At 39.5% G+C, this 125,341-nt stretch overlaps 6 protein-coding genes across 17 annotated transcripts; 4 read left to right on the forward strand and 2 right to left on the reverse strand.

Moving 5' to 3' along the window:
- The first annotated feature begins 541 nt into the window (after positions 1 to 541).
- LOC103376567 (SPRY domain-containing protein 3-like) lies at positions 542 to 19,215 on the forward strand. Its single transcript, XM_008306967.1, has 11 exons — positions 542 to 635; positions 2,524 to 2,670; positions 2,809 to 2,884; positions 7,891 to 8,015; positions 8,932 to 9,064; positions 9,204 to 9,392; positions 13,044 to 13,193; positions 14,996 to 15,053; positions 16,126 to 16,245; positions 16,317 to 16,447; positions 16,525 to 19,215. Exons 2-11 carry the CDS (start codon positions 2,543 to 2,545, stop codon positions 16,657 to 16,659), a joined length of 1,245 nt encoding a protein of 414 aa, XP_008305189.1. The 5' UTR covers positions 542 to 635; positions 2,524 to 2,542; the 3' UTR covers positions 16,660 to 19,215.
- An 819-nt stretch (positions 19,216 to 20,034) lies between these two features.
- LOC103376568 (LIM domain and actin-binding protein 1-like) lies at positions 20,035 to 35,333 on the reverse strand. Of its 2 annotated transcripts, XM_008306968.1 has the most exons (10): positions 34,790 to 35,333; positions 31,303 to 31,437; positions 30,758 to 30,803; positions 26,877 to 27,311; positions 24,308 to 24,362; positions 24,101 to 24,198; positions 23,136 to 23,214; positions 22,936 to 22,967; positions 22,707 to 22,840; positions 20,035 to 22,527 (listed from the first exon to the last, which is right to left on the reverse strand). In XM_008306968.1, the coding sequence occupies exons 2-10, from the start codon at positions 31,422 to 31,424 to the stop codon at positions 21,459 to 21,461; spliced, it is 2,070 nt and encodes a 689-aa protein (XP_008305190.1). In that variant the 5' UTR covers positions 31,425 to 31,437; positions 34,790 to 35,333; the 3' UTR covers positions 20,035 to 21,458. The 2 variants fall into 2 exon arrangements, with proteins under 2 accessions (XP_008305190.1, XP_008305191.1); XM_008306969.1 differs by lacking the exons at positions 24,101 to 24,198; positions 24,308 to 24,362.
- Positions 35,334 to 40,227: 4,894 nt separating this feature from the next.
- Positions 40,228 to 64,438, forward strand: znf740a (zinc finger protein 740a). Of its 8 annotated transcripts, XM_008306971.1 has the most exons (20): positions 40,228 to 40,545; positions 43,320 to 43,482; positions 43,687 to 43,869; positions 44,504 to 44,650; positions 45,313 to 45,433; positions 45,677 to 45,760; positions 47,727 to 47,810; positions 49,622 to 49,705; positions 50,173 to 50,256; positions 50,745 to 50,828; positions 51,109 to 51,192; positions 51,934 to 52,017; positions 53,879 to 53,962; positions 54,341 to 54,424; positions 54,775 to 54,858; positions 56,100 to 56,183; positions 56,620 to 56,703; positions 58,792 to 58,875; positions 59,290 to 59,408; positions 61,071 to 64,438. In XM_008306971.1, exons 2-20 carry the CDS (start codon positions 43,438 to 43,440, stop codon positions 61,242 to 61,244), a joined length of 1,881 nt encoding a protein of 626 aa, XP_008305193.1. In that variant the 5' UTR covers positions 40,228 to 40,545; positions 43,320 to 43,437; the 3' UTR covers positions 61,245 to 64,438. The 8 variants fall into 8 exon arrangements, with proteins under 8 accessions (XP_008305193.1, XP_008305194.1, XP_008305195.1 ...); XM_008306972.1 differs by lacking the exon at positions 54,341 to 54,424; XM_008306973.1 differs by lacking the exons at positions 56,620 to 56,703; positions 58,792 to 58,875 and having other exon boundaries at positions 40,229 to 40,545.
- Positions 64,439 to 66,527: 2,089 nt separating this feature from the next.
- Positions 66,528 to 71,152, forward strand: LOC103376571 (single-strand selective monofunctional uracil DNA glycosylase). The gene is made up of 2 exons (XM_008306980.1): positions 66,528 to 67,458; positions 69,462 to 71,152. The coding sequence occupies exons 1-2, from the start codon at positions 67,141 to 67,143 to the stop codon at positions 69,990 to 69,992; spliced, it is 849 nt and encodes a 282-aa protein (XP_008305202.1). The 5' UTR covers positions 66,528 to 67,140; the 3' UTR covers positions 69,993 to 71,152.
- Positions 71,153 to 73,814: 2,662 nt separating this feature from the next.
- On the forward strand, positions 73,815 to 80,861 carry LOC103376572 (calcium-binding and coiled-coil domain-containing protein 1-like). The gene is made up of 14 exons (XM_008306981.1): positions 73,815 to 73,900; positions 74,572 to 74,720; positions 74,854 to 74,956; positions 75,768 to 75,970; positions 76,094 to 76,306; positions 76,401 to 76,549; positions 76,626 to 76,695; positions 76,902 to 77,156; positions 77,248 to 77,373; positions 77,690 to 77,773; positions 78,799 to 78,886; positions 78,976 to 79,049; positions 79,732 to 79,814; positions 80,171 to 80,861. The coding sequence occupies exons 2-14, from the start codon at positions 74,589 to 74,591 to the stop codon at positions 80,196 to 80,198; spliced, it is 1,608 nt and encodes a 535-aa protein (XP_008305203.1). The 5' UTR covers positions 73,815 to 73,900; positions 74,572 to 74,588; the 3' UTR covers positions 80,199 to 80,861.
- Positions 80,862 to 81,054: 193 nt separating this feature from the next.
- Positions 81,055 to 120,164, reverse strand: LOC103376573 (retinoic acid receptor gamma-A-like). Of its 4 annotated transcripts, XM_008306982.1 has the most exons (9): positions 120,008 to 120,164; positions 106,892 to 107,293; positions 87,254 to 87,402; positions 86,326 to 86,467; positions 86,071 to 86,234; positions 85,740 to 85,916; positions 85,338 to 85,542; positions 84,966 to 85,124; positions 81,055 to 84,130 (listed from the first exon to the last, which is right to left on the reverse strand). In XM_008306982.1, exons 2-9 carry the CDS (start codon positions 107,058 to 107,060, stop codon positions 83,823 to 83,825), a joined length of 1,473 nt encoding a protein of 490 aa, XP_008305204.1. In that variant the 5' UTR covers positions 107,061 to 107,293; positions 120,008 to 120,164; the 3' UTR covers positions 81,055 to 83,822. The 4 variants fall into 4 exon arrangements, with proteins under 4 accessions (XP_008305204.1, XP_008305205.1, XP_008305206.1 ...); XM_008306983.1 differs by lacking the exons at positions 106,892 to 107,293; positions 120,008 to 120,164 and adding an exon at positions 98,448 to 99,211; XM_008306984.1 differs by lacking the exons at positions 106,892 to 107,293; positions 120,008 to 120,164 and adding an exon at positions 98,047 to 98,414.
- Between the last annotated feature and the right edge of the window lie 5,177 nt (positions 120,165 to 125,341).

A 125,341-nucleotide genomic window follows, 5' to 3' on the forward strand; every position in this document is an offset into this window, starting at 1 on the left:
TTGTTATCATGCAACACAATCTGACGACAACCTTCAAACATCCTCTGTATGTTGCAATTAAAACACAACCTTATAGGAACATTATTTTAAATAAAAATGATCTTCAAAACAGTCTTTGTACATTAGATTTATTTTTTTCCTCTTCAAAGCATTATTAGAAATTGTAGGTAAAGTTAGCAAAAGTTGAGGAAACATTTCCTGCTTGCTAGTTCGAATACGTCTAAGTGAAACCAACTACATTAATATTACTTGTTAACTTAATCTGCATAAACTTAATTCAATTGTGTGATACCAATTCAGGTAACTCATTGAAGATGGTCCAACAATTGTCTTTTCTAGCGCAGACTTTTCATTTTTAAACGAAAAAAATAAAAATGCTTTAAGCATTAAGATGGCTCTGTTTCTTAATTCTACAGACTCCTCAGGTCCAAGGATCAAAACACACCAGTGGAGCTCAGAGCCGCGCATGATGCAGCACAGCAGAGGTTAAACGCTTCACTCTGCACTTATTCTCACATCTGATTGGTGCAGGAGGCGGGACTTCCGGCAGTTCAGGTTGGACATAAAGTGACAGACTTCACCTCCTTAAAATTGGAAGAAAACCCGAAGGACGACGCGTTACAAGTTACAAAACAGTAAGGAACCTGTGTAAGACAGAGGGGCTCTGAATTGTGTGGGTAAAACCTGAGGTATAATTATGTTTATGGGATATAATCAGCCACACAGCGCAGTAAATGTTGTAACGCTGAAAACAGCTAGCCGGCCAACCGAGTCCTGCCTGTAGTTTGGGAAATGCGATGCTGCGTTTCAGGACGGCTCGTAAATTCTTGAATGGCAGAAGTTAACATGCAACAAATGTACAATATACATGTACATATATAAACTGTATATAAACTGTAAGTTTGCATGTTACTTTACTGAGAATTTCTTCAGGGGTGTTTAACTCAGGTGCCTCCGCAGTATAAGAAAATTCAGTTTTCGTGTCCTTTCATAGTTCGCTTAATAGAAACACACAACACTTTCAGTTTTGTTTTTCAGTTTAAAAAAAAAAAAAAGAAAGAAAGACAGAAGAAGGAAGAGGGAGCCCGGTTAACTTCTAGTCGGGTCGGTGTCATTTACTATCACTCATCTTGTCAAAAAATAAAATAAAATTTAAAACTTGGCTTTTGCTTTGAATGGTGAACTAGAATAAACAACACTGACAGACTGTGAGCGTTCACCTGAGTCACTGGCTGTGATTGCATGAAAGAAAAAAATTAGAGCTGAGATCATGAACTAATTTGTTGATTAACAAAAAAAATAATAATTAAGAAAATAAATAAATACATTTTTAAAAAACTGCCTGCTTATATTTTTGACATCAGATTAATTGTTTTAGTCACATTTCAAGCAAAAAAAAGAAAAAAGCCAAACATTCTATAGTTTTTGTGTTTTCAAGTTTGCAAACATCTTGTTTTGGTCTCGCTTTATAGTAAAATATTTCAGGATTGCAATGTTGTTTGTGAAAAGCACTTTGTTATTACCTTGAGTGCCTTTATCTATGTTATCAGATTAAAAATATATATATATATATACTCTCCGGGTTCTCCGGCTTCCTCCCACACAATCCAAAACCATGTTGAGGTTAATTGATGATTCTAAATTGTCCGTAGGTGTGAATGTGAGTGTGCTTGGTTGTCTGTCTCTAAGTGTAGCCCTGTGATAGACTGGTGACCTGTCCAGGGTGTCCCCTGCCTTCACCCTGAGTCGGCTGGGATAGACTCCAGCCCCCTGTGACCCTCGTGAGGATTAAGCGGTGCATAGATAATGGATGGATGGATGGATGGATGGATGGATGGAAAATATATATATATATATTACTATAATAAATATATGCTAATTATATTTCTTTAAATATTAGTGTTGTGTTCCAATATTGGTATATAGAGATTTAGTATCTAAGTAAGAGATTTATAGAAAGACACCACTGAGGCTGGGTGTCTCCAGTACGTGGGATTTACCAGAAGAGTCTTTCCCGGTTCACACCCAGAGGAGACACCTGACCGTCACAATGCTAACACAGCTGGGGACTCCCGTTCATGCCTGCTGGCAGTATAAAGTCTGTGTCCAGGCCTTTGCTTGTCTTTGGAATGTGGGATTAAACGTGAATGGAAAAAACAGCTCACAGGAAGGGTTTGGCCTGAGGATCAAGCCCAGGTCCTGCTTGTTGTCAGGCAACCATGGAGATCATGTTGTGGTCAAAGATGTTTGCTGTTTTATGATAAAGACCTGTGCTGTTACTGTATCGCCCCTCCTTCCTGCTTACAGCTTTCATGGCTGAACAAATATTTAATCATCCTACACTTGTTCATTGTGATTGAGCTGCTTGTGAACCCATGAAAGCAGCTCTGACAATCAGACTCAGCAGTTTTTGAGTTGGCCTCATGTATCCTCCTTTGCTTTAAATGATGCTACATGACACATAAAAATAGTTAAAAGTACTTAAGTAACTGTTTTGTCTCACATGTGCTATTTGTGTCCCAGATTGTAATGATTTTCAGACATGGACGACATAAACCTTCATTATCGCTTTCGGAACTGGAGGAGACGAATTCGAGAGATTCGTGAGGTGCGGGCAGTGCGTTACCGGGAGCGACTCAAAAGGATGCTGCGAGATGGAGACATACTCAGGTAACAAGTGATGAGCAATTCCACCTTGAGAGCTGGAAGTGAAGAAACTGATTCATCACATACTCCTTTGTACTAAATCTGCACTTAGATATAAGTCCATAGTAACATTTCTTTTTATCCCTGTGCATCTCTTTGTAGGTATCATGGGAACTCAGATGAAGTCGGCTGTTTCGTGGCATCCAGGCCGTTGTCGAAAAGAAATCGCTATTTTGAAGTAAGAGCCAATTATTCCCTCTGAATCATGTTTATTTAGCTCAAGAGTGATCGTTATCCCAGCCTTGCTTGTTATTTAATAAATTGATTTTACGTGGAAATTTGCCTGATGTACAGAAACTGTAGTTTGCATCCTGACTGGAGTCACTGCTTTACACCACTTTATGTCTGAATGAAAATACCATAAAAGAACATACAATCAGCTTGATATTTTTGTTCTCAAAATTGTAACTGCTTTATTGTTGGTTATAACTGATACTATTATGCCTTTTTGTGCACAATGAAGCATTTTCAGCAAAAATCCAACAAATTATCTGCCATCCTCACCAGTTATAAGCCATTTACCAGCTGACCAGTCTGACAGTTCAGTACTTTTCCAATCACTTTTAATTCTTTCAGTTATAAACCATGTGAAATATATCTTTAAATTAAACAGATGAACACATTTTTACTGTGCCGTGTTGTTACAGTGCAGTACTGATAAATAAACCATGCCCATATTTCCACACTCTGTACTAACTTGACTGTGTAAGCTGTTCACGCTGCAAGTTTGACATGGTCTAGTATAATTAAGGAGTCCAGTGAACAATTTTGAGCTGCTACATCTCAGATATATTTTCTGAAACATTATGCTGTGTTTTTAAAACTTAAAAAAAGTCACTGTGTAATTATTGAAAAGAATGAAACGCTTTCATTTTTTTTACCAGAACTGTAAAAGTTTGGTTTACTATGAAGTTGAAAAACTTTTTTTTTCTTGTTTACCTTGTTAACATGCTCATATAGTGTTTTTTTTTTTACTTTCTAAAAAACTTTCTGAAATAAGGAGTCAACACCACTGCTGAGAGTTTTTATCTTGAAATCAGTGCATCAATGACGGTCTCAAAAACAAAAAAGGGTGGGGCTTTCTGTGTCATTTGTTCCACTTCTAGTATGTATGACTGAATTACTCCAGTATTAAAACTTGCCACCGTGTAGAGCAAGAGCCGTTTACCAGGGTTTGAACAGAGTTGTAGGTGAGCTGAAGTGCTTGAATTGTGGTGAGCAACAGAGGAGTGGATGGAGAGAGATGCTGGGAATTCATAGATGTGCACATTTTTGAGTGAGTAAGCAAAGGTGTAGTTATATCTGAGCCATGTCAAAGCAGGAAGGGATTATTTTTCTGGAAAAAAAAACATCTTAACATGTAGTTTTAATAGACATAAATGTGTTTGTAGGGGTTTAATCAATGACTGGAGACGCTCTTTATTGTGTACGTCTATGTTATGGATGATGTGACGCGAGGAGACTTGGCAGGCCACTGTGTCTGACTGCTTGCCTTTATGTTCTTGAGTCATAATGAAAAAAGAAATCATGACGCCTCCCGGGAGTAGCATGCATTTGAGAAACAAAGATGTTTCAGCTTGAAAACAGATTTTTAGAATTACTTGGCAGGTCATTTTACAATGTGTGCTGGAACTGAGGATATAGTAAACGTTGAAGCCAAAACAAATTCTTCAAGTCATATATGCCAAAATCGCACAACAACATTTCGTCTGCACGTCAATCAGGGTTCTTAAACCCAACTGTAACTCTTATTCTTGAACAACTTTGATGTTCTCCGTTTAGTCAACTTGCCAAATCAAGATTAACAAAATCTATCTTGACATGTTTTTATTGGAGTCTTTTTGTATTACTGTGAGGCATTTGTAAGTATAAAGAGGCAACAATATATTTTCAGAGAGGATCAGAGGAGAATCTCTAGAAGTTTAAAGATATTTAGTCTTGGAAACAGCCTCAGAAAAGAGAGTCACTGGGATCACACACATTTTATACAGTTTTTCTGTGGAGAATTGTGCTTCAAACAAAAAGACTCACTTCACACAGAAGGTTTGCACGACCCGCCCTCCGTAGTTACTGTTGCTATGGCTGGCGGGGATATCAGGACACTATATATAGACGGATGAAGAATTAAAGGAAAACCAACAGAACTTGTTATAGTAAGATGTTGGACATTAATGCACCTTGACATTGTTTCTACAAGTCTCTGAACTCTGCTGGAGGGATGAACAACAATCTTCATCACATCTAATACCTAGAGCTATATTCTTCTCATTAGCTGTATTTTGCAAATCTCAAAACACAAACATGTTTTTAGAAAGCTATCTCTTGTAAATGAAATACATTGCTGTGCTTCTTTGGGTGATCACTCAGAACAACTTTGAATTGATTTGCAGTGACCCTTGTTGCCCACAGCATAACAGAGCCACCAGATCTCCTCACTGCAGAGGTCAACGGTTCAGGTTTTTCTTTAGTCATCAGTCTGTATATACCATTTACTAACTTACCATTTTCTAAGTTAAAAACCTTGGTCATTTTAAATCAATGCGTTCTTGATTTTCAACAAAGGCTAAGCTTGTGTTTCTCGCTGACTTGCTTTAAAATGAGAATCCTGTAAAATGTGGTCTAAAATATGCACTTCATCACTACATATGAGGTGTGTCAGAAAAGTTTCAGGATTGGTGCCACAAAATATATATTTCAAATCCAAACAACTACAAATTTTCCCCTTCAAAGTAATCCCCCTGGAGTCTAACACACTTCCCCAGCCTTCTCTGCCACGCCGCCATGCACTCCTGGAAGGATCCTCCACAGCTACGTCATCACAGACATCTTGATGTCGTCCATGTCTTCAGAGGGGTCCCCTTGATGACCCCCTTGAGTTTGGGGAATAGGAAAAAATCCCACAGAGCCAGGTAGGGTGAGTAGGGAGGTTGTTCCAGCACGGCGATGCTCTTCTCAGCCAGGAACTGTCTGATGCTCAGGGCATTGTGAGCAGGCGCGTTGTCATGGTGAAGCAGCCACGACTCGTCCTGCCACAACTCTCACCTCTTCTCGCACACTGAACGAAGCAAACGCCGCAGGATCTCTTTGTAGACGTGCTGGTTGATCATCTGAAGGGAAAAAACTCGTAGTTTGTAGTTTGGGTTTGAAATATATCTTTTATGACACCAGTCCTGAAACTTTTTCTGACACACCTCCTACATGAGAACAAGGAGCAGTTCTTAGCTGTTGTCTCAGGGCCTAAATATACCAGACTATTAACATCCGTGTCCTCAGAATCTAACCTTTTATTTGAAAACTGCTTCAAGTAGAATCCAATAAAACGCATAAGCTGAGTTGGAGGAAACATTGCATTTACAGCTTCTGCACACATGGTTACTGTATACTGAAGTTTCAGTGGTGCTTTTGAGCTGATGGGTCTAATGCCTCGGGTATCTCGGCCTGAACAAATTGGTTTCATGTATTCAGATAAGTCTCCACTTGTTTCAACGATCAACCAAACACAGCTTGTTTATTTCACTGTTTTGAATAATGTAGATACTGTACTGCACAGACATCCTGGACGAGTGACTGTTTCAGACTACACCATGTTCAAACTTGCCTACCACACACATCCTGCCGTGCCTGATGTGTAGTGAAATTGTAACTAACCCTCTCAACCTTTACACTTACGTGTGCTTTGTCCTTGTGACTCACTTTATGGGAGTCATGAAGGAGGAGGGAGGAAACCATTTGCGTAAATGCGTACATGAGCGTGGTAATAAATGATTGTTAAGTGGACACTGATTGCAGAGCTGATCGAAGATTTTAGAGTTTATCTTCACGTTTTACGCGGAGACAGAACAAAAGAAAAAATATTACTTCTGACTCTCAGGAGACCAGTGCTGAGGTCATGGGAAAGAACTTAAAAGTTTCCTCTCCTCCTTGCCCTGGATTTGCCAGCAGTGCTCCGATTGCATTGCGTCCGTGTATGGCTCCCTGGGGATGATGTCATATGGTCAGTATTCAGTTATGATAACAATGGTGCAGGCCAGCTTTTTACTTAAGGGTTTTCACTTTGAACCATCATGTCAGGTTTTACAAAGAGATACTATATGGTTTCAAGCTGGACTGGAAATTTCATGAAGTGAAAGGAGAAGCGGTGCCAACCCAAAACATATGAAATTCAGAGGTGGGTTCTGAAGAAGCAGCTTCTCTTGCAAATAAACCTGCAGTGCTAAAAGACCTGTTTGAAACATTTCTGTTTGTCTTGTATGATTTTGCTGCCATTAAACCCATTAAAGCTCTTATCTCGGTACTACAGTCAGTCTACCACTTTGAATAAAATATTAAATAATATATCTTTTAAACTACTGGATGGATTCCGATTGTCTGCTGAGAAGGAATCCTTCTGACTTTGCTGATCATCTGACACCATTGCCATTAGGATCATTTTTTTTCATTCAGTGCTTTCATTTCTGAATAAATTCCTGCAAAACTATTAACATTTACATGAAATTTATGCTATGTTTTGTTCTAGTAAGAAAACATTAGTGCACTCAGACTAAGATGTCATCATCATGGTAGCGTAGCACCTGTGAGCACATTTCCATGCGAGCAGTAGCGATTAGCCTAAAGCACTTAATCAAAGCTTATAGATTCTTTGTCTTGTTCATTGAAATATAAATGAGTCTTGGTTGTGCAAACATGACTGCTTTGCTTGCTTATAATCTGTTTATTTATGAGCACTGTGAATATTTTTTAATTCATCACTGTTATTGATCCATCTGGTTTGACAACATCCACCACGAGACAAGACGTATGTCTGCGTCCTTCACCCTTGCTGCACCCACTCCTTCTACAGTTTCAAGTACTGAAGACTCCCACATGCGATATGTAATGACTATTTCATGAATAGTTGGGTGACTGTTAGCTGTCTTCTAAATTTTAGGTTGGCGTTAACACATTTATTTTTTTTTAAAGATGCCTTTTGTTAGAAGGAATATTAAACTCTTGAGCTTCTATGTTGTGATGCTCATGTCTTCTTAATGTCATGTTGTTGAAACTTTGTATTCGTACAATGTCAACTCAAACTAAACTTTAATCAGATACTGTTTAGAAACAGAAAGGAATCTCAAAAGAGAGGAGACTTTCGACTAGAGGGATGTTTGAGTTTCTTGATGACGACAATGACTGTTGTCTTTTCAGGTGACCATCGTCGATACAGGAGTGAGGGGGATGATTGCTGTCGGTTTGGTGCCTCAGTTGTACAAACTGGACCATCAGCCAGGCTGGCTCCCAAACTCTGTGGCTTTTCATGCTGATGACGGCAAGTATGTGCTGATGATTTTCTGATTTTCATATATATACATGACATGGAGAGGACAGGCGCACTTCATTATTGTGCAATTGCACAAAGCACTTTTGTCACTTTAAGAAGAATTCAGTGGAATAAACTTTGGAAAGGCCTGACTGAGCACCCTCATATTGACTGTCTGGCTCTCTGAAACTGATACTGCTGTTAGTAATAAGCTTGCTAATACGTTTTAGGAGCTGGAAGAATGCTAGAGGAGCTACACATTTAGAGTAGGTCGGACCGGTCTTTTAGATCACCTCACAGTGATGCGACTAACATCAGGATTTATTGAACAAGTTTGGTTTTCCACCAAGTGAGGGCTTCCTATATGTTTCCTGGTGTTTATAGGAATTAAATGTAAACCGGTGTGAAATAATTTCAACACTGTAACACTTCCCCTAAAAAAGTCGCACCATGCTGGGAACCGAAAGACACCAACAATACACAAGCACTGCTGACCTCATCACAGGGAAGTAGGTAAATTAGAAGTCATTAGACCAAATTATGCCAGTAGTTTATAGCAACCTAGCCAATTATTTTTGTCTTCATTAGAACTTTGACAGTAGAGAGATGACTGGGAATTATTGGAGAGAGAAATGGATATGCAGCAAAGGTCTCTGGCTGAAATTGAGCTGTTGTTTCAGTTCACGATGCAGCACCTTAAATCCCTCCACCTTGAGGTTACTCTGTTTCTTTTTTTTCTTTCCTTTTGTTTACAAAAAGGAGACTTACTTGCATATAAACTGTTGACTCTGTAGCATTCAACTTCATTTTCTGTAACTCAGTGTTTTTCCTGAGTATCTTCTGAGGTTTGTTTTTACACAGTATGACAGAAGGAAGGTATATCACTTGTTGCATTTTGCCACCAACTTCTCCTTCTTGTCTTCCTGCAGGCTTTATAATGGAAACACTGTAGGACAGCAGTTTGGCCCAAAATGCTGCAGAGGTGACAAAATCGGTTGTGGAATATCTCTGGACTCTGAAGATGGACAGATAACTGTGTTTTTTACCAAAAATGACAGTGAAGTAAGTACCAACTCACTATTGTATTTGAAAGAATGTATTCAGTCAGTACAAATTTGCTGGTGAATTTGTCTTGTTTTATTAAATCTTTAGATTCCTCCTACCTTTCCCTAAACAGAACTGTATCTAAATGTGTTTTCAGGTGGGCAGTGTGGACATCGCAGCGTCTCCTGATGCCCTCTACCCTGCCGTGGGGATGCACTCCTTAGGGGAAGAAGTTCTGCTGGACCTGAACGCTGAATGGGGGGTGGAGGAGGATGATGGACAGATGATAGTCGACAGTCATGAAGAAGACTGGGCCCGTCTCCATGACGTCAAAGTGACTGACACGGTAAGCTGCTTCTGTGAGTCCAGATGGTGCTGGGTGAACCCTGATAAACTGCCTACTGTGAGTTACTTCAGTCAAGGTCAGCTGTGGGTGCAGAATAAAAGTTTTGACTATGAAAAAAAAATCTGTAGGAATGGAATTTAAAAGAAGTGAACTCACCTGGGCTCTTAGCTGTTTCTTTTCTCTAACTGAGGATACTAAGTTGAGACTGAATTTGCCCCTAGCAGCATAAAGCACCCAAATCTTTAACCAAACTCTCAGTTCAAATTGTATTGTGAGTAAAGAAGGCACCAGGTTTTGAAAAGGAAAAAGAAAGTGCAAGATGAAAACTCCAATGTCTGTGGTCATGCTGCATCAGTTTTGCTTTTTTCAACTGCTCATCATAAGTCAGACAATGTTATTAGAGTGAAATGCGACGTCAGTGGAGATTGTGAAGAACCCTAACTCTGTAAATAATCTTCAAAAAGTTTCATGAGGCAACACTTAAGTTCCCTATTTAGCATTTATAAAAATTATAATGCATTATAATGTAGTAGGTAGCCAATACGAGTGTTTATTAATGTATTTCTTGTCACTTCTTCTTTGGCCAACTATGAGTGGTAACACACAGGATAGTGCAGGACAATATAGTAATGAACGACTAACTGTCTTTACATTACAGGTGATTATTATTGACATATTATTGCAGTACAGGAACAATTGCTTAAAAGGTCCTCATAGCTTTGTGCAGCCACATTGTAGTGTGTTATAAACCATATATTAAATGTTTTGTATGCTTCTTGTAAAGTCTAAATAGGTAGACCTATAGTAAAACATTTGACCATATAAGAACTCTGCTCACAATCATCATCCCTTTATGGAATCAGTGGATCTACATTGAAGTCACTACAGAGATTCCAATGGTAGTTTGAAAAGTCCTGAATTGATAATAACAGATAGACAGAGATAATTAACATAAAAAATATTTTCCCAGAGGGAATTGGCCTCTCTGTCTCTCTTGTTTGGGTCCCCACCCCTCTCCATGACGGCAGAGCTGCAGTGTTTGTGTCTGACTCAGCCGTTGATACGCACAAAAACTGCAGTAAAAGAGTAGCTTGTTTGCCACCCGCGCACTTATCTGTCTATTATTTCTATACAAACCTGGCCGTGCCCTGTGCGAGTGGCTTATAAACTGCAGCATTAACTCCAACTCGGTAGCACGTGTTCATGTCTAACGCTACATGTGAGCAGCCAGGATGGAAAAACAAGACATATCAGGAACGGAACAGAGTTTATGGCTAAAAGTGTCATTTTCAGGTTCATAATAATGAATCCTGGTTGTATGGGATTAGATTTGCTTTACAGTAATCCACCAAAATCTCCCAAGATTAAACCAAATTAACTTGAAATTGAATAAAAGAATCTGAACCCAAAAGGCAAAACTAAAATAACACTACATAAGTGAGCTGCATTTCCTCACAGTTGTCTTTCACTCATCAGGATTTCTCCTTTGTCGCCGCTTTCGTCACTCAATTTTTGTTACAGGGCTGCATCCTCATTGTTCAGCAGCTTTTCATTTACAAGGAAACGGCCATTAGTGCAATACAGTTGCACCACTTTCTGATGATTGGCCATTAAAAAAGCTGTTGACCAGTGAGGACTCAGCCTTGAAGTGCCCACACAAGGACTTTTTGATCAGAGCTCAAACTAAAAAAAATTAAGGAGGCAAAACTGGAAAAAAAGAAAGGGAAATATAGACCTTTAGCCATGCGGAGAATCTTGTAATGAACTGTAACACTCATCCATTATATTACTTTTATTATTATTTATTTTTTTAAAGTTATTTTTTTGGCCTTTGTGCCTTTATTGGATAGCGCAGTCAGAGAGAGACAGGAAAGTAGGAGAAGAATGGGGGGAGGACATGTGGGAAAGGGTCATGTGCGGGATTCGAACTCATGACCTCCACATCGGGACTGTAGCCCTACACATGGGACGCCAGCTCAACCAGGTGAGCTATAGCGGCGCCCCTACTTTTATTATTTTTAACTCAAATTCTTTTCACTTTCAACCTATTGATATATTTTTTGTTTAATTGTTTGTCTTTGATTTTTTTTTTTTAATCCATCGAAATCCAGGTTTCTTTATCTACTTGAACCTCATTTTAACAATGTTATGTCATCATATTCAGTATTGTCAACAAATAAACAGAAACCGTCAGCCGTTTGTAGATGAGTGAGTGATTTACTATCAGCTTTTATCTGAATGAGGTCAGCTGCAGTAACAACATAGAAGCAGCTGTTTACCGCTTGAGGTGATTTTCACATAGTGACAAAAAAAAGGAAGCGATGGAAAACATAACTTGTCCTGAAATGAATCAAGCTGCGAATGCTGATGGATCAACCAATGGAATTAGGATTTAAACAAATAAACTAGTGAATTTAATAAGAAATCTCATTGAAATATCATGCAGCTTGTTTCGACAAAGAGGAGGTTAACTGGGCAACTTAACATTTTAGTAATGAGATGTTGAGCAGAGCAGCCCTGTTTGTTGCTTTAGCTAATGTGCTTATCCTCAGATGGTCACATTATACGTACCTGTGTTCATCTACTGCTCTGATGACATTTAGGAAGTCACTCTGGATCAGGATTTAGTTCGGTTGTGGTAATTTCCTCTGCTCAAATCCTGACCTATTTTCCCAGAAAAGAAAGAATTGCGTGACTTTATGACCTATTTTTTCACGTTAACATTCCCATTGGGGTATTATGTGAATCAAACACCAGCTCTCCCATCTTCTCCTGTCTATACCAAACTCAGATGGAGGCAGAAACCATGCCAGTGCAAAATCAGACATGTTTTCACGAGCAGCGAAATGTTTTGCTGTCATTATCATTTGTATAAACTCTTCCTCTAGTTTCGCACCGTCCAAGTGACGCACCTAAGCGTGCCGTAGGCCTAACCACCTGCTTGGGTAAAGCAAAGTGGGTAAAGCAACATGTTTGAGTTAATCAGAAAGAAAGCACATTTAATGCCTCATTAACCTGTGTAAACTGTTGGAGCTTTTTCGAATAAATTGTGAAAGTGGTGCATTATGGAGGTTAGTAGAACAGAAGCAACCTTGGATATGCAGCAGGACATTAGTTTTTATATGGGGCAGGCTGCCACTGTGGGCACAAGTGACATAAGAAAGTGCCAAATGTAACAGAAGTAAAGAAGGGTCATAAAGTCAGCTAACTGACTTCGTAATGTTAGTTAAAGCTCTATATATCTAAAGTGAGATGATGTAACTAGCATGACAATAGCAGCCAAAAGCCTCCGATTACACCAGAGTAGATCCAGCTGTGGCTGCAACACCACTGAGTGTCGGAAATAGAGAAAGCTTGCTTTGTCTTGTCCAAGACTACAATTGTTTTTCCTTTTAAAAGTTACGTAAAATCCAGTCGCGAAACTGTTTAGTCATTAATATACGTTCAAAAATGTTAGTGAAATACTTACTCTACTCACATTTGTAAAAGTGCAAAATATAGGCAGGGTTCAATAGTGAAAATAAAGTAAAGCCGGACCTCAGACTTTATCTCATGCAGTCTGACCCTGTGATAGGTGATGAATTCTATGTTTCAGTGTCATACTAGGTGTTTTAAATGATCCTAGCCATTGTTTATTTCTCATGTCCGCAGCTGCTGGAGTACGTAGGAAAAGGGAAAAGCATCGTGGACGTGGGTTTGGCTCAGGCCCGTCGGCCTCTCAACACACGCTTCCACTACTACGAACTGGAGATCACAGATGCTGGAGAGAAGTGTTACATCGCCCTGGGGCTGGCACGCAGGGTAAGAGCCTCCTCCTTTTAGTCATCACCATCATGATCACATGTCACTGCCATTGATACGCAGCGAAAATTTCTGTACACACTCAGTGGTTAACTGACAGTAAAGAAAACTTCTCTTTCCCCCCTCTCACACCTCGTCATCGGTCTCCCTCATATGCGCCGCTGCTCTCACTGTTTCCAGTCTAAGTGATGGATGACCGAAAGAGGAAAAAGCTAACGACAGAATAAATATTGTCTCATTTTACCCCCACATCTGGTTTTCCGTAGAAAGCAGGTTGTTCCATTTACATGCTAATCTATTCTGTGAACTAGAGGACGGCAGTCAAGAATGGGAAAATTAGTTATGAGATAATATGAGAACATCTGATTCTTCTATTTGTTTCAGTTTCTTTCTGCTTCTTCTATGATGTACTTCGTCTTTCCACATAGTCAGTCATCATACACGTAAATAAATTAGCAGCAAAGAATGCAGGAGTTCCTCAGGCTAAGCATTTAAAGGTTAATATCCCAGATTAATTTGGCTCAGTTTGGTGGTATTTAATTGTAAATAACGGTGGCAATTGATGGTCCATATTTTGGAAATAAGTGGGGTCTGAGAGGAGACTTGTTGAATGTTTACACATCAGAAATTCAATCAACTGCTTTCGGCCTCAAATGAAATCATCATGAACTCTGTGCACATCCTGTTTAATATAAATAAAACACCATAATAATTGCTGAGGGTGCAGCCAGTGTGCCATTTAAATGACGGATATGAAACGAAGCGTGGCTCAGATATTGTTGTTCTCCGCTGGCATGCTCGCGCTCGTCGCTGTCAGTTATTGGATGCTAATTGATTGAGCGTCACTGTTCCGAATCACAACGCTGCTTTGCCAGCTGGGATAGCGGTCACAGCCTGGGAGGTGATGGATTATTGCTGCAGACGCCCTCGACGTTAAGCTCCCCCTGACTCGCCTGCAGTTAGATACTGTGTGTGGGCACGTCGTTGCCTTGGGGTCAGGCGGCGTGGAGAATAGAACTCTGTCATTTTGCTGATTGTTTTCCAGGAATTGTTTTTCTCAATGTGTCTGCGGTTTTGGTGGAGCATTATAAATCCATCAAAGGGTCATTCCTGAGGTTTTAGTTCCATCCCCCGTCATCTCCTGCAAGATGCATCAGTCTGCTGATGGGAAGCTTTACTGCTTGCTACAAAAAAATAAAAAATCAAAACAAAGGTGTCTCTTTCTCTCTCTCTTTCAGGGTAGCGTGCGTAACAGTTAGTAGTTGCTCAATGGTTGCTCATATTAGATAAAGGAGCAATTGTTTATGGTGCATTCCTTTTCTATCATTGCTTAAGGGAAATGTCTTATTGTCTCTGTTTTTTACGAACCAGACACTTTATCTCTTTTATTCTGTAGTTTTCCTTCAGTCTCACCTTCTCATGCTTTTACTTTTGCTACCTGTTACGCTGCCCGTCATCACTTCAGTACTTACTGGGGTTTATATGGATGATTCAACCAAAAACTAAACACTTCACTTTAAAGTCAGCGTTCGATCTGCTTTATTATAGGAAAAAGAATTCAAGAATCCCTCACTGCATAGAAGGTAGACATTTTTTGTTGAATGATGAGATTGATTTTTTTTCCATCTTCTGGAAAGTGTCTTCTCCAGTCATCCAGAGCTTGAAATAAAAAAAGAATACTCGCAAGAATCTTTCCATCTCAGAGAAATAAGGATGTGGAGACTTACAGTAGTAGTAGTTGTTCCATCCCCTGCAGTCTGGTCTAGTGGATGTCATCGACTAATTTCTCTTTTTATTTTCAGGACTATCCGGAACAAAGGCATCCAGGTTGGAGCAGAGGCTCCATCGCTTATCATGCAGGTGAGTCATGTGTGATCAGTCTGATTATAATGGTACATAAAGATCTGTCAGTGTGTTCTGTCCAACCATATTACAGCCTGGATGCAGTCATGTGGTCTCTGTGGAAGGTGTGTGCTTTGTAGTGTATACACTTATTGTGTCATCAACAATCACTCTGTTAATCCTCACACATTTCTGGCCATAATAAAAAAGAACTAAGTAATTTGTATTTAATTATTACTGATAACCATGTCTGTAGTAGTAATGTAATATTCAAAAGGGTTCTGTGCAGCTTTCCTCTACCACCTGTGACAAAGACAAAAAGTAATAGGTGTAATATGTAACATTTCTGCCTTCAAATGTCTTCAAACAGCTATAAAAATGTTGTGTATTTTGTTGACGTGTGTGCTTTTATCATCCCAAATGTTTCCAACAATGTTCAAACTGAGAGAAAACCGTAATTTCATTCAATCGCATAGTGTTTCATTTTGGACATCAGTCAATTGCGTCATATTCAGTTTGTCCGAGAAACACCGGATTATATGTCGGGTAGCGCAGAAGAAGCTGGCTAGCTATCTGTTGTTTTATTTATCGTGTTGTTTGTATTGCTCACTCGTGATTAGTTTGACCAAGGATGACACCGCTGGGCTGCCTCGTCTGTGAACATGATTTCTGCCTGAGTCATGTCAGATAGATTTTCATCACTGAGGGCGGCGAAGACAACAACTACCGTGATCCCATGACTGAGACTGGGAGACCCCTAGTGGCAGAAGCTACACACTGCGTGTTTAATATTTGATGCGTGTCCTCCCTTGTGTCTGTGTGTGTTTCCTCTGGTTGCTCTGATTTCCTCCCACACTCTAAATCATGCAGTCTAAGGGAACTGGTAACTTAACTGTCTGTATGAGTAAGTGGGGATGTGTCTGTCTGTATGAGCTGCCTGAACAGGATCAGTGTGTCAGAAGATGGATGGATGTTACTGTTGACTCTTGTGCTTTGATTGCTGCATCCTTGTCTTGGTTGTATCACACTCTCGTGTGTACATGGCATTAACAAAAAACAAATTAAACAGCTTCTTTGTTGTTTTTCGTAGATGATGGGAAGTTGTTCCACGGCAGCGGCGTTGGGGACCCGTTTGGTCCACGTTGCTTCGAAGGGGACATTATGGGCTGTGGGATCATGTTTCCGCGTGACTTCAATCCTAATGATGCAGGTAAATTGTTTCCACATTTTTCAAAGCACCGTGCCTCAACATGTGCAGCATTTAGATATATCCTCTTTCAGATGACAAGGATGACTGGGACGCCGACATGGGTCCTAAGCCCAGCGAGGTTCAGAACGATTGGATTGCATACTATGGAGATGAGGAGGAGGAAGAAGAAGAGGGAGAAGATGTAGAGGGGAGGAAGGTCACGGTGAGATGCTACCACAATGTAGGAATATAAAAACAGGAACTTCAGTGCAGATGATAATAATATCTCTGTCTAAACAGGTGTTCTTCACCCGAAATGGAAAGGTGGTGGGTCGAAGGGAAGTGGTTTTACCAGCAGGAGGCTTTTACCCCACCATCGGCATGATGAGCACCGGGGAGAAGGTCAGAGTAGACCTGCACCCCCTCAGCGGCTGAGTCTTGTGGACGAAATGCGAGCTGAGTGGTGAAATCAGAGCAAGAACGAATAATTGAGCTGCGGTGCATTTTGGAGATTGGACAATAATACCTCAACAAGCTCAAAAATGTTCCTCGAAGGGTCACCCCACTGTAAGGGTTGACTGTGGCTCCCTCATGCTGTAAGAATGACTTCACATGCTGGCAAAAAGGTGTATAAAGAATGATCAATATGATCAAAAAAGTGCTTTATAATTAAATCATTTTATACTGTAAGAAACCAATCAGGGGTTTTTAGGGGTACAAACTGTTTTTGACAATTCAATCACAGTATAAAGTTAATAGAATAACAAACTGCCAAAAAAAAGGTCTCACCAGAATAATAATGAATGTAAAAATCCAGATGGACAAGGCCCCAGCTAACAAATGGACCTTATTTGTTATCAGCAATAATATATGTCAGCAAATTCCTCGTGCCACTGTGACAGCCTGCAGCCATTCAGCACTCATTAGCAGAGCTCTGCTGCACTTCCTCCTACTGGTGGTGTGTTACTGACACTCAGTGGCGAGACTGATAGTCTGTAGAGAACATCCTCAGAAAGTCTTCCAAAGACACAGCGGCGCACTGAATCATCAGTGAGTTCACTCTGTGAAGCAAAGTCAGTAAAAGCAGCTGTTTTATTGCTGTGGTTCTGTGTGAGTGCGAGTGCTTGTTCTGACATTGAGTCATTCCAAAGAGTTATTACAGCTTATTTTGTGGAAACGGTTCAAACCACATGCATACAGAGAAATAGGATAATTAAGTGTAATAACAATTTGTTGAAATTGAATTAAAACGATTTCATGGCTTTTAATTGTTTGTATTGGAGTAAGCAGTTTTAAAAAGCCAAATTTAAAAATCTGGTATGATTGGAAACCTAACTGTTGATGCTTTACTGTCATGACGACACGCAGGTTAGAATATGCAGTCTAAAAGATGTGACACTAAAACACTGTCAGAGGAAGGAACGTTCACTGAGGGGACAGTATGAGTCTGTCTTTAACTTTTTTGTTTACTCTCTACATGTTGCTTGGAGTTTTCCAGTGTGTTTTCCAGTATGGAGGTATTTGGTGTCCACTTGTAACTACGTATGTGCTTTTTGTGCTTGTATTCTACAGTTTGCCTTACATACAAACAAACCAGGAAAAATGACTGATGTCTGTATTAGAATTCATGAAAGAAATGCCAAACTCAGTGGAATCTTCTGCTGATTTCCACAGAAAAAAAAAAAGAAGACACGTCATAATGAAGTCATGATACTGAATGTACTTTCTGTTGAGCTTGAGGTATTTTGGAAATAGATACCAAATGTCTCAAAAGGAAAACTGATTATTAAACCCTGCCAGGGCAAGAATTTAACGCTGTGTTGCAGAACATTTCTTACCAGTTCAGCATTTAAATATTTGGCTGAAGATCTGAATGTTGAAAACAAAGCCATACTGAAACTACTACTTGCTCTCAGGTTTATTTGAAAATCACAATTAATTGCGTTGTCTGTTTTCTGCAGCGAGGCCATTTTGTGAGCTTTGCTGTATGTTGAATTCAGCCATTCTTTTGCCAGCTTTTTTCTTTTTTTAAATCTTTTGCCACACTTCTATTTCACCATAGTCTACTCCAACTTTGAAAACTTTTGACAGGTGTCCCCTAAAATCCTTGTGCCAACCGTTAAGTTGTGGCGATCAGTCAAAGATAGTTTCTTCGTGCTGCCAAATTTTACTCTCAACCGTTTTGAGATTTTTAGAGATTATGATGCTGCTTCAGATATTGAATTATACAACACTTCTAACATTTTGTGTTACAAGTTTTAAGTTATTCATAAAAACGTGGCAATAGGCTGTTATCGCTGGCGACAGCTGCAACATTTAAAGGGTTATAACTTTTATCCCCAAAACTGTTTATTGATGTTTGTACCTTTTTTATCAGCCACATTTTCACATCTCAATGATGTAGTAAGAACTACACCTTACAGAAAGAACTAGAGAGCTTGCAAACATATGATCTAATGAGCAAAGTGTTTTTGTGAGAGCTCCAGTCTGGAGTCTTTATAAAATAATGCACCTGCTAATTTCATTCATGTAGGAGTTGGACATGTTTTACCTGAATGTTGGTTGATGCCGACTGTGGAGGAGATCTAAGAATGCCTCGCTGAATCCCTGCTGGACGCCAAACTTTGCTGGAATGTTAATTTAAATAAGGCTTTATCTGTCCATAAAGTGTCCCCATGATAAACAAATATTTAAAAAACTTCAGTTCATTTGATGCTCAGTTGCTGCTATTTGTGTGTCGAGAAAATGCTGAACATACCGTCACAGCAGCCTGTACTACAGACGAGGTGTGTTCACGTTTGCCTTTTTAATTTTCTGTCATCCTCTATGTTTTGATCATCATTCTTTACAAGAGCTGCTGATGGTCTCCTGCTGCCCTCGGATACGCTTTCTTCTTTTTCTGTCTCCTTCTTTTTGTCTTTTGTCTTACACTTAAAGCAATCAGACAGTCATACCAAAAATGTTAATAAAAGTATATTTAATTCACTGATACACCGACTTCACCTTTGCCTTGTTTTTCTTCCCTTCAAAGTTTTACATGAAGAATATTTAGTGCTTGCTGATGACATTAAACATAAGTGAGAGTATGAAACCGCAAATGATGTATTCTAAATATGATCTCCACTGTGTTGTAGTAATAGGTTTAACCCATGATTGTAAGATTGATAGTCTTTAAGTCAACATTATTTAAAAGTAAATGTCATCATAAGAAACTATTCAAAGAATCATGATTTCCAACATTATTTTGGCCTATTGGTGCTTCAGATATTTTGTGTCAGTATTTTGGTTGTATTTAAATATTTAGCTATTTAAGTGCTGCAGAGGTACTATATATATTAACAGGAAGCACTGGGTGTTATTCACTGACAGGAGTACAATTCATCGTGTCGTCAGAAGAGATTATAAATCAGTTTAATTGATTTAGAAAGTCTGGTAAACCAATGGATGAGATGGAGATCATATTTTGCATCAAGTTAATGGTCTTTTTCTTGGACTCACTGTGAATGATGGCTTGTTACAAGATAAAGTGAGAGAGATCATGGATTCTGGCTACAGCGTAAAACTGAATAAATCTGAAGACAGTACGACAACGACCTACTGTGAAACATGTGCACGGACCAGAAAACTGGCAGTTCTGTGGTTTAAGTATATTGGATATATTTGGGTATTAAAATAAAGGTCTGAATGGACTATGACACTTCTGTATAGTTTATGTCACTGTTCATGAAGCCTAAAATTGGGGGAAAAAAGACAAGGGCCCAATGAGTCTACTGGCGAAGGAGACGTTTCATTAAAAGAGTCAGCATCAGCTTCATTCAAACTTTCCTTAATGGTATATTTTAATTGTTTCAACAGCATAGATAGTAATGCCCAATGTGTCATTATACAAATTATTAAAAAATTTTGTGCAAACATATATTCCAGGACACATAAAATACAAAGTGTTTTACATACAATATAAACTGGATTACATTTCAAAATGTTAAAGTCAGAAGGCCCCAAGAGATGATATATTTTGAGATAATACACTGAAAAGATGGCTACCAGCAGAAACCTTGGTTAATGATGTCCTTGTTCATTGTGGTAATGGTGATGACAGGAGAGATCAACTCAGACAAGCTCTCTAATATTCTCTAATAGGGGAGATGTTCTGATTCCCACTTGATAGCACACAAAGGCGACATTTCATTGCAGCACCTACGATTGGGATAATCCCTTTGCAATTTGCTCTTACGGTACAAGATCAAGGAGTCCCCAGCAGGATGTTGTTAATATTCCCTGATTTGTCTGTATGTACATTTTCAGAGCCCTAGTTACTTGTAATTGTGCAAATTCAGGTGTTTGACAAAGGTAAAGATTAAATTAACATCAAAGCAGGTGGCTTCCAAGTAGCTGAATGAATTCTAAAAAAAGCTACAATCAAAGCAGTAAGCTGCACATTGTCTGTGCCGTAGTTTTGTGACACCACATGAACTCTCATAACTTTGCTTGAGGAAGGGAGTATTGAGTAATTTCAATAGCGCTGACAGTGTCATAGCAGAACAGTCCAATGAGACGAGATCCAGTACAAATGCATGGGCATGAGGGAGTACCGACACTGACGGACAGCATTTCGATCCCTGAGAGAGGACAAGACTTGTCCATTGTTGTTTTGAGGTTAGCTAAACCTCATCCAGAGCATTTGGGTTCTGTTTAGCTCTTTAAACCAGAATGTGAAAATCTGAACTACAATGTCCACATACATTTGTAGTCCCACATTGTGTTCTGCATTCTATGAAGGGCACAGAATGACTGTTCTGCTTTATGCACTGTGACACTGCCTGTAGTTAAAAAGGACAATTAAGTGTCACATTAAGTATAATGGTTTTTGGACACACAACCTGTAAATAATATGCTACTGATGATGCAGATAATCATCAGAAGATGAGGTGCAGAGATGCATTTATCAGGGCTACCTTCCAGTATAATCACAAGTCACATAATCAATGTCTGAGATATTTTTTCTTTTTTACAATATATCATTAAAATGTGAAAGAAAAGAATCAAACATTTGCACTTTAACAGTTAAAGGCAGTTATTGCAATATATATGTGCACATACCTATTACTCATTTTTGTATCTCTCCAATAACTATAAAATCTGGCAAAGCTAAATTTATGATCTTCCTATAAACTGAGAAAATAAAACTGACAAAGTGTTTTATGGTGGCTGGACGTGACAGTGAGCTTGTGCTCCTATGACTCAGAGTCATCCTCCTCCTCCTCATAATAGCGGTTCCTCTTGATTATATCCTCTGCACTCAGCTCGTCAGCATCACTTTCTTCTTTGTCATCTTCCCAGAAGCCCACATCCTGAGAGGCGCGGTTCTGTTTTGGCTGTAAAGGGGGAGAAGGGGAAGGTGAGATATCAGGAGAAAGTCTCCTCAAAGAGCCCTCGTCCACTGCCATCATGTCTGCTGCTGAGTTTCCTTTTTGCTCTTGTTTTTCTCCTTCTTCCTTTGGCTCACGTGGACTCTCCACGATGCTCTCTGAGATGGTCTCACTTTCCATTGCTGTAGCTTCACTTGGTTCTTTCTCTTCCGGTTGCTTCACTTCCTTGACTTCTGGCTTCTTTTCTTTGGATGATCCTTCAGATGCGTTTTTTTCTTCGAATGATGCTCTCCATTGCAGCAGGGATTTGAGGGGGCGACGAGGCTCTCGAGGACCCACGCTGGTTGTGGGATTGGGTTTAGCAGCGACTGTAAACGGTCGACTGCGCTCCTTTAGAGAAGAGCTCCTCCTCAGGCTCTTCAGTTCAGCCCGGTCTGAGCTCTGGAAAGATGACGGTGCCTCATCCTCTGGAGGCCATTTTCTCCAGGATCGGCTTGATGTAACCCCCTCTGCGAGTGGACTAAGTGGCGACGCTGTAGATTGACTGTCACCAGCCTGAGGAGGCCAAGCGATCCTCAGCCTGCGCTTCTCAGCTGGCTTCTCTGCTGGTTTCTCACCGGAGCTACCCTTTGTTTGCACGCGAGTCTCCAGTAATGCAGTAAGGTCGGTAACCTTAACCTGTGGGGATGTTTCCACATTTGGGTCTGGCTCTGCATCTGAGATACTCTCAGCTCGACGCGTCACCTTCGCTGGCTCCTCTTGTTCTTTTGGCTTCACAGTTTCCTGATTTTCATCTCCATCAGCTCGTGGTTCCCACAGCTCTTTATGGGGGCGGTGGCCAAAGCCTTCATCATAGTTGCCTTTGGATTTGAACAGCTGGCTGAAATGGGGCTTGCAGTAGATGTTACCATGCAGAGACGCAAAGTTCGCCAAACTGGAAACAGAAAGTAGCGAGGGGGATTATTTTGCTTAACCAAAATCCTAAATGCTTCAGTAGAAAGCAACTACAGACACACTTAGCTCCCTTAGAATCTGCTCAGACATATACAGAAGATTGTGCATCTGTAACAAATGAGAAAAAAAATAAAAAGTAGAAGGAACACAGATTGTTACCTGAGCTTTGTGCTGCAGTGGACACAGCGGAAGCAGCTTTTGTGGTAGATCTGCTTATGAGCCTCTAGTCTCTCCAGCGGGTACACTGTTTGCAGACAAGCGATGCATGTCTCTCTCGCCGGAGGGCAAAACTTCTAAAAAGAAAAATACAGACAAATGTAATAATAATTAACAAGAGCTGAAATTCTTTACTACTGGTTTCTGTCTGCTTTTTGCTGTCATGACTCACCCTGATTGCTTTGGGCTGCTCGGTGCTCTCCCCTGACACACAAAAAACCAAAATCAGCTCTGTTGCTGCTTAGTCATTGAGAAGGGCAGACAAACCAAACTAGATCTTGTTCTGGCTGCCAAAGTTATAAATCTCAAGTTACATTGTACAAAATGAAATATACACAGAAATATGCGCTCCAAGTATCCTGTAAGACTAACCATTGCACTCAGGGGCAGTCGCGTGTTTCTCATTTACAGGTGCTGATGTTTGTGGAGCAGACACCTCTGAGGCCAGACCCTGGAGGAAACACATAAAAAAGAAAGGACACACAATAAATCATTATTTAGTTCCCTACTTCTCATACAGACAGGAAGACAGAAATTAAAGACGGAAAAGTGCAAACAATACAGTAACTTCAGTCAACGGAAAGAACCATAAGTCATCAATACAAACAGTGATTCCATTACTATGGAAACTTTGCTTTTAGCTTGTTAACAAATATAGCTAAAACTCATTCATCTGAACTTCCAATAACACTGTTAAAGATTGCAGTTTTTCATTCATATTTAAACCAACTACACTATTTTTAAGTGACCTATTTCTAAAAACACAGATGTGTGAAAACATTACTGCACAACATTTGGCTATGGTTATTGCCACTGACCCATTTGAAAATCTCAATCAATAACACTTGAAGTGAATGTTTTAATCTCTGTGTTTTATGGTTTTTAAAGCTGTAATGCTGGACTTTTATATGTGAAATGACTGTGTGTCGCATTCAAGCCCATACTAAATGAGGGCTATCAGTGCCAGGTAAATCTCTGTCTGTGACAAAGTTCTGGCACTGATGCACATGTGGCGGTGCATTTTACATCAACCAGCAATAATTTGCCAGAGCTGAAAAGGAGAGCAACTAAAGAGAAAGAGTAGGCTACAGCAGCAAGGAGTACAGCAGAGCCGATGGTGGAGAAACCAAAGGAGCATTTGAGAATGGTTTCTGATGCTCAAATTTAAAAAAAAGAACCACAGCATTTAGAGTAAGGATTTCTCAGCAGTTCAAAAAAGAAACTGCTAGAATTTGAGGCAACAGTTCCACTCTGCAGGTTTAAAATTCTCTCAACAACAGAGAAACTACATTCTTGTTGCTTATATGTTTTGAACAACTTTTACTGCATGAACTCACAGAGCGTGTAGTCCCTTGCTTAGAAGCAGCAGCCTGGTATTTGGCCATCTTGTCTCTCAGGGAAGACGAATCCAGTGCTCTGTCTGACACAGACAGACCTAAAGCAGAAGAGAGGTTCAAAGTGAATGCTTTGCCTGTCGCTGTTTTGCATTAGGTTCACGTTTATAAAGTTGCTGCATTGAACTAAATCAGCTGAGCTTAGCTTACTGCCGTGGTGGTCCATGTCCTCTGATGAAGTACTGCGTAATGTTGTCCTGCCACCCTAAAAGAGTAAAATGACTGATAAAATCAAAGGGCCAGTTTATGGCTTAAATCAGCCCCTACATTTATTTATCCATAACATTATACAGCCAGTAGGTGTAGATCAAATTCAGGCAGTTTCTGTCAGTGTACATGAGGCACTGCCTAACCCAATTCTCCTGTCTGTACGACAAATGAATACTATAAGACATCAGAATTTATGCAAAAGCATCACACACAAGTCCGCACTGTGCTGAGGACCAGAACCTGAGTCCTCACATAAAACAGTTAGAAATGGTTAGGTTCACACAAAACAACAAACCAAAAAGAAGTTTGAGAATCACCTATTGTGTTTCACGTATTGTCCACAATAACGCGTGGCATACAAAAAGCTTTAAAAAGTGTCTAGAGGGATACTACAACTAAAAGCCCATCCAATATGTATGATCACACAAAGACCTTTAGCCCAATGTCCTAAAAACATCTATGGAATATAATTCCTGAGCACCAAACTACCATCCATCTCAGTCACACTGCACTGAAGACTAACCAAACAGGGGTGATGAGTATTACCTGTTACCACCATATGTTTTGATCTACAGTAAATAATCGCCTTTAATATGTGACAGAAAAAAATGTTAGAGGAAATTTGGAAGCATAAATAAAGTGCACATATATTACAAAGATATCCATCTGACACCCTACACAACCAGCACGCCTGCTATCTACAGGGAAGGCCATCTATATGTGTTTAACCTGCAGTCAAAGAACTCAAAACTACAAGAAAGCACTTAACTAAAAGAATGAGCTTTGTGGGTGTGTGTGCCTGCATGCCCACGTGTCACCAAGACTAATGAGTAAACCAGACAGTTCCTCTCAGCGGTTATCCAGTACACACATGAATGGAAAAGAGCTTTGGCCAATTAAAACACTCCTTTTCTTCAGGCTGATTCACACAGGAACTGTGGAGTGCTGTTGTGTCACCAGCTTCCGCTGCCAAGCAAATCCTAGCAGTGACTAGACTGTAACATACTAAAAGCTGCGGCTGAACTAGTTCAAGGATGCAATAAACTATTGTACTTGATTAGAAGGGTGTTCAACCTTTTCAGACAGTGTTATAAAGCCCTTAGTCGTGCCTGTAAATGTTAGAAATGTGAACTGTCTTCTTTCCTAGTGGTGATGTAATGGTGTGAAAATACTACAACTTGCAAAACTGGAGAACCAAAACACAACAGCGAGAGTAAAATGACATGACAGGGAGCATTGTGTTCCTTTCATTCGATTGAAAATGTGAATTTACAACTGCAGCAAACTTAAAAACTAAAACTGAGTCCCCAGACTGGGAAAATCCCATGGAAGACCAGAATATACAGTGCAGCTAATGAAAAGTGAGATAAAGACAATTGCTTCTCAGAGGTGATCCTGTGAAGAATGAGAAAGCCCTAGGTCAGGAATGTTCCTGCATTCCTCTGCTGCAGAAGGTGAAGAGTGGAGTGCTTGTTGTTTTGGGCTGAGAGGGTGAAAGACAGAAAGAATGAAAGGGAGAGACTAAGATGGGTGGGGGAGAGACAGGGCTAGATCCAGGTGGAAGAAGACTGCTTCAGAAAACACAGGAAACCCAGTACAACAGAGAAAGTATGTTTAAAAAAGAAATAGTGTGAAGGGAAGTGAAAATCGTACACACACATATATATTTGCATTGCACTGAATATTTGTGCACTGACAACAGTGTCGTAGACAGGGAAACTTGGCTTTAACTGAAAAGTTTTGTATCAGTCAGAAAGATTTATGTCCTCTTATATGGCTTTAATAATGTAATTGCTTTCAAATTATTTACAAAACTCCCAATAGAATTATTACTAATTGTTGTTTTCGGTGTAGTTTAATATAAGTTACATTTGATTGTTTTTTCCCTGTAAAGTAGGTCACTTCATAGACGACTGCTGTAGCAATAAGGCTTATAAGTTAAGATGTAAGATTTCCTGCAAAAATGCTAAGAAAAAAAAAAAATTGTGGTTGCAAGTTCAGGTTATGCAACATAGAGTTAGCCACATGTAAGAAAAACTGCAGCCTTTTCTCAAGAGGGGTTCAAAAAATATGCTGATGCTTTACAAGACTGACCAACACCAGCACAGTAAATCCCACCATAAACATTGTGGTTACAGTCAGTTTGGGAGATACAAAAATGCACAGCTGTAAAAGAGCGGATAAAGATGAAACTAAGAGCCTCTTTCATGAAGTATTCATAAAAACAAACATGATCTCTATCAATGCTGAAAGTATACACAAACTAAGATGTGTGGCAGTTTTGTAGTACTGTGCTGTTTGGACAGTGTTTGTACTTGAGTTGGGTAAATACTATCGTACAAAGAGAATGTCCTAGTGCGTGTGTTTTTGTTTTTTTTTATACTGTCCCCAAAATGTACAGAAAGTGATGATCTTCTGCAGTAAATGTGTTTGTAACTGCCTTTTGATGGATCTTATTTACGATGAGCACAGACACAGTAGCAGGATTACTCACGGCTTAATATTTTACCTTGGCACTGGTGTCTTCTCTCTTCTCAAACTTCATCTTCAGGTTGTTCAGTGGCACTCTGGGTTTTTCAAAAGAGGCACACGGGCTGGTTGGACTTTGCTGTTCAAGCTTGTCAGGTCTGCTGCTGTGTGTCAACTCATCCTTGTCCATCCCTCTTTGTTCTTCACCTTCTTGAGCTGCTGAGGGCTGCTGGACACGACTGGCTGTATGTTGACCCTCCTGCTCGGTCAGCGGGCCGGGGCTCTTTACTGGAGGACGTTGCTCGCTGGTACTAGTGGGCCTGGTCAGGGCAGGAGGCCTGCGGCGAAGGCTGGACTGGCTTGTAGGTGGAACTGAAGAAGGCTTGTCCTGATCACGGTTTCCCGCTTGTTCCCAGCGCTTCTTCAGAGCACTCAGGTTGCCTGACCGCAGGGAAGGAGTTGCACTGTCAAAAGCCTTTGAGGATGACAAGAAGACAATAACAAAACTGTAAGTATGCTATGCTTACCATGAAAAAATGATTCACAAACGCTGACAACAACAAGCAGTAGTTTTATTCTTTACAAAGAACAAAAGTATTTACATTTGTGAGAAAGGCATATACCGGGTTAGACATGCCACTTGAGCCTCAGTTCAATACAATGGAATAAAGGAAATCTCTGAATCTGAACTTGGCTTTACTGATAGATTAGGAGAACAGCTGTTCAAAGTTGGTTCAGGAAATAGATGCTAAGCTGTGGCTGCTGAAGTCCTAACGGACGGCTCAAGATGGAGATAACAGGGCAGATTTTTCAGCTGCATTCCTGTCCACATGACAATTTCACCTTTCCCAAAAACACTCAGAATGGCTCCGTTCACCGCTCATTTGCTGCCATTAATGGCAGTGAAACAGCAGCAAACAGCATGACAGAACTACAGGAGGCACACTACTGCCTGCAGGAACTTCCTTAATTACAAAAGAGGAATGACACACTAAAGAAAGAGGATCTGTATGTAAATCACCATGTTTAAGTAAACTAATCAACTAATAAATCATAAAGCACAATGAACGCTTTTGTTTGAAAGCTTTCTGTCTGAGTTCTTGTCTGTTGTGAGCATTGTAACACCGTTATGTTATTATTAAAACCACAAATCATCCAAATACTAACTAAGAATATATTTTCAACTTAATTTAGAGATTATTAGAGATGACAAACAAAAACAAACAACTGCTAACCAAAAGTCACAACTATCTTAGCCTTAGTACATCAAATGAATAAGGTACATCAAGAAAAAGTTATATTAACAGGCAGACGGACAATAAAAAAGAAATAAGACATAATAATTTAAGAAAAAGGGAGTAAACAAAAGGGACAAATCCCCAACAAAGGACAAAAAAACAGAAGCACAATTACTGTCTTTGTGAGGCAAGTCCAGAGTGAATAGAAAGAACTAGACAGTGACGAGATTGTTCCCCATTTTTCCAGCAAAAAGGAAGAAAAAAAAAAAAACAAGAAACCTTTGTGAACGCGATGAAGTGGCCAAACTGGATGTAACCACAACAAGACAGCAAGGAAAGTGAGGGTCCTTTGGTTGGTCCTTCTTTACAGGTCAGCGTGCTGAGAGACAGCGAGAGATAGAGTTCTCCCAGATGTTAGCAGCTACACAAAATCTACTTGTAAGAGCTAGTCCAACCCCTTTAACACCAGGAAAGTGAAAGAGAGAGAGAGTCTGAATACCCAGGAAACCAGAGCAGGAAATGATACATTCAGGGAAAAGTTAACTCTTTGTTCACTGTTTCGGCTTAGATTTTTTTCCACATTTACATCATTTCAGAAGATCATTCTACTAAAAATCGACAGACGCTACAAATGTTTTAGTAAAGAAAAGAAAAAGGCACAAAAAACAAAACATATGACAAGTTAAAATAACAAACAGGGACATTAAAGAAGAAAACTATTCAAAGGTTTAAAACTGCACTTATAGCTGAGCTCAGATAATAGTTTCTTCACAAAATACAGGCTTTAATAACAGGGCAGTCAATTCTTAACTTGATATCAGGGCTTTGTCAGAGGAGACACATCACACAGTATTAAGGAAAATGCTGACAATTCAGCTTGAAGGCCACTGATTTATAGAAAAAAAAAATTGTTGCTTATTCTGTTGATTATTTGCTTAATTATTCGATTGGTTGTTTGGTCTGTTAAAAGTCACAAAATGGTGAAAAACATCCAAATTCGCATTTTCAAATATGTTGTTTTGTCCACAGCCTGAAGATATGCAGTTTACTGTCATAAATGAGTGAAGTAACCAGAAAATATGCATATTGAAGAAGTTGTAATTAGAAGATTTAGACCTTTTTTTCTAGTAGTTGGTAATAATTATATTGTTGACGACTAATCAAAAAATAACTGGAGCTGTATGTAACGATAAAACTAACCAAGATCACTGTATAAAACCAAGTGTTCTGTCCAACACTGCCCTATAATGCCACAGTAGCATGATCAAACAGCAATAAAATCTACTGTCCTTCAAGTACTGCGTCATTAATTCTAATATCAGCTGCCAAAACAGAGATCATAGGGACCAATTTTCAAAACGATTATGATAAACCTAAAAAAAATTCGTACATTTTCTTGCTAATTTTCTACTATCACGTTATTGCAACAAATGAAAACAGTGTTGGGATAAATTAACAAAACTAAATCTCAGACTCTTATGGCAACCATTTTCCATTTATCAGTGAATCTGTTAGTTATGTCTTAAATAACTGGCAAAACAGAATGACAAACAACCATCATAAGTTATAAAGTGAAGTCCCCAAACTGGTATTTTTAACAACTTCCTGCCACGTAGTAATGCAATTCATTAAATGGCCTCACTATTTCACGGTCATGTTTGAAAAATCCCCCTTCCCCCAACCACGCTCACACACAGACAGACAGATGGTCTTTTACGGTGCTCATTCAAATTTGGCCCAGACACATTAGAATAACTAGTGTAAACCACAAATATTTTAACCAGACTTCTATATCCAAGTCATTGTGGCGCCAGTTCATGTACTCACATATTACTGGTTGCAGAAACTTGGAAGTGTCCAAAAATCAACTAAAATGAATCTGGCTAAAATGTAAATTACTGCAAACTGTTATGGTTAGTCCTAAACTTTGAACTTGCAGTGCTTGGCAGAAATAAAGTTATTTACAATTCCATTGCATCTAAGAAGCACAAGACAGCTGTCTTAATATACATTCATACCACATTTCTATCTGTCATTACTAGCCAGGTCATTAAACAAAGAGTAAATACATTTTTCAAGCTTTTCAAGCTGCTGGCTCACACACACACATATTGATAAACTACCACCGTACTACACGCAGCCTTGGCAGCATTACCTTATATTTCTTCATGGTTTTAGCTGATCAGTCACTCATTTAATCTTAGTCCAGATTTTGCTCATCAGTCTTTCACACTGACAAAGCTGCTAACCTACAGTTGGAACTACTGAGAGCATTGTAGAGGATTAAACTGAAGTAGGATTATGGGTTTGATAGCCTGCCCATCGCAACAAGTGGCCAATGAGGGGTCAGCCCGGACAAGACATCTGGCCCAGACAGAGTGTTGGCATGGTGAGTGTGTGTGTGTTTTATGTGTGCACTCCTCATCTCTGCACGCTTTAATTAGTTTAGCGCCTTTAGCAGCTACTGAGCAAATGAAGGGAGACATGCGGTACACAAACATGCACTAACAATTTATCCACTTAACAGTTTAATCTTTGCGTGACAAATCTCAGCCTCCATTAGCATATATCAAATTCAAGAACAACTGTTTCAGTAAGTCAGAGATATCTCTACACTGATGTCACTGGGAAATAAGATGTTTCTACCATCCATTCGGTCAACGAGCCAAACAGAAATACTTACGGCTTTTTTCTTCTCTGCACTTGTCTCCTCAGCAGCTCTCTGGTACCTAAGAAAGGAGAACACAACACTGACATCTGGTGACTCAAAACAAAACGCAGCATAAAGAGTGTAGTTTTCTAAAAATTTTGAAGGAATGGTTTAAATTATTATTATTTTTTTTTAACATTTTCAGTGGGAAATGCTAGTTTATTTTTTTTATTTCAAATAAGCACTGTGAAATACGAATAATAAATTACACTATGCTATGAGGCTGTAATGGCCCCGAATTTCAGTAAAACATCATCACTTGTTTTCTGGTTGCAGAAAACACATGCACTCAATGACAATTTGAACTTCTAATGTAATAAAATGTATTTAAAACATGGTAAAACAGAAAAGGTGATCAAGATCAAAAGGGCCATACAGGCAAAACAGGTATGTAGGATATTGTCATCTAGCAATGTATTTAGTATTCAATAAATATTAGCATTTAATATAATGCAAATTGGCAAATTGCACACATAGAAATTAACAACCAACATTTCTATAAACTAGGCGTTACTCACTTCGAGAAGCGCTCTGCAATTGCATTGGATTTCCCTCGGCCGCCGACGAGTGACAGCTCCCTCGCAGTGATGCGCAAGGACTGCGTCGCCCAGGACCTTCGATTGAATGGACCGCTTTCCATCGCTGTCAGTTACCTGAAACGCAAACACACCCAAAGTAAGCACCATGTGTTACAGCACATGTTGTAAATCACCCACTATTGAAAGAAGGTGGGGGCTGTGTAGTGTCTGATCAAGTTCAGGCATCACCATGCTACCACTGACCAGTCTGCTTGTTGCAATAAAATAATCACCCTTATTGCATCAGACTGAAAAACACTGACTATGTTCATATCTTCAGTCAATAACCATGTACACCGCTGCACTGAATGGTGTCATCCCACAACCTTTGCTGCTTTATTCAGAGCCTGCATACAATCAAAGCTAGCCAAAAAAAAAGCCCTGACTTCCATAGAGAATTTAAAACAATGCAATTAGAAAATTGCAAAGGCTTCAATTTAGGAATTAAAGTATGTTACACTGATGTTAGACAAACTCATGCTGTCCCAGTTGTGTGACAGTGTCGTTTTTGATGGTGTCTCCTGTAGCAATGCTCCCTCATGTTTTAAATCTATTACACAGTGATACTGAACTTAACTTTGAAAGACTATTTCGCAAATCAGATCACAATACCTGTCAGAAAAATTCCAGAATTGTTTGTCATCACTTCGTGTAATGGACCTCTCCCTTGTCTTGTCTGCATTTTTTAGCGATCAGTGCACCTTTCATTTGACCATAGTGACTTAACATCTACCGGTTGTGTGTTTTAGGCCATAGAGATCATACTGACACAACTGCCTGGAAATATCAGACAAGATTTACACAGACAATAAAGCCTTTGTTTGAAAGAATAAACAAGTTTGAAATCTATCCTGACATATACAGACTTGTGAGAAGGTTGATGTCAGTGTCAAGGTTTTTGTCTGCAGAGGAACTGTCTTCTGCCTGTGATCACTGATTTGCAAGTTGCTCTCTGTGCCACTTTTCGTCTCGTCACACCCCCACTACCTGACATACATACCAAAGAGTGCCTGCACGTTGGTTTATGTGCTCATACAGTTCTGTATGCAAACACACGAGCCAACATGTTCGCACTTGCACTCGAGCTCGTGCCGCTTGATTGCAAGGTGGAAACGCAAGCTGAAAACAGCTAAGCTGAGCGTGAGCACGTTATCATTATGAGGGGATAACTCACCAAGGGCAACATGCACAGAGAACCAGTGTAAAACAGAGTGCCATAACCGCAATGCGTAACACACACATGTGCGCACTCAGTTCTTCTTCCTGAATTATACCCTGACAAACCCATACTTTGCTGAGCGCTAATTGATGAGCCTCTGATACAGTTTTCTATGTCAGGAGTCCCTTCTTTAGTGCTCAGACGCTACGTCGACTGTGCGCAAACCATAAACTGAAATCACTGTCTACATGTGATAGATTCAGTAATCATTTATTTTTCTATCTGGGTCATTTCACTGGGTGCACATATTACATCACCACACAGATGCAAAGCAATACTGGTGACAAGTAGTGTGAGGACTTTGGACTGAACTTTCACACAGCCTCAACTCTTAACACTCAAAAGCCGAATGCAACTACTTTTCTTAAATTTTACCCTCAGGATTAGCAATTTGGATAAATACTATATTGAACTGTGCATATTACATATTAGCAATCTGTATTTCTATTTAATTATAAGCAACTACTGACACATACTCTCAGGCTAGTGTCTGCTCTGGATAAGCAGAAACAAAGACTAACAAAAGAAAAACTCAAGCTCTACACAGTTTGATGCTATGAAGGACAAACCACAGCTCAAGCACTACCTATAACTGAGTCGCTTGAAGCTATTTATTGTCGCAACAACTTTCTAAGCCTGACAGGCGAGTTGGTTTACTCTGTCAATTGACTACTGAACTGAAATTTGATGATGGTGGTGAACAGGCGCTTTATATTAGTTAACATATCCTTTATAAACTGTATGTCCTTCTGCATGATGTCAGGGAGCTAAAGCCCATTCCTGCATGCACTGAAGGAAAGGTAAAGACACACCCTGAACAAGTCCCCACTCCGCTGCAGCAACAATACAGGTCGACTGAGTTTAGAGTCGCCTATCCACCTCTTTTGCATATCCTTAAACATTAGATGGCTGAAGGAAGCCAGAGCAACCGAAGAAAACAGAGAAAAAATGCACTCATTGCAAAGACAACAAGGCTTGAGAATCAAACCTGTCCTACTTGCTATAAGTGCACAATGAGAATAGTACAGGTTGGCTGTGATGTGCACTTAATAGACAGGAGCAAAATTACTGATTTAAATAAGGATTAGGGAGGGGCCATTTGTTTTTCTCTCTGTATGGGAACACCATCTAAGTGCAAATTTATGTTCCATCATTTGGTTTGGAAACCAGGAAGTAAAATATACAAAACCAATTTATGACCCTCCGCGATTATGACAAGTATTGTAGGACAGGTGATGATTCCATGAAGGAGTCTTTGCTTTCATTTCCAATAACTCCACATCTCCTTGCATCACCTTTCTTGATTCAAGGTTCCAATAAGATCATTGCCTCAGTCTGACAAACACAGGTAACAGAAGTTTTACAAAAGCTCAACAAAGGCAGCCCTGTTTCATCAAGGGGCTGAAACACACTGCAAGTGGAACCTTGAAACCATCACAGGCTATCTGATATATGAGCTTTTGAAATCTGATAAGCTAAACTCCAGAATTAAGATCTCCCCCACCCCTTGTTATCAGTGAGACATTGATATACAGACCTTTAGCCCTCACCTAAAGTTAAGTGCTTGGTAGCATCAAGTAATCTCAACGCTTTCAGATATAATGAGTCATAAGTAAGGAGGAGTTCACCTTGCTGTATTGACACATAATTGGCCTGAGAGGCAATTATTCTTAGAAACAAAAGCACAAAAAATCAGCTGTTATTACGAAAACAACAGCCTGAGCTGAAGAGTCAGTACTCAGGCATGCAGGAAAGAGACATGACTTAAAGACTGGCAGCTCTGCTCGGAGGCCAACATGTCATTTGAAGAACTTTAATTACAGGCGTATCAGTGAGCGCCTGGTAAAGACCGTTTATGACTGGAGTCGAAAAAAAAGCAAGACAAACTACGGTGATACACTGTATAACACGGATTTATACGCTCACGTATAATTGTGTTTAATGTAAGTTCAGCTGCGACTGATGAGATCTGTGACTGAGCCAAGAACAGAGACTCAGCAGCTGGACTGGTTTGGCATCGATCAGCTCGAGCACAGAAACTGAACTGGGTGTGCGCACGTGCGATATTTGTCAAAAAAAAATATTAATCCAACAACTAAAGCTAAACAAACACAGGCTTGCTCAAACGTTGAAAACACACCGTTTTTATATTAGTTATTAGAGTTATTTACGAATGTTTCTATTTTCTTGCTTTAGGTTTCGTCTTACCTGTAGGAAGTTCCCGTTGAGCCACTCTTTTTGTGAAACCTGTGAGACACCTGACACTTTGTGCTGCCGCTGCGTCACCGCCCGGTGTGCACCGACGGGGGCGGGGCCAATCAGGAAGGTGTCAGGGGAGTGGAAGAGCCAGGTCATGTGACTTCATGCGCCAATGACCTTAGGTATTACGTTACTCCTACCTGGGAGAATGGTGTTTGTGTGGATGCATGGTGCGCTTGCATGCCGACCACCAACATTCCTCAGAGAAGCAGACATTTTTCAAGTGAAGAGAAGCAGCTACACTGAGCGTGCCAAGTTGTTACAGTGACTGTCATATTATTATCATTATCATTATCATTATTATTGTTGTTATGTTGTGCTGAGTACAAGTTTAGTGATTACGCAGCCCACTTTTTTTTTAGTAAGCAAAAGAAAGTTCCTTTATCCATTGCATTTAGCTGATGAATTGTATTTTATAAAGTCTTGTCTAAACTGCCAGTTGTATTTAACTATTCTATTATTATTTTTATTGACCTAATTCTATTTCATTTGTTTTTCTATTGTACACTTTATCTTTTATGTTTTAATTTATATTTAAATATTTTTATGTTATATAGCTGTATTTTTTATGTCATATCTTTTACATTGTGTATTTATTCATTTATTTATTTATTTATTTTTACCATTGATTGTAATTTGAAAAAGCTCTGTGTATGATGAGGTGGTATGCTTGCTCAATAATAAGAATAATAATGATAATCATCGTCATAATATAGAATCTTTGACACACACAAAGTGATTTTAAAAAAATAAACAAAGAAATGTGCAGACAGACAATCAAGACAGTTTAAATGTTCATAAGTCAGAAGTGTCAATGCAAAGACATGTACTATATAAACAGCAGTTTACAACTGCAAAGCAAAAGAAACGTGCACCTTTGTGTGACCTTGTAGTGTTAGTTGTAATAGGAATACAACAGGTTGTGGCAGTGCATGGTGCACGCAATGTTTGCATGATATTTGACTTCTAAATGAAGACCAGCTGGATGGTTGACACTGCAAGTCATTTTAAGTTCATTCAGCTTAGAAAACTCACTTTTTCCAAGCTGAGCTGCCTTCACAATGTTAGGTTGATTTATTTGTTCAAAGTCATTTTATGAGTTGTGAAAGTCTTAAACTAGCTGAGTTAAATTAAATGAACTTTAGAAAACACCTTTAACAAACTGAAGTTATTAAGCTTGATAGTCACAAAAACAACAGTTGCAGACAGACTTAATTTTCTAAGTTTAAAGAGTTTCTTTCTCATTAAACTTTGGCAACATACAACCTCAATGTTTGAGTCAGAATTAGTAAATAGAATAGAATAGAATAGAATAGAATAGAATAGAATAGAATGATTTTTTATTGATCCCCCATTGGGCAAAATGTACACGCCACAGCAGCATCCAAAAATATAGAAAGTACAAGAAAATAACAATAATCAAGTAATATGCATCCCCGGTGTCCGCACACAGCAGGTCCAAGGCCCCACTGTCTCTGGCTGGTCCACATACTGGCAGAATGTGGGGAGAGTGGTAGAGAGCGATGTATGATTAAAGTCTCCTGAGATGACGATCAGAGACTGAGGGTGTGATGTTTGCAGCTGGAACACTGAACTATGGATGAGTTCACAGGTTGCAGCAGCATCAGCCGAGGGAGGGGGGGGGTGTAAACTGCAATCGCCAGGATGTGCGAAAACTCCCTCGGCAGGTAAAACGGCTGCAAACCAACCGCCAGCAGTTCAACATCCCTAGTGCAGCACCACTCTTCAACACTCACGTGCCAGCATTACACCATCTCTCATTCACACACCTGGTGAGTCCCCAGCCTTTTTTCTTACCACTTTCCACTTTTCTTACCACCTCTTCTTAAAGAGCCAATCTGAGAAGCTGCTCCCAGTTAGGGTGGGATACATTATAATCCTAGAGTTGTAGGGACTGAATTCAATATTAACTTTTGTCATGGTTAGAACTGTTTTGATGATTACAAAAGGAAACAAGTATAACTTCATTGTATTATTGAAGACACACAAGACGTTTCTGCTGTGTCTGTTTTCTCAAACTACAAAAAGGAGTTTTAAATCACTAACAATGCATCCTGGGAAGTGTGACATTTCAATTTAATTTAAATGAAAATGAGCAGAGCATATACAGTATATTTATATTAGGCAAATTAGAAAAGATAAGTTGATTTGACCAAGTTCCTTTATCATGTTTTACAATGTGTAAAAAAGTCAAATCCTCGCATTAATTTGAAGCTCTTTCATTCTCCAGTGTTGGCAGGCATCCATTATGCTCAAGCCTTGGAGCAAGGCAGTGTCTCTTTTTCACCTCAGGGCTGTTAAAGTGAAGTGAACTAATAACACTGAACTCTTAAGTAAAGGGTGTAAGTCAGGAAAATGACAAAGTCTCTTTTTAAGTTCACTTAAAGGTGAAACTGTCAGTGTCATCCTGTAACTACTCAAAGGATTGCACATCTGTTAACTTACACTAAATGGAACAACACTTTTGTTCATCTCTAAAGTTAAAAGATGATTTTTTGGCTATGCAGCTCTTTAATGGAAATCTGTTGTTAATTTAAAACAGCATGGAAAAAATATTCCCTTTAAATGAAAGAAATTATTGATGTCCTACTTTCAAAATAATGAATAATGTGCCATGTTCACTATATGGAGCTAACATCACCATAGGTGAGTTTAATGGCTGAATTTTTTTATTTTATTTTTTGCATTGCTTATACAATATAGAATATATGGACATTATTTTCTCTGATTTCCAAGAAATCATCTCATTTATCAGTTATTTTCTTTTTCTTTCTGAAAGTGATATTTAAAACACAGAATCAATTTCATCAACTTAAAAGCTACTAAGCAAAATTATGTCTGTTGTTTAGCAACAGTGTTCTCATAAGTTACGGTCTTTTTGTTGAAATTCTCACAATGTAAAGTCTAACTAAAACAGCAAAATCTCAATTTCCTTCTGACAAGACAGACAAGAACAGATGGTTTGGGTCAATTTTGACTCGGACCATTCTGTGAAGAATTCCTGTCAAGAATTCCCTCATAGTAAGTGTCTATACCATTTTTTTCTAAATAGCATCTGTCACATTAGTACATGTAAAGAAAAAAAAAAACATACCTAAAACATGGCCTGTACAGTTTCACAGTTTCAAGATTCCCTAAAACCACCATTTTCCTTGATTTGGCCCACACTGGTAGATCTAAAATCCCCCTCAATGGATACCAGACAAATTTGACCCGAAACAGCCTCAGTGTACAAAAATATAACATTTTAAAATATTTTCATTTTTGTGTATTTGTGGTCACTTTTGGAAAAGTCTGAAAATTTCAGGCTAAAAGACTGACATTTAGGGCGTTTTTACAACTGTCAAATGTCAAAACGGGTCAAATTTGACCCGAAACAGTCTTTAAGGGTTAAGTGTTTCTTAGGTAGAGTGGCTACGTTTTGATCTTGCATAATTCACAAAAACGTGGAGTCAGTTTTAAAGCTATCAACTATGATGTTTCCATGTATAGGTGTGAAGAACCAACTGTTAAATATACTGAACAAAAATAACAGGGCATGTAATACTTCATTAAATTCTAACCTTTCATTTTATCACAGGGAAATGAGTACTTGCTGTTCCAACACTCGGCATCTCAACAATAGAACTGATGTCATGTATCAATCAAGTATGCACTATGTTGAAAATGATAATGAGCAGATTAAGTGTGAAGTCATAGAACTCACAAGTCGGTATGAGTCACATATCTGCAAAGCAGAGAGGTAATCAGGTTGTTGCTGCTGCTTGTGGAATATGGTCCCACTCTTCCTGAAGGACTTGACCATCCAGAGAATCATATGGTAGACTGTCTGTGGTACCATGCTGTCTGAAATGATTTCTTAGACAACAAATGGTGAAGTTATGGACATTCAAGTGTCTGGCTACAGCCCTAACTGACATGCCAGCATCCAGCAGCCAACAACCCATTCACGTCTTTCTCTTGTCCTTTGTGGCACTGTGTCATTTGAATAAAACTGCATTTTAATGTGGCCCCTTATAGTCGCTAGTCAAAGGAGTGTCTGTGTACTGGTCACACTATCTGATCATTGTTATTTATAGCAACACCTGACAAAGGTGTGCATTAACTCAGTGGTTGAGAATTTATCAGCAACTGAACAGCTCTAAAGCTTTTTGTGCACAATCAGCTAAATGTAATCCTACTCTAGCCATCAAAATAAACATTTGATTTGTAACTTTTTTCTCTAAATCAGAAAAGAAGACTATTTGCATGCTGCACTTATATCTTTGTTTCGTGTACATTAATCCTCTTAACCCTCAAACCCCTCAATGGGTTAGAAAATCGTGTCATCTTTTCTAAGATCATGTGTGATGTGTGGTTTCGTCAGGAACATTAACCAAATTTAACCTCAAGATCATATTTAATCAAAATCACTTTATTCTACATCTCTTGTCCATAAAACTGCTAAAATATAAAGCACTCATTGTGACCAGATTCTGTAAAAAGCAAAGCATTCCTTGGCACAACCATGAGCTGCTTTCTGACTCATCTGTGGTCAGTAGTTATATGACAAAAATTCTGAAGCATTTACTCTGAATTGGGGTGAACTGCAGGCTGTGTTTAGACAGATCAGATAGCGGACTGGTGTGGAAGCAAAATAAAAATGTCCCAAAAAAAATTCTTGAAATCTCTGTAGCATGTAGAGTAACCATTTTATATCATATCGCCAGTGGGCCCTTGGAAAATGTTGGATACATATATAAGAAACTGAACTTTAGCTTAAAAAAAATAAAAAATGTATGGCATTTTAGTGTAAAAATGACGTTCTGAGTTCTCTCTTCTTTTAACCATGGTTGTGCTGTTTCCATAGAGGTTCTGGACATTATGCTGCATTGAAAAATCACCCAGTGTCAGTGAAAAAAAACATGTGACAGGAGTAAAAAAAAAAAATAAAAAATGCTATCACTAATCAGTGATTTCCCAACATGTCAATTTTAAAATATCCAAGGCCAACAGTGAACAAAACCAACATCACCAGATTAATGAGAATTTGGCTATTTATTGACTTTACCGTCGAAATCTAGTATGATGCACAAAAAGGTGCAAAGTGCAGAATGAAAAGAAATCAATGCTGACACAATTAACGATGACGTCATTGCTCGTGCACAGCTATTAAATAAAATTAATTAAGTCTGCAACAATAAAGGATGCAACGACCATAATAATGATTGCAAGCATACAATAGAAATAATTAATATCGGGGCCAGAGGGGCACTTCAGTAAACAGGGCAGAGCAGGAGCGGAGTGATCCATTATAATCACCACTGTTTGTCTGCACGTCCCTGTTTTCTGTCATTTTCACTGTTCACTCCTTCCTTTTCATCTGCGTCTGTTCAGCGTGAATCTGCTGCAAACTGAGGGAGGCCAGCAGCAGCAGCAGCAGCAGCACAACAACACACAGACACACAGCGTTAGGTGGGCGTCTCATCTCCACATCGGTTATAAAAATGGACTAAAGAGGTTTCTTCGCTCTCTCTCAAGCACAGCTCTCTGTTCCCGGGGAGCAGAAAGAAGAAGATGACCCTTTTCTCTTCGCTTGAGGAGTCTCTGCTGCTGCTGTGTGGGGGAGTGGGTTACATCCTGTGGCGTTTCCTGTGTTTGTAAACTAGACGGTACTGAAAACGACGGGCGAGTCAAGCTGAAAGGTAGCTAAAATATATCTTCTCTTTTCTTTCATGCTCGGTGAATTTCAACCGTGCATTGAACGGGCTGCTATTTAATTTCTTAAAAAAAAACATGCTCGGATGGAGGCGGCACAGGGATTTACACAATATTACAGCGTCAATGTTAGCCGCTGCTAACAAATGTTAGCTTGATCGTCGGGAGGGGGAGGCACTCGCAGCGACGGCCATCACGAATGTCTTTATCGCTCAGTCTTGTCTTGGACCAGTTGAGCTTGTGTCTTATTTGCAGTATTATGGTGAAAACATCATTCGAGCCATCTTGCAACGCATATACGCTCATTAGGCTGCTGTATCCAACAAATGACCAGGTGGGCTGAGAATTCTTTCGATTACTAGCGTTAACATTACAGTGGGCGAGGGCGCCAGCGAGCCGCTAGCTGCTGGCTAGCTGATGTTAGCCAGCTTGTTCAACATCAGCAAAACTAACGTTAGGTTGGGTGGCAGTACGAAGGCCACCGTAGACCGTGCTGAAAAAAATGACATTTATTTTCAAAGCAACATGATATTAACGTCGTTGCATTTTCTCCGTTGTCAACTAGCACAACGTCTAAAAAACAAAATCTCACTGTACGACGTAACCCCGTATTCTTTAAAACGAGCGTTAGCCGATGCTAGCCGTCCGCTAGCTGTCTGTTTTCTTAGCAGCGTTAGCTCGTGTTGGTTAACCAATGCCAATGGCGATAGCGCTGTAGCCTGAAAGTGTTTCTCTGTCTCCATCTGGCCACCGGTAACTTTTATGATGGTACACAAGTGTAACACTTAACTTGTAGCATTGTTGAACTCGAGTGAAACAATAAGCCAAAACCCGCAAAAAAAACCCTTCACAGCACCGGGCACTGTGTCTTTCAGTCTTTAATGGCCTCCTCTTAACATTCCAGTTAACAAACCTCATGTCAAGATGCAAAAGCCACGTTTTAATGTACAGCATAAGCAAGGGTGCAGATCGAGAACTTTAAGTACTTTTTTAATGTATCGTTTACAAACTAAGAAATTTTAGCTTTTGCATCCCCCTCCAGCGGTACACGTAGAATCACTCACTCATAACTCAGATATTTTACATAGGAACACGATTTCGCCAAGTTTTTTTTTCTCCAAAGTTGTACTTTGCGACGTGAACCACATAATACATATCATATATTTATCAGAGATGGACGCGTTTCTCCATATATCCACGAAGACAACAGAAATACTCTCACACAGCAGATATTTAATTCTTACAGCTCTTTTTGATCCTAAAAATGTTATTCTTTGTTTTGTGTTTTAAGAAAATGTGTTGTTTTGCTGTTTTAGAAATCATACTTGATGTGTTAAAATGCTTATGTGCCAGTGTTGTGATGTCCTCGAAAGTCTTTGCTTGTAAGATTCATTATTGTCTCATAAGTCATCCTCATTTAAAAAAAAAACAAAAAAAAAAACTCAAACCTGTTGTTCATCCAGCTGTGCTGTGGTGTTTTTTCCCCCCTAAAGATTCCTTATTTTTTCGAAATTTCTCTGCACTGGTTTATGTTATGTTATATGAAGGCTTGTATAAAACATCAGTTTTTGCAAAACTTGAAAGCTGTTATAGACCAAGACAAAAGCTATACGTGAGTCTTTGTAGAAACACAGAACATGTAGGTGGGCCATGTTGTTGGATTGCCAGCATATAAATTAATGTCATGTAAAGTAATGGCAAACTTGGATAAGATGTAGTGAGGTGACTAATCGGATATGAAATAGTGATAATGTCATGTAGGAGAGTGTGTGGGGGTTGGTATCTCCAATTGGTTCTGCTCCTGTACTGGTTCAGGATTTCTAAGAAAAATATCCTTTTTGACTTATCGATTCTGAAAGTTAAATTTAACCGTTCTTCCATCTGCTTGTAATGTTCTGCTTCCAAAGGGTGTAGTTTTTGCAATAGGGGAGCAGAAGTAGCACTTCTGACAACGATTTAATCATTCCTTAAAATATTTCAAATGTTCTTTTGTTTATCTTCTTGAAAATTAAAAATATTAAGTGTAGCCAGTTGTAGGATAGTACGGTTTTTGATGTCCTCAGTAGCGTTCAAAATGTGAAGTGTTGGAAAGAATGTTAGTTTCTTCTTTACCTTTTTTCAAATTAGAAACTGCATACATGATATCAGTTATATCGGCCTATACTGCCGAAAACTGAATTTTAATTCAAGACAAACCTGAAATGCAGAATTGGAAGCAGAATAGAGTGAAGTTCTAAACATGCTTAACCAAATTAATAGTCTGTTGTAACCACATTGTAGGAGTGTTTTCAATATTGGGTAGATTACAAGGGAATTTTTGTCATTTAGAATAATATTCTAGTCAGATTTATTTTCTTTTTTATGTGTCACCCAGCAGTTGAATATGTAGGATAATTAGTTGTAGTCCCAATCACAAATTTGAAATGAGTAGATTTTTTTCGAAAGTAGAATTTATTTTAAAAAACTAATAATTTTGGAAGTCAGTCCACTGCTTACCATGGTCAATGATTGTGGCACCACAAGAGAAATATCATAGCTGTACGGTAAATGTGCAGTATAACTAATTTATATTCACCGTTATCACTAAACACTTTATCATTTTTGAATTTATTTTTTAATCCCAAATCATTTCCCTAAACACAATCCAAGCTAAATCTACTAAAATATTTGTGTTCTATTTTTTGGAATGTGTAACAAAAAAGACAGCGAGATGCTGTAATTTAATGTTTGTCTGTTTCATTCACATCCTCCTCTTCCTCAGTTTTAATGCTAGATGAGTGAGGTGGGTGTGGCTTCCCACCAGCCTGACCATCCTGACTGACGGATCTCTGGATGACCTTGTCCCCACCCCTGTCCCTGCGCTCACATATACCACAGCAATGTCACATCTGCCCAGCAGCTCAGTCCGCGACCATATGAAATGGGTTTGTTTTGAGAACACCAAAGTGGTTACAAATAACTTTATTTGCAGTCTTGTGTCACTCAGGATGTTGTCGTTGATGACTACCTTGGCAAATGTCATGTGACTGGAAATATTGTGTTAGATGCAGATCATTTCAAATTGCAGACTGTTTTAAAATGTTTGATATATATGTTAAAGTGCTGCTCTTCATTCTCTTTCTTTGCAGGCGGGACTGCTAGGCTGCGAGGCTGTCCTTTCCAGTATGGCCCTGATGCAGGCCAGCTCCATGGCAGCTCCGCCCAAAAAAATGATGGCTCCACTTGGCCATGCACCGCCGCAGAGAGAGGGACCCGACCGTGCTCCCCAGAGCCATATGATCCTCCCATCTGGAATGAGCTGTCCACCCCTGGTTAGGACCCACATGGGAACTGTGGAGTAGAAATGGGGCTGTTATATTATGCACTTTTAATATTGTGAAGGGTGTAAACCCTTTGCTTTTACGAAATTGAAATTTCATTATGGATAGAGTTTCACTATGATTGCCGTTGTCATAATTTATCCTGCTTTAAAACAACCTCTGCTTTGTATTTTAGTCGTATTTTGACCTATAACTTGGCATGACTTTAAGACACACATGCTTTTAAGAATATAAAAAATATGTTGACATAATCACTACCAGGTTATAACTGACAGCAAATGGTTGTTGTCTCAGAGGCTCTGTTTGGCCCATTGTTTTTATCCCTCCACAAACAATACTTTTCTTGTGTGCTAAATTTAGATTTGACTCAGATGGACAAAATCATGCCATAACCAGAACACGAAAGACCAGATATTCATCCTAGAAAACCTGTTAGCTTTACTAACTTCAACAAATGTTACAATCCCACACTGCCACACACAGCTGCCTTCTGCAGCCGGCAGTGGCTAAAATTCACATAATACAGATTCACATGTTGCACTTAATTTTCCTCACGTTTAGATGTTTTTTTTGTTAAAGGGAGCAGTTCTGAAAATAGGAAATAATTAACTTTTTCTGTCTGTAGCTTATCCGGAAGGAAGGTGAATTCCAAGCTCCCCGCCTGCTGGATGAGAAAGAGATGAGGGCCAACGAGGACATGCAGCAGAAAAAAAAGAACAGGAAATCAGTAACGCCCTGCAAAGTGAGAGAACAAGAAGGAAGGGGAGGGAAGGTCAGTGGCTAAATAGGGAATAGTCTCTGCTGGGTTTTTAAATTTTTTCTTAATACATAAAATGTACCTTTAGCTGCATGTACATATATATTTTTCTTTTTCTTATTTGGTCTAAGCCTTTAACTTTATTCAAGTGTGCCTGACGTGGAGCTTTCCTGTGTGCACATTTTGTTTGTGTGGGGGTGGGGGGAGGAGTTCAGGGAAGATGTGGAGGGGGTGGAGGATCTCCAGAGAGGAAAGAGGGGGAGGGGAGCAGAGTGAAGCCGAGCACAATAACTGCAGTTGTGTGCATAACAGGGGGAGCAGTAACACGAGGGCATTAGGCCATTGTGGGGTATTTCTCAATTCAAATGTAAATTGCTTTTAGTTAAAAAAACAAAACAAAAAACTTTCGTGTTGTGTTTATTCACACCAAAGACAATTTAGGATTTAGAAAAAGATCTTTGATTTTTGTGTCGTTGGGAGCGTAACAGGAGTCACAAGCCTATATTTAATGACAGGAATTTTATATTTTCAATAAATTCACGTTAGCGAGGGGTATTTTTAGAAAACTGCCACTATGTTGGGTGTTAAATGTACTGTGTCTTAGTATCCTTTTTTCTTTTGCACTCTTGAGGCAGCATTTAAATGGTTTAACCTCTATTGTGTACTGTTCTCTATAGGGAACAGGTGGGGATGAGAATGGTCCATCATCCAAAGTGCAGAAAAACTTTATTTGTGATCACTGTTACGGAGCATTTAGGAGCGGATACCACCTGAAGAGACATATCCTCATTCATACAGGTATGGTTCATGCTTGGAACAACTCAAATTCACAGTTAAGCCAGACCAGCTTTTATTGCCTAAATACATGAATGATTTGTTGAAAGAGGCTATGAAAGCTTAAGTTGGACTGAATCTAGGAGTGTGCAGCAACTGTGAGGTTTTGCAATGGCCTGCTTAAAACCTTGTTTGGTAATAGCTTTTGCCTCACAGCTAATTGGTATCTGTGGGGACTTTGACTAAAACTGGTGCTCTTCGGTTTAGGGGAGAAGCCGTATGCTTGTGCCGTATGTGACATGAGGTTTATTCAGCGTTACCACCTGGAGAGACACAGCCTCATTCACACGGGTATGCGTCCTTTAACCGTACCCATATTACATAAATCTAGTCTGTCACTTGAATCAATGGACAGATGCTCAGGGTTCATTTTGTCTGTGGACAGTAATTTCCAACAAAGCCATTCCCCAAATCTGTTCAGCCCAAAATATAATGCACAGTCTTATAAATATTTGTCCCCAACACCAGGAAAAATTTACAGAAGGCACTATAATACTGTGCGGTCCAAAAGTCCAAAGTCCACTATTAAAAACTCTTCTTGTGTCAGCATCTAAAATAAAACGTTTTTTTTTCCCCTTTTTTGAATGTCAATTTGCGATAATCATAGATTACATTTTCACTGGCATCAGCCATAGAAATGTTGCAGAATTTGAGACGCCACATCATTTTAGACGAACGCAGAGATGATGGAGGCCCTTTTCTCATTTTTTCCAGATGATTGTTGTGGAGTGGAATTTAGCTGTTTTCCCTGTGGAGGCAGAAATAAGCCTCTGTTGTGACTTTAACACAAAGCTACTGTAAATGAAAACTTTGATCTGTCTGTTAAAACAGCTGTGTTGTTGATTTCATCTGTACCCGCCTTTTTGTTTTGCCTCGCTCTGTTGTTTAATTAAGAGAGGCTGCGTTTTCTGTTTAACATGTAAAACAGGAGTTTCTTTGTTTATTTGGACTCAGGTTGTTAATGTAAATGTAAATCTTGTTTAGTATTGCAAAGATGCCTGCTTGATACACTGATCTTTAAATGGTATGGCCACTTATAAGAGCATCTGCACTCAGGCTAATAATCCTACATTTTCTGCCATCCAGCAGTTGCTGCATGCTCTGTAAACACCTTGTGCAGGACAACACTTCATAGTGCACTACCAGGCACTACTACATCACAGCTGGTTTTAGTCACAAGTACATCAGATCACATCATCCTTAATGTGTGACTGTCCCACAAGCACTTTTGTTAAAGCATACTGGCTGCTTTATTCCCAAAGTCTGCCATGAACATTTTGACTTAAGGAAGTATTTCTGGTATGCAGCCCCCTGTCCAACTTTCAGTTTAGAAGCAGATCAGTTCCAGGACAGTAAAAGATCAGTTGAGGGCACGTCAGATTTCTAACTCGGCATTCAAAAACCAGCACTAGTGACATATCCATGTTAATTTGTCAATGTGGTATTCTAAGTTGAAATAATTTTCATCCTGTATGACGAGGATTCATTTTGCTATTTGAATGATCTAGTTTTTGTCTTTTATGAATGCATTAGCTAGATCTAAAAATATTGTTCCGCATTAGTAATTCATCTTGAAACAACTGAGGAAAAACTAAATACACAAGTTAAATTGCTAAATGATGAGACTTTTTGATAGTGGACTTCAAGGTGGACTCAGACTTGTGGACCCCAGTGTGAGAATGTGAAAGCCTCAAAGCACAGGCCGCAAAAACATGCAATTCATACATTTATTTATGTATTTTTAATGTAATTTTTGTATGTAATCATTATTTTGTCACTGAAAATAACTGCATGGACATCAAAGGACTATGTTTTATTTTTTTTATACAAAATGAAAATTGAGGGCTGTAATGAAAAACATTTGCCTAGTGTAAATATCTGCGCTGCACCCATTCACAAATTCTTTGTTTTTCATTGTTTAAGAAGTATGCACTGTGGGTAAGTCAACTTCCAACCTAAATGTTCTTCCATGTCAGTGACTACTGCCCCAGTATTCACAAGAAATGCATCAATACTAAACTAATATTGAATAAATCTACCCAATTAAGTTGGCATGGCTTATATGCACATATGTTTATATCTAATATTTTATTTCAATTTCTCAGTAGCGTCAGTAAGCACTTGCTCTTTGTGGCAGCACTGCATCTGTTCTGTTTTCCACAATATACATCTTGTGATTTTTTTTAACTTTTATTTTTCACATTCTCACTTTTTTAATAGACTGAATAGCTAATAATTGTATGCTCTGTGTGTGTAGGAGTGAAGCCGTACGCTTGTTCCATGTGTGACATGAGGTTTTTCCAGCGTTACCACCTGGAGAGACACAGACTCACTCATACGGGTATGCGTCCATTTACCGTACCCAGTTTAAGTTAAGAAACTTTTTTATGAGGTAGTCTCTGAAACCAATATTTAGTATTCAGAAAGCTTGACAACAAAAACATTTACAGTCTAAACAACCAAAGAAAGGAAATATAAGCAGCCATGCAGGCCAAACAACAACCCTTATGAGTTGATCAGAAAAATCTTGTTTAAAAAAAAAAAACTAAAAATACGGAAAAACACAGGAACCTTGTATACGTGGAACTAACCCGCCAAGTGTTGAACAGATCATTTTAACAGCCATAAACAAATGTATTGTCCCATTAAAGGGAGTCCTAACTGTATGAGTATTAAGGAGTGCATAGAAGTGCATCTGTGGCTGATAGGGGTGTTATTCAAAATTTAAACTATTTTCCCCCAACATGAATTGTATTTTTCTTAATGTACTTGATTTCAACCATTATAAATGTAGAGTTTTATTTTATTTTTTAAAAATAAAGAATTCTAAACTAAATACCAGACAAATAACAATACCATGTAGGACAAATACCTGAGATAAAGGAAAATTGCTCCTGTGGACCCCTCAAAGTGCATTATTCCTCTTGTACCATTGCTGTGCACCGAAATGTCCTTTTCTTTCTTTCTTTTTTTTGCATTGATTTTCATTGCTGTTTTACTCCAGTAGGGCAAAAGTGTTAAAGCTAGTGGTTATACATAAAGTGCATACATTGTAGTGTAGTTGTATACATTTTGCTTAAGCTGTTACACATTAACTGAGATATATATATATACACACACAGAGAGATAGATAGATATAGATATTTTCATCAAGCTATTTAATTTTTGACATTTCTACCTATTATGATTAGGGAGCTCGGTAGGATTTTAAAAAATGTTAAAGTGATGTTATAACAGCTATAGTAAGAGAGAGAGAGTGAGTCGTTGCAATGTGGGGACAAAATTTATTGTAATTTACAGCATTTTTTATTTTTTTTGGCAGACTAGCCCATTTTGGTGTTTGGAAAATAATGTGGTGCATAAATTAAAATAATTTCAAGTAAACTGGGCAACAGTCCTTGAAGTAGCCCATTCACTTTGGCCATGGTATATTAGGGGAATAGTCCTTTGATGTCCACACTTATTTACATGTAGACTAATGACTGTGAATCTTGTGTTTCTAAGCTGTAACTGTCTGGCTTTTTTTTTTTTTTTTTTTTTTTAAATTAAGATTTTAAATGAATAGCTGCACAGTTGCTCAAACAGATACTTCTGCTGTGAGTTTAGGGCAGAGATCATATTGGAGGCATTTGATAGTTGAAGCAGATCAAAATGTGCTGGGAAGTAAGCACACTTTTAACACTTAAAATAAACACCCCGTAAATGTATGTGCGCTGTATATGATGTACAAATTTCTTCTTGCAGTAAACTAAAAACCAATAAACTTACATCAGGCTAGAGACGGCGTTAAGTCCCATAATAGTGAATGGTGGAGAGGTGTGCTGATGCTTCAGCTGGCCAGTGTGATCACTGTCTCAGATGTTTCTTAGCTCTCTTGCTGCTGACATGTATGTCTTGTTTCAAACACACTTGGCTCATACCCTGTTGCTGCTTTTGTTTCATGATGTACTCCATTTTATTTGAAAATAAACTGCTCCCCATGACAAGAGACAATTTTACTAATTAGAAGTATAACAAACCACCCACTCGCATGAAGCTTTATTAGAAAATGAAATGCCTGCCAGGTCCGAGTGACCTGATGCCTTTGAATGATGCTTCCTGTTGCCGCTAAGGGAACGTCTTAGCTAATATGTTGATACTTTGTGTATGTAGGGGTGAAGCCGTACGCTTGCTCCATGTGTGACATGAGGTTCTTCCAACGTTACCATCTCGCAAGACACAGCCTCACTCATACTGGTATGCGTCTGCTTACCTCAGTTCATTAGACAGAATTGTGTTAACTTTTTTAACTTAAAGCAATGTAAACAGATTAAGGATGACTAGAATGATAACCACCTTCAAAAATTCACTTTCAAAAACATGAAGATGTATCCAGACATGTAACGGGATGGAAAACTCATTTTTAGCGTTTGGTGTGAATACATAGTGGGGCATTGGAGTGTAAACAGTTTCAGCTTTTTCCCTGCTGAATGCTCTACTTTGTTCTGTGCCATTATTACTTTATTAGTATATTTTCATTTGACTAAAATGACCCACTAGAAGTCCCAATACACACCACCATAAAAAGGAAAACCTATTTTTTCCTCAGGCTCATGGTATAATGTCTAGAACCAAAAGAAGAGCTATTCCATGGGAAGAGTTGATGGTTATGTGTTATTTTTTTTCTGTTTCTAGCTAATATTCATATACTTTTATGTGTGTAGGGGTGAAGCCATACGCTTGCTCCATGTGTGATATGAGATTTTTCCAACGCTACCACTTGGCAAGACACAGCCTCACTCACACGGGTATGGGTTCAGTCTTCTTTGCAACATGAGTGCCCAAATACCCAGCTTTAAGTTTACTGGTCCATTGTCTATAGAATGAATCATTCATAAGCATCAAGCTGTTTTAACTGCTGTGGCATATGGGGAGTGCCGTTTCACTTTTTGCCTTAACCCTTTAACACACAGTTTTAGACAACAGTTGCCATGTTACCTCTATTCGTACTTATCCACAGTGCCTTTAAATTACACCTTGATTTGGGTCTAAAGACCTTTTCGGCTTTCGCAAAGCAGATTGACATTGAAAAGTTATGTTAATGTTTTCATTATGGTCCTTTTTTGTCAAGCATGTTGACAGATCATAAAATGTTAGCTGAATGTATATTGTGACACCATACTGGTGCTGCTGCTTTTGGCATGTCTGGATACATAATTTGAGTAAGTGTGCCCTGTTAAGTTCACAATGTTGTTTTTTTTTTTTTTTTACAAAATATTTTGCTCTGTGTGTGCAGGGGTGAAGCCATATGCTTGCTCCATGTGTGACATGAGATTTTTCCAGAGATACCACCTGGCAAGACACACTCTCACCCATACGGGTATAAGTTTCACTTATCCCTCTCACTTGTCAGTATCAGGGTTGTAGATATTTGACCATTTGTATGCATCGTCTACCTGTGAGAATACTTTGCCACAAAGCACATTGTAATTTATTTTTGCTAACTCTTTTGAAGTTGACATGATGGGTATTATGACTTGTATGTTTAGAAATTAGTTGTAATGTATTAACAGTGACTAGTGTCTGTAAAGTTACACATTTTGTGCACATAGTACATGAGAACCTTTATTTTTTTTCTAAAATTTGGTGTATGCGTTTAGGGGTGAAGCCATACGCTTGCTCCATGTGTGACATGAGGTTCTTCCAGCGTTACCATTTGGCAAGACACAGCCTCACTCATACTGGTATGCTTGAATTCATTGTTCCCTTTCACTATTTAAACCTTTCATATGAACAATTTACACATGATTTAAAATATATATATATATTGATAAGCCCCTCTATATACGATACTATAACTATACAACTGTTGGAAAATTAATTTCCCCTTCTAAAAGATGTTTAATTCAATTTTTAGGCTTTGTTGGAAAACTGTCCACTGAAAAAGTGACTCACTCTGTCAGTTACCTTGTTTTGTGATTAACACTGTAATGGTATTTCTGCATGTGCATTGTTGAGTCCAATATTGCAGAACTGATGAAAGAGACATTACGCTGAAAAGTTTTTTTTTAAGTACAGACATCACTGGTCTAAAACATCAACTAAGAAAGGCTGCCATTTTTATTAGATTTTATCAGGCTAAAATGAAAATGGTTGTCCTGACTATAAAGCAAAATGGTGCATCTTGAACAGGCTTCATAATGAAGTGAACGTGGGGTTTTCAGACCGTCTGAATATTACTCAAGCAGATCCAAACTACAGTGTGAAAACTCTGTTTCATAATTTATGATGCACTTAAGTTGCATTAGATGTCTGCAGCTCGTTAAACTCTTTTTTGTGTAATGTCTTTTTTATATGAATTTTGCCAGTGTTAAAGCATGAAAAAATCAACTATCTCAAAGCAGTGCATTCTAATTTTTCATCCTGGTGCTCATGAACTTCAACAGTGTGTTGAAATCCATCTAACATTGTTGTGTTGTGTTTAGGGGTGAAGCCATATGCTTGTACCATGTGTGACATGAGGTTTATACAACGTTACCAATTGGAGAGACACAGTCTTACTCATACAGGTATGTCCTCATTTTTTTGAACCTTGAGCTGCTTTCTCCCTTACTTTGGTCATGCATGTGGCCCACATTAATGTTTACATGGCTGCTTCAAACTCGAGTTTGTATTACTTCCTGTCACTGTACTGACAAGTGCTAATTTGCCATGCAGCATCTTGTAGGAGCTTCATTAGGACTTCTGTAATAATACTTCCTCCATACTTTGTATATGAAATGACATGATGACTATGTTGCAAAATGCCAACATCGCATCGGTTTTTAGTTTTAGTTGGGTATCTTGTTTAATTTTTAAATGCTTAGCTGTTTTCCAAGTGCAGAACAAGAGTAGCATTATGAGCAGCCTGGAATATACAGTTAGCCAGTTAGTTTAATGTAATGAGAAGTCTTTCTGTGGAAAAACAAAAGAGCTTGGAATATTAATAAAATATATTTTTGGCTTGTATGTTTCCAACAGACAGCAAGATTTCAAAAATGATATGAAATAAATAATTGCTGAGATACACATTAACATCTCTTGAACTATATTTTTCTATTTTGTGATCAAAGTCCAATATAATACTAATACCATATAACACAGGTTAATAATAGTCAACACTTGTGTCTGAAAATGTGACAGTCACATTATTACATATCACACTGTCAAAAAGTCTTGTGTAGAATTTAAAAAAATGAAAGAACTGGAAAATTAAGCCAATAAAGGTGTTGACTGTGTTGTAGGTGTGTCACCATGTAGACTTCTGTTGATCAATTCTTGATTTGTGCATTTGGATAACTGAACTATATTGGCTGCAGCTCCCATTATTAAGCACAGCATTTTTTTTAGGTATGGACACAAAGTTGGGAACAGCTGTGCAAATTATAATTTAGGTGTGAATTTAGAGGTGTTTACTGCGAATGCGATCTTGTCAAGCTGCCTAGACCTATAAGGGAAAAACTGTGTAAGGTCTCAATTGATGGGAGTGAGATTCAGATGGAACTAGTTAATAGTAAGGTCAAATTTTAAAAAAACAAAACAAAACAGAAAACACAAATTTACAATTGATTGCGTACACAACTTAGACATTGTGTCATTTCACATTCAAAGAAATGGTCATAATCTTCTGGTATGAATAGCTATCTTTGAAAACATGTCTTGTGTAAGGATGTTCTTCAGCTTTTACACTACAGTTAAAACGAAGATTGAGCAGTTTATTTTTGCTTATGTGACAAGCTAGATTCTGTATTATTATTTTTATAGCAGTTCATATCAGTGTATGTCACTTTTCAAGTTTAATCACAAGAGTTGCTCTGCAAATCAATGTCCAAACTTAATGTCTTGTGCATAGCTGTTTGCCAACTGCCTAAAATTGTCCTAACTTCTGCAATCAGCGTGACAAAAATTCAAGGATTTGTGTTTACAAATCCATTTCAGAAATCTGTATGCAGTATGTGGAAATTCTATGATCCCAAGTACCTATTGGCATAGTGTGAAAAGCCTTTTGTTGTGCTAGTTGGAATGTGCCTACTATGGACTTCGATTTCGTCTCAATTATTTGGCTTGTCATTTGGTAGGTTTGTTTGGTAGAGGAAAAAAAACAATTTTGCTTTCTACATAGGATATTGTCATTATCCCTCAATTTTTCGAATTTTGACTTTGGCCTAAGACAATAAGCGGTTACAGTTTATCATCAATGTGATGTGAAAATGACGATTCCAATTGGAATACCGGATTTTTGAAGCATGCTGGAGTTTCCAGTTTAAACAAGGCGCTGATAAGTAAAATCAAACTTTACTAAGCACTTAGTAAAGTTTAATGTCGATCATTTTTGGCAGTTGAGTTTTTTTTTTTTTTTTTTATGCTAAAGTTGGTACTTTGTGTGTATAGGGGTGAAGCCGTACGCTTGCACCATGTGTGACAAGAGGTTTTTTCAGCGCTACCACCTGGCGAGACACAGCCTCACTCATATGGGTATGGGTCTGCCAATCTTAACCCAGTCACAAGAATAGGATGCTGCAACATCTGTATGCTTGATCTAGTTTTTAATATCTGTATTCATATACAATTTCTGATGGATCAGATTTCTTCTAAGTGTAATTTTCTATCAGATGACATCATCAGCTCATGTGTTGTGTAAGTGGATTTTAGAGCCCCTCTTTTTGTAATTTGAAACAAGCATCATATTATATCATATTATAGCCTTGTAAGTTACCTTAGGGTATGACATTGGTTATTAACCACAGATATCAATTTAGCTCAGATTGGCACTTTTCTGAAATAAGATTCTAGATTTATTCTCTCCTTTGTTGCAGAGACATAAAAATAATTCTCTCGATGCTCTGCGTTTAGGTGTGAAACCTTATGCTTGCACCATGTGTGACATGAAGTTTTTTCAGCGTTACCACCTGGCAAGACACAGCCTCACTCATACGGGTATGGGTCCGTGCACCGTGCCCATGACATTCAGTGTTAGAAATAAGTGTGCACATTTTGTTTTGTTAGTTCACTTCAGACATTTGCCTGTTTGTATTTAGGGGAAAGTATTTTCACAAGGTTTTCTAGACTGTTAGTGTTAGCCATTATCAGTTAGGATCAGCAGGATATTTGTATTGACTTCAACTCTACCGAATGGATGAAGGCATTGTGGGGGAAAAAAAAAAAAGTTTTGTGTTAGTGCATGAATTGGCAATTGTGTGGTTAATAACCAATAGTGTAAATATAAATTCCTAAATTAAGAATGGAAAGTGAGGCAAAGTGATATAATACTGCTACTTTGCATTTAGGTGTGAAACCTTATGCTTGCACCATGTGTGACAAGAGGTTTTTTCAGCGCTACCACCTGGCAAGACACAGCCTCACTCATATGGGTATGCGTTCGCCCACCTTACCCATGTCACTGAGATCAGACTGTATTTACATTTTGTTAGATACAGACTCAGCCAACTATGGTAGTTATCCATATTCTCTTAAACTGACCAGAAGAATGATCAAGCCTACCCCATTATTATGTGCGTAAATGTAACATTAAAACGAGTCTCAGTGTGTAATAAAATAGCAGGACTGCAACATCATCAGCTCATGTGATGTGTCAAGTTGTGGATTTGAGAATTGGTTCACAGAGTTTGATGTTTTCTTTATCGGAATTGGAAGAAAAACCCATAATTAAAACAAACTCATTGGTAATAGTGGTTAACAACCCATCAATTCCGAATAAATATGTAGAATATATTGCTCATTGATGGATTGTGAACACAAATAAGACTGAAAATAATACCTTAATGCTCTGCGTTTAGGTGTGAAACCTTTTGCGTGTACCATGTGTGACATGAGGTTTGTTCAGCGTTACCACCTGGCGAGACACAGCCTCACTCATACGGGTATGCGTCAGTGCACCTGCCCTTCTCACATTATATTGGTCACTATTACATAAACTCTATTGTGCCAATATCAGGACCGTCACCAGTTTCAACGCAGATCTCATTCTTTAGAGACAGGGAATATACTTGAAAGAAATTATGCCTGTAAGAACATCTAGCACTTAAAAAAAAAAAAATGAAAACACCTGAAAATTAGGTAAAAATGTCTCTAAAAACCAGCAAGACAGACAAAATTGGCCTTTGCATTTAAAACTCTTCCGTTCCATCGCATTTTTTGTGTCCACAACTGTTAGAACTAGCAGTTAAAAAGATCCTGTTTTATCAGCCCACTTTTACCAGGCATGATCACTGGTAGTTAAATTTTCAGTTACTTGAATCGTTTTTATAAACACTGAATAAGGAAAATGTCTTACTTGATTTTTGATTAAAACTCTTATTTCACCATTAGCTAATAACACAAGGTACACCAAAGTAAAAAGTCTTGATTACAGTGGTTCCAACTGTAATTGTAACATTATAAAAAACAAATGGCAAATCATTTTGACTGGTGATTATAGGTAAAATGGTCAGTTGTGTAGTTGAAATTGGTAACTAGTATTACATTAAGGAAACATATCTTTAATGTTTTTGCATGAATTGGCAAATGTGTGGTTAATAACCAATAGTTTAGGTATTTTGGTAAAGAATGGAAACTGAGGTAAAGTAATAAAATACTGCTACTTTGCATTTAGGTGTGAAACCTTATGCTTGCACAATGTGCGACAAGAGGTTTTTTCAGCGCTACCACCTGGCAAGACACAGCCTCACTCATATGGGTATGCGTCCGCCCACCTTACCCATGTCACTGAGATCAGCCTGTACTTATGTTAGATGTAGGTTCAGTTGTCTGAGGCAATTATAATTGTTATTCTGTAAAAAGTACATTTTTCTTCGATCAAGGCTATCCTGCATTACATGTGTTCTACACAGATTAGCATTTAAGTAAGCACAGGACTGTGATATCATCAGCTCATGAGATGTGTTTAGTTGTGGATCTAAAATTTGATCAACACACTTTGATGTATTTTTAATTGGATTTAGAGAAAAGAAAAGAAAACCTCAACATGCATTCTTTTTAGGACAATTTTGAAAGTTTTAGCAAGTTAAAAGTGGTTAACAGCCCATCAATTGTAACTACATGTTTGACTGATTGATGGACAGAGAAACAGGAGCTAAAAGTCCTGAAATAACACATTCATGCTCTGCGTTTAGGTGTGAAACCTTTTGCTTGCACCATGTGCGACATGAGGTTTGTTCAGCGTTACCACCTGGCGAGACACAGCCTCACTCATACGGGTATGGGTCCGTGCACCTGCCCTACTCACATCAGATGCAGTACTGTGCAAAGGTTTTAGGCACTTAAAATACAGTGAGGATGTTTCCAACAATTATTGGATGAATAATCGTTATTGATTAGCTTCGCACGAAGTGCTGAAAAACTGAAATCAAATCATTTCATGGTGTGACCATCCTTTGCCTTTTAAACAGTACTAATTCTCCCAGTTAGACTTGGCCTCAATTTTTCATGATACTTAGCAGGTAGGTTGTTCCAACTTATTGAACTCGCTGTTCATCTGTGGATTTAGGATTTCTCAGTGTCTTCTGTCTCTTTGTGCAATCCCTGTCTGACTCCATTGATGTTAACACCAGTACCCTGTGGGGGCCATACCATGTTTTTTTGGAACCACTTATTTATGTCCCTGAAGATATTTTTATGACTTTGTATGTTTGGCGTTGTTGTCATGCTGCAAAATTAAATTAGGTCCAATCAGACATGTTTATGATGCCTAAAACTTTTCCACAGTACTTTAGATCACCTTTTAGTCTTTACTGAGCAATATGAGGAATACTTTTGTGCGGGAACAAAATAGTCACATTATTATTAACACTGTTTAATCTTAATTATGGCAATCGTGGGATACTTCTGGGCGGTAATATAGTCAACACATATGCACATAGTTGGTTAGTTAGTTAGTTGCTTTAAAGAAGATGCTTGCTGAGGAGTTACTGTTATTTTCATATTCCTGTAACCTAAACTGAAACTAGTTTATAGTTGTTTAACAGAAAACTAATGTGCCCCATCCCCACATTGTTTGCAGTGTATATGGTGTCCAATGCTAATCTGGCTACCAAAAAGTCAGCAACACTCCATTTACCCTGGTTAAAATGTGATTTGTATCTGGATACATGATCTGGATAAGGAAAAATGCATGACATTACAATTGGATGTTAGCCAGGTGTAAATAAAATGCAGATTATGTATTACATTTCAATTTATCAAGATGAAAGATCCCCTAAGACCTCCAAATGAATGACACCTGTCCATGGCATTGCTTCCCTTGCCTTTACACGCCCCATGCTTATTGACAAGTCCACCAGGTAATTAATTCACATACAGATGTTCTGGCAAAATATGGGAACAATTGAGATAATGACACACCAACACTTTTTTAATACCAAAAGTAAATGATCCACAAGTCACTGCTCAGATAATGTGTCCAGATAGAGCTTTTCATTCATGTTAATACTGGGTGTAAATGTGAATTCAGGCCTAACGTTTTGCACAGAGGTCTACTTATAGCAAGAGGTTGGTCTTAAAATTTTTTTTAAATCCAGTCCCATTTGTGAGTTTTGGTTTAATTTAGTCCCAAGTACAGGGTTTGGCATAATTTTTAGTAAGAAATTTAGAATTAAAACGTGTGGAACACAAAACAACCCTTTCTAGTACATTTTTAGCCTGTTATAGTCATTCCTATTTGATTATATTTTTGCTACCAGAAATCCATAAATTTAACAGCAAACAATTCTCAATTCTGCCAAAACTATGCTTAGTTAGCATTTGTATTTGATAGCATCTGATTGTCTTGTGGCAATTGAAAGTTCTTGCCAAACCTTAGTAGATAAATAGATTTAAAAGACATGTTAACCAGGGATAAGAGATCCAAAGTCTGTAAAGGAAAAGTTTTAAAAAACAGTCATCAATTTTTATTTATTTTTGTATTTGTGATATAGCTACAGGTGTAATAGATTACAAGGTGGTACAATACTGAAATAGTGTTTCTTTTCTCTTTTCTGCATTTTCAAGTGAGGAGGTTACTGAAAACATTGAAATGTCAATCTCATACAGCAGATCTTGGTGTTCTTACTTTAAAATCTAACATGTTTAGCTCAATATTGTGTTAAAATATAACTATTCACAGTTACATTTATAGTCTTAGTTGCATGACTGAACATTTTAACATTATTTCTAAATTACACATTACATAATATGTAGAATAATTCATCATCTGTGCAGGTGTTTTAGCCCAAAGCTAGCTTGAGCTTGAAAGTTGTATTCCATGCACTTGTGGGTGGTAGGGCTAATATATTGCTCTGTGTGTGTAGGGGTGAAGCCGTATGCTTGTTCCATGTGTGACATGAGGTTTATTCAGCGTAACCACCTGGAGAGACACAGCCTCACTCATACGGGTATGCGTTCCTTTACCGTACCCTCATTACTGAGAAAGGCACTGGCGCTGTTGGTCACAACAAACTCGAGTTTGGATTGTCAAGTCATTTGATGGGATGTTGAACCAGTCTCAAAAACCTTGCCCCAATTTGTGGGGCCACTATGTAATGTAGATCTGGGCCATGAAAACAAGAAATTCCACTCTGATCTACACATAATGAGTTGATGACGAGGCCTTTTAGAATATGAGTTTTCAGATGCTGTTTTCAGTACACTGTTGAACTTTACTGATAGGGCACTTTTTTTTTCCAACTTTTTTTAAGTGTTGGAAATTTAGGCTTCAAAGAAAGATTAGTAAGTAAAAATTGCACGCAGTTTGTTGGGACAAGACGCTAAAATTGATGCATTGACTGTGTATTTGTGTGCTCTTTTAGGAGAGAAGCCATTTGCTTGTGACATGTGTGATATGAGGTTTATTCAGCGCTACCACCTTGAGAGACACAAGCGTGTCCATAGTGGGGAGAAGCCTTACCAGTGCGAACGGTGCCAGCAGGTATGTATGAATCAACACAGCAGACTGACCCTAACGTAACGCCTGGCCTAATCACTTGTTGCATCAGCTCCTTCTTTGTGTTGCTTTATGTTGCATTTGAATATATGAAATATGCAGCATCAACATTGATATTATTTTAAAGATTGTCTCTGGTGAAATCAAGTTATTTACCTTGTTAACACGCCTATGTGGTAAATTAGCAGGCATTGTCGTAGCTAAGTATTTCCCTCTTGAAGCTGTAACAATGATGGTATCAAAAACATGGATTCAGATTTCCAGAGGTTCATATGTAACAAACCTAAGGAACCAGTCATTTAAACTTGCAGACTGGGGCTTTCTGTATCATTATTCTTCCTCAGATTAGATTTGCAGTAAGCCTGAATTACTCTCAATATCACAGGTTGGCATTGTGTAGTGCAGAGTTGTTTTACAGTGTTGTAAGTGAGCTGGTGTGCTCGAGCTACAGAATAGGGCAAAGGGTGAGTGGAGAAACAGACGGGGGCTTCATAGTTCCAGAAAGACATCATTTTCCGTAGAATTAACAATTATATTTATAAGTATAATACACAAATTAGTTTTTAAGGGTTTAATCAGTGAACAGAGAAGGACTCTAAAACAAACCCTTTTTCTCTTGTTGCAAAAGTTCTTATAGACAAGTCTTAGCAACACCCCAGGGCAGTTACTTTGAGCTCATGAGATCAGGTCCCTATCAAAATGAGTAGGGAGTGAGCCATAACTGCAATTTCAGTGGCCACTGGAATGTAAAAACTGAATGTACTGCCAAATCTGATAAAACCCCACTGAAAAGGTTTGGTGACTCAGCCTTGCTTTCCTACAGATTCTACTTCTACTGCACAGGGGCACAGTTCCATGACCACATCTGCATCAATGCAAACGTGATAGGGTTGATGCTCCCAGTTTGGCTGGGAGGGGTGGACATGTCACAGAAAAGCCTTCTGTTGCATTATGGAATTCTCACATAGATTAATTTTCTGGGTTCTCTAAGTGGTGAATCTTTACTATGCAGTCGTCCTCAAATGTATTCATACCCTCCCATTAAAGAAGGGAAAAAACATCTGTCACTGAAATCAGATGAAATTGATAAAAGTAATAATAAATAAAAATGTAATGAAAATCATGACATTGCTTTTGAATTGGGGTTCAACAGAAATATTTTAAAAACAAGCATGATGGGACCCATAAATTAATATTTTGTTGAACAACCCTTTGAGCCAATCACTGCAGTCAAGTGTTTTCTGTAACTCTCAATCAGACTTCTACACCTGTTGACAGGTGTTTTGATTTTGACCCACTGCTCATCAGCAAAGTGCTCTAATTTGTCTGGGACAGGTTTTGTTTTGGTTTGTTTTTTGTTTTTTTAAATTATTCTTTTCAACCACAATTCAAAAGCATTGTCTTATTTCACTAAATTATAATTTGGCAAATTTCTATTTATTGTTACTTTTTTCAGTTTTCAGTTTTTCAGTAATTTGAGTGACTATTGTGAATTTTGCCTTTCCTGTAATGGAAGGGTATGAATACATTTGAGGATGACTGTATAAAGTATTGATTGTTGTTTCTTGATCTTATTTACTATTTAAACAGACTGACCTCTGAATATTCTTGAATTATTAACCTTGTCTAATTTCTCTCTTTTTAAAGAACTTTTCACGCACAGACCGGCTGTTGCGGCATCGGCGGTTGTGCCAGGGTCGCAGCGTAGCCAAAGTAGAGAACCAGCCATGCTGCGAACCCCGCCCATATCCACAAGAACCCCCACCTGCACCCCCAACCTGGAGTCCCCTGCATCCGCCTCCGGGTCGACTGGCGGTCTGACATTCCATCTTCCCTGCATCCACAACACCGCCAGAGATGGGACAAGCCACAGGGTTTCTTCTTCTCAGCTCTGTGCAGAGTGGCGCCACATTCTAGCACAGCCTGATCTTGCAGCTCCAGTCTTGGGATTAATAATGACAGCAGGACATTTGTGTTTTTGTTGACTTTTTACTGTGTTTCCTTTTCTTCCCTGTTTTTTTAAAAGATGAGACTTTTCTGTGATGAACAGTGGTCCTGTTTTGTACTTAATCTATTTGATTTTTGCAAAAGAGAAAAAAAAAAAACTTTTTATTGTTGTTCAAAAAAAAATATCGGCATTTAGTGGTACTCGGGAAGGGCACTGGGTATTGTTTATCCTACCGTGTTGGCAACAAATGGGATAAAGTGGTGAAAAAGAGTGTTTGAGCGTCTTTCTAAGTTTTCTTACGTGGCCCATTTTGATTTGAAAGGATCGTCACTTAGGTTAGTGAACTGAACTTTCCTTCCAGGTAAAGCAGGGAAACTACTCTGTGGACATCCTGTTTGGACCAGAGTTTGCTTGCTATTGCAGCTAACACAGTGTCGAGCATTGAGACATTTCACTGAAGGTATAAATGTGATTCAATACACGGGGCTTCCCAACTTTATCACCATGGAAGGTCCAGTTTAAATGATTACTTTGTGTAAATAATTCAAAATGTTTATTATTATTTCACTGCAGGCTTAAGTGATGTTTTTTTTTCTTGCACAAAATGGGCCAAAAAGAAACAAAGTTAGAATTTCGTTCAGTCTGTTACCGTTGCAGTCGGGTCCTGAGGAAACCTGAGTAACTTTGTGAGTGTGTCATTTAAAAAAAAAAAAGAAAAAACAACAAAAAAAACATAATATCAGTAACTGTAAACCAGGACTTCCAAGAACTGGCCGACGAGAGGGCGACCTGTGCTCAACCAGGTGTGCGTCAGACAGGAACGATCGAGTCACAGGAGTGTCACATGTTTATTTCTTGTCGTGTCGTGTATGTGACATGCCGATGACTGAGGAAATGAAACGGGACGGCAGCCTTTGCCAGATCCTCCTTCCAAATGTACTGAGAGTATGTGCTATTGTACGCGCAGCTGTATATGCACGGTATATATACAGAGATCTCCAGCACTATAGCAGAAAAAAAAAAAAAAAGTCTCCTAACCATCTCCATAGATCCTGTTGTAAAATGACACAGGTTGGCCACTTGAAGTCCCATTATGTTTGTACAGATTGTCACATTGTGAGATTAGCGGGGGTATACAAAATCTTGTGGCCTTAGTATGTTTCTCTTTTCTTTTTTTCTTTTTATTTTATTTGCCTTTTTCTCAACTGTTTTACTATTGTGGATCAGATGTATTTACTAGCCTTTCATCATCATTTTGTTGTTTTTGTTTTGTTTTTTTATCCTAAAGCTGTCATGGTTACTGAATGTTGATGGCTTAAGTGGCGCTAAAACAGACTAATGTGTTCTTCTGTTGAGAGGACGTCTTTATGATGATAATATTTTGGGTCATTGTTACTGATAACAGTGTAACACGGTATATAATCCTAAAGGAGCCCCCGGTGGAGTTCAGCAGTCTTTGTGAGAAGTCAGTAGTGCTAAATTGTTTCCCACTGCAGTGCTTTGGCCCGTCGCAGGCCATAGCAGAATCAACACTTGCTTGACTCTGCTACACACTAACAATTGCCTTTTCATCCAAATATTATGTGGTTGGTGTGTAATAATGGATGTCTGTCATGTTATTGGGTTTAGCCTTAAGTAAGTTGCGGATACACAAATAATCATAAACGATATTGTAACAAACTATTTCTTTTACTTATGATGAACTTTAATCGTACTCTGTGGAAGCGTTTGATGGTCAAACGGCAAAGAGAGGGCCAACGAGGGGCTGCTTGTTTTGGAGAATTTCTCAAACTTTGATCCTTTCTGTGGCTGGTAAGCTAGTGACCACATTGTCCTGTGTAGTTTGACCCAGAAATGTCAGTGCTGAGTGGGAGGAATAATCGGCTGGAAACTATGATCCTATTTGGATCACACCTAGTTGAAAGACTTATTTTTAAAGGCCCAGATAAGCCGGAGACTAAATGTACAGATTTGGAGTCTCTCAGTGCTTTAGCTGGCCTCTGAATTGTGGGATGAACAGTTCTTTTAAAAACGAAGCAGATTACCGAGTTGAGTGATCATGTACCAAAAGTATTATTCTTTAAATGGTCCGGTGATATCAAGGCAAAGTTGTGTGTCGGTTAAAGTGTGCACAAAGATGGGATTCAGTTTCAAGTGACTTCAAAGATAAAAGTAAAACCCTGTGGCAGCAAAGGGGCCAAGTTTGAGAAACAAAAGAGTTTGCTCTGGAAACACTATTCCAAATCTGTGGAAGGGACACTGTTGGTGCGAGCACATACTGAAAACGGCTAAAGGGCAATACAGTATATAGTTGACGTCACTTGTTAATACCTTTTTGTCATTTATTGTTTTTAGTATTATCATTTTCATGGTTAAAATGCAATAGAATCCTTGAGTCTCAGATCATTTGTTATAAGGTTAAGGTTTAATTTTTTTTTTTCCGACCGATGAAATTAATTCTTTGAGAGTTTCCTCATCACATTTTGATGATTGTTTCAAGGACCTTTTTTATTCTGATGAAATTGTAAACACTGGAGTGAAAGGAAAAAAGACAAAAAAAAAGGATGGATATTTTTTTTTTCCTTCAATCTGTACTAGATTTTAGGTTTTAGACAAAGCCTGTTTCTCCTCAGCTCGACACAGAAGGTGGACAGAACAATTTGGATCAGTACAGTTGAGAGCCCAGTATGTTTGGTAATTTTGACATTAGAGGCAGTAGTACCACAAGAAAATGTTTTCTTTCTTATACAAAGTCCCTGGTATTTGTAGTAAATTATATTGATAATGGTATTAGATGAACAACAGCATAACAGTAGCTATCACAGATTAGTTGTTTTCTTTATTAGTCTTGCATGCAGAGTTATGGTCCTCAGTTAAGATAGGATCTTGATATTGATTATTTTGTGTAGGAAAATGAGTGCATAAGAATAACTTCCTAAAAAAAATGATTATTGTAAAATGGGCTAACTAATATGTACCCTTGTGATCCAATTAGTTTCAACTGTATGAAAATCAGAGGAGAGGCTTCTTACTATTATGCTGAAATAATAAAAGAATTTGTAAAGGACTTTTGTATGCTTTACACATGTTTTTCTTTTCAAACATTTGAGTTAAAAATTAGACTTTCAAAATGCTACTGTTTAAAAACCTGTTTCAGCCGTAACATAGAACTCCTGTCATTCCTGTTTATTTTATGAACACATGCATGTGTGAAATTGTATTTTCAATAGATTACTATTAATGCAACCAGGTGCTCTCATGTTCTTGTTTGAAATATAGCACCCCCCAGTCACTTTTACACGTCATATTACTCCTTTGATTACGTAGTTCTCTCTAGTGTCAGGACTTTTGTGGACTTGGTTTTGGGAAATGGTCACCAACTACAATCAAGGATGTTAGGACAAGCCACAAAATTACATAAACTGACATAAATCCTTGTATTAAAATCTAGTTTAGAGAATATTTTATTTTCAAGGTAGATATTCTAACCACAGTCCTAATAACATGAGTAGTACAAGTGTAATGCTGGTTTCTTGGTGAGCAGTGTCCTCCTGACTCTCTGTGCTGTCAGTGTTAAAAGAGGCTACAGTTTTTCCTAAAATAATATTCCTTAATCAGCACCAACACAGCAGGACAGTGTACACTTCACCTTAACCTCTGCAGCACATTATTCCACCACTGATGCACGAACATCTGTCCCACAATAAACAATGGCAGGTCGGAACCACAACTCCTCTCAGTGGAGTGGTTTGTAAGAGTCACTACTAAATGTTGCTGATATACCTATAAAATAATTAAGTGAAGCAGTTGATCATGGATAAATATTTATATAATAAACTAATTTGGGCAAAGTTAAAAAATAACACAACTAACAAGGAACATGAATTCTCTCTACATATTTATCTTAACGTGCCACATTATACAGAGCACTTCTTACAGTTATCAGGCTGTTGTCGAACCACCTCCCAGTTTGGGTTCAGGAGGCAGACATCCACTGTACTTTCAAGATTAGCCTAAAAACATTCTTTTTGTTAGAGCTTCTGGTTATGGCTGCTCAGGTGACCGTGAATGAAAATGAAATGAAATGAAAATGAAAAATACTTTATTCATCCCAGAAGGGAAATTCAATTCTGTAAAAGTGTGAAGCATCCCTTAGTGATGCTACTATAGGCATAGACTGCTGGGAGACGTCCCATGATGCACCTCGCCTCTACTCTCCTGTTTGTCACTTGTTACATGCTACGATCGTATGTGACTGACTTTGAGTTTTCTTGCACTTGTAATTTGTATTTTGTCCTCCCTGCAGCTATCACTGGCTCTGGAGCAACACTTTTCTGATCTACAGTTATTGGCCTCCCCAGTGTTAAATGTTTTTTCTATGTGTTTTAGATGTTTTCTATCTTGTTTCCTATAACCTCACCCCAACCAGTCAAGACAGACGGCTGCCCTCCCTGACACTGGTTCTGCTGGAGTCTTTTTTTCTGGTAAAGGAGAGTTTTTAGTTTTCACTGTGGCCAAAGTTCTGCTCGAAGGAAATCATTTGAATGTGTTGTGTTCATCTCTATAATATAAAACTGTAGAGGCTTTACCTTTTTATGTGAAGTGTCCGGAGATTTAACATAAATAGCATGTTATGCAGATGACACAGTGCTGACAGCGAACAGTGAAGAAAATTTGCAGACTATAGTATCCATCATCGACACAGAGAGCCAAAAACTTGGTCCGTCTTTAAACAAAAAGAAAACAGAAGTAATGGTAATTTCAAAGAAAAATGTCATCCTAACCTGTAACATAAAATTAGAGCAAGAAATACTGAAGCAGGGTTACCATTTCAAATATCTTGGTTCATGGATGACATCAGATGGGAGGTTTGAAACAGATATCAGATGTAGAGTAGCAATGAAAGAACAGCATTTATGAAAATGAAAAATATACTGACAAATAAGAAAACAGCATCTGTATGAGAACTGTCAGCTGTTACATTCCACCAGTTCTGATGTGCGGATGTGAATCCTGGAACATAAATAAGAAAACATCAAACAAAATCACTGCAGCAGAGATGTGGTTTTACAGAAGCACGATACATATATCTTATATGGACAGAATATGAAGATGTTTTAAAATTACTAAACACAAATTATACGCTATTGAAAAAAAATAGGAAATGGCAAGCAGCATTTTTTTTGGACACATCATAAGGAAAGAGACCCTGGAATATATTGTCACAACTGGAAAAATTAATGGGAAGAGAGGATGAGGCAGACAGAGAAGGAAAATGATAGACGGACTGACATCATGGCTACACATGGAACGGGCATCGGTCACAATCCAGAAAGCAAAAGATGAGATTAAATGTAGAGAAATGATCACCGACGCGGAATGGCAAGGCACTTGATTGACTGATTGCCTTGAGATTAGTTATGTTGTGGAATGACTCTAAATCAATGTAAATGATTTAATGGGGTAAAACTTAATGTGTGTACAGAATAACTAAGCTTGCACAAGGACTCAACATCTTGCTGTCTACAGAACATACAGTACTACAGTACAATGTTCCTCCCTATAATGACACCAACATGGCTGTAGGGGGCAGCAGCCGCCTTTAATGCGCAAAGAAGACCGACTAACAGGAAGGTGCAGAGGAAGAAAACACCAAACAAAAACCATAAAAGCCTCCAGCACATTGCATTGTCACAGTCTAAAACCCAACGTTAATGGTCCGATTTTATAGTACAAACCAGAACTTATTTAATACTTTATCGCTCCAAAATGTTAGATGACAACTCATCTGCGAATGAAACGCTCGTCTGTGGAGATGGAGAGAAGAACCAGCCTCCGTGTGGCCCAAAGCAGCAGGACCCTGGAGTTCTGGATGGGACTCCCTCCTCCAGGTTCCTGAAGGCTGAGCTGGAGCTCAACACCCACCTCCGGCGGCTCACCTTCAGCGAGCCTGTCCGGTACATCTACAACCCGCTGGAGTACGCCTGGGACACCCACCGCTGCTACGTGGAGAAGTACTGTCAGCCCGGGAAGAAGTTCCTGTTCCTGGGCATGAATCCTGGACCCTTCGGCATGGCGCAGACAGGAGTGAGTACAGCTGCACATACATGTTTAGTTTTTTAATTAACTTAGTTGCAGTCTGTGGTTGCATCTTATAGCAAAATAGCGAAGTGATACAGCATTGTTTACGTCTGCACTGTGGACAGTTCTCATTGGTTGTAAATGCGGAAGTAAACCTGAACAACAACAACAATGTCCGAACTTGTCCTCATGAAGAGCGCAATGCGGGCATTGTGTATTTAAGTGTGTACTAACAATTTACATTTGTTTATCCTTCCTTTAATTATTTTACATATTCATCCACTTTTAGCCAACAGTTTTAGCTTTTTAGCAATACACCATTTATTCACCTTTTCATCATTAATGATCTGATTTTAATCATTATGCTTCTAGTTTGGCTCTCTGTTTCTTCTGCGTATCTATTACTTTAAATTAACTTTTCAGGGTTATTCAATTCTTTATTTTATTTTTTTTCAGATAAGTTGAGCTAATCCTAAAACCTTCAGTAGAAGAGAAATGGATCGATCTATCTCTTTATCTATGTATTGTTTCTTGAAGATTTTGAACTCCTTCCAAGAAGCTCTCTTAGTTTGACTGATAGGGAGTCCCACGAATTTATTCTTATCCCCAAATAACGTGCTTAATGGTTAACAAACCAAGACTCACATGCCCTGTGGTGGCAATGGTGACGAAACTATCTTGGTATGGATTTCAAGACTGCATCATAAGTACCTGATGAGTGGTCCAGTGCATTGTAGCCCCAGCTACACTGAGTCAAAAACTGGTTCCCCCAAAGGATGAAACACCTAAACACAAGCTGAGCAATTAGTAATGCGCTTTTCCAATGCAACAAGGACTGCACACAACTATATTGAGAGCGAAATGGACAATCTATAAGAGGTAACACCAAAAAATATGTCCAGTTGCCTTCTACTGAATTTGTTCGGGTTACCATGAACTAGATGACTGCAGAAGTCCCCCCTGAGGGACACAGGTCACAGGCCCTTTGGCTCCATACAAGGGGACTGTACTAAATTAATACAGTGCTGTCTCCTGTAAACCATGCTTTACAGGTTTTACAGGTTACTTAGCTAACTACCTTGCCCTGCCTTTTTGAAGAACACTCTTTAGACAAAGCAACCTTTGAACATATTTAATTTAATCCCCAAGAGAATGCAAGGGTCATCAGAGATAGCTGTGGTTCTGAATATGCAGGTATTTCTTACCTTGTGGTATGATTTTAGGATTTCAGGAAATGCATCAGTATCCACACCCATCTCCATTACTGAGGAACTGCTCTGCAAACACACAGTAATACTCTGAGAAATCCCATATAAAATCAATTTTTAAAAATGTTGCTACACCTGCACAAATTTGGTTTACAGTAGAATAAAACATTGCAAGAAACTTTTTTCTTAAAGATCTTTTAAAATACCTGGACAAAATGATTGATGTCCCTAAGAAGTAGCATACACATTTTGTGTTGAAATATACGGGCCTAATTTGAAGCCAACACAACTTCTTAAATACCATAAACAAAATTACTGATACAACAGCTCCCAGTGAGTTAATCACTCCATTTGTTGACCAAAAGTGACAGTTATTTAATTTGCCAATTACTTTTACAATTAGTTGATTATTTGTTGAGCGTAAAAATAGTAGAAAATGTGAAAAATCCATCGATCAGTGAATAAACATCAGTGATAATCCTTGCATTCTGACAGGCAGGAAACAGTGAATATATGTTTTTTTCCCAGTTTAATGACAGATAAACAATCAATTGATTATTACAAAATTGTTTTCATTCATTGTCAATTAGTTAAACAACAAATTCTTTAACCATAATACATTTATATAGATAAAACATCTTGATTTTAACACCACTTGTGTTTAGATCGTCACAGTTTTCACTCTCAATATTTGTGTACTGGTCAGCTTGAGGAAACTTCAAATCCTGACTTGTTTAGATTAACTGTCATTATTTTGTGCTTAAACCTAAAAGCATAAACAATCTACTCATCTTTGCTCAGGTCCCGTTCGGTGAAGTGAGGTCAGTTGTTGACTGGCTGAAGATCACAGGGGAGGTCGGTCATCCTGATGACGAGCATCCGAAGCGACGGATCACGGGGCTCGCCTGCACTCAGAGTGAAGTAAGCGGTGCACGTTTTTGGGGCTTCTTCAAGAAATTGTGCGGTGAACCGGAGCTGTTCTTTCAGCATTGCTTCGTACACAATCTGTGCCCACTAATCTTCATGAGTGCCAGTGGGAAGAATTTAACGCCCCCTGAGCTGCCTGCAGCTGAACGGGAGGCTCTGCTGGCCCTGTGTGACATTGCACTGTGCCAGGTGGTGGAGGCGCTGGACGTCTCCATGGTGATTGGCGTAGGCAGGGTGGCGGAGCAGCGGGCACGACGAGCTCTGTCTGCTGCAAGCATCAACGTGCGAGTCGAGGGCATCATGCATCCGTCGCCCAGGAACCCGCAAGCCAATAAGGGATGGGAGGATGTAGCTAAAGCCAAGCTGGCAGAACTTGGTGTTCTATCACTGCTGAATAACTCTTGAGCTAATCAGCTTCCTCTGACACTCATCAGTAGAAGTGTGCAGTGCAGTCAGTCTGACAATGGATCAGGATGTGTGGAGTTCCAGTAACAGACTCGGTGTATCTTTAATTTGACGGATGGTTTGCTGCACTAAAGAAAAGTGCATGACCACATTTTTCTTCACAGCTTAGTCTGTGAGTGTAAACAGACGTTGCCAGCCTCAGTGACAATAGCAGCAAAAAGCTCCAGGGTGTGGTACACTAATGCCTTCACAACTCTTACCGCAAATGCTGTCAACGAATATTTTCCGCAACTGAATGTTTTCTTTCACTGCAAAGATTTGTTTGTTCACTCCAGGATTTTCTGTGTGGATCAGTTGTTACAGCGGCCCTGGATTATGAACCTAAAAATATTTATACACTACCATAACGATAAGATGCGTTGAATATATGTGTACGTTTATATCCCAAATGTAAGCTCAGGGTATATGTGAATGTTCATGTTTGTGTTTTTTTTTTTTTTTTTATTGAGTCCACTGATTAAACTTGTTGAGCCTGTAAATTTGGGGGTGGAGGGGGAGCCTAGAGATACTGTTACTATGTCCAGCCTGGCCCGGTATTGATCTGCTCATGAATATGTGAAGATAAAAACAAAATTTAAATGTATTAACACAAAAGACATTCACAATATTAACATGGTATAGCAAATACCTTGATAGAAATGGCCTTCAAATATGACAGAATTTAATTAGAAGCAATCATTACCCTTGGATAGGATACTCTTAGAAAATATACAATTGCCAACTTTTTGGCATGTATTAAATTACAATTTTATGAATAAAATGACAACAGGTATGGACTGAACTGATCTGGAGTTTTGTAATTACATCAACTCATTTACTGACATACTGTAGCTTTTGACAGGAAAATTACAGCATTCAGAAACAAGGAAAATACAAAACTGCAAAAATAAAGTTGAAGGTGTTGTATGTGCCAGATTACTGTACAAGACTATTCTTTTATACTGTTTTTTGCTTGTTTGTTTTTTTTTAACAGTCGTCTTCTTTGTCATGTGCTTTGATAATGTACTTTATGTGTTTACATACTAATTTCTCATGCTTTATTTTACTAGTTCTATGGATTCATAGAAGTTTCTTGTTTAAATAAATATTGGATTATGAGATCTGGGCTAATGTCCTTCCTCTGGTGCTCCAAAAATGAAGGCTCATGTTTTGCATGGGAACATTTTGTGTGGCTTTAAAACTTGCTGAATGTTTAAATGGTAACACTGATGGGAAACTAGCTTTAGAGGTAGCCTATCATGACCTTAAGTATTTGTGTTTATTAATATCATCAATAGAACCTGTATTTTTCCTGCTTTGACAACTTACAATGTCTTCTGCTGTTAAAAATAGAAACGTCACCACTACTCGCTAATGAGCCACAGTAGACTGGATTCATCTAGTTTGCAGTGCTATTGCTATCATAATAGTTTAATCTTAAATGTGTAGTTGTCTAATTGTCTGCCATAATTCTTATCTTAATGGAGCACTTTGCTCTCAGACTACAGGTTTACTTGTTTCCTGGAGTTTCCAAAAGCAGATTGGAGGCAGAACATCAGCTATCAGACTGCTCTGCTGTGGAACCAGTTCACAGTTTGGGTTCAGCTCGCTCTGCATTTAAGGCTAAAAACCTTACGTTTTGATATAGCCAATAGTTGGGGCTGGATCAGGTGAAGCTTTCTCTTTAAACAGTAATATGTTTCCATTACAGTCGTCCTCAAATGTATTCATACCCTCCCATTAAAGAAGGAAAAAAAACAGCTGTCACTGAAATAAGTTGAAATTTTAAAAAAGTAATAATAAATAAAAATGTAATGAAAATCATGGCATTGCTTTTGAATTGTGGTTCAAGAGAAATATTTTTTTTAAAACAAACAAAAAAGCAACAACAACAACAACAACAACAACAACAAAACAAGCAAACAAGCATGATGGGACCCATAAACTAATATCTTGTTGAACAACCCTTTGAGTCAATCACTGCAGTCAAGTGTTTTCTGTAACTCTCAATCAGACTTCTACACCTGTTGACAGCTATTTTGATTTTGGCCCACTGCTCATCAGCAAAGTGCTCTAATTTGTCCAGGACAGTTTTGTTTGTATTTTTTAAATTATTCTTTTCAACCACAATTCAAAAGCAATGTCTTATTTCACTAAATTATAGTTTTGCATTTTTTAAAATTCATTATTACTTTTTTCAGTTTCTAGTTATTTGAGTTACTATTGGAGTTTGCATGTTCTCCCTGTGCAGCAGGGTTCTCTCCAGGTTCTCCAGCTTCCTCCCACACAGTCCAAAAACATGTTGAGGTTATTTGGTGAATCTAAATTGTCCGTAGGTGTGAATGTGAGTGTGCTTGGTTGTCTGTCTCTAAGTGTAGCCCTGCGATAGACTGGTGACCTGTCCAGGGTGTCTCCTGCCTTCACCCTAAGTCAGCTGGGATAGGCTCCAGCCCCTGCGACCCTAATGAGGATTAAGTGGTGTATAGATGATGGATGGATGAGTTGCTATTGTGAATTATGCCTTTTCTTTAATGGAAGAGTATGAATAATTTTGAGGACGACTGTACATGTCACTACCTTTGTGTTTTCTTCTGTAGTTCGCAATTTGTTCTCTCTGCAGGTATCTCTGGTTGTGGAGCTACATGTTTCTGATCTGCAGGTTAGTNCTGGGATAGGCTCCAGCCCTATCGACCCTAGTGAGGATTAAGTGGTGTATAGATAATGGATGGATGGATGAGTTGCTATTGTGAATTATGCCTTTTCTTTAATGGAAGGGTATGAATAATTTTGAGGACGACTGTACATGTCACTACCTTTGTGTTTTCTTCTGTAGTTCGCAATGTGTTCTCTCTGCAGGTATCTCTGGTTGTGGAGCTACATGTTTCTGATCTGCAGGTTAGTCGCCTCACCAGCCTCCTTATTGTTTTATGAGTGTCGTCTTATGCAGTGTTTGTCTGTTTTCTATCTGCTGTCTGCTAGTCTTCAGCCTCACCCTAACCAGTTGAGGCAGATGGCTGCCCTCACTGAGCCTGGTTCTGCTGGAGGTTTTTTTATTTCCTGGTAAAGAGGAGATTTTTCTTCCCACTGTTGCGAAGTGCTTGTTAAAAAGGCTTCCAAGGGAATCTTTGGATTTGTTGGATTTCTCTGCAGATTTTGAAAGGTCTTCACTTTACTATGTGAAGTGTCGTAAAATTACATCTGTTGGGAATTGAAACTGAATTGAACTCAACAATCTTCAGGGTTTAATTCCAGATTGTGAGTCCTTAAATGCCCCCAAAAAACTCTTGTGACATGTAGGTTTGTGCTACAGCTACACTGCCATCAAGTGTTCAAAGCGGGAACATAGTTCTTACGCAATCACAGGGTAAAATCACAGGCAGCCTATTGAATTTTACAATACATTTCTAGTTTAGTCTTTCAAGTCTTTGTCCAAAAATACTGAAAATTTGAGACTGTTGATGAGCTGTCAGTTATTTTTATGCCTTTCACTGATTCCAGGATGTTGGATGCATTTAGCTTGTTATTAAGAGACATGCTAGACTTTGAGGAAAGTGCCACCTCCCCTCTTTCCTAACCCCCACCTGTGCCACTACCAAGAATTGCAATGAGGAGTAACGAGCAGCAGTGTCCTATAATTGTATCCTGCAATGGGAGTTGAAGTCTGCAGCTCTACTCCGCCGTCTGACGAGCTGTGCACTGGTGAACTGCATCTCCCATGAGTCACTCAGCATCACTAATTCTATTTGGGGTTCACATGGTTCAGGGGAGGTTGTGAAACTCTTGCACCTGACAGCACTGCTCATCATCTGCAGACTGATTCCTCGTGAGGTGGCAGAAAAGACACGACATTCATTTCTCTGCAGAATAAGGTAAGGCTAACGCCACCATCACCAACATGAACTCCACAGAGTTTGTTAAGTTACTAAACCCAGTCATTTGTCTCAGAAAGCCACCAATGGAGACCAGTAACAAGGGGAAAGCTTCATATGTTAACTTGTAGATAATAAGGACATAGAAGATTTGTTGACACACATGAGGGGGATTATTGATAACTGAAAACTTTTGCTTGTCATCTGAAGTGTTTTTTGTGTTATATTTGTATTTGATTTCAATTTGTCATGATTATGGTTTTTAGAAATTAAAAAAAGTAGTATTGGAACATAAAGTAAAGCCATTGGTTGGCCAATCAAAAGTAAAAATGAATAACTAATTCTAAAAACTGAGCTACTATCAATCATTTTGACAGTAGATTGATAGTTGATATTTTTCTTGTTTTTATAGTATACAACGCCACATGCTCAGAGCAACAAACAGTTCATTCACAATTTCTGTATTTTTGCAAATTCTATGCCATAATCTCACCACTGAGTAGGTATATAAGCTTCTTGTTTACAATCATATTGTCGAGCCATAGGCGACTGGTGTTGCGACCACGCTGCATTCCCGACCTGACTCTGGTATCACCTTTCATCAGCTGTTCTCATCCAGACTGAAACTGGAGCACGTTTCACTGGATCCATGTATGTTTCTTCCTAAACAGCAAAGCTTCCTATTACCATGGATAAACAGTCCACAGTGGTGTTTCGAAATGTGGGACAACTCTACTTCCCCCAGACCAGAGTGGAGTGTCACTACAGTCTGAGTTCAGCCCATCAGTGGAGCAGCAGTGACTGGATTGGGATTTTTGAGGTAGATTCTCCCAGTTCACCACCAAAGTAAATCAGAAAACATCAAAGAACATTGTCACTGTGTTACACGGATGAGGATGAGGCATCTGTATGTTTTGTGGAATAAAATGTGGTGTTTTTTTGTCCTGTCACAGATGGGCTGGTCTTCAGTAAAACAGTATTACACGTACACATGGGCTCTAGTTCCTGAGGGCTACACTGAAGGAACCAGTGTCGACTACTGTGCACTTTTTCAGGGTAAGAAATCAGCCAAACAACTTTTTTATTTTTTTTCTCAAAGACGGATTCAACCTTTTTGATATTTTAACATTCAGAAGTAACTGAGTGATTACAGCAGCCACACTCTCACCAACATGTTGAGGTTTCGACCAATTACAACTCAGTTGTCATTTCTACCTGAATACATGGTGACAGATTGGACCAATCTCACATCCTAAATTCATTTTTATCTCAGCTACACACCTGTATGTTTTGTTAGTGCCTCTTTTACAGTTGTGGCACTACTATGTGTGCAGACAGACATAAAAACACCCAGCAAATATTTCAAAGCTACCTCTGTGGTGGTTCCTGCTATAGTGACCATATTGTGTTATGATGATGCACGCTTACAGACAAATAGACTCACAAGGTGAAAACAATGTGACAAAACAGACTGCAATACATTTTTTAGGGGTTATGGGGGCTGAGTTGGGGGATCTAAAACATAAAAGTGCTCAAAATTACCTGAAACATCAATGAACTGACATTCCAACTCATGAGTACTCAGTAGTTATTACTGCAATATTACACGGTTATAAGTTGAACCAAACTTATATATATAAAAAAAAAGATCTATTTAGTCAGAGAGGTTCTGATGTAGTTATAACACAACCAACAGGGGTCACAGTGTACAGACAGCAAACCACGGAAAGAATAAAACTTGGAAAAACTCCTGCACATGTTGTTATTAGTCTAGAGCCTGTTGTGCTTCTACTTAAGCCTTATGTTATTCTGCAATATTTAGTAAAACAACAACATTAAGTTTGATTGGATTGTCTACTCGATGCAGCATTCTACCTGCCCCGCCCCAGTACTGTGGAGTACCAGTTTGTATATGTGGATAAGATGGGGGAGGTTCGTGCCCGCAGTCGTCCCTTCACTTTCTGTGCTCCCAAACCGCTGGAGGAGCTGGAGACTCTAAAAGAGGAGCAAGATGAGGAAGATGGAGGGGAAGAGCTGCTCCTGGTCATCCCCAGGGCTCAGCTGCTGCAGGTGGGAGGAGAAAACTTCACTGGAATAATGAATACTGAGTGAAAGCGCCAGTGTGAAGGCTTTGAAATCAATCTTATTGGTTACAATACAAGTATTTAAATCTCCTTCTGTGTTGTTCCACAGAGTCGGCTGGAGGAGTGCTTGAAAAAGCAAGCAGATTTACAGCGAGCTCTGGACGCAGCAAAGAAAGAGACAGAGAATGAGAAAGAGGACAGCAAAAAGGCAAGGATGGATTGGGAGTGTGAAAGAGAAGCAATGAAGGCGGAGATCACTGAGCTCAGAGACAACCTGACACACGACCGCGAGATGCTGAAGAACATGGAGGGAAAACACAAGGTACAGACGTCTCCTTTCACCAGCTTAGCAAACAGAATAAAAGGTGACATAAAGTACTTCTAATATTTTTTTATTTTCTTCACAACACCAAAAGGATGTGAGATATAATCAGGAAAATCTGAATTCTGAACTGAGTAAACTTATGGCTGAAAAAGCTGAAAGTCAGCAGCAAATCAAAGACTTGGAGGAAGAAATCAGAGTTCTGACTGAAAGAGAGGAAGAAGGAAACAACGAACTGGAGAGGCAAGTGTTTAAGACATATACAAGCTTAAATGTTTTTCATTTGGGCCTTAAAATAACCTTACATTTGGTACCACAGGCTGAAAGAGAGAGTGAAGAAAATGTCCAGTCAAATGAAACACAACGAAGAAAAGAGAAAGTCTCTGCAGGTAACTGGTTGATGCTAACGATTAAGAAATGTGGTCACAGAGGACGCACAACTCTGTAACATAAGAAAACCTTCCCCAGGCCAGATTTAGATGGTCACATGTTTCCAGATATGGAAGAAGTGGACACTTTCTGGTGCATTGTCGTGGCTACATCAGGCAAGAAGAAGTGTTTCTTTCTGTTGCTGTACCTCTTCGTCTCTCCACAGGTGGAGAACGAGGCTGCTCTGGCGGAGGAGAGAGGGCTGCAGGAGCGTCTGGAGGCCAGTGAGCATGTAGCCGAGAGCCTCCGTAGGGAGCTAAGGGACATGGGAACCCGACAGGGCCAAACCCATACTGAGCTGCACCAGGCCCGGCTGCAGGTGGCCCAGCTGACCCTGCTGCTGTCTGAGGAGAACCTGGTCCTCAGGGAGGAGAGGGCCAACTGGGCTTTAGAGAGAGAGGCATACAAACATGCAGCAGAAGTGAGGACGCAGCAGGACCTGATGCTGCACATGCATGACCTATATATAGATCTGACTTCATTAATAGATCTGTTTTCTTGTTTTTGCGCAGGGCGATAAGAAGAAATTCCAAGATCTGAGCTGTGAGGCGCACAGAAAAGAGGAGTGGCTCCAGGAGGAGAGGATGGAGAGGGAGAAACTAGAAGTAGAGCTTGGGAAAGAGAAAGATTACAATAAAGTGAGTAAATCAAAGTACATCGTGATCACTATTATTTAATACACAAACACATTCGTGCTCTAAATATAACTCCTCGGGTGCTGCCGTTCTTGCATGGTCAGTCACTCAGGTTGCGTTCTGGAAACTGGAGAATCATGCCAGAGTTCAGCGCAGTTCTTTTATTACTCACATACTGGCACAAATAGAAAAGCTTCCATGAACAGTGAGTAAACATTTCTTCACACCGTCATGTGATCAACAGCAGGGAAGAGGACATGCCGCATCAGCTGTGTGGGTGTTCAGATGATCTGAGTTTAAATGCTGCCGCCCCCTGTAGGTACTGCTGAGAGAGCTGCAGGAGCTGAAGGCCAGTCTGAGAAAGATCCAGAAAGAGAGAGAGGAGGAACAACTCAACAAACAGGCAAGAATTCAGCACCAGACCACTGCCACAATGTATATGACTTTATGATATGGTATTTTTCAAGAGATGGGTGTTTAATCAAGAAGTTCTTTCTCCAGAATATAGCAACATTCTGTCGTGGTTCCCAGCTCAGTGACATATAAGGATGGTGGCTGGTTTTACATCTGAACTGCACTGGCCTGAATTGTGAAGTCATATGAGCACAGTTTAAATAATATTGTCTTGGCCATCCTTCTTGCCCACCATTTTATTTTTCACTGTTTATATAAAAATGAGAAAATGTCCATAACAAGAAAAAGAAGAGAGAATTTAAAAAAAAACAACAACAACAAAAAAAACACAAGATCCAATCAGCCAGTGTAGTGGAAGGCGCACAGACTCATGTTGGCTTTGTTAAATCAACAAAATTGTGTGAGACATTTTCAGTTTTCAGGCCCAGATTTACAGTTGATGCTGGAAAAAAGCTCAGTACATGTAGGTTTCATAAGGTCTACACTTAAGTATAATTTGGATTAACTTGACTTGACTATTTATCTGCTTCTTTTTACATCTGCTAAAGTACATTTCAGAGAGAAACACTGTTTTTTCTACCCCTCTATATGCATTTGTCAATTTTACTTACTTTGCAGATTTCAATTCACAATACAAAATAGAATAAATGAAGAATTGTGTTGTTGTAGATACTCTTAATTCTGTTACTTAACATATATTTTGATTGAACTAAAATCAAACTGTGAATGTGTGACTTTTGCTCCTAACAGAGTATTTCTACATTATGTTATTGTTGTTTTACCTAATTTAACCTGAGTATTTCTTTTCCCACAGTTTACACTCATTGTGTAGCCAAAGCATCTTTGTTGACAATGATATCTTCAATTATTAAGAGACAATCCACTTTATAAACTCCAAAAAACCCAAAATACAGCACGATATCCTCATGAAAGTTTACAGTTTACCTTCTTTCTTGTCTCATGCCTTTTTTCATCTTTGGTCTCATCCCTTTCTTCGTCTTCGGATACTTGCAGGATCTGATGAGTTATATTCATCAGCTAGAGCAGAGGTTGGAGACTGTGGCTGAAACTAGATCAAACACCATAGTTTCCACATGTACCTGTAAGTAAAGAAGTGTTTTTATATACCACTCTGATGTTTTACTTCTTTACACTGAGCACCAAAGTAGAGTTTTTCCCCACTTTAAACAGCTTCTGACTCTTCCTCTGAGGATGACCAGGATGCATCTTCAGCTTCCCTCAGATTAGCCTGTCAGGACTCACAGGTATCAAACTAACATGTAAACTAAACAAGGATCAACACCACCTGCATTTGCTTCTAACAGACCTGAGTGGGCAAATATTTGACCAGTTTCCCAACTGAGTCCTCGAGTGCTGTTTCTGCGTCAGGTTGTTCCAGCTCTGTTGTTGAACACCTGTGTTCAGTGCTGCCTCATAGAAACAGGTCATGATGATGTATTTAATCAAACTGGATCATGTCAAGGACAAAACGTAGAACAGCAGTATTAGGCAGAAACATCACAACGCTTGTGTTTTCACCCAGAACTTGCTGTAACACATTTCTCAGCTAATCCATGCATCTGATTTTTTTTTTTTTTATCATAATTTGTGCTTTTACTTCAAGAGATCCTCATTCAACGTGGAACAGAAGTGCTTGTTAGACACTAAGAAAATGTTATGTGTACCTGCTTTTTCTCAAATGAGATCAGTTATGAATCATGCCTTATTTTACCAATTTAGAGCAGTGAAGATATTTAAAATCAGTATTATTCACAGGGCTTCAATGTTGTAGCTGGACATTAAAGCAACATTAAGCATTGATATGTCAGTGTGGAAGCATTGCTCAGTGTCACTGGTTCTCATACGGACATTTACATTTAAATATATTAGGAAACAGCATCAAGATCTGCAAATGACATCCATCTCTGCTTCTCTCCGTTAAATCAGGACGAGAAGAGGCAGGACTGGGAAACCCGAGCTGATGAAGGGAAGCAACTGATCCTAAAAGACCTTGTGAACCCCGTCCTGAGGTGACAGATCTGGCTTTCTACCAGCCACACCGAACACACCCTGCTTCTTTCTGCATGACTAGAATCCTCTCTTCACACTCTCCCCACTATTGGACCGGTTTATAAAAGCTGTTGTTCATTTGTAGTTCACATTCATTTGACAGTCAGCACTAGAGATTAAAAAAGATATGAGTGAATATTATTGTACATAATAGGAGTTGAAATAGCAGCAATAATGAAATACGTTAATGCTAAATGAGCAGTAGATTAGCAGGAACAGTGGTAAGAGGTTTATTATCCTGTTTATTGACAGCATATCATGTTTTGTTTGCAGCGGTTGTAAATCTTTCTTTTTCTTTCCACCTTATCCTCTGCAGTGATCTGGCCGAGGCCCCCATGTGGTAGCACAATGAAGGATGGATGGATGGACGGAAGGTTGCTTGTGCATCACTGCAAAGATCATTAACATGGGTCATAAGAAAACCTGGAACATTTTAGGATTAGCCCGCTTGTTTTAGGGATGTTAATCGGGAAAATGAGGGCCTGTTTTCAAAGACAACATGGCAGTTTGTAAGTGGCCAGATTTGTGTTGTTTAGTGTGTTAAATGGTTTCAATGCTGATTCAGAATTAATGAACCTTAGGATGAACATTAGGTGCTAATTACACGGTTTACAGTTTTGTCTGCTCCTCCTTATGCTTTCAGATGCAGACACTAAAATATCTTTCTTTTAGAACATGCAATTCCTTTATTATTTAGCTTTTTAACTCAGTATAGTGTAGATTTGTGACAACTGTTGTGATACATGTGCTACATGATGTTATGGTACTGTGAATTTAATACACTGCATCGTGTTTTGGCGACATATTAGCCCCTAAACTCTACGTGACTTCTGAGATTGTGGTGAATGTGTGGGTGTGTGTCACGGTCAAGTGTTAAATGTTTGCTTTCAGTTTGTTGAGAACAGCGTCAGGTTGGAGGAAAATGAACGTTTATTTATGATATTTTTCTTTATGGATACAACCCCCTGTGAGAAAGACAGGGCTCTATAATAAAAGATGAAAACACATACATGTTGTTTTTGGTGAAAATATGCGAGGCCTCATCACTTTTAAGAAATGCTTACTATTTTTGTATTGCATAAGAGAGCAGAAATACTGTATTGAAAGTTTTGAAGGATGAGTAGTTGTGTTTCTATCATATGATTTAGGATATGAAGGTGTGCAAAGTGATGGCAAGAAGAAGATGACAAGTGAAAAGTCTGAGAACCAAAAGCGCCTTTATCAAAATACAAGAAACAACAAACAGCAAATAATAAGCAACAAGAAAAAGAAAAAATAGTATTAACTTCTCATAAAAATACATAAAAACAAGAACGTATCAGTTTGTGTGTGTGTCCGTCCATCAGAGCTATTTTGGTACAAGTCAGATTGAAATAAAACTCATGAGGAGTCTGCATCCCTGAACATGAAGATAATACATTTGCTACAGAAACTGTGTTTCTAAAAAAGTAAGACATCAGTTAAAATTCAACAACAAAATGTAACAGAGATAAAGATGATTCAAGATTTAAAGGTTATTTCAGATCTTGAACTATCCTGCCATCACAAATACAAACTGAATATATATATAGAACCCCAATAGAATTTATATTAATGTTTTGTTTTTATCCGAATCTAATGTCAAACCTGTCTTTGGTCTTTATTTTTTAAAATCATGTGCTTTTAAAAAAAAATTTTAATCGTATGAGCTGAGGCCTTGCTGGCCTCCTCCATGGCTTATTTATTGCACCGGCTCAAATTCAGGAAGAGAAATAAGTTTAAGGAACAGATTTTTAAAAAAATCTTCTGACATATTGTGGCTATATGATGTAGAAACTTCCTTTAAATACTAAACAACATCGGATGTAGACTTGGCTGATGGGATGCAAAATATTGTGTGAAGAGGAGCAGAGTGAAGGAAAACATTGAAGATATGTTTTGTCATTTACCTCAGTCATATGGTTGTGATATTTCCATCCTATAATAGCAAAGTCACAACTTAACAGTCTAAAGAAACACGATTATGGCATCACTCTTTGATTTTTAATACAACTTCTGTGTCCTTGATGGCTTTAAATCTGGTGCTAGAGACTTCACTGCTTCTAAACAGCTGGCGTGTTGCCACAATGGTCATACAAGAACTGATTTCTGCATATCATGTGCCATCTTTTTCAAATATCTGACTTGAGCTTCAACAATATGTTGCAGCTGCGTTGCTGCAATGTTTCATGCCATTTCAGTCAATGTGCTGACAGAGAATCTTCCCCTCTGCAACTATAAAGGAGTTCGTTAAGAGTCACATTGTCTTTCATTACACAAATGTCAGTTTTATACATCTTCCTTTAAAAAAAAAAGTTATATAGTCTCGATGAAAAACAGATTATACGCATTTATTTTACAAAATCCATGTTTTGCATCACTCATTAAATACAGCACACATGAACACACATCACTAGAAACTGTTGCCCTGCGATTTAGCCGACGGGGCGCCGAATGCGAAGCGTTTGTTTTGACTATGTTGGACGGTTGCAACCTCAGAGAAGTGCAATGTTTATCAATGGAAGTTGCAACTGGTGATATGATTCTCAGTGAGCTTGCATCAGTGACCTGCTGTCTACCAGAAGACTTTAAAATCATTTAAAATAAAAATAAAAAAATGTTTGCAAATCAATATGCAGATGCCAGGAACTGGACATCTTACTAAACTCTCACCGTGGATGATGGCAGTAATGACATCTCTATAACATCATTGTGTTTTGGTTCATGCTCTCACTTGCACACGTACGCACTCACACACCTGAGGTTTCTGTTAAAGTAAACTGATTTTTGGGGGTTTCGTCTGTTTGGATGATTCTTTGCTGGCTCTTTAAAAACTGAAAATCTTATGGCTTACCTGTACCTGGTTGCTGCGCCAAGGACACGGACTGTGTTGGGACCTTTTTCACCTACTCTGGTGTAAGAAGAACTTCTGATGGGGGCAGTTGTGTTGGCAGAAAACACAAGACAAGTGAGACATGGCCCTGAAAGAATCGACCTGAGACTGTGTGATGACATGAAATCTACCCTGCAGATTCAGTTTGTTGATTATTGTACATGAGTTACTGTTGTTGAGAGGTGGACATATGTTCCTGCATTTGTTTTGCATTTTTTCTTATTTGGCCCACAAGCACCGGAGGTGAAATTAAAGTTCTGTCTTATTCTCTATCAGGTTATACTCATCAGAGATTTTCATGAATTATAAAGATAACATACATAACCATGTGCTTGTCACTCTGTGAGTTTGAGTCCTGCTCATGACTCCCTCTCTCTTTGCTATTGCTCTTTTTCTTTTCTTTTTTGCTATTGCTTTTCACTGTGTCCGATAAAGCAGAAACGCATACAATTAAAGCTTATAAAAACACACACGTCCAGTCAAATGAGAGCAGGACTGAGTGAAAAATATACAAAACAAAAAAAAAGCAACACAAGGTCTCACAAACAGGCATAAAGACAGAACAGAAATGTGTACATGCTTAGAAAAAAGAAGAAAAAAAAAACATACAATGAAAAATAAGTAGCATATTTCCAAATAGTAATAAAGGTAATTCTGAGAAGACATGTTGCGGCATATGGACACCACGTAGAGTTCTGTTGTTGCAATGTATTGTCACCATCAATTTTATACAAAGCATAGCCCTTAATAGATAGCAGAGGAGTGCATTTTCTTCTGTCCAACAATTCCTCTCTTTGTGTGGACAAAACACTTTTTCAAATATCTTTTACACAGTCTGGCACAGTGATTGTTTTTAATAGTGCCCTCACCAATCCACTGAAATGTAGTGCTTTTACTTCCTATTCTGAATTGAACACATTTTCCTTTCAGTCAGTATGTACAGTTTAAGTAGATATGTGCTGTATGAAACACCGTTCAGGATGTTTAAGAGCCTAAATCTGTGAGGTTTCTGGGAGGTGATATTGCTCAGTGAGGCTCAGCGATCTTCTTGTCCTTCTCACTGCGTCACGCTTTTCTTTTGAGCAGCGGCCGCCGCTGACGCCTCCCCGCCCCACGGCTCTCCGTCACTGTCCGCCCCTCGCTCTTTCTCCTCATCCCAGTAGTCGTCCTCTTCCTCCTCCTCCTCCGACTCGTACGTGGACTTCTCTTCCTGCTTGATGGCTTGAATGGCCGGGGGGGCGGCCGCGGCGCTGTCGCCCGAGTCGCTGCTGTCCTCGAAGGCTTCTGGGTTCTCCAGCATCTCCCTGATCAGAGGAGGCATGGGGCCTGGGATCTCCGTCTTCAGTGTGATGGCTCTTTCTGCACCTACAGATACATGAATATATATATTTAACTGTTTGTGTGCGAAAAGAGAAAAGAGGAAGAAAAAGAAAAAAGTGCTTTCCTTTTTAAAGGAATTGCTAATTGACATCCTATGTGAGGATTCTGCAGATATGACGATGATGGTGTATTCTCTCTGCACACACGATTCTTCAACTACTGTCTTCTATGATACTAACTTGTTTTTCCATTTAGCTTTTGTAGACAAATGCTGAATTGCATTCAGAGGCAAAGTTTTTTAGAAATCAATTTATAAAACAATTGTGAAGTGGCCAAGTGTCGGTTGAGGTGGACGTCAAACCAGAGACAGACTTCCATCTTTCTCTGATCTTAGCCAAAAGGGTTTGAATCTGAGTTAGTCTGACTGAGGAGAAGGTGACGATAAATATAAATCTAAAAAGCTTTTTAACTTTTAGTACTTTACAGTTTTCAGTGCTCTACTATGGGATCCATATTGAGGTTTGGCACTAGATCGTAGATCGGTGTGCAATTTCTTGTGTACTTTTGTTTTTGATAGAGTAGGTCAAGAAAGTAAGTTTTTGATTTTGAAGCTATTATTTTGTTAAAATCGAATTAAGGCAAGTGTTTTGGTTAAAGGTCCTCCTTTTGCTATATTGTTTTCTTTTTGCATCCTCTGCCCTTCTTTTTTGTCAACTGTGTTTGTGTTAACTGTTAATTACTATAAATCAACTCCGGTTAAACAGCCTCCATCTGGTTTGTCTTTGTTGCTTCCTTTTCCCTCTGTTGTGAGCTGGACTGTAGCATGAGGACGAAGGTTTGATAATCATATCAACTCCAAAACTGTGAAAAAATAACTGACCTTTGGTGCTGATTCCTCGGAGGTCCGTGACTTTCATCAGCATGCGGGGAAACATGTGAGGCTTGTTGGGGCGTCTGCGGCGAGTGTAGATCTTCAGAGCCTCTAGCAGCGGTTCTTGCAGCTTGTCCACTTTCTCCGGCTCCTCCAAGTCCATTCGATCTGGGAGAGCAAGAGGGACGTACCGATGTAAAAGATATGTTAAGAATTTAGCAAACAGCTAACAAGATGATAGAGAGGGAACTGCAAAACCATGAGACAAATTAAAAATTTTATAGGCTTCATACTGGTGTCTGGTTACTTGACTATGAACATATTTTGGCTCCTTAACTGCAGGTGGAGATAAACAGATGCAGAACAGCGACCCAGACTAACCTCCACAGATGAGACAGATCGCACTGAGGAGCCCCGTCTCTGTGTCGTCCATCTCCAAAGGCAGCAGCTGACCGGCAAAGGCAAACACCAGGTCTGTGAGGGGGCCAAAGCCAGCGTTGTGCATCTGGGTCCTGTTAAGAGTCAGGCCATCTGAGAAGGTCATTGTGTCCTGTTCTGGTGTGTAGCGGGTGCATATCCTTAGCATCTACGCCAGGGGAGAAAACGAGAAAGCAGAGACGAAAGAGAAATTGAACAGCTCGTAAATTTTCAGATAAAGTTCAGAAGAAAATGGCAGCTGTTCAGAAGCACGTTTTCGTATTGTATCGAGCAGCGTGACAGATGAAAAGGTGTTAGGGAGGTGGAAGAGCTGCAGGTTAAAGAGGAGGACTATGGGGCTAGTACCAGGATGTCCAGACATGCAGATTTGAGGAGGGTGATCTGGTCAGCGATGGTGAGCGTGGTGAAGCCTGGTAGCCGCTTGGCAAACTCCACAATCTTTATAATGCACTTAGTGGAGAGCTCACTGAACTTATCCCACAGGCCCAAGTCCAGCTGTACTCTGTGGTCAGCACTTGAATTCTGGGAGAGAGAAAGAGGGACACTTTGGTCTGTGTGTATGTGCAGAGTCCATACTGTGATTGTTCTTCCTGCAAAGCGGTGAGCTTCAGTGGAGTGTGAGTATTCAGAAGAGGATGCAAGTTTGCATTAAAAAAAAAAAAAAAAAGAAACTTACTGTGGTGTACTTTCCTAGTTGGCACAGAGACGGGAAGGTCTCTTGGTGTGCTTTGCTGACTTTGTTAACCAGCTCCTCCAGTTCTCCACTAAGCTCGTAGTTCTCCGGCAGCACCACCTCCTCCTTCACGTCCTTCTTCTTTTTGTTCCTGTCGTTGCGCACCGCTACAGATGAAACACAGGATCAACATTTAATAGCACTTTCAAAAAAAAAAGAAAGAAACTCCCTTCGTGCTATGAACTTGAAGACACCAACCTTCTTTGGACATTCCAACCTCAAAGCACTTCTGCAGCCGACAGTACTGGCAGCGGTTGCGGGTCACTTTGTTGATCTGGCAGTTCTTGTCTCGGTGGCAGGTGTACACCATATTCTTCTGGATGCTGCGCCGGAAAAATCCCTGAGACAGATAACAGAAAAAGTCTGGTACGCTGCTACGGAGAAAAAGAAATAACACTCCAGAAGGTGTTCCTAAGATCTCTGACAATATTATTTTCAGATGTCATACTGATGAGGTTTTTTTTTCAGCTTAACAAAAAGATGGGAAAGACGAAAACAGCAAATCTAGTCTAGAGATGCAGACAGCTGTGTTATGTTACCATAAAACAGCCTGTTTCCACTTTTTTGTGCTGAGATTCTTATGCCACAAGGAAACATGATAGTGGCCAGAGCTCTCCGTATAATTCAGAGTAAGTCAGCGAAAAAGTGTAATTACTAAAATATCCACTCCTGGTTCTCCTTCAGATCATATAAATCTTGCGCCTATTACTAAAGATTTCCATGGAGGGGAACAACAAGAGTATTACCTAATTTTTCAAGAACTTCCTGTGGGATTAATAAAGTTTTATTGTATTTCAAACTTTTCCTTTGACAAGAATTAATTAGTATCTGTATAAATAAAAAAACATTTATTTGTTCTCCATTTCATTTTAGAGCCTCATTTAACATATACAGTCCCCTCTGTTGGTCACATTCAGAACATTGTAACATTAATACCATGCAGTACTTGCAGTGTTGCACTAGAGGGCAGCTGAACAGCAGCAAACATTGCAGCTCCACTCCTGTGCACATCTGTCAGGCTCCAGTTGAACATAAGGTTCTCACTCCGGCTCTCTTCTCAGTGGACCTCGACTGTCCACTTTATACATGTCCTGTAAACTCTCCGTGTACCTCTGGCTTCACTTACCTTGCAGCCCTCACAGGAGCTCACTCCATAGTGGTAACCAGATGACTTGTCCTGGCACACAAAGCACGGCTTGTAGACCCGGGGAGGTGGTGGAGGAGAAGGGGAGCTGGGCACCATCTCCTCCGAGCTGGTGCTCTGGGTCTCCACCGCTGCAGAAGGAGGAAAAAAAAACACACATTTAAGGTTTGTATCCGAGCATCTTATGTCAAAGTCTTAAGAAACTATGATGAAAGCTAATACAACTGATTAAGAGAGGGTGGTCAACAAACAACCCCCCAACCCCATGCAGGCCACCCCTTGGAGCCAGAAGGCGAAGCTCAAAGGCAGACATTTTTAAGAGAAAAGGGAGGGGAGGAGGGGGGACGCTGCTGATTGACAGGGACTTAAAAGAGACACAATTAGCTGATGGCCAGATGGCCCTGCTGATAAAATGCTGATTGGCAGCTGAGATTTGATTGGCTTCTCCATTTACTGGTGAGTTTGGGGAGGGGGGGGAGTGAGATACCTCTGTTGACTTTTTGACTGACATCTGAATTTTTGTGTGCGTGCTGGCGTGCACACATGCTCGCATTTTTATTTGAAAGGCCCGTCCAACCAGACCCGCCCGTATACCTCAAGCCCCATGTGAACAAACAGAGGTGGGATGTTTATGAGACTCGGCTGTCTCCCCTCTGCTGCTTCTCACTGTCTCGCTAAAGAAAATGGCACACTGTATAACACCATATGCTGGCCACAGGCAAACACATTTGACTGCCTGCTAATGAAAATGGTTAAAAACAAACAATACATATATATAAAACAGAAAACAGCTGCAGTGACAAGTTCATCCAGCTGCTTAAAACTGTGCCTCCTCACAGAAAAGAGAGAAAACCTATAAGACGCCTGGTACACATTTAAAGGTGATGACTAAAGAACAACCAGATTCCTTCGAACGTGCCTTTCAACTTTCACCTTCAGTCACCCCAACTTCACCTCCCTCTGCCCATTCCCACCCCCACTCCCTTGTTTCCTGGCCCTAAATTCCTCAGTGCAGGCTGGACAGGGTTTAATAGTTGCCCAGGCTCATAAGCAGCCCTATAAAGGTTGTGTCTCGGATGGGAAGGAGGCCCCCGGCCAGGGTGACGGACTCTTTATTGGGATCCAGTCACCTTGGGCAGCTATTCACATCAACAGCTTCATCCTTGGATCCCTTCCTAGTAAAAATAAAGAATCTGGGGTCAAAAACCCAAAGTCACAGCCCCTCCTGTCACCTTCAATGGATAGCACAGGACTGAACCAAATGTGGCCCTCACCCCACCGCATCAACCCCAACCTGAACCCGCAGCTTGTCATTAACAAGAGTGGTAAGGTTTCAAAAAACAGAGAGGCAAAGGCACAAAGGAATAATCTAATAAAAACAGAGAGGGGAAAAAAATAAAAAGAGAAAGAAAAGGGTGAGAAGGAGGTGAGTCCGAGGACAGAAACTTCCCAGTGGCTGAGAGGTTAAATAAAATCCTGACTATTTAACTTTGACCTTGACTGAAGAAGGCCATTGCTAACTACAAGACCAGCAGCCTGCTTTAAGATTCAGAGATGTGTTTAGATGATGTGACATTATGTTCATTTAATCATGGCTGCACACGCTGGTCAGCTGGCTAATCAATTAATCAATAGAAAGTCATTTTGGAGTGATTGATTTAACCCATTTTTTTAAGCCAATAAATTCAAATAAATTATGTTTCTTATCTGCTGAAAAGTAATAATGTAGTCTTAAAACCTGTTTTTTGACTTTCTGTGAAATATTTTGCACATACCCAACTAGTTTTGACACAATGAAACAGAAGTGTGAGTCAGTGGGGAGACTGTTATTGAACCTAATCTGAAGTGGAAATAAAAAAACACAGCAACTGGGATCATTGCACACCCCCAGCCATTACTCCTGTCATGACACGTGTGCATAAATTCAAATATTTCTGTTGTTTTTCAGTCCCAGGGTAAACTTTAACCACATTACTGTCATTTTGAACTTGCTCGCAGCAAATTTAGATTTCTAGGCGTTCTTAAAACATTGTAACTCAGAGCCAGTTGTGCTGACAAGAACATTAAAAAGTTCCTTCCTCGTTCCCACATTTAAACAATGACAAACAAGTGGTGCAGCCAATATTCAGCTGACTCATGTGTTGTTTCAGTGGAACTTAGCGGTGTGGACTGCTTTGTTTTGACTTGTAATAAATAAATGAATGTAGTGGTAAGTTATGTGAGCAGTGTGTGACAGAGTCAGAACAAAAGAGAGTTCCTCATAAATTCACATAATAAAAACTTCTCTTTTTTAAACGTCTTGCATTGTTTACCACTCAGTATTACAGAAAACATGTTCACTACAGTATCAGAATGGCCAATGCTTAGAGTTTGATATGGCAGAAGTAATTAGTTGATCAGCAGCTATATTGAAAACTAAATCCTGAGCAGTTTCTGGGTGTTTTTTTTTTCTTTCTTCTTCTTCTTCTGTCATGTTTTTACTCACTGTTTTCACGAAAATATAAAGTCCTGCACCTCAATGGAAACAACTATGGCTAGAAATAGAGCCTGTAGTTCAGGTCAGTTTAACAAAAAAAAGCCCCAAAATTTTCCTAAAAGAACGCCCCGTGCAACCGAAGCAACAAAAACCTCCACAATGGCCAACAAAAAAAATTTTTTTTTTCTTTTTTACAGAATCTGGTTAATTGAAACAGCACTTTGGGAATTTTTTTGTGAGACATGTAGACAAAAGTGATTCTGATTAAGTATCTTGATTTGATGCTTTCATGTATAGCGGTTAAGTTGTTGTTTTTTTTTTTTTTAATTGGAATCACCAAGTTTTAGGCATGTTTGTAAAGTGGAAAATCCTATGAATTTTTCTGTATTGACTGTTTTTGGCTTTAGACTTAGACTTAGATAAACTTTATTGATCCACAAGGGAAATTGTTTGATCACAGTAGCAACACAAAATAAATAATTATTTAAAACTATACAAAATATTTTTTTAAAAAAGAAGAAAAAAAAGAAAGAAAGAAAAAGCAACCAGGAAAAAAAGAACACAATACAAAGATTTCCATATGTACAATTTACAATTTTACATTTTTTTGTTTCTTTTTTTTCTCTTTTTGCTTCTTTTCTTTTCCCTTTGATAAATGGTCTAACTTTGGAGATTTTTTTAAGCAGGCACTGAGATTTAGAGGTTAAACCAGTATTTTTTTTTTTGTGAAACTGCAAAACATTCCCTGATTCCACTTTGTTTATGACCAATAATGTGTTCTGTATTTTTAAAAACATGCAGGAATTCATTTACACAGAGACAGCATTGTTATCTAACAACAGGCAAAGTGGAAAAAATGAAAGAAAGACTACTGCAGAACAATAAAAGAGCATTAGGATTCATCTACTTTTATGTGTTATGAGACTCAGGGCTTCAAGAATGCACCAACCTACAAGCCTCCAGCTTCCTACTTGTGTGGATTTGGTGCTTTTCTTTGTTTCATGTGAAACGAAATTGTTTTGGAGTTTAAACATGATATTAGAGGAGAGCAGCTTGTGCTTCAGGAAATTCTGACAGGCATCTATCACACTATTTTCTCACACGTTACAACAAATGAATCATGGATTAAGAAAGCAATCTGCAGATTAATCAGGACTGAAATGCCTGTCAGTTAGTAATTGATGATGTTTCTGGTCAAACAGGCCAAACAGCCCTATTGTGAGAATTTCATTTCTGCCTGTTTGTTCTACTTTTACCAGAAAAGGCTGCAAATATTATGCAATCTTCAGAAACAATAGATGATATGACAATGCTGGAGAAAGCATCATGTTTCACGGATAAGTTTATGAATAAACACAGAGCTGCCAGGTGAGCAGTAAACAGTGTGATGCATTCAGTTTTTGGGGGACTGAGGTGTGGGAAGCGAAGGAGTTTGGAGCTGAATGAGTGGCACCGTAACCTGATCACTGTTTTCTGTTTATATAGTAACACTGACAATGTAAAAGTGTCCCTGAGAGAACAAGTGGAAAAATAGCTCCCATTGAAACGGAGAAGCTGCATCTGGCGCCAGGAGAGAGGTAGTGACTGACACTGTCTGAGGGTGGTGAGAGCGGGCGAGGAGGGACGTGACTCAGACCAACCTGACGGAGGAAGACAGGGCGAGAGACGCTCGGCTTGAAGGCAGTGAGAGAGAGAGAGTGAGGGAGGGCGGATGGAGGAGGAGGGGACTTTACCTGGCGTGGAGAAACAGGGAGAGGAGCCAAAACTGTCAGCAGCTGTCATCACCCTGAACTGAGCTCAGCCTCAGAGCCTGGCCTTGAAAAAAATACCTCTCTCTTCTTAACCTACATCTCACCCCTCAGTGTGTCACAACATCAATCAGCACGCCGCTATTGGACGCCGAACAGACGACGTGACTCGTGTGAATCGGCCTCATCAGCCAACCTGATACAACTCATCTACATGCGATCAAAACTATAAATATAACCTGCCACCTGATTCGTTTCATCATCCACTTGAAGGCCTTTAAAAAAAAACTACATTCAATCTACTTGGAGACTTCTATTTCTATTCTATTTTCTATCACCATACAACACCGTTCCTATGCGTTCCTTCACTTCATGTACCCATCTTGTTTCCATGTGTCTTTTCCATCTTCCTCCTCTCACATTTCCTCAGTGTTTGTTGTCAGATCAGCACATCCCTGTTTAGACAACAGATGCCCCTCCGAAAGCAGACACCTTCCTTATCAGCTCTGACGCCCGGGAGTCAAAGCTCTGCAGGAGCTGAGATATCGCTCCTGAGAAGAGTTTGCTAAAGGTGGACAGTGAAAATGTTTTCTGACAAGAATGAATGTGGCAAATATGGCAACTCCAAAGCTTGAAATAGTGTTTTCGCTGTTTAACTGAACTGATGCAAAAAATCCAGTGTTTTTACTCTGCATTTTGTATGTGTGTGTTTTTTAAGGCATACTGGAAAATGTGTAGAATTAATGTATGTATGTGAATCTAGTATAGATCGAGGACACAGCTTCCCTTTCTGCTAGAGCAGCTGCCCAGCTGTCCATTTGGCATCCAGCACGGATATTTTACTGCGACAAAGCTGATGTTTCAGTTGGACAGAACTGATTTACCATTTGCTATTAACAAGTATATGAGAATGGAAACAGTGGCTGATAATTCCTGCCTTCACGCTGCGGCTGTATCAGTTTTACAGCCTGAATGTGAACACAGTCCAGACTGGCTGAAGGTGTTCCTCCATTCTTCTCAGAGTGTGTGTGTGGACTAAACAGTGTGACACATGGCCTATAGGACCTGCAGCCTGGTTTGACCTGCCAACATCGCACATCTTATTGAACTAGACTTTGGCCTGGAGGCTCCTCTGAGCCTCACAGTGAGGAGAAGTAGTGGAAGATAAAGCTATGGACTGTAACAAAGAACCTAATAATAACTAGCTGTGACACGTTCTCATTTATTGTTTTTTAAGGGGATTATGTGTGATACAAATAGCAGTGACTCAGATGATTGTATTAAAATAAATGAAGAGTTAATTTGCAAAAACAGTTAACTCCATTTTTGTAGATTTTCAGAAAACTATTTTTTGTTGTGGTTTGCTTGACATAATATCAATCAAACTGAAGTTGAGTAGATCGGACTCAGTAGAAATGACATGACAAAAATAGAGATAACTTAAGTTTGATTGATATTGTCTCAGAGAGACGATGGAAAAGTGGATTTTCTGAAAGTTTGTGAAGATGGAGTTATCTGTTTTTGCAAATGAACTCTTCAAATGCTTTTTAAGGTTTACATTTTTTCCTCCTTTGGATAAATTTTGAGAACAAATTCAGTTTTTGCAGAACTTCTTGCCTCACAAAATGTTCGGCAGCATGCTGTGGAATGTGCGTGCACATGTGAATATGTGTGTGTGGGCTGTCGCACTGGTCGGTCGGACAGTGTGTGATGGCTTTCTGAGTGACTTTGAGTGCAACAACACTCACAAAACATGAAGCGAGGGGGAGGAAACACTGGGGTAAATGTGCTTCATTATTATACGGCTGTAACACAAAAAAAGCCTTGTTTAATCCATTTTGGAGGGAAACCAAAATAAATTTTGAATCAGATTTTTATTATAAAATGCATGTCATTCTCAAAGTTCTTGTATTATGAGCAGATAAATAGTGAGGGAAGAGTTTCAACCTCAAATATGCTGAGCAAGTAATTACCACGACAGCAGGGAGGAGATGGGGGAGATCTTAGTGACAATCCCTTTCATCAGCTGTTCTAAGTTCAATACCAGCGTCCCCCCCCTCCTCCTCCTCCCCCTTTCCCTCCCCCAAACTCAACCCTTGCTAATAACCCTCTTCCCCCCTCTGTCCTCTCCTGCCTTCCTGCCCTGGCAGGAGGAGGAGTCCTTCCTGTCATTGGCAGCGCCTTTTAAAGGAAAGGCTGTGAAAACCAGGCTACTGTCCAGGAGATGGCTCCATAAAAACAGCACCAAACACTTAAAAAGGAGGCAGGGACACACAAACACACAACAGTGCACAAAAGTGCACACGCACACACGCGCACACACACACACACACACACACACACACACACACTTTCACAAGCTCAGTTACAAAAACAGAAAACCCCAAACCCTGCAAGCCCCTACACAGTGCTGAAGCATGTTTTGCAATGTGAGATGCACAGTAGGAATATGGACCAAAAGAGCAGAATTCACAACACACACTCAGCTACCATCCATAATGTGACCGTAATGCAATACAAAGTTTAAAAAAACCTGGAAAATCACTGTCACGTAATATTGTTTTTCATGGTCAAGGAGTTGGTCTTTGTCTGCAGTGTGTGGGGGATGGTGCATTTATGGGACAGGTTGTTAAATTTAGGTTTGTCCCTTTTGTCCCTTTCTTTTTTTTATAACTCCCAATAAACCCAGCTTTATATTTCCCCCCCCTTTTTTTGATATTACAGAGTCCATATAGTCAGTGCTGGGGATCAACATAACTTGACAGATGCATCGTTTTCTGCCAAACTCAGTTGCACACATGTGTAAAGGTCAAGAGCAGACATGACCAGACATCAGGCAGTGTGGCAATATGTGGTAAGGTTTTAAATTTTGCACTTTGTTATGGAAAAAAAAAATAAAGATGTCAATGCTGCCTGGCTTGATGATTGCATGCAGTTACACTCTTGCACCAGGTTTGACAGATTTAATATTTAAAGTGACTAAAAGCAGCTTTTCATTAAATTATTGCTGCAAGTGATTCACATTTGGCAGCGTAGATGCAAGGGATAAGAGAAAACTGTAAGACACATCGATAAATCAGAATCAACAAAGAACAAACTCTGTGAAAATTAATGTGGTGAAATTGAGCTATGACGCCAAAATTTAGAGACAAGCTGGAACACGACACGCCGAACCTCACAAGATGTTGGTTTAAATCACTTTTGCTCAACAATCACTAATCAGGCACATCTGCTTGTATAAGACTGACTGCAACTGTAAAAAAAAATGCTCCTATTATTTTAAATAGGTTAATTCAGCTCAACTAGATATAATTGTGTAACCACCCATAATCTATTTACCATGTGTGCATTCTGAACAGATGAGTCTGTAGGTGTCAAAGTCAAAGAGAAATGCAGTATGTTTACATGCAAACCGTAGCCTAATTACTGTGAATAACCAGATTAGTTGTAATTTGGTTTGTGTGATTAACAATCATTAAATAATCTGTCATGGCATGCTCTGTCTGAAAACATTTAACCAGAGAGAGGGATGCCTGGCTGTCTGCAGGAAACTTCTCATGAATTAGATTATTAACCGCAAGGAAAATTGAAACACTTCATGTGGCTAATTTTTGTGTTTTGATGAAAACAGAACCTGTTTTAAGCTGTAACCTGAAACCTGTATTTGTATTTGACCACTGCTACTAAAAGTGTCTATAGAACATAGAAAAAAAAAAACAGTTTTACCTTTGTTCACGTCGTTAAATTTCCTGCAGCACCCAATAACTTCACATACCTTAGTATTCTCATGATCTGGTTGTTATTAAATGGTCTGATCGTGCAATGATGGAAAAGCTGTTTCATTACAAATACTAGAATCTGTGCCTTCACACACACCCTTATGCACACACTGAACTTGAATTTCCACATTCGCGGGGCAGTTTCTTCCTCACCACTCCTAAGAAGGAGCCTATCGGCATCAAGAGAACGAGCACACGCCTATGCTTCATAACCCAGTGACACACATTACCAAAACGCATTAAAGACACTGCTGTGGATACAACCAAAACAGTTATCTGAGCCCTTCTTGTCCAAGAAATGCAACAACCACTACATTTAAAAAAAAAATCAAGCACGAAACCCTCTGTTTTTATCAGTGACCGCCTATAAGAGCATCTCCCAGCTGTATGACGGATAGCTGTGCTCCTCCTATGTGATGACACGACGGTCCATTGTTAAAGTAGCTTTGAAGGGCCAATTTTAAAGAGAGGAGAGGGTGCCCGAGAAAAAGGAGATTATCACTGAATGAAGGGAAGAGTGTTTCCCCTCAAGGCCTGAAACATTAAGATACAAAGAGCAACAGTGGGCTTAATCCCAAATTCCAAACCTCATCCCGCCACTCTTCTTTCAGGCCTCATCCCTTTTAACTGCCCCATGCTCCCACACACTCCCTAATCTTTTAATTGAGCCTTTGTAATTGTAATTGAATCATTAAAAGCTCTTAGTTACACAACACGGGGCATGTAAACTGATCCATGTGTGAGCAAAGAATAAACACACATTATTGCTGCTGGAGGAGGAGGAGGAGGAGGAGGAGGGGGGAGGAACACATACTGTTGGAAGAAAGAGAGGGGAGATCTTCAAAAGAAGAGAAAAACAAATGTCACAGCGCACAAGAGGCAGTGACAGAGAGAGAGACAGACTTCGGCATGTCCCCGCTGCCTTTAATACCTCCTGACGTTGAAACAAAGGAAGGCAAAGAGGTGCTGAACTGCCTCACACAAAAAAGACCAGGAAAAGATGACCCCCCCCCCCCTCTTCTTACACACACACACACACACACACACATTGGAGAGACAGTGTGTGTGTGTGTGTGTGTGTGTGTCAGGCCAAAATGCTCTCAGGAATTTAGAGTCACAATGTCCAACAGAGCATGTTCACAGAAAGCAAATTCATCAATTGTTCACTTTCTAATTAAGTCTGGAGATGAAGTGTGTAGCCTGTAATCAGATTACATGCAATACATACAGGATTACACACAAGAAATGGAGAAATCCTGCATTTAGGGTCACACTTAGTCATGTAATATTGACATGCATGGGTCATAATCTAATTTTTCATTGTCAAACAAGGAGCAGTGTCTAGATTTTGTTCTTTTTCAACTCAAATGAGTCTCTGATTTGATCCCAGTTAAAAAAAACAAAACAGCAGAGAACCAGAAAAACACATTTGTTAACTAACAAATAATCAGAGCATAGAAAGGATGCAGTTGTCTATAAATAAGCCTGAAACTAATAATTATTTTCTTAGTAAATCAAATAATGAATGTAAATTGTCAGACCACAAAACAACAGCCCAAAGCCATGTCTGAAAACATCTTCTTCTCCAAAACACTCATTTGACAGTAATATAAAACTTAAGAAAGCGGCAAATTCTTCGCCTTGGAGAAGCTCAAACTGCAAAAAGTTGCGAGATTTTTTCTACTTTTATTGATTAATCCAATAATTTGTGCTGATTAATTAATCGGTTAATCAGCAGATTATTTAAGATCCAGTTCTTAGCAGAGGAATTTAAAACTGACCTGCTTTGCATCATGTTGAAGAAGGTTTATGTCTTTGGCAAAGAAATAAAGGTACAGTACGAAAAGTGTTACTCGCCTCATGACTAACACTTTTTTGCATGTTGATGTCCAATAATGTTAACAGGCTGAATTCCCCATAATCCTTCTGTTGGATGTGTTTTTAGTTCTTTTATACCATGTGTGAATAAAATGTGTGCACATACAGCAAGACCCGCAACCTGCAAGGCTTAAAAAAAGAAGAAGAAGAAGAAGCCAAATTTCATATAAAGAAAGCATGATTAATGAACATTTGTGGACATTTGTCTTTCAGGCTGGCATCTGGCAAAGCTCCACAGCGAGTTGAAACAGGCCCTGCTGTGGTGTTTGTCATCCTGACTGCTCATCTATCATCATTAGTGAGCACTGTGGCCCTGACAGGGTATGATGCACTGGTATCTAAATAATTACCGAAGACAAATAGACTTAAGGTGCTCAGCGGGGACGTCCCAGATCATCGGAGAAAAGTAGGAGAGGATGTATTTTATCTGACACACACTTCTTGTGAGTCGGTTTCTATAGACAGACAGAACCAATGTTTGATTTTCCAAGTCACTGAGCCAAATGCAATCAAAGAGTGTGAAAATAGACTCCATGACAATAACAAAAGGTTATTATTTTACAAGATAGAGAGACTTTTTCTCATTTATCGCTACGGTGTTTGTCTGACTAACTGTTCCTGTGTGGATGATTAGATTTTTCTTTTTTCTTTTTGAATACCTGATGCAATCTGTGCCTTTCTTACTCAGGTCTTTTGAGGCTAAAGAATGTCTAGAGTTGGGAAACAGGGAGTGCTTATATGTCAAATGATTCATACCTCATCTTTCATTCACCTTTAATAATAGCTTCTGAGTTTTATAGAACTCCTTGGCATCAGTGTAAACACAAATCAAATCTATGTAAAGTGAAGTTCTCATACGCTGAAATGATCTTCATTTGTCTTGTGTTAAGCAACCGTGTGATTTCAAGGCCTTCAATCTGTCGTTGCCGTTTTCTGTTTGGATGTTGGCGCTTGTTGTTTTCTGGACACATCACCGGGTTAAGTCCCTGCATTGTTTGGAGGAGCTGTCAATCATGTGAAGTCATTCATAAAGAAAACAAACAGCGTGATGTATAAATACACTCCCTGACTCTCTCACTCACAATCACAAAAGCGCCACTGAGCACATAAACAAACACGCTTGCAGGGTGAGAACGGGCACATATGATCGAAAGGAATCTGACTCTTCCTGTGGAGAGAGCTGCATGATAACACAACCAGGACTCTGATAAGGATAAGGACACACACACACACACACACACACACACACACACACACACACACACACAGCTGGATGGACAGTATGCTGTACTCACACTGGACACTGCTGCTTGTCCCGGCCCAGGCGAAGGGGTCCAAGCCAGAGAAGTAAGGGGTGGCCTTACCCAGCATGCAGGAGCCTTGTCTGGACACATCAAAGAGAGGCCGAGGGGCCAGACCCAGAGCCTCCATGCAGTCAAACATGCTCCTCTCAAATCTTCTGCTATTGTTCTTGGAAAATCTCAGGACTTAGAGTAACTTAATGCCCTGCTTGGCCCAGGTGTTCCCTGTCTGTCTGTCTGTCTGTCTGTCTGCCTCTGCCCCCTTTCTGTCTCTCCCAGACTGAGTCCTCTACATGGACTGAATCATTTCTTTCTAACTCTTTTGTTTTTTCTCACCTTGCCTCTGTTCTACAACACACAAACTGCTTCCACCCCTCTCCTGCACCCGGACCACTCTCCTGCCTGCTGTAACTGATCTCAGCTCCCCTCTCGCTGGCTCTCTGGGCCTCTCACACTCCACCACAGTCACAGCCAAACTATCTGCACGCTCTCCCAGTCCTGAAAAAAAAAAGGGGGGTGGGGTTGAAGGAGAAGAAAGGGGAGGGTCACAGAGCCCGAGGAGGTGTGCTTCTGCTCTCCCATTGGCCTCCCGCCCAACTCCTCTCCCTTCCCTCTTTTCTCCTTCAAGTTTTCAAACTCACCTCTTCATGTTTCATATTCAGCAAATGAAAACAAACACTCCTCGCCTCCCCTATTCTCATCTTGTTCTTTTTGTTCCACCACAGCAGGGGGACAAATAGTCTCCCTCACAAACAGCACAGCTCTGCCACCTTAAGCATATAAAAAAAAAAAAAGCATCTCCCACCTCATAGAGCGTCTTTGGAGGACAAACTTAATGAGAGGGAGTTTAGTGAGGGTGTCATTTGCTGATTTTCTCAGCTTTCACTGTAATTAGGTGCTCTGATGTGCAGGAATACACCTGCTCACACTCACAGTTATTGTAAAATCAACCAAAATAAAAACCTAGAGTTGGTTTATATTGCATATTTAAGATGACTTGTTTTTATTATTAGAACTAAAAGTTTGTAAAAAAAAAAAAATGCATTAAGAGGAGGAAAGGAAAGCCATTAAATCAAACAAAAAAGAGATAATGATTCATCATCCCTTGATAGTTTTTGCTGAATTGATAATAAAGGCAAAGTTTGGGGTCATTTATCAGATTTCAGTTGGTTAGATTTAGCTTCACAAACATATTTTTCAAGAGTAATTAAAAAGAACTGCGCCATCCATTTATTATCTGTTCACAACTGGAAATATTGTTTTCATATATTAAATTGTATTATAGCAAATAGAGTAATTTCATTTTTACACTTATGCAGATGACCTGCTGTGCACCGACTGAAAGCCTCTAAGGTTTAAACTGCAAACTAAGTCGTCAATTGGAAATGTTCTAAGTAAAACATTTGGTTCTGACTGGTGCTAAATTAAATTGTTCTTGGAAGAAAACCTTCCTAACACATGATCAGGAAATTATTTAAAATATGTATAGATTTGTCTTTAAAGAAGACAAGAAAGAAAGAAAAAAAAAAGGAAGCTGAACTTGAAGAAAAAGACAACACTTTTTTCCCCTCAATGATATATTCAAGTGAATTTATTAAAATTCCATCTGTCGTCTGCAACCTGATCGGCTCTTATTGGCTATCAGCCCTAATTAGGTCAATTAATGAATAATTCAAGTATTTGCATTTGGTTTCAATCCACACATCATTCTGTCTTTCGTTGCAGAAAATCCAGTCCCGCCACACAAAGTTTTATGTGTCTCTTCAAGCTGCTCTTTATCTCTTTCCATTTGGTTTTGGCATGTGCGGCTATTTAATTGAATTCTTTCAGTTCAGTTCAAATGGATTCAGTTATCCTCCCTCCTGGAGCTTATTGGAAACTTCAGTCACACTGAAGTGCGACTCTGCTGCAGGCGAACCACACTGGCCCGAAGTCTGGATAGTTTGTATACGAGACAAACTCGCCCTCCTCCCTCTCCTCCTCCCTTTCCTTCCCTCGTTCAAGAGGGATGAACTCTGGAAGAAACCCCCACTGGGGCTCTAACACCCCCCTTCACACACACACACACACACACACACACACTGACTTAACAACTTGTCCTGCCTGTGGCTTCGTATGCTTCATATTCCTCTTGTATGTTACAATTCTCTATTTTCTTTGTTTTTCTCCTGCCTTTTGTTTATATATCTCCCAACACCCTGAATCCATTTTTTAAAAAGTATTTCTTTCATGATTATTCGGAGGATAGCAGCAAACACCATTTCTGCAGTTTGTTTTATTTGAAAAATAACTTTTTATTTTTTTCGCAGCACTCTCTTAGTTATCCCATGTTTTTTACCTGTTTTTCCTTGACACACACATCAGCACACACTCACACACTACAATGACGCACTGCAGGGAGCAGAGCTACACAATATCAGCCTGCTGAGCTCTCTCCACACCTTGAGACAATTACCCTCCCTGCCTCGCAGCACCCTGCCCCCTGTTGCTGCTTTGAGGAAAGAAGCACACAAATGCAAGAAGGAGGAGGGGGATGCAGGAAAAAAAAAAAGTTGTCTCATTTTCCTTCACTCTTAAGGAAATATAGGCTCACTCCCACTCTTTTAGTTGGGCAAATTGCAGCTCTCCGACTTTGAAACTTAAAACACGGGACTCCCCAGCCGGCCTTTCACACACACACACACACACACACAACTTGTAAGAGGAGCGAGTCGCATTACAACTATTCACAATCAGGTTCTTCAGCTATTCATCCTGTCGTCATGTCTGACACAAACACACAGAAGTGAACAATGGCCTCTCTCTCTCTCTCTCTGTCTGTTTCTCCTCTGGCAGCTCCTCCTGCTTGGCCGCAGTTATTTGCACAAAGTCTCTCCGCGGTCATCAGCGAGCGCACCAATATAGTCACAAACGCGAGGCAAGACTGCTGTTTGTGATATTCATGGGTGTTGGAATGTGCAGCCTACGGAGCGGCAGTGTGCATTTCTGTGTGCGTTCAGACACACGGACAATTATATGTGTGCATGCGCTTCCACAGAGTGCCTGCGATGACAGACACAAAGAAAAACACACAAGCCTCACTCTGTGCCTTTAGGTTCAAGTTACTAATATCACACATACACACAAGCACACTCACACTCAAAACATTACAAAGAACAAGATGTTACTAGTAGAGAAATTACCAAAGGACACTATGTTCACTCTGGAAAAATACACTTCTTTTTTTTGCTTGTGATATCACTGCAGCAAAGGCTTCAACATTTTCACGACTGTCAATGATTTAGATTTACACTGAATATTAATGCAGAGGTCATGAAAATAGGCAGAATTCATCGCTTCCAAAAATAATTGAGAAATATTTTCTTATTCCTGTGAAAATCCTGAGATTGGATCTCATGTTTACTCCAGTTTCAGGAAGCCTTGGGCAGAGAAGGCTCAGCCAAAGAGCGTTACATGGGTTGTTTGCCTAATTCCCTCTACTATTAGGGAAAAGAAGAGAGAACTTAATGTATGAGTGAATACACAGCAGGGAGCTTTTGATGTGGATTTCCGCTAATTTCAAGTCCAGGGATGTTTTCAGTTTCATCTCATTAGGGGACAAAGTCCAGTCATGCGCTCCTGCTGATTAGGACCTGGTTTGAATTAATTTGGAAAATCCTTTTAAACTGTAATTTTGTGTACTTTGGTTCACTTTGCACTAATGAGAGATAAGTAATTTCCTCGATAGTAAACATCTATCTTTGGACAGATATGTCAGCTCCATTCTCACATTATGTTGTGATGATAATGACCAACAAAGATGTGAAAGACTTTAAATGCCTCCCAGTAGATTTAAAGGTAGTGTATACAAGCTGTCTGTGCTGAAAAAAAATCTGGTGTGTAGTAGTAGTACTTTGTAGGAACCAAACAAAGTGGTTCAGGCTGATTCACACAGCAACATTCCACTATGTCCTGTGCACGTTGGTGCTCATGCACACTACTGGTGAAAAGTGGGCAGTGGGAGCAAGAGGCACAGTCAATCCAGCACAAGCTAAGTAGCTAAATATCAACAATCTTTCTCCAAAATTACAGACTACAGCTTTAACCCTATTCAGGACCTTCATGTTGCCATACACAGAAGGTCTTTCAGGGTCCATTGGTCCCCAAGAAAGAATATGTGCAAAATACTTGTTGGTATTCATTATAGACTTTTATAATATGTTAAATAAATTTTCTGTTAAGTTGACGTATTTTTGGTACCAAATGCATGACAAATGTCCCTCTTTTTACATTAAAAAAAATCTTCAAAAATAAAAAAAACAATACCTGTCACCTAAACCAAATGGCCTGGGGTCCAAAAGACCCCAAAAGTCCTGAATAGGGTTAAATGAGCTGACTTTGTATGCTTCACAGATAAAAACAATGTGATTAGAGGTGTAAACAACACACACCCAGCATACCAGATGGGTAGTGCATCCTAAGATCCATCCTGCAGACCTAAAATTTCCTTCCAAAGGAGATCACTTTACACTGGTAGGTTTAAAAGGCTTGTTATCTTTAAATAACCACCAACAAGACACCATTTGTCAGAGCAAGAAACTGTTCAAGTACAAAGCCACATTTTCAACCTTCTAACTGTCATTCAACTAATCATGTGTGACGTGCCCTTCTGTCAGAAAATGTGACCAAATCAAAGCTTAAAATTTGGATCTTTCAAATCACCTGATTTTACATCCTAAAAACTAGTCAAAAATATACCATGTACCCTAAACAGAGACACACAACTGTGAAGCCATTAATGCCCTAGCTGTGACTGACAGTCATCTGACAAAAATTCAGGGGCTTTTTGGCTGAACTTGGCTGAACTGCAGGCTGTGTTTACACAGAGCAAAGGCAGATATGGAAAATAATCACAACAGTAAGTCATTAAATATCTATTACACATGGGACCGACGTTTTTTTCCAGTATTGGTAATACCTGTGGGTAAATGTTACGCATGTTGATTCCAGGTTATTGTTTGTTTTTATAAAATAAACAACTGGAGAATTTTAAGTTTAGTTTTTTCTTTTTTAGGTCAGACTAGACAAAAGACATATTTTAGTTTTCCTACTTCTAGCCATGATTGTGAAACATTTACCCACAGTGAGCAAAAACTCCACGGGGTTCAGAGGTTTAAGGTCCAATTTCACATTTACTTAGGCTTAAGGTCCAGTTTCACCAGAACAGTGTCAAATGTTTACAGCAAAACTGATTCACTTCAACAGAGGCGAATTATTTACATCAAGTTAAAATCTGATGCACAGATTTGTGTTGTTGATTATGCAGGTCTCCTTTGTCAGATGATAAAACCTCGTGCTCTTAAACTTTTCCATTTCACCTTTTGTGTAACCTCTTCATTTACATTTCAACGCCTTTGTGTCTTGTGTTTGTAACACAATATAAAGCAGAACACAATGCCAGACTGGGATCTTCTCAAGCTCTCTCTCTCTCTCTCTCCCTCTCTCTCTCTGTCTCTCTCTCTCTCTCTCTCTCTCTCTCTCTGTGCACGCGTCCTCACCAAATAAGCAACATTTGGAACAACCTTTTGTACAGTTCTTTTTTGTTGTCCTACAAAAATAAACTTTGCATCACAAAGAAGAGAGTGTTTTTCTGCCAGCAGCTTCCTCGATATGTTGAAGGTCAGCACTGATAAGACAGAACACTGTCACTGCAGAGAACGGCAAACCGAAAATGAGATGTTAGATGTGTTGCTTCACTTCTATTGAACCCTCTGTCCCAACATAAACTGCTCGACTACGGTTGAAGAGTTTGCATACACTCGGAAATGGTAAAAATAAGTCATTGGACAAACGGGAGAGCTAACTTAACTTTCAGATTTTCCCCCTATTTAGCCAGACTCACTCTGTATTGAATCAAATTATGTACCAAATTTTGCATCAAAGAATATTTTGTAATTGAATTTCACATTTTTTTTCATTTGATTTTGTTCTTAGGATTGTAATAACATTTTGCTTTAAAATGAGACGAGGATAATTTTATTAAAGCCAAAAAATTCCCAATCTGAAGCAGTGATTGCTAAATCACTGGTGCTGACTCACAGCCTACAAAAAAAAATGTTGATTTTGCTCACTTGTGCAACAAAAAAGAAAACAAAGACAACATTGTGAACACAAATGTTTAACTGAGGTTACATTTTGGACTCTTTAATCTCTCGTCTTATTACTTTAAGCCAAGAAATCACATGTTATATCCTGCTCTCATTATGCAACTGTAACCTAAATTTGATTCCAGAGCTTTTTTACAATCTGCCATTTACATGTTCTTTTTCTACTGTCAACTAGATCATAAAAATGAAACACCATAAACTACACAAAAGTGACAGATTTAGATAAACTATACATACCTGACAGTCTGTCTTGGCTTCAAGTGATGCTTATCATTCTCTATCTGAATGACTTAATGCTGTCCCTCATATCTTTCTATCTCTGGCTGTATATCTATAGAAGTCCCAGAGGCGACATTTTAAAGATGTAATCACATGCTGAGTGCTACTAGCCTGCTCAAATCCCTCGTGTAGAGAGAGACTCCAGAAAACGACTGGAGATCAGCAGATAACAGCTCAGTGAACACATCATCCGTGTGCATGCAGTAACACACACACACTCTCGCTGATTGACAGGTGTGTTCAGCAGGTATTTCTAAGCCTGATGTCAGCCTGACAGGGTTGGTGAGACTCTGCATGTCTCTGTGTAAAGTGTTGGAATCAGACAAGTTAGTTTGTGGCAGACCTTCAACACGTATACAGCAAAGTGCGTGATTAACCAGAGGGAGCATCAACACTAACAAACTAAAAGTGGAAATGGCAATAATTGTTGTCAAAGACATTTTATGTATTATGAAAAGAGGAAATTATAAAAGCACAATATTAAAAACATAAAATGGCGCCTTTGTTCCTTTTGTCTTTTCCATACTGATGCTTAATGTTTGGTGTATTGCTTTGGAGAGTGGACAGTGAAAAAGCCAGACTGACTATAATATGATTTGTAGTTTATCCGAGGGAAACATAAAGTATTAGTTTAGCAGAATAAACGCTGTACATTTTTTTCCCCATATTTTTGAAATGCACGAAAATTAAAATAAATAAATAATTAACAAAAAAAAGACTGTAAATTGTAAACAAAAAGAACTGGTAAAGACTAGTAAAGTAAAAAGCCAAACATACACATTAGGGCAAGAAAATGCATATTAATTATTGAAAATTACTGTATCTTCATGAGATGGCATTTTCTGTTGTTTTTCAGTATTTGTTTTAGTATTTCAGTATATTTTTAGTGCCTTTATTAACAATTTTTCACAGTGCATATACTTTTTCTGTTCTCCATATAATCTGCTTTTTTTTTCTCTTCAAAGAATATTGTTCTCTTTTTTTAGGAGTTAATAGCAAATCCTACAAAAACCTAAATACAGATTCAGTATTTGTAGCCCTGAATTGAACACGAACACTAATGAAACCAAAAGAATACATAAAAGAAAAAAAAATGTAAGAAGTAAAGGATGTTTTCAATAAACACTATTTTATAGCAGATGAGGAGATGCGTTCTTCACCCTTAAATTTCATTGTCAGCATGTCACCAAGTGCTTTGTCAGTGTATAAACTCTGGAAGTGAATCTCTCTACCACCCATCAGTGTGTTTCACTGTGAAGTGCAATAGTGCCCCCTGTGACTCAAAAAGTGAACTCTGCCTCCATCTAACTCTGCCTCTGCAACTGAACATAAGAAAGTCTTTCATCTGCCAAAACTCCCAAACTCCCTTCCTTTTCGAAGGAAATTTCTGTTTCCGTTTGTTCTAATGTAAAGACTTGATCCGCCTCCGTGGACAGCAGCAAATTACAAAGGAGGACCATGTTATGTTTGCTGGTTTTTCCAGGCTGCCACTGCTGCCATCTGCCTGGTTTACCACATGGAAAAAAGAAAAGAAAAAACTCTCCTCTTCTCTTCTCAGTACATGTTTCAAAGCCTAATTATAACCTCAAGTTGACCCTGTAAACTCTTCCAAAACTGTCTCCTCCGTTTTACATTAAAAAGGGCAGATGAGGGACATACATTTGACACACTGTCTTGTCATGTGCGGGTGACGTATGATTGGGATTTCTTGCCTCCTCACTGAACCTCACAGTACTTTGAACTATTAAGATTAAATCAAAGATTTAAATACATTTGTACTGGAATCTGATTTAGGCTGAATGCGACATTGTAGTTTTGAGATAGTTAAAGTTGATGAAGTGAGGTTACCCAGGTTCCTGTGGTTACACAAGTAATTTGCAAAGAATGCAAAGAGAATTTATGTGACGGGTCCATGAAATACACCAAATTGAAAATAATATTATAAACACACATTTTCATTACTGTAACGTGCATGTTACGTGAAGGATTAGTAGGGCAGCTTTGGTTACTCACACAGTGCAGCCATCTCTTTAGGAAGATCTGCTCCAAACCGGCCAAACAGGTGACTACTGGCCAGCAGGTCGAAGGGTGAGTGGCTCCGCATGGAGTTGAAGGTGAACGGGTACATGGCACGAGGGAAGCCCGGCATGTGACGTACTTGGTGCTCTCTGTTGGTTGCCATTGTGAAAAGTGCAGCTCGTGGTTCAGGCGACTTGTCTCCGATGCTCTTGCAGTTTCCTCTTCTTCCTCCTTCTTGGTCAGGGGCCGACAGTGAGGTTGAAATAAACTGATGCCATTCAGCCCCTCTCAGCTGCTGGCTTCTCTGCTGTCCGGCAGAGAGGTACGGGGGATACTTATGAGGCAGGATGACAGAGACCAGAAACCACTTTACCGAGAATCAACCAGGTTCAGACTCTGGTGAAAAGAAGGGAAGAGAAGGAGGAGAGGTTAAATACCACAAAAAAAAATCTCTTTAATCTCAAGAAGTCACCTAAAATCTTGTATTTGTTCACAAATATGCAACTTTTGCAACTAAAACCTACCCCAAAACACAGGTATATAAAGAGAAAACTCCAGAAGCATTAAAAACGAAGACGATGAAGAACAAAAAAGAAGTATTGAAGAAGCAGTTGAGAGAGCGGAAGCACAGGGGGGTACAACAATTTTCTTCAACTTTTTGCGTGTCAAGTAAGGCAACATTTTTTGGGCACTACCATATGATTTCAATCAGCAGAACTGTATTATAAAGGGTCTCTCTGTTCCCTCTGCCAGCCTGACTCCACCGGCTTACCCAACAACCGCCAGCCATGACTGGGGTACAATTAACCCTTATAGAAGAGTCACACACTAATCATCTCACTGTACACATGGACACAAACCCACTTTTCTTCCACTTTGCTGAAGGTTATCGAAGAACACAACTTTTCTCACCTCTTCTGTCACTCGGGAGTCACACTGTGGCTCCACGACTCTGTCAGAAAGTCAAATGAGGGCACCCCTCCCTTCATCTTCCTCCATGACTCCCATCCCCTTCAGTGATTTCATGAGTGGGCGGAGCTTAACTGTCTGTGGTGGAGCTGCGGTAAATAGAGCTTGGCCAAAGAATGTCTTGTTGTTTTGGGCCTGCTTCAGCATGGGAATCAAACACCCAGGGTGGGTGAGAGGCAGAGTGACTGAATAATGAAGTTACAAATGTCCTACATTGAACTAATCCTCCGAATCAGCAGATACACATGCTGAGTAACAGCACAGGATGCATCAGTAATTTGTTTGTCAAACACAAATCACTGTCAGTGCCTCTTATTAATGCATTTGTGAAGACTCACACACAAAGACAGGTCCAGTATACACACATGCTTTATGTCAAAATGTTACATGCTGCTGCTTATTAAAAGAAGAAAGAAAGAAAAAGTGTGATCCAGACCTCATCTCTCAAGAGTTTTTAGAAAATGTGTTTTTTTTTATAATTTATGCAAACTAGCCCTTTAACTACAAGGTAGAACACTAAAATGTCTAATTCAGTGACAGCAGCAGTAGTTATTATTAAGTTTAAATAGTTTAAGGCACACACCTGTGTATATATGGGCTCACGTTTTATTGGATGAAACCCAAGCCAAGGAACTCTGTGTAGACCTTTGCCAACCTTTCTAATGAGGTTTTGAAGAGGTATAGAGCAGAGTAAGGGTCTCACTAGCATCACTTTTTGTGCTGATTTCAAATTACAGTCTCTCAATTTGCTAAATTTATTGAAGTGATGGGATTTTTTCTCCTATGAATTCATTTCTAAAAAATATTATATATATTACGAAGTTATCATTTTGGAAGTAATTGTAATTAATCTGGGCTGCAAAGTGTCTCGGTGGTTAGCAAGAAGATCGCCGGTTCGCGTCCCGATGGGGACACTGGGATCTTTCTGCGTGGTTTGCATGTTCTCCCCGTGCAGCAAGGGTTCTCTCCGGGTTCTCCGGCTTCCTCCCACACAGTCCAAAAACATGTTGAAGTTAATTGGTGATTCTAAATTGTCCATAGGTGTGAATGTGAGTGTGCTTGGTTGTCTGTCTCTAAGTGTAGCCCTGTGATTGACCTGTCCAGGATGTCCCCTGCCTTCACCCTAAGTCAGCTGAGATAGGCTCCAGCCCCCCCACGATCCTAGTGAGGATTTAGCAGTGTATAGATGATGAATGGATGTAATTAATATGACAATCATCAGCTGTGATAAAAGAAAGAGTCTGGACTGAGTCTTGACAAGTGTGAAAAGAGTCATTGCTAAAGTTTTGGACCTCACGCGTAGACTTATAAATGTTTGTTGTGTTGTTTAAAGTAACCAGAAATCAGCCAAATGAGGCAACAGAATCACTGGCTGCATGTTGGGATCTGGACTGTTAAAAACATGTGAGTCAAGAATAGGAGTCTTGTTAAGGAGGCACAGTGCAAAAGAAGTTAAAAGAACAGGCCACGACAGGTTTAAACCCATTTCTAGTGCTCTAAGTGTTTCCAGGAAAACAGTGGACTCAGTAGCAAAAAATGGAAGAAGTCTGGAACCGCCAGGACTCTCCCCAGAGTTGGTCCTAAGTATCTGAGCTGAAAGGGCCTTGATCAACATAAAGGCCTATTTATGTATCATTGTGTCTGAAAAAGTACTTGTGATGTAAATTCCATTATCTGTCTGTCCACCATCTATGTGTCGACCAACATTTTTGACTGTGTCGACTGTCTTTATTACAAGCGATTGTGCATGTGCCAGAAAAACAAGTGGTGCTCAAAACAAATATTTGGTATAAGGAGAGGCTGTACCAGGAGATTCGGCCAGTCACACCTACAAAAATCATCATTATAATTCAACAATTGTTGACAGAGTTGTAATTCAAGTAGTCACTGCCACACTTTGGAGGTGCTTTGATTTGAACATGGTTTCCATTGACAGAGCCAAAACACAGTAGGAAGTTCTAAATTTTCCAGAAATCCTGTGCTATGTCCACCCACTGTGCTCGACACACCTCAGGAATATTCACTGACACGGCGCTAAAGCCCAACACAAGCAGTTGCTGGATCCCGTAAAAATTGCCCCTAGTGTTTTTCTGTCTTTGACGTGAGGGGCAATGTGACCATTTGAAAAGACTAGCACAACTGCATTGTTGTGTCAAACTCCAAACACTTAACCTGTTTGAGGATACGTGTTTACTTTGTGTCTGCTTTCTGAAAGCATGCTCTGGGTGAGCAAAGGTGTCACAATAAGGGGTCTACTTATATTATTACACAATCTCTGTGTGAGGGGGGCTTACGTTCAGCAAACACCAGGCACTGCTCATCACTTGGTTGATACCATCCCCACAGTGGAGCACGGTGGTGGAAGCATCATGAGGGTCCTTCTAAGCAGCAGGGAGGAGGAAACAGTTGACCTTTAAGCTCAACACTGACCCAAAGCACGCAGACAAAACAATGCTGGAGTCACTTTGGGACAAGTCTGTGAGTGTCCTTGAGTGGTCCATACAAATCCCAGACTAAAACCTACAAGATAGTTCCAAGATGCTTCTCATCGAAACTGACGGTGACTCAGAGGATCTGCTGATAAGAATGGAGCAAACTGTTCAAATCCAGGTGTGCAAAACGTGTAGAGACCAAGAAGACTTAAAGCTGTAAGCACTGCCAAGGCCTCTACAAAGTACTGAATTAGGTAGTTCAAGGACTTTTGTAAATCAAAGATTTGATAGATTTTTTAAACTTGTGCAAATTTTCTAAAGAAGATATTTTAACTTTGTTAATCTGAATGTGGATTGATGTGAATAAAATGACAATGCAACAAAGTGAAGGGTCTAAATACATATATGCCATAAAATTAAACTGTCAAAGAACACAAAAAAAGCTAAAAACTTTCCATCGCTGTCCTCATTGCATCTGTTTGAATTGTATTGCGTTACAATCAGAGGTGTTTCTAAGCCTCATTGACATCACCAGGGTGGACATAATATTTAACTAATCTGCAGGCATCTGTGCTACTATTATTAGAGTAAAATTCCTCTACATCCTTTCTTCCCAGACGCACATGCACAAACAGTACACATTACACATTCACACACAAAGTCAGCACAGTGAGTGTTGCTTTTAAAGTCATATTTCCCATATTGACATATTTTCTGTAACTGCTTGGCTCCGCTGCGGTTTTTCTTCTCTGTGAGGGCCAGCGAGGGAGAGTCCCAGCAACTATTTTCACAAAGAAACTTTTGTGTTTGACGATTAAAGAATGTCAAACACAGGTTGGACAAAGTGTGTAGCGATTATAAAAAGGGATTACATACACAGTGCGGAATGGTCACATTTTGTAAAACATACGCATACACATGCCTCTCTAAAAGCAGAGCGCAGAAACATACAAGAGTAGACATGCAGGCCACAGCGGTGAACGCACACAGATGTTCTGGGACTTTAATCATGTTCATGGGCAAGTAATCAGTGGAAAACACACAACGTTCACACATCCTCAAGCACCACTGAAAGAAGCAATTGACCTTGAAGAATGAAATACAGGATGGAGGATCCTACCACAGATGCGGCGGGTTGACTCTTTAACCAATCAAATACAAAGACCAAAATCACTAGTATGAAAGCCAGATGTACAAAAAGGATCGGGACGAAGAAAAAATAAAGTGTCGAAAGCTACAAAAAAATATGGAAAAAGTCAGGAGGAAACAAAGGAAAAGAAAGAGAGGGGAAGAACATAGGAGGCGAGTTTCGAGCATCTGGCAAGACCATGTGTAAGAAATGAACAGAGTCCTATTAATTAGAGCCATACTGGAATCTGGATTAATAAGAAAAGAACAGACTGTGGTAAAACAGCATGGGAGGAGGGAGAAAAAGTGGGCAGAGAGGTTGTTGAAAACGTACATAAAAATAAAGAAACAATTTTATTTCCACTAATAAACTATGAAATAATGTGTGCCTGAGCCAAGGAATGGTTTCTTTCTCTCTAATGAGTAACACCCCCGCCCCCTTCACTCTCCCTCCAGGGGGAATACACCTTGGGTAGGGCAACAAAAGCAGTGCTGTGTCTCTGGGCCTCCAGGCCTCAATGCTGCTTTTATGAGACCTGGCTGGGTCAGGTCAAACTGGGTCACCTGGTCCTGGTCCTGCTGACACACACACACACACGCAGACACACACACACACACACACACACACACACACACAACTGATGCTCCCTTTTCCCAGACTATTGGGATTAAAAACAGATTTGGTGCTAAAAGAATGGGGGTTTCCACCTCTTTTCCAACAAGTCACTGACTACAGTATTATTCATTTGTTTTTACATAACTTCCATCAAGCCTTTCAGATTTATTTCACTGTGCTCAATGCACTGTTGCAACAGTTTTAAACATCTTTCAGCTGTAAACAACAGAAATTCAAAAACAGACCTTTTGGATAACATGCTTTAGGTTCTTATTAGGAGCCCTATCTGGATCTAGTTATCCAGGGTGTAAATGTGACTGAACTTCATGTTTTTTTCCAACCCAAGATTATAGTTATGAAACGACACAGAGAGCGAGAGAGAGAAAGACAGTCATTATCGAGAATAAGGCAGGTAACTTGACGGGCATTTTCAGAAGTTCACATCACCAAATTAGAAACATGCAAATTGCATGATATCAGTTTCTTGTCACTTCCTTTGCGAGGATCAGCTAAACAAATGCTACATTTACACAACCAGGAGAAGACTGTATGCAAATTCACCTGCAATTTGTAAGCGACAATCATTTATGAAATGGGTCTGTCGCACCATTTTTTTGTTTTTTTTGACAAGCAGTAGTTCAAAACTTAAACTCATAAAAGTCCTCGTTCATAAATGCCTGAGACGAACAACAAAATTGCATGTTACAGTCAACATCTGGTCTGTTAGTGTGCACCTGCACTGCATTTTAAAACAGACAAAGTCCTGATTTTGTTTCCTCATTTACATGTTTCTTTTTTAGCTGTCAAACTGACATACACAAAATTGCAATTTGACAGTGACTCAAAAATGCTACAAGCTAATCCGGCCTTCTCACCGCTGTTTCATGGTTGCAAAGCCATCAAAGAAAATTCACATAAAGCTGAAGGATTAAGTTTAAGGATGACACCTGTATTTTGTGACAATAAAATCTGACCACAGAAAGGGTTAAAAGTGACAGAAACTTATCGATGCAACTCTCTGCCAACACACGTCCTTCCATTCACTGAAAAACTGAGTCATCTAAGATTTATTGTCTCTGGAGCCAGTTTTTGATCAACTGTGTTGCCAGGTGATAAATAGCTGGTATACAGAATCCCCTAACACTCAGAAAAAGATAAGTCACCTTAGTGTGGACATATCCTGAGCTGGGTTTCCACCAATAACTCAAATAAATGTGTCCACACAATGTTTCTTTGACTTTGACAGGTTGGCTGTGTAATTCATTGCACAGTCATTTCTTCTCCCTGTGGCAGACACTTTTTTATGTGTGTGTGTATGTAATGTTCACAGGGAAGAGCTTGGATAACATTACATTAAAGTAAATGGCTTTCCTTGTTTCTTAGATCCAGCAGTCTTTGGTATATTGAGATATTTTGGTCTCATTTTTAGCTGTTTTTTTTTTTTTTTCATTCTGATGACAAAAATGTCTTGTTGGTGTGGAGATAATATGGTGCAGGGAAACAGATGACCAGAGAATTGCAGTTAATCCTCAGTTTTATAGTATAATGAGTCCACTTTAAGGGATGAGAAATGAGAGTGGTCCTAGGGAATCTTTGTGTCATTCAGAGTCAGTCAGGGAGTGACAGTGAAATGTTCAGAAATCTGAGCTTTACAAGGGTGCAGAGTCTAAAAAATATATACATTTTCCTTTAAAAATGACACTTTTCACAAACCCCAGTGTAAAAGAATAATGTAAAGTGCAAACACAACATTAGATGGTCTTAAAGAAGGCTAGACTATAAATATGAAAAATTAGATGGTCACACAATTACAAGCAGATTTGAGTTAGCATGCATTAAAAGCAAAATAAAGATAATTCCAAGTTACCCATAAGTAAAAAACAAACAAACAAAAAAAAACAATCAGTTCTGCTGCTGTGTAACCTAAAACTCTTCTCATCAGCGGCAAATTATATTGCAACATGTAGAAAAGTCATACTGAAGAAGTACCACATAAAAGTTAAGCCCAAGTAGAACCAGTTCCAGGATGAATGACTCACGTGAGCATGATGATTACACAAGTCTATTTCAGGTCACAGTGTTCATCAGAAGGGAAAAATAACCTCCGATTTCATGCCCCGTTCTTACTGTTGCATTGGTATTACACGTAATGTTTTGCAACAAATATAAAACACTTCTTTCTTTCTGAATTCTTGCATGATTCAGGGTTTATCCCTTTTTCCACGGTTGTTAACACAATCCTGTTGTCGGGAATGGGAACTGTTTTTTTTAAGGTTCCCAACAAAACCTCAGTGCAGAATGAGGTTTCTCCTTGAATGGGGTTGCATTGTTTTGTCCTGCATCTTCGTGTGCCTCCAGAAAATCAGCTACTGCACGAACCTTCATATGGTAGGAGAGAAGCTGGTTCAATTCTTTTTCACATCTTCTCGCATTAATAAAGCCGGGATGTTTTTTGACTGTGTGAGGTGAACACTGTGTTTCATGGCAAAGCTTCACAGGTCTGTTGCACAACGGGGAAGTTTTGACATTGTGTGAGGTTTGGGGAACTTAGTCGGAAACATTCTTGACACATAAATGCGTTGAATTATGGAAAAACGTTAATGGATTTAGAAGGTAAATGCTAACATTTTCCATCAACAGTGAAACTGTGTCAATCCGGAGTGGGACGTAGAGGTGACACAGAGCTCATGCTTGGAAGAACTCCAGCTACTATAAACTGGAACCAGACGCTATGAGCGTTCTGCTCCACATCAATGATGCTGTTATTGTGTTTGATCATGTGGCTGATTTGTCTCCAGTGTTGGCATATCTGATGGATTACGCTATTGTGTTTTTTGTTTTTTTGATTATGTAAAGTGTGTTCACCCCAGTTGGAGTGTGAATGCTTGCCTATGACAAAAAGCACTGTTTGTACAATGATAAACACACTTTGATCTTTTGGATCGAGAACAGGCCGCATGAAGCGAAACGTCTGCTTCTTCACTCTGCACTTAATTTTCTGCACTTTTTCTCCTGTTAATAAATAGAAAACAAAAAACGCACATTCTGTTGCCAAACATCCAGTGTGTGAGTTCAATCCAGGGTGATGTGCGAGCTGGAAAGTAGGTGGGTATTCAATGGCAAAGTACTACAGGATTGCGCCTTTTGAATTTGTTGATCTGCTAATCTTGTTTGGTTCTTTTGTGAACATGAGCTTTACTTATCTGCCATTCTTTACTGAATTCTGTTTGCCATTGTCAGTATAAGATCAAGCAGTCAGTATTGTATGCGCTCAATTTCTTTTGACTTGCACAATAAAGTTGCATTAAAAGGCTAGCGTGGGGTTATGTGTTTTTGTGATGGAGTCAGAGACAAAAAACTGTGTATAGTTTTGTTGAACATGTTGTCCAGATGTATCTATGGAAACAAAGTGGTAAGGAAATATAGAGTACAAACTAAGTTCTGATTCTGAGTGGATACGAAGGCTAAAAACTCCCTCCCCAAACAGCCAAATTCAGGGAAAAAACATGACTTCAGCTAGGACAATCAGCTGTAAACCATAAACCACAATCAACTCTAGCTTATTCTGAGAGAATGCAGCCCGAGATGAGCTGTGCTGAAAATACCAAGTAGAAAATGCACATACTAACACACAAACGCCATTACAGAGGAGAAAAACACAGGCACCATCACCCACAAACAACATAATTAGATTTTCCAACAAATGACCGTACTATATTTTATGTCAAACTGACATGTAAAAATGTCTTTTGAGGAATACAAATACTGCTTGGCCGTAAACCATCTGAATTTGACAGCCATCTTAAAACCGCAAAATGTTTCTGGCTGACATGAACACATATTTTCATTTTATGCACATAATTATGTTGTTAGCTGAGTGAAGAATGTACACGCTAAATGTATATATTAGGCCTCAAAACAACATTTGATATCTATTTTCCAAACATTATTTCACGGAAATGTGTTTCGGAAGGCCACACATTCATCTCATTAAAATGATCTACAGTAAACAGAATCTGATCTTTTAGCTTTGGAGGTGTCATAGAGGTTTGAGGAAGAGAGTGCTGAAAATCCATTTGGTCACTGTGACGTCTCAAACTGAAGACAATAGTTTCACATTTTGGGAAATATATTTCCTTGCTCTTATTTATAATAGTTTAAATACTGAGTTACAACCATGGCTATTTGCTCTTGTGTAAAATTACAGACTGGCAGTTTGGATTCACTATTTTAAAAATACAGCAGGAACATATTGCCCCTTAAATTAAGAAACTTTTCATGACTGAGATTCAAATCTTTTATTTCTTCAGTATTTTGGATGTTCACCTCTTTTCTTTTCCTTTTTCTTTTTAAATGTATTTTTGACATACAGGTCTACTGTTGCTCTTGCAGGATTTTTGCTGTGTGCTTTGGACTGTCTTTATGCTGGAATATTCGTCTTCTGTCAAACGTCTGCAAACTGGGATCTTGTCAGCCAGCATTTTGCTTTTTTTCTTTTCTTTTTCCAGGCCTTTCATCAGCCATCTATAAATGTCATCTCTCCAACACCTTTTGCACTCAGGCAACAACACATACTATCACACTCTCACCTTCGTGTTTCACTGTCAGGACCATGCATTTACTGTGGTCGTCTTGATCAGGCTTTTGCCAAACATGCTGGAACCCATCTGGTGCTAACAAATTTATCTTGGTCTCATCTGACCAAAGAACATTCTCCCAATATTCATCAGGCTTCTTTTCATGTTCTTTAGCAAAGTTTCATCTTGCAGTTGTTTGATTGTGCCATAAGTGCTACGCTGGGGTCATTTTAGAAGGATGGCTGCTCTGATTAGTGGTACTATGGCTCATTCTTTGCCTCCTGATTGCTGCTACAACTGTGTTTGAACGGATTTTTAGATGGTCTCCGATCTTCTGGTATCGCTTTACATCTTTGTAAAGTCACACAGTTAGGTTTTCTGTTCCTCTGGTTATTGCCATGATGCAGACATGTGGATAGACAGCCCATAGCTTCAAAATGGAGAACCGTTCAGTCTATTTTATGACCATGTTCATGCTGTTAGGCTAATAGTAACTCACAGTTGTATTCAGTTTAGTTTCAGTGATCACAGGTTTTCTAATCTGTGTGTCACTGATCACAAGTGTATTCACTTCTGTTGTGTTGAGTTTCTACTTCTGGCCTGCATTTTCAATACAGTTTATGTTTTTAGTTCATAAGATAAAGCATTCCATGTGTCAACTTAGAAATAATGCAGTGACTGTTAGTTAACAATCACTGCATTATTTTGAATCATTTGACATTTAAGTAATATTGCCCAGGGGTGTACTCACTTCTGTTTATGTTGTATTTTATAGCCCAACACATGCAGTACCCATGAAGGCCTCATGGGCACCTAAAGCAAATCCTTTTTCATTCTTTGCCAGAAAGTCAAACCTAAAACTTTACTTTTGTACACAGATTTAAACTATCCGATACTTGGAATGACAAAGAGCTGATTTTGTGTTGATGCAGGGATTGTGTTGATGATAGTTTCATACAGCACACAATGTTGTCATTATGTGGATGCTATCGTGTGGACCGCTGAGGGTCTCCAGGTCGGAGCTGGGGTCAGCCCCTGTTGCTCCAGGCTCAGCAGCTCGGCTATGGCTCAGGCCTTATTGAGGTGTTGGTAGGCAGCTTTTCATTTAGTATTAAAGTCAAAAGTGACACACACGCACGCACACACACGGTCAGTCTGTTCCTCGCTGTTCCTCCAAAGAAAGGATTAGAAGGGTGTTAAAGGGACTTGTAGTCTGCACTAAAGAGCAGCCCCAGGCCATGATTAAGATGCTCTTTGGACACACTGAGACACATTCAGCCTTGAGTTTTGACAAAGTGCAGCGAAAGCAACAATGAATGTTAAAAGTGACTTCCAAATCTCTGAAGCCAATTGGGCACGTCAAACCGAACCGCAGCCAGTGCATGGCTCTCACCAAAATCTCTCTAAATAACTCTGAGGACAATATGTAATTCTGCGGAACAAGAAAACATTTGTGTCCTCCGCTCTCAAAAACAAGTAGCAAATGCTCGCTTCTTTGTTTTGGAAGTTTCCATTTATATGTTGTAACCAAGAGAACAACCCCATACAAAATGAAACTCAGCTGACACAAAGCAGCAAAGAAGATGGAGATTGTTTTATTTTTTTTTAAAGTAAGGAAATAAAGGAGAAAGGAATCAGCGAGACAGAGGGAAAGAAAGAAAGAAAGAAAGAAAGGAGCCAGACATCCTACTCAGCCTGAGGGGCTGTCATTCTTGAAAAGTGTAGAGAACAAAGATGAGATTGCAATGCAGTTAAAGAAGTTACATCCAACACACCCAAACACATGCACATGCAAGTGCACGCAAAACTTTTTTCAAGTAGTTTCTCCTGTGCATGATGAAACCAAAAGAAAAACAAAAGCCTTAACCAGCAGCAGATGCATCCTAAATGTTAGATTTGAAACACCGGAAAGGCCTGACCTGGAATCAGAGTGACAGAGTCCACTCAAGAGCCGGCGCTCTGCAGACATCCACTGACAGAGAAAATAAGCAAGCGATGAAAGAGGAGAAGAGAAGAGAGGAGAAGCTGCGGTACTATGAAACTGTTTACAGCCAGTTGTTTAGGCCCTACTTGCGGACTCCTCCACTATTCCTTTGCACATGCTGACAAACATTCCTCCAGACATTAAGGAAAATTAATCTGGAGTGGATTTGTCAAGAGTTCGCACAAATAGCTCCCTATAAATTGCAGCGCATAGCACAAAGTGGCATGGTGTGACCACTCGGCAGTGCAGTGTGAGTGGACGAATGCAGAAAGCTCGGATCAGCTGGGAAGAAGCACTTGGCGTACAAATAACATCTTAATCACAATCATCAATCAAGCGATGCGTCTGTGTTTATATAGCACATGTCGCACAAAGGATGCTATTCGAAATGATTCAGACTGTATAAAAAGAGCTTGTGTTTCAATATGAGGGGGTCACCAAGTTTATTCACACACACACTTACATTCTGTCTAACACACACACACACACACACACATAATGCAAAGCAGCAGCGATCAGACACACAGCAGATTGTCTGGTGATATCCGGACTAGCCGATTTCAGTGTTTCCATCCAGTTTATGTAATTGTGTGGATGGGAACCTGTTTATATAACCTTCAGGGGGGATGAGTGACTGAGTGTGTACATACTCAGGTGGACTAGACCTACTCAGCCATTTGTGATGTTGATGGAGTGATCCATCAACTTTGACAGCCAGCCTGTTGGCCGAGAGCCTGCAGGCTACAGCAGCCACTTCGTCTGCTGCTGGAAAACAGTCTCAGATAGTTACAAAGAAAAGTGTGTAGTACCCCGGACGGATGTATGGAACAGTAGAAAGTCATATGTGCAGAACTTGCTCTCATATTTATGTCATTCTTGAAAAATCTGGGGAATTTCAACAACCATTTTGACTGATTTCCTCTTCTTTCCCCGCGTCCAAGAACATGATAGTAATCAAACTCTCTCAACAACGGTGAATCAGAGTTTGTGAAGGCAGGAATAAACACAAGAGATGTGTATTCATCAATGGGGCAAACAAATGAGGACACACATCTCCACAAGTATCAATCTTCTCACTCGGAGCGGCTTCCAGAGCACATGCAAATGCTGATCAACTTTCATTCCCTTCCTTTGCTGGTTTCTGTTGTTTTTTTTCCCTCCCTCTCTCTCAAAAATCTCTGTTCTCAATTAAAGCTGTCCTCAGGAAACTCTATCTCTGCACTCATGCCGTCCCAGAAACACACACTCATACATATACACACACACACATACTCGGAGAAAGAGAGACAAGAGAAACACAAACACATCTCACTCATGCTCTGACATGTCCTCTTGTCTGTCTTCTTTTCTCGCAATCCGGTGAAGTTATGAGGAAAATAAGATTCCAAAAAGAAGTGGACTCACCAGGCCTGGGACATGAACACCAACACACGGTGGTGGCTGGTGAGGTCGGTTCAGAGGAGAAGTGAGCTGAGAAAGGAGTGTAGTAGTGGAGTTTGTCAGTCAGAAGTCCCTCTCAGAGCGACGATAGAGCTCAGCCTGTTGCATTCCGCCTACCTCTCCTTTTCCCGTCTCTCTCTCTCTCTCACTAACATACACCCTCTCTCTCTCTCTCTCTCTCTCTCTCCTCCTGAAATCATTGTGTACTTTGATTCACAAACCCTGCCTTTGTCACGTGATCCAACACTTCAAATATACAGCACATTTTTTACCAGCCACAGAATGCCCGAAGGCAGGGAAAACAGGGTCCAGAAGGCTTAGGTTTCAACTTGCTGCCCACCCCTCCGCCCCCCTCCCCTCCTCCTTTGTCTCGCGGCCTCCCTCTCTCTTTACCTTCACTCCATCTACAGCGTGCTGTCAGTCAACACTCTTTTGTTGGATTTCCAGTGTGTGACTGTTTGTTTTGAATTTCTAAATTTGTTCCTCCTCTGCTCACCGTCCAAAGATAGGCCGATACACACACACACACACACACACGCACACACACACAGAGGAGAGCACACTAATGAAACAGTGATTAACTCACAGACATACACAAACACACATGCTGCACACCTCTGGGGATATCAGTATCAGTGCTTGGCTTTCGCTCCGTGTTTACAGTGCCTTTGACTTTGGGACCGTGGCCGGCCCGATGTGGGAGTCCGGGGGCCTTGGGCCAATCAAGGGCCACTCAGTGTGTTATTGTGACTAAATATCCCTGATGGGAAAGAAATACAGCCTCACAGCATCGGTGTCCTTATGACTCAGGACGATGGAAACAATAAGTCAAAAGCTTGAAGTGCAACAGTCAGGGTCAATTCTCTGGTCTATATTTATAACATTTGCATTAAAAATGTTGTATTAAATGAACAACGCAGATGTGCAGGCTGATCACAAGTGTACAAATCAAGCTTAGCTGCACTGATGTAAATTGCAACCACTACAGTATGTATTATGTACAGTCACACAAAGCCTGGTATATATATTAGTCGACTTCATTAAATCTCCAAAATGCAAATGACGATGAGCTGTTTTCCATCTTGCCTAGCTTGAGAAGTACAAAGGGCCATTCTCCTCGCAGTTTCCGCACCTTTAAATCAGTTCAAGTGGACTCTTTTCCTCCTACAGGATTTTCCTAAGCAAATCAACCCAGCGGTTTTCTGGTAAGGAAACATTTAATGGAGATACATTTGATCCGTGATGAGATCAAACCTGGCTAGTCGGCCCTTGAGGGGCAGAGCTAACTGCCTCTTCATGTCAGAGATAAAACTGTCTGCTACTGTCTGACTGACTTTCCTCAGTGGCAAGTCAGTCCACTGCAGGCCGAAACCACAATAGCAGCAGTCAGTGGCAGCGCAGGTTGCCTTCCAATACAAACACTCGATACAAAAGCGTGTCTTTACTCTCAGCTTGACTGGCCGATTTTTATTAACCATGTACACTTAAGTAAACTGTTTTTGCAGTTTGTCCAAGGCGGGTGAAGTAAATTGAATCTTGTCGTTATTGTTGAATATGTCTAACTCATACATGTGAATAACAGTCTAAGCAAATACTGGAAATTAAGGAAGAAACAAAAAAAATAACTAGTTAGAACTTTTAGCTAAAAAAAAAAAAAAAAGCCTAAAACTTATGATTTCCATATTTATACATTCAATTTAAATCAAACCAGACAGGTCTTTGAATTTTATAAAATGCATCCATATTTCTAGCCAAGATAGATTGTATTAAAATAAAACTACACACAAAGCTTTGAACAGTTCCTTAAACTGTGTTGTTTTGTCAGTACTTAGCAAATTAGTTTTTGATACCGCATCTATTAAAGAATCTGACAAACAGTGAAGAATCCTACTCTACAGTCAGTTCCACTTGCAAAATGAGGTGTTAAACGCAAGTTCTCCTACAGTTGAATCATTTCTTACAAAACATCCTGAAGTATCATTAAAAATTTGACAGATGTCATCCTGGGTTTCTTTTATACATACAAGAAAACAAAAGAACTATGGGGCGAGGAACTAATAAATGAATAAGCAAAGAGTGCATGTGCTTTGAAAGTCAAGCTAATGAAATATCTGGAATGGATTTTGTGGAACTTTATATACAAATGCACCATCACATTTGTTTTGAACTTTACGGAAAGGGAATGGAGGTCATACATGTGTTACTGAGCAATTACTGCAGCAGGGACCATCTGATCCTGGGTTCACTGCTGGAGCTTTCTGGGTTACCGCCACACTTCTCAGCAACGGTGTCAGCGAGGAAGGTGAAAGGTTAGGGCTGTTTGTGTTTCTGTGTCAGTGAAAAGCGCAAAGAGGAGGGGAGTGTATAACGTCCGACTGAGTGTGAAAGAAGCATTTGTGTATCTCTGGACGTAAAAGTCCGTAAGCATCCATTCTTGCATATGCATCCATGTGTTGACACGCGAGCAGACATTTTCGTGCTTTTTGTTCTTGTTTAAGGCTGTCGAAGCAGACTGACTCAGGTTGGGTAAGGGTTTTAATGAGGCCCACAGGTAGGTTTTTTGGGAGGTTCGAAGACAGCCTAAAGATGCACAGCAAAGAAGAAAGAACAAAGAAATGAAGCAAAACTGAAGAGGAAAAAAAAACGGAAAAAAAAGAGGGGAGCTTATAACTTTCTGCAGAGCTCGAAATGGGGCCCTTTTTGGCAGCAGGCAGCGGAGAAACCGCAGAATGGTGCGACTCTGGAGTCGAGGGGTGGAGGAAGCAGGAGGGGGGCGAGGCGAAGGACAAGGAAGCAGAAGAGTGCGGCGAGAGGTGGAGGGGGGGGGGAGAAGAAAAGAAAAGGGGGTAAAGGAGGAGGGTGCAGACGGCAGGTTTTAATCAGCAACAGGCTGTTGGTAATGAGATCACTATCCCACTGCTCTCAGATTGATGTCATGTGAAGCTCTGTGGTGCACGGAGAAGCATGCAGAGGATGACAGGCATGCATGACAAGCTCGCTCTGGGCGCACAAACATACAAGCATGTATGCAGAGCGGCGAAGAAACACTACAGCGGCCAGAATGCCCACAAACCAATAAACATTGGCACCGGGACTCACGCTGCAAATATGCATGCGCAAGACACAAAGAACCTTTAATACACCACAACACCCTGCTGTTAATTTTCTTCAAGCAAGAAAAAGAGCTGACACAAATATAATCACACCCACACATACACTATAAACACATTTCGGGTCCCAGGGCTCCTTTATGTCTTTTCTGTCTCTCAAACTGCTAAACATGCCTACACACAAAGAACATACTGTACCAGTGGTGAGGGTTGGCTAGACTTGCAGGCAAAAAAAAAAAAAAGAGGGAGCAAAGAAGGAGAGAAAACAAGGAGTCGGAGGGGGGAAGAGAAGGAGGGAAAAAAAAGGGGAAAGGAGTCACACTCTGGGTTTGCAGTTGTCAATTTGGGGTTATAAAGTTTAACCAAAAAAAGCCAAGGCGCCTCCTCATTCATATGTTTACGGAAAGATGCAAAAATTCCCTATACCACACCCAAATAATAATAATAATTTTAAAAAAGCATTTTAAATTGCCAAAGAAAAATCTGCATATTTGGTGTTGTTTTGCGAGGCTTAGTGTTTGTGGCTGAGCTGAAGTGGGGGGAAAAAAAAAAAAAAGGACGAGAAGGAAAGAAAAGGCAGGTTGGGGGCTTCCTTGTGCATCCAATGAACAGCAAATAGTTTTTCCTATATAAATGTTCCCCAAAATTCAACCATGATGTCACCATGAACCTGTTGTGAACCCGGCTCTGTCAGCTACCATTACCGTCTCGTTCCCTCTCTGTTCCCACTTTGCTGCGCTGCCTCTCCATCTCCTCTCTCTTCTCTGTCCCCATCGCACTCTCGGACTCTTTATCTTTCGCCATGCAATGTTGTCTGGCTGCATTTTTTCTTTTCAACACAAACTGCATGTGTTGCGCCCTCCCCCCCCACCACCAAACACACACACACACACACACACACACACACACACACACACACAAACTGCTCACAGCCATTTGGAAAGTCTCTGGTATAACAAGGACAGTTTTAATCAGAACAAGCTGGCATATTTTGGCCAAGAACCGCACTTATGGTAATTCAATCAGAAAGCAAGGGGAAAGAGGAGGAGAGGTGGGGGGTGAGGGGAGTAGAAAAAGTGAAAAAGGGGCACACGGAGGGTAGTAGAGTGTGAGATGGGGAAATAAGAAAAACAGAGGGAGGAAAAAGGAGACAGTGGGCGGATGGGAGGGTGAGGTAGGGGTTGAGTGGTTTGAAGGAGTTTGATCCACATGTGGAAGTGATTGTCTAATTACAGCAGATATGTATAAGTGTTACTGCCTGCAGGACAGATGGTGATTGGAGGGCGCAGCGCCGTGAAAATGAGACGATTGGACGAGGGGGACATTAAGACGGGTAATTGGAGGAGGAGGAGGAGGAAAAGGAGGAAGAGGAACAACACCGAGAGAAGCGTCATGGTGACTCCTGCATCTCCTCCTTTGTTTTCAACCCCAGGACACGAGCTTTTCCCCAAATTGGATGCTGCCATTATAATGGTTCCTTCAGGGGTGCTGAAGGCAAAAAGGTTCAGCCTGAACTTGTCCTGGATATATGTATGTTGAAAAATATTTGGACTATTTGTTTGCTAGAAGCTTCGCTGAGCCTCCACTGATTGCCTGTCGACTATATTTACCATACAGACATGATAGCGGTGTCAGTTTTCTCATATCTCTGCAAGAAAGTGAAACTAAGGCCTAAACTGAGGCAAGTTCAATGATGCTCTAAGTTCTGGCATTTTACTGCAATACCTGATGGACACCTAGCCAATTGAATAATGTATTCTTACCTTAACCCTCAACTCCAAAATGCGATCATTAAATGGCCTCTTATTGCTTTAAAAAAAATGCCAGAATGACACCATTCATCAGAGCCAGAAAGAGGGAAAACAACAACAACAGAAAAATTCAGTGAATTTTCAACTTTGTAAAGGTCCTTGAGCTAATCAACTCACCACTCCATTGTGGAAATTCCCCAAATCTAATCCTAAAATTGTGCTATTTTTCATCAAAAAGGCTTTATCCAGCATGTCTCACTTAAAAATGTGTGAAAAATAAATCCTGATCAATAAAACAAAAATAATATACCAGCAGTTGGAAGATACATTCAGCGCGGTGGAATATTTTTCTGAAGTTGACTGGCAGAGTAATGTTAAAATGTTCAGATTGGTTGTAAAAACACAAGTAGCAGAAATATCCAGATCACGTAGAGCCA

This window comes from Stegastes partitus, unplaced genomic scaffold (genome assembly GCF_000690725.1).
Source record: "Stegastes partitus isolate 25-593 unplaced genomic scaffold, Stegastes_partitus-1.0.2 Scaffold51, whole genome shotgun sequence".
In the NCBI taxonomy this organism is placed as follows: domain Eukaryota; kingdom Metazoa; phylum Chordata; class Actinopteri; family Pomacentridae; genus Stegastes; species Stegastes partitus.

Coding starts and splice junctions, on each gene's coding strand:
- LOC103376573 (XM_008306982.1), bottom strand. CDS start 107,060: ATGGCAACCAACAGAGAGCACCAAGTACGTCACATGCCGGGCTTCCCT. Junction 85,543..85,739: donor CTGCATGTCTGGACATCCTG/GTACTAGCCCCA, acceptor CCCCTGGCGTAG/ATGCTAAGGATATGCACCCG. Junction 85,125..85,337: donor GATCTGTCTCATCTGTGGAG/GTTAGTCTGGGT, acceptor TTGCTCTCCCAG/ATCGAATGGACTTGGAGGAG.
- LOC103376571 (XM_008306980.1), top strand. CDS start 67,141: ATGTTAGATGACAACTCATCTGCGAATGAAACGCTCGTCTGTGGAGAT. Junction 67,459..69,461: donor TCGGCATGGCGCAGACAGGA/GTGAGTACAGCT, acceptor ATCTTTGCTCAG/GTCCCGTTCGGTGAAGTGAG.
- LOC103376568 (XM_008306968.1), bottom strand. CDS start 31,424: ATGGAAAGCGGTCCATTCAATCGAAGGTCCTGGGCGACGCAGTCCTTG. Junction 24,363..26,876: donor GAGAAGACACCAGTGCCAAG/GTAAAATATTAA, acceptor TTACTCTTTTAG/GGTGGCAGGACAACATTACG. Junction 22,968..23,135: donor GACTGCCCCTGAGTGCAATG/GTTAGTCTTACA, acceptor TTTGTGTGTCAG/GGGAGAGCACCGAGCAGCCC.
- znf740a (XM_008306971.1), top strand. CDS start 43,438: ATGTCACATCTGCCCAGCAGCTCAGTCCGCGACCATATGAAATGG. Junction 50,257..50,744: donor ACACAGCCTCACTCACACGG/GTATGGGTTCAG, acceptor CTGTGTGTGCAG/GGGTGAAGCCATATGCTTGC. Junction 59,409..61,070: donor AGTGCGAACGGTGCCAGCAG/GTATGTATGAAT, acceptor CTCTTTTTAAAG/AACTTTTCACGCACAGACCG.
- LOC103376572 (XM_008306981.1), top strand. CDS start 74,589: ATGGATAAACAGTCCACAGTGGTGTTTCGAAATGTGGGACAACTCTAC. Junction 75,971..76,093: donor CCAGGGCTCAGCTGCTGCAG/GTGGGAGGAGAA, acceptor GTTGTTCCACAG/AGTCGGCTGGAGGAGTGCTT. Junction 77,374..77,689: donor AAGAGAAAGATTACAATAAA/GTGAGTAAATCA, acceptor CGCCCCCTGTAG/GTACTGCTGAGAGAGCTGCA.
- LOC103376567 (XM_008306967.1), top strand. CDS start 2,543: ATGGACGACATAAACCTTCATTATCGCTTTCGGAACTGGAGGAGACGA. Junction 15,054..16,125: donor CTCCATCGCTTATCATGCAG/GTGAGTCATGTG, acceptor TGTTTTTCGTAG/ATGATGGGAAGTTGTTCCAC. Junction 16,448..16,524: donor TAGAGGGGAGGAAGGTCACG/GTGAGATGCTAC, acceptor CTGTCTAAACAG/GTGTTCTTCACCCGAAATGG.